This window comes from Malus sylvestris, chromosome 3 (assembly GCF_916048215.2).
Source record: "Malus sylvestris chromosome 3, drMalSylv7.2, whole genome shotgun sequence".
In the NCBI taxonomy this organism is placed as follows: domain Eukaryota; kingdom Viridiplantae; phylum Streptophyta; class Magnoliopsida; order Rosales; family Rosaceae; genus Malus; species Malus sylvestris.
The window spans coordinates 26,063,621-26,204,717 of NC_062262.1; the positions used below are offsets into that span (position 1 = coordinate 26,063,621).

The 141,097-nt window shown below is 39.5% G+C and overlaps 12 protein-coding genes, 1 long non-coding RNA gene and 1 other non-coding gene across 18 annotated transcripts; 7 read left to right on the forward strand and 7 right to left on the reverse strand.

Annotated features, from left to right (window-relative positions):
* The first annotated feature begins 9,140 nt into the window (after window positions 1-9,140).
* Window positions 9,141-13,759, forward strand: LOC126615867 (aspartic proteinase A1-like). Of its 2 annotated transcripts, none has more exons than XM_050283791.1 (14): window positions 9,141-9,279; window positions 9,970-10,347; window positions 10,460-10,520; window positions 10,645-10,739; window positions 10,817-10,929; window positions 11,075-11,243; window positions 11,330-11,369; window positions 11,475-11,539; window positions 12,028-12,141; window positions 12,332-12,396; window positions 12,578-12,731; window positions 12,811-12,930; window positions 13,097-13,185; window positions 13,392-13,759. In XM_050283791.1, exons 2-14 carry the CDS (start codon window positions 9,976-9,978, stop codon window positions 13,474-13,476), a joined length of 1,542 nt encoding a protein of 513 aa, XP_050139748.1. In that variant the 5' UTR covers window positions 9,141-9,279; window positions 9,970-9,975; the 3' UTR covers window positions 13,477-13,759. The 2 variants fall into 2 exon arrangements, with proteins under 2 accessions (XP_050139748.1, XP_050139749.1); XM_050283792.1 differs by lacking the exon at window positions 9,141-9,279 and adding an exon at window positions 9,292-9,385.
* A 3,619-nt stretch (window positions 13,760-17,378) lies between these two features.
* Window positions 17,379-18,988, forward strand: LOC126615876 (mitogen-activated protein kinase kinase kinase 18-like). The gene has a single exon (XM_050283802.1). The coding sequence runs from the start codon at window positions 17,456-17,458 to the stop codon at window positions 18,725-18,727; it is 1,272 nt and encodes a 423-aa protein (XP_050139759.1). The 5' UTR covers window positions 17,379-17,455; the 3' UTR covers window positions 18,728-18,988.
* A 4,789-nt stretch (window positions 18,989-23,777) lies between these two features.
* Window positions 23,778-25,379, reverse strand: LOC126615880 (uncharacterized). Its single transcript, XM_050283807.1, has 2 exons — window positions 24,993-25,379; window positions 23,778-24,290 (listed from the first exon to the last, which is right to left on the reverse strand). Exons 1-2 carry the CDS (start codon window positions 25,273-25,275, stop codon window positions 24,121-24,123), a joined length of 453 nt encoding a protein of 150 aa, XP_050139764.1. The 5' UTR covers window positions 25,276-25,379; the 3' UTR covers window positions 23,778-24,120.
* Window positions 25,380-26,241: 862 nt separating this feature from the next.
* On the forward strand, window positions 26,242-32,961 carry LOC126615865 (imidazole glycerol phosphate synthase hisHF, chloroplastic). 3 transcript variants are annotated; one of them, XM_050283790.1, is made up of 20 exons: window positions 26,242-26,495; window positions 26,602-26,684; window positions 26,871-26,965; window positions 27,268-27,371; window positions 27,964-28,133; window positions 28,259-28,373; window positions 28,779-28,834; window positions 28,922-28,960; window positions 29,305-29,403; window positions 29,867-29,929; window positions 30,022-30,084; window positions 30,220-30,302; window positions 30,484-30,592; window positions 30,690-30,743; window positions 31,161-31,248; window positions 31,394-31,431; window positions 31,979-32,084; window positions 32,369-32,535; window positions 32,620-32,710; window positions 32,834-32,961. In XM_050283790.1, exons 1-19 carry the CDS (start codon window positions 26,348-26,350, stop codon window positions 32,677-32,679), a joined length of 1,740 nt encoding a protein of 579 aa, XP_050139747.1. In that variant the 5' UTR covers window positions 26,242-26,347; the 3' UTR covers window positions 32,680-32,710; window positions 32,834-32,961. The 3 variants fall into 3 exon arrangements, with proteins under 3 accessions (XP_050139747.1, XP_050139746.1, XP_050139745.1); XM_050283789.1 differs by having other exon boundaries at window positions 32,837-32,961; XM_050283788.1 differs by having other exon boundaries at window positions 32,620-32,961.
* A 7,163-nt stretch (window positions 32,962-40,124) lies between these two features.
* LOC126615877 (uncharacterized) lies at window positions 40,125-41,669 on the forward strand. The gene is made up of 2 exons (XM_050283804.1): window positions 40,125-40,820; window positions 40,922-41,669. The coding sequence occupies exon 1, from the start codon at window positions 40,157-40,159 to the stop codon at window positions 40,814-40,816; it is 660 nt and encodes a 219-aa protein (XP_050139761.1). The 5' UTR covers window positions 40,125-40,156; the 3' UTR covers window positions 40,817-40,820; window positions 40,922-41,669.
* Window positions 41,670-51,314: 9,645 nt separating this feature from the next.
* LOC126615869 (dihydrolipoyllysine-residue succinyltransferase component of 2-oxoglutarate dehydrogenase complex 2, mitochondrial) lies at window positions 51,315-56,514 on the reverse strand. Its single transcript, XM_050283795.1, has 14 exons — window positions 56,116-56,514; window positions 55,928-55,975; window positions 55,636-55,699; window positions 55,500-55,527; window positions 55,062-55,132; window positions 54,108-54,182; window positions 53,956-54,011; window positions 53,789-53,833; window positions 53,416-53,688; window positions 53,187-53,281; window positions 52,851-52,941; window positions 52,632-52,742; window positions 51,945-52,139; window positions 51,315-51,819 (listed from the first exon to the last, which is right to left on the reverse strand). The coding sequence occupies exons 1-14, from the start codon at window positions 56,164-56,166 to the stop codon at window positions 51,628-51,630; spliced, it is 1,395 nt and encodes a 464-aa protein (XP_050139752.1). The 5' UTR covers window positions 56,167-56,514; the 3' UTR covers window positions 51,315-51,627.
* A 1,504-nt stretch (window positions 56,515-58,018) lies between these two features.
* LOC126615878 (glycine-rich protein 23-like) lies at window positions 58,019-58,842 on the reverse strand. Its single transcript, XM_050283805.1, has one exon. It carries the CDS (start codon window positions 58,758-58,760, stop codon window positions 58,242-58,244), a length of 519 nt encoding a protein of 172 aa, XP_050139762.1. The 5' UTR covers window positions 58,761-58,842; the 3' UTR covers window positions 58,019-58,241.
* Window positions 58,843-63,836: 4,994 nt separating this feature from the next.
* On the forward strand, window positions 63,837-66,822 carry LOC126615875 (uncharacterized). The gene is made up of 9 exons (XM_050283801.1): window positions 63,837-64,025; window positions 64,122-64,231; window positions 64,434-64,552; window positions 64,650-64,747; window positions 64,940-65,027; window positions 65,121-65,261; window positions 65,410-65,518; window positions 65,762-65,889; window positions 66,403-66,822. The coding sequence occupies exons 1-9, from the start codon at window positions 63,964-63,966 to the stop codon at window positions 66,445-66,447; spliced, it is 900 nt and encodes a 299-aa protein (XP_050139758.1). The 5' UTR covers window positions 63,837-63,963; the 3' UTR covers window positions 66,448-66,822.
* A 1,331-nt stretch (window positions 66,823-68,153) lies between these two features.
* LOC126615879 (uncharacterized) lies at window positions 68,154-68,954 on the forward strand. Its single transcript, XM_050283806.1, has 2 exons — window positions 68,154-68,533; window positions 68,631-68,954. Exons 1-2 carry the CDS (start codon window positions 68,178-68,180, stop codon window positions 68,752-68,754), a joined length of 480 nt encoding a protein of 159 aa, XP_050139763.1. The 5' UTR covers window positions 68,154-68,177; the 3' UTR covers window positions 68,755-68,954.
* A 110-nt stretch (window positions 68,955-69,064) lies between these two features.
* LOC126615864 (uncharacterized) lies at window positions 69,065-74,702 on the reverse strand. 2 transcript variants are annotated; one of them, XM_050283786.1, is made up of 14 exons: window positions 74,477-74,702; window positions 74,212-74,288; window positions 73,718-73,918; window positions 73,174-73,268; window positions 72,643-72,833; window positions 72,338-72,516; window positions 71,558-71,899; window positions 71,401-71,465; window positions 71,127-71,175; window positions 70,878-71,034; window positions 70,456-70,540; window positions 70,292-70,361; window positions 70,045-70,185; window positions 69,065-69,553 (listed from the first exon to the last, which is right to left on the reverse strand). In XM_050283786.1, exons 1-14 carry the CDS (start codon window positions 74,571-74,573, stop codon window positions 69,230-69,232), a joined length of 2,073 nt encoding a protein of 690 aa, XP_050139743.1. In that variant the 5' UTR covers window positions 74,574-74,702; the 3' UTR covers window positions 69,065-69,229. The 2 variants fall into 2 exon arrangements, with proteins under 2 accessions (XP_050139743.1, XP_050139744.1); XM_050283787.1 differs by lacking the exons at window positions 74,212-74,288; window positions 74,477-74,702 and having other exon boundaries at window positions 73,174-73,261; window positions 73,718-73,851.
* Window positions 74,703-77,745: 3,043 nt separating this feature from the next.
* On the reverse strand, window positions 77,746-77,868 carry LOC126617532 (small nucleolar RNA snoR86). Its single transcript, XR_007621405.1, has one exon. It is a non-coding gene; the product is annotated as a small nucleolar RNA snoR86 (small nucleolar RNA).
* Window positions 77,869-83,950: 6,082 nt separating this feature from the next.
* LOC126615870 (GDSL esterase/lipase At5g55050-like) lies at window positions 83,951-86,241 on the reverse strand. The gene is made up of 5 exons (XM_050283796.1): window positions 85,899-86,241; window positions 85,647-85,786; window positions 84,911-85,144; window positions 84,579-84,822; window positions 83,951-84,389 (listed from the first exon to the last, which is right to left on the reverse strand). Exons 1-5 carry the CDS (start codon window positions 86,164-86,166, stop codon window positions 84,169-84,171), a joined length of 1,107 nt encoding a protein of 368 aa, XP_050139753.1. The 5' UTR covers window positions 86,167-86,241; the 3' UTR covers window positions 83,951-84,168.
* A 16,410-nt stretch (window positions 86,242-102,651) lies between these two features.
* On the forward strand, window positions 102,652-104,427 carry LOC126615881 (uncharacterized). The gene is made up of 3 exons (XR_007620924.1): window positions 102,652-103,544; window positions 103,628-103,725; window positions 104,082-104,427. It is a non-coding gene; the product is annotated as an uncharacterized LOC126615881 (long non-coding RNA).
* A 9,649-nt stretch (window positions 104,428-114,076) lies between these two features.
* LOC126615871 (GDSL esterase/lipase At5g55050-like) lies at window positions 114,077-116,501 on the reverse strand. Its single transcript, XM_050283797.1, has 5 exons — window positions 116,028-116,501; window positions 115,774-115,913; window positions 115,021-115,254; window positions 114,678-114,921; window positions 114,077-114,487 (listed from the first exon to the last, which is right to left on the reverse strand). The coding sequence occupies exons 1-5, from the start codon at window positions 116,293-116,295 to the stop codon at window positions 114,267-114,269; spliced, it is 1,107 nt and encodes a 368-aa protein (XP_050139754.1). The 5' UTR covers window positions 116,296-116,501; the 3' UTR covers window positions 114,077-114,266.
* Between the last annotated feature and the right edge of the window lie 24,596 nt (window positions 116,502-141,097).

Below are 141,097 nucleotides of genomic sequence, written 5' to 3' on the forward strand. Positions count from 1 at the left end.
ATGTTTCCAACATGAAACAAAGTCTATGTCAACAAGACTATACAAATAAACGAACAGCTTCATAGTATATTCGTTCAATCATACATTCCAACACATTCATACATAAGCCAACTGTGCTTCGAAAGGGTTCAACATACTTTGTGTCATTCAACACTTGCTACAATGTGCCTCAACACCTTGCCCTTATTATCACTAACCAGGTGATGAAATGTGAAGAAAGAACTCATCTTCATGCCACCAACCAGGTGATGAAATGTACAACCCGTACTCTAATATCATTTGGCAACTTGCCACTTATGCCACCAACCAGGTGAAGAAGGAACTCATCTTCATGCCACCAACCAAGTGATGAAATGTACAACCCGTACTCTCCTTCATGCCACCAACCAGGTGATGAAATGTACAACCCCGTACTCTAATATCATTTGAAAACTTGCCACTCATGCCACCAACCAGGTGAAGAAGGAACTCATTTTTATGCCACCAACCAGGTGATGAAATGTACAACTCGTACTCTCCTTCATGCCACCAACCAGGTAATGAAATGTACAACCCGTACTCTAATATCATTTGACAACTTGTCATTCATGCCATCAACCAGGTGATGAAGGAACTTATCCTCGTGCCACCAACCAGGTGATGAAAAGGAACTCACCTTCATACTACCAACCAAGTGATAAAAGCAACTTACCATTCATTCCACCTACCAGAAGACGAGTGGAACAACTTATACATGTGAACTCCTAGCATTCACAAATAATCAAAAACCCTTAAGCTTGACAACTCAACTAGGGGAGCACTTATGCCCAACAAGAGTTATAGTCACCAACAAAGTCTTATTGCAAGCCAACAACAACTTCAGTGCATGGCATATGAAGATCAAGCTATTCAGCCCTCTTACATCTGCTTCAAACATTTCCTCTATGTAACAATGCAAACACTACAACTCGTAGAAAGCTTCACATACTCTTGATCAAGACAGTGTGAAGCAAAACCAATTTATGGTGCCAACAAGAACTTCATCAATGGAAGGCAACCACAATTCTCAAAAGTTTCACACACTTTTGATCAAGACAGTGTGAAGCAAAACCAATTTATGGTGCCAACAAGAGCTTCATCAAAGAAGTTCAACCACAATTCTCAAAAGCTTCACACACTATTGATCAAGACAGTGTGAAGCGAAACCAATTTATGGTGCCAACAAGAGCTTCATCAATAGAAGGCAACCACAATTCTCAAAAGCTACACACACTCTTGATCAAGACAGTGTGAAGCAAAACCAATTTATGGTGCCAACAATAAGATCTTCATCAATGGAGGGCAACCACAATTCTCAAAAGCTTCACACACTCTTGATCAAGACAGTTTGAAGCAAAACCAATTTATGGTGCCAACAACAAGAGCTTCATCAATGGAGGGCAACCACAATTCTCAAAAGCTTCACACACTCTTGATCAAAACAGTGTGAAGCAAAACCAATTTATGGTGCCAACAAGAGCTTCATCAAAGGAATTCAACCACAATTCTCAAAAGCTTCACACACTCTTGATCAAGACAGTGTGAAGCAAAACCAATTTATGGTGCCAACAAGAGCTTCATCAATGGAGGGCAACCATAATTCTCAAAAACTTCACACTCTTGATCAAGACAGTGTGAAGCAAAACCAATTTATGGTGCCAACAAAAGCTTCACCAAAGGAGTTCAACCACAATTCTCAAAAGCTTCACACACTCTTGATTAAGACAGTGTGAAGCAAAACCAATTTATGGTGCCAACAAAAGCTTCATCAATGGAAGACAACTACAATTCTCAGACCTTCGAAGCAAATTCAATTTATATGGTTCGTCCAAACCTTCGACTACTACAAGGTGTGTTTTGCATCACAATCTCTTGCTCAACAGTGTGGAAGCAAAATTTGTATATGTTATCTCTCCCACATTTTCAAATTTCTAGTTTCCCAAAAAAAAAAAAAAAAAAGGAAATTCAACAAAAGCTTCATCAATGGAGAACAACTACAAATTCTCAAAAGCTTCACACTATCTTGATCAAGATAGTATAAAGCAAAATCAATTCATGGTACCCAACAAAAGCTTCAACTCTAAAGCTTCACCAACAAAAGCTTCATCAATGGAGGACAACCACAAATTCTCAAAAGCTTCACACTATCTTGATCAAGATAGTGTGAAGCAAAATCAATTCATGGTACCCAACAAAAGCTTCAACTTCAAAACTTCACCTACAAAACTTCAACTCCAAAGCTTCACCTGCAAAAGCTTCAACACAAAAGCTTCAACACAAAAGCTTCAACACAAAAGCTTCAACACAAAAGCTTCACCCACAAAAGCTTCACCTACAAAAGCTTGACCCACAAAAGCTTGACCCACAAAAGCTTGACCTACAAAAGCTTGACCTACAAAAGCTTGACCACAAAAGCTTCAACCATAAAATCTTCACTCACAAAGGCTCGACCCACAAAAGCTTCAACCACAAAAGCTTCACCTACAAAAGCTTTACCCACAAAGGCTCAACCTACAAAAGCTTCACCCACAAAAACTTTACCTACAAAAGCTTGACCCACAAAAGTTTCACCTACAAAAACTTGACCCACAAGAACTTCACCTACAAAAGCTTGACCCACAAAAGCTTCAAAGCTTCAACTCCAAAGTTTCACCTATAAAAGCTTCAACACAAAAGCTTCACCTACAAAAGCTTCACCCACAAAAACTTCACCTACAAAAGCTTGACCCACAAAAGCTTCAAAGTTTCACCTACAAAGCTTCAACTCCAAAGCTTCACCTACAAAAGCTTCAACACAAAAGCTTGACCCACAAAAGCTTGACCCACAAAAGCTTGACCTACAAAAGCTTCACCCACAAGAACTTCACCTACAAAAGCTTGACCCACAAAAGCTTGACCTACAAAAGTTCACCCACAAAAGCTTGACCCACAAAAACTTCACCTACAAAAGCTTCACCTACAAAAGCTTGACCCACAAAAACTTCACCTACAAAAGCTTCACCTACAAAAGCTTGACCCACTTCAACTTCAAAGCTTCACCTATAAAGCTTCAACTCCAAAGCTTCATCTACAAAAGCTTCAACACAAAAGCTTCACCTACAAAAGCTTGACCCACAAAAACTTGACCCATAAAAACTTGACCCACAAAAGCTTGACCTACAAAAGATTGACCCACAAAAGCTTCACCTACAAAAGCTTGACCAACAAAAGCTTCACCTATAAAAGCTTGACCCACAAAAGCTTCACCTACAAAGCTTCAACACAAAAACTTCACCTACAAAAGCTTCACACTATCTTGATCAAGATAGTGTGAAGCAAAATCAATTCATGGTGCCCAACAAAGCTTCAACCTCAAAACTTCACCTACAAAGTTTAAAAAATATATATATATATATATTTATTTATTTTTTCGGAAATTCGAAAATTCAAAAATTTGAAAATTCGAAAAAAAAATCGAAAAAAAAAAACTGACTAGGCCTCATCTTCTTTGGGTTTAACAATTTTCATAACAAATATATATGAAGAAGGAGTTTTGGGCTACTACTTAGAAAAGAAATGCCTCATTCGTCAACTCCCACGACCGGAGACTTGGGGGACTCTTACCATATGCTATTGCACCTTGATACTCGGAAGTCTCACGACCACTCAGTGAATTGGATTATTTGTAACTTATCGGAGATATCAATAAACAAGCTTTGCTTCATTTCAACGTATTGTGTTAAATACACCAAGGCCTTCTTCACTAAGTTCTTTGAATTTTTCCTTTTATTGAAGCTTTGTGAGTGAAGCATGTAGGTTGAGGTAGTGCTCCCTTAATTTCTCAAGTGAGGAAAACTTCTCGTTTGGAGACTTGATATACATGAATCAAAATAAACAAACAAGAGGGAGCCTTCACAAAGGTTGCTCAGGAGAAGTCTCAACAGTCGGCAGAGCCCCAGAAAGATAAGGCACCAGAGGGTGATTATTCAGAGCCTCAGTACTAGGCAGAACCCCAGAATGAGGAGGCACCGAAGGTTGATCATTTGGAGCTTCATTACGCGATACAGCCCCAGAAGACGAAGGCAATAAATCTCTTTGGAACAAACCCACAAACCTCTGATGATCAAGTAAAATCTGACCATCAGATTCCTGCAGCTGGTCAAGCTTCCTCTTCATGTTTATAGTATAGTCATGTGCGAGCCTGTGCAACTGTTTATTCTCATGCTTGAGTCTTCTGATCTCTTGTTTGAGACTTATCACTTCAGCCGCCAATGATTCAACTTGGCGGGTTCAAGCAAATAGGCGTCGTTGAGCCATATTAGACACAAAACCTGCACACTGAACACTAAGAGCCAGAGAATCCTTAATAACCAACCCATCAGACTGTTTGGAAAGTAGTCTGTTATCTTTAGGAGTGAGAAGGTTCCTGGCCACCACCGCAGCGGTCATATTATTCTTCATCACAGAGTCTCCAATGGTAAGAGGACCAGTAGGGAATAAGAAGAATAGGCGCCATATGTTGTCTTGAGAAGGCATAGCTGCCTCTTCACCAAAGTTCAAGTCAAAACGACGGTCGAATGGGCCAGACATTCTCAGAAATGATGAAGGAGAAATGAGATGCAATAAATCTCTGAAGTAAGGGGAAAATTCTTACAAGCAATAACTCTCTGAATGAACTCCTTGCACACAATTGGTGCCCTTATAAAAGAATGGGCAACAGGGCCGTTGGTTCAAAAATCGAAGAGGCACTACTCTCCGGATTCCGAAGATGCACCACTCTCCGGATTTCGAAGAGGCACCACTTTCCACACGCAACATCAGCTCCTCGAGTACCACAGATAACTTTGCCAAAGATCTCTGACAAAGTTTAGACACATAAATTTTGAAGGTCCAGCTACCCTACTATTACCCACAAAGGTAAAGGAACAGCACCACGACTTGATAACTAGAAAGTCCCAATGTGTGTCAACCTCCGTGCTCCGTGGCAAGGCAGACTGGCAAAAATGCCCAACCTTTACTCACATTCAAGAAAACACTCCCAACAAGATTGCTTGCTCAAAAATCGAAGAGGAACCACTCTTCAAATCTCGAGAGCCAGACTTCCAACAAGATTACTTTCTCAAAAATCGAAGAGGCACCGCTCTCCGAATCTCAAGAGCCAGACTCCCAACAGGATTGCTTTCTCAAAAATCGAAGAGGCACCGTTCTCTGAATCTCGAGAGCCAGATCCCCAACATGATTGCTTGTTCGAAAACCGAAGAGGCACCGCTCTCCAAACTTCGAGAGCCAGATTTCCTTGGATAAAGCTTGTCTGCAATCTTCACACGCAACATCAGCTTTCCAGATACCACATACCACTTTTTCAAAGCGCTCTGACAAAGTTAAAACATGTGAAGCTTGCAGCTCCCACTACATTGCTATGACCAAGAAGGGTAAAGGAATAGCATTATTACTTGCTCAAAAATTGAAGAAGCACCGCCCTCTGAATCTCGAGAGCCAGATTCCCAACATGATTACTTTCTCAAAAATCGAAGAGGCACCGCTATCCGAATCTTAAGAGCCAGACTCCCAAGAGGATTACTTTCTCAAAAATCGAAGAGGCACCGCTCTCCGAATCTCGAGAGCCAGATCCCCGACATGATTGCTTGTTCGAAAACCAAATAGGCATTGCTCTCCGAACTTCGAGAGCCAGATTTCCTTGGATAAAGCTTGTCTGCAATCTTCACATGCAATATCAGCTTTTTAGATACCACATACTACTTTTTCAAAGTGCTCTGACAAAATTAAAACACGTGAAGCTTGCAGCTTCGACCAAGAAGGGTAAAGGAATAGCATTACTACTTGTTGTTAGGGAGACTCCCATATATGTCGACCTTCATCCTTCACGGACAAGCAGACCTGCAAAAATTCTCAACCCTTCCTCATATCTGAGAAGGCACTCCCAACGAAGCCTCTCGAAATACTCAGCTTTCTTCCCCCCCCCCAAATAACACCTATGTAAACCAGCCACACCAAAGCAATAGTATCTCATATCATCAGGGTCAAAAGCAAGTGTATCTCATATCATACTTTTTCCCTGTCTTTTCCTTTGCCCTTATTCTTACCTGCAAGACAAGGAGAAAGAGAGCAATCAATCAGCACTTGGAATAAAGCTTCCAGTCAGAAACTGACTACCTGGAACCCCTTGCCTGATTACTTACCTGACATTGCTCTGGAGTAATCATCTCCAAAATCTTATGCTTCCAAAAAAGATACCACATCTGCCTGAGGAACGGATAGGGTAAGTGAGAAGGATACAAGGAAGCATTTAGAGACAAGCGCAACAGAACACATGTCGATTCATCTATTACTTCGTCAACAGCAAAAGTATCTCATATCATCAAGGTCGAACGCACTCTTGATTTGATGAACTTCTTTTGACCCTCAAATTCTTGAGTCGGCCTTATACTCTAGAGGAAACCAGAAAACCCTCCAGCCCAGTTCAAGAATAAGCCTGTGGAAATTTACTTCTTCAAAAGCAAAAGTATCTCATATCATCTCTTCTCCATTTACTTCTCCTTATCCTTATTGTTATTTACGACACAAGAAGAATAAGAACAATCAACCGGAAGCCGAAGTCGAACCTCCGATCCAGGTTGCTTGCTTGGAAGTCTGATTGCTTACCTTGTCTGTTACCTCTTTCGGCAAATCTCCTAGCTCGGCAACTTGGGGGACTCCTACTATAGGGTTTTGTATCGCACTTGACCAAGCCCGAAACTACAAATAAGCTTCAAGTGAAATTGATACATTACCTTGTGCATCTTCATCGATTAAAGATACCACCCCTGGATGGAGGAAAAGTACTTCCAGAGAAGATGCCACATCTACGTATGAGACACATAAGGCAAGTGAAAATGATACCACACTTCGGTACTTAGAAGTTTCGTGATTACTCAATGGCTTGGATCTTGCAAGTCCCCAACCGAAGAGCTTCCCTCACTCGGGAACTTAGGGAAGCACTGTTTGTACCATACTTAACCAATCCCGAAACTACTAAGCACCGGTCAACGTTATACAGTCAAGGACCCAGAAGAGTTTCCCTCCAACCAGGAAGCCAATCACAGCGCGACACATGTCGACATCAAAAGCCAATCATAGCGCAACACGTGTTAACATCAGAAGCCAATCACAACACAACACGTGTCAATGTCAGAATGAAACTAGAAACTCTCTTCTATAAATAGAGATCATTCTCTCACAATATTTCCTAATGTCATTTGTACTAAATCATTCACTAGTACTCATTAAATGAGAGCTTGAACCTATGTACTTGTGTAAACCCTTCACAATTATTGAGAACTCCTCTACTCCGTGGACGTAGCCAATCTGGGTGAACCACGTACATCTTGTGTTTGCTTCCTTGTCCCTATCCATTTACATACTTATCCACACTAGTGACCGGAGCAATCTAGCGAAGGTCACAAACTTAACATTTTCTGTTGTACCAAAGTCCTCACTGATTTTGTGCATCAACAAAGGGTTTACACAAGTACATAGGTTCAAGCTCTCCTTTAGTGAGTACTAGTGAATGATTTAGTACAAATGACATTAGGAAATATTGTGGGAGAATGATCTCCTTTTATAGAAGAGAGTTTCTAGCTTTGTTCTGACATTGACATGTGTCGTGTTATGATTGGCTTCCGATGTTGACACGTGTCGCACTATGATTGGGTTCTGATGTCAACACGTGTCACGCTGTGATTGGCCTGGTTGGAGGGAAACTCTTCTAGGTCCTTGATGGTATAACGCTGACCGGTGCTTGGTAGTTTCGGGATTAGTCAAGTATGGTACAAACAATCAACATCATTCACAACCCTAACTGCAATAGAACTCAAAGATACATAAACTTTTTGGGGAAAAAAGAAATTACAAGTGCTTCTTTGTCGACTGATTCGGACCGGATTTAGAGTTTCAGCTGGGATTCTGTGAGTGAGGGAGCAAAGGCAGAACCGAACGAGCGCTAGGAATTGGCCAATTCGGACCAGATTAGGTGGTTAGCGCCGTGCAATCTTCGTCTTCTAAAATGGTGAGGTGATGTGGTGTCGTCGTTGTCGAAGGGAAGAAGAATGTGGGTGGGAGGAAGCCTCAAGTCGAGGACTTGAGTGTGGGAATCTTGGCGGCCTTGTTTGGGATTTCGAAGGAATGAAATTTGGGAGTGGGTTTTGGAGTGTGGGATGGATAATGGACTAGGTTAGAGACTGTTATAGTTAAAAACGGGCCGTCCAGGGGCCTGTTATTCCAAATACTAGGACTCGGCCCGCCCCGTAAATACTATCGACCCACCCCGCCCCGCCCCGTTTCTATTCTTAAAAAATTGGAACCGCCCCGTACCCACCCCGAACCTGAATTACCCTCCCCTACCCGCGGTTCCTATACCCGTTTGCCCACCCCTAATTTTGACAATTTACTGCACTTTTGATTAGACTTTATAAAAAGAGAACTTTAACGAAAAGTTATTGGTACTGTTCATTTTAACGAAAAATCAAATTTTTACACTAAGTCAATCCTGGTACTATTCACTTTACCTTTTATTTTGTCCTTATCGTTAAAACTCAAAGTTTTCAAGCTAATTTCATTAGTTTTCCTTTAGAAAAATTGCTCATTGGATCAATTTTGGCTGGGAAAAATTAAAATTGTCATTCATTGATAAAAACTACTAAAAACGCAACAACACCAAAGACACTCTCAGATCCATTCTTCGGTGCTCTGTCTTGACTAATCAAATTTAGGGCGGCGAAGAACATATGAAACACCATAAAAGTAGCTTAGTTGTGTTGTTGTTGTTTGAGCGATGGTTCAACTTCGAAAAAAGGAAGGATCGTTCCCTTTTTTATTAACAAAGGACACTATTGACTTTTCATAGCTAAAATTGATAAAAGAGCAAATTTTCAAAAAGTGTGATCAAAGTGCAATAAATTATCAAAATATGTTTAAAGTGGGTAATTGCCATGAAAAATGAAAATGAGATTGATGACGTTAGGATTCTTAATGAAAGGGTGAAATTGAAAGTTAATCATTAGACTCCGTAGTCTTCACCGCATAGAAGCGCAGCTCATCGTTCATTTTCGTCCGCATGAATAAATACGAACTTTTTCAACCGTGATGATCAGCATCAAGCACACGTGTACATCTGAGATTAAAAGTTTCCGCTATGGAAACCAAACCGAAGTATAAATATCTAGTCCAGCAGCAGTTGGTTGGGGAAACGCGCATTCCCTTCTCATCGTCTTCCTGCAACTTACTGTGAGTCATTTTCTTCCTGTAATTTTCTTAGTCATTATTGCTTTCAATTTCTTTTGGGGATTTCGATTCGAAACCCTAGATTTTGTATCAAAGCAGTGATCAACAGGTACCTTTGATTTTTTTTTTTTTGTTTTTGGGGAATTTTGTTTTAGAGAAATGTTCTTGTCTCTGTTTGCGTTATAATTTGTTCTGGTAAGCTTTGAGTTCGTGCATAATTGATCGGTCATCATTTTTTTTGTGCTTTATTTTATATGGTTGATTACGAAATTGGGGTTTATTTAGTTGAGCTGACCTGAATATTTTGAAATTTGAACTATGAACTATGAATTTGCCCCTTTTAATCTGAATTTTATGAATTTCCATGGAAGGGAAACAGTTATCAAAGGAAAAATTGAGTAAAAGAATGCAGTGCTACACATTGATGACCTGTCTCTGTCCGCAAATCGTTTTTGTTCACTTTTTTCACTGATTGTTGTGTCCAATCTTATACCTACTAGAAGATGGAGTTTATATTTGTGTGTACATGTGATTGCAATTTCTGGTGTATTGTGTGTAAGGAAACTCAACTGTGACTCCGGTGAAGTATTGTTGTGATTACGATTACACTAGTTTAAGGGTTTGGAATGAATATGATTTAGGTGATTGATGAGTTTTTTATTGGGTCAATTAAGAATGGGTTTCTTCGTGCAGTTGAATATGGAAACCAAACTCAAGTCTGTAACAGCGGCACTCTTTCTGTGCTTCCTCTTGTTTCCGTTGGTTTTTTGCGAGTCCAACGATGGGTTGCTCCGGATTGGGCTCAAAAAGAGGAAATTGGACCAAAATAACAGGGTTGCTTCCCAGATTGATTCCAAGGAAGGAGAGTCTCTGAGAGCTACGCTCCAAAAGTATCGTCTGGGTGGAAACTTGGCTGATTCTCAGGACATTGATATTGTATCTCTCAAAAATTACATGGATGCTCAATACTTTGGTGAGATCGGTATTGGCACTCCCCCTCAGAAGTTCACTGTGATATTTGATACTGGTAGTGCAAATTTGTGGGTGCCTTCGTCTAAGTGTTTTTTCTCGGTGAGTTTCGTTGCTTTAGTTTCTATATCTTTTGTATGGTATTTCTAGTATAATTTCCTCTCTTTATGCTGCTAGATAGGAGACAATGTAATTATTTTGAGTATGAGTGCAGATTGCATGCTATTTACATCCAAAATACAAGTCAAGCAGTTCCAGCACCTACAACAAAAATGGTTTGTTTCTTCAGCATGATTGCTATTTTTATTTTATTGTTGTTAGTCCATGCGTCATGTACCCATTGGTGGAATATTCCCATTAATTAACAGAGAGGTCATTCTGGTGTCTTCCATTATGCAGGTAAGCCTGCAGCCATCCAGTATGGAACTGGAGCTATTTCTGGGTTCTTCAGTGAAGATCATGTAACAGTTGGTGATCTTGTGGTTAAAGATCAGGTTAGTTTAGCATTAGTCATACATATTCAACATAGTGTTGGTGGTTTGCCCTTACTAACACAGGCAGTATGTTTCAGGAATTTATCGAGGCAACCAAGGAACCCGGCGTCACATTCGTGGTAGCCAAATTTGATGGCATACTTGGACTTGGATTTCAAGAGATTTCAGTTGGAAATGCTGTACCTGTGTGGTATGTTGTGTCTCCTGTGCTGTTATTATGAGTTTCTGCATTGTTTTGTTCTGAAGGTTCTGTGTCATTGACTCCCAAGGAAAGTTGATGGCACAGGAATTTCAGGTTTCATTTTCCAAGAATTCTAACTTTAGGATTTCTGTAGGTATAACATGGTCAATCAGGGTCTTCTGAAGGAACCAGTTTTCTCATTCTGGTTTAATCGTAATGCTGACGAAGAAGAAGGAGGTGAAATTGTTTTTGGTGGAGTGGATCCCAATCACTACAAGGGAGAGCACACATACGTTCCTGTTACACAGAAAGGCTATTGGCAGGTTGGTGTCTGATTGTTCATTGTTTGATAAGTATCAAGTTCGTGAAAAAGTTCTAATATTATGTTCTTTATTGCTCTTGTTGGCAGTTTGACATGGGTGATGTTATGATTGATGGTCAAACTACTGGTAACTGAAAGATATTTTATGTTTGCTTTCTTCTTTCTTACACATGATATTTTGTTTAGTATGATTTTATTGACTTCTAGTCTGATGTAATCATAACTACGACAGGATTTTGTGCTAGTGGCTGTTCGGCTATTGCTGATTCTGGAACTTCTTTGTTGGTTGGCCCAACGGTGTGTATTTGTGTGTTCTTATGTGTTTTTTTAAGTTCTGGAGTTGAACATTCTCTGTTTACTTCTCTTAATTAGATGGTTCAGAATTTATCAAGGGTGGCCTTGATGCATCTCCTATAAGAGAAATTCTATTCATTTCTTCTACTGTTATTCTTTTGCACATCATAATATCGAGATGCATTCCTCTTCTTTCTTCTTTTTCTAACGATATTGTCAATTGTGGTTTTCTCATTAATCAACGCAAATTTTATTTTCTAATTATTCTATTTTATTGTGGAAACATACGGGGTCCTTGGATTTTGAGCTGGTACTTCAGCAGTTATTGCTTTCCTATTGATTGATTATTCTTTAGACAAGGAAAATGAAGTATTTTCATTAACATTTGGTTGTAACTTTGAGTTCAACGTATTTGCGTGTGGATGTGCATGTTTATGTGTTTATTGTTCGCTTTTTTTTTTTAATTTGTTGTTCCTTGTTTTCATTTACAGACTATTATTACTGAACTCAATCATGCCATTGGAGCCTCTGGCATTGTAAGTCAAGAATGCAAGACTGTAGTTGCAGAATATGGGGAAACCATAATTGAGAGAATTTTAGCAAAGGTACAATTTTCATGCTCCCATGGTTATGTAAATCGATCAACCACTTGGTTTTGCGAACTCGTAAGAGATTTTTAAATAGCCGACCCCACTTAGTGGGAAAAGGCTTTGTTGTTGTTGTAAGAGATTTTTAAACCTACTACTTGTTGATTTCTATGTAACTGTAATGTATTTACAACTTTTATTTCGGCAGGATCAACCAGCGAAAATCTGCTCTCAGATTGGTTTGTGCTCATTTGATGGGACTCATGGTGTTAGGTTAGACTCATTTTGCTTTCTGAGGCACATGGTAGAAATATGTTTGCTTTGAACTACAATAACATGGCTAACTTATTAATTATTATACATGTATATGTGTCTGCAATCATATTTTCTATATGTTTATTTATTGTATTTTCAATGCACTCTTTATATATGTTTTGCAAATGTGACTGGTCAGTATCGGAATCAAGAGTGTTGTGGAGAACACTCACAAGGTATCTGGTGACTTATCTGATGCAACGTGTTCTGCTTGTGAGATGACGGTTGTTTGGATGCAAAACCAGCTCAAGCAGAATCAGACACAGGAGCGAATTCTTGACTATGTGAATCAGGTGAAGTTACCCTTTCATCTGATATGTTTCTGTAGGTTGCTGTTTTTTGGCTTGCTTGTGATCTGGTTTGTAATTGCAGCTCTGTGATCGGTTGCCTAGCCCAATGGGAGAATCTGCAGTTGATTGTGCTGGTTTGTCATCAATGCCCAGTGTTTCCTTCACTATCGGTGGAAGAACATTTGATCTCACCCCTGAACAGGTGCCGTGTAATGTATAGTTGACAGTTTTGGTTTTTGTTTGACGGCATATCTTGTGTTATCTCTTCCAGCCATTGGCCTGTCTTTACATGCAAAGCGTCAACAGTGGCTTAGTTGAGCATAACTAATATATTTCATTTCGTCTTTTCTTTTTTTGATGGAAACCAGTACGTGCTCAAAGTTGGTGAGGGAGATGCAGCACAATGCATTAGTGGATTTACTGCCTTGGATGTCCCACCTCCCCGCGGACCTCTCTGGTACAATCTATATTCTATTTAGTTTTTACGATCATCTTTCTTTTGGTTTCATCGGTGCTTGAAGATCATTGTGGTTGTAGATCCTTTTGTATCTCCAGTCAGATTTGTGAAGTTTGTGGGTTAATTGATGAATTGATGATCCTTTTGTCTTGTTGGCAAGAGAGCAAAACTCGAAAGCCCTTACTAATGTTTTGTTTTTGCGACAGGATCTTGGGTGATGTATTCATGGGTCGCTACCACACCGTATTTGACTATGGCAATGAGAGAATTGGGTTTGCAGAAGCTGCATAGATAAATATTTACTTCTCATGTTCAGTTTGTGCTCGTCTCTTATTCCTACTTTAACGTTGCGGAGTTTCACAATATCCTATCTAGTTCTGGTAGTAATCTCTGGATCATAACCTGCATGTAAATATTTCAGCGATGTATTTTCGACGCTGAACTTAAAACTGAGGAAATGGATAGTTTCCGATGGTGTTTTCGAATGCTATACATTTGATGAACGGTTGTGTATACTTACGTTTGTGATGTCTTATTGTTAGTCGAATGGGGAAGACAATTTCCAGCCCTGTAATTTACTGACTGCTCAAGAATATATAGATGAACGTAGTTAGACCGGAAATATTTGATCTCCCTGGAATTAATCCGGTGGCCGACCGGGGCTTAGTTAAGTTCCCCGGGGAGCATAGGTCTTATGTTCGACTCCTCACGGATGCATACATGATGGGACAAATTTTATTTGATAAGGTATGCATCTACTTGCCAAGTTATAAAAGCGTCAAGTTCATGGAAGCTGCTGTGAGAATAAGCTGAAATCAAAGGAAAAAGCTGAAGCTGCTATTTGCAGCTTTGGAAAACTGGTTTTTTTTCAAAGCACACGGAGCTACAGTGCTCCTTTAATGAAAAGATCCACTATCAGACTGTTTTTTTTTTTTCCAAAAGCACTTTTACAAAAAAGTTTACCAAATACTCTGCTGATTTATTTCACAGCCGCTTATTCTCACAGCATAGCCGTTTATTCTCACAGCAGTTTTTTTTCAAAGCACAGCAATACCAAACCAGCCATAAATCTCCTAAACCCAAAACTCCTCCAACCCGGATTTGGATCCTCTCCTGAGCTAATGGAGAGGATCCTCCTGACCACTAATCATGGGCCGTTGGATTTTTATCCAACGGCTATAATTATTATAACTTTAAAGGGACCCCCTGTTTGTAGCCGTTGGATAAAAATCCAACGGCCCATGATTAGTGGTCAGGAGGATCCTCTCCATTAGCTCAGGAAAGGATCCAAGTCCCTCCAACCCATTCCAATCCATTGGGCTTCGGGGGAGCCAGTCGCTCATCGAGCCCTTAGATCATGTGACGCAAGGCTGAGGTCAACCACAATTAAATAGTTATAAAATATTAATTAAAAAAACAAAATTATAAAAATTAAATAAAAATACAAAATATATAAATAATTTATATTTTTTTCTGTAAATACCTAACCATGTTCTTCCACCTTACACCATATCTCAATATTTTAAAATACTTTCAACCAATCTTATATTATTATCGAAAATTAAAAGTAAAATTATCTTTTATTATTTTATAAATAATAAGAATAATAATATTTTAATATAAATAACCTGGGCTATTCAACTTAGGGGTGAAGACACACTTGGCCATTTACTGTTCACTTGGTGGTTGAATTGCCTACTTTCTGGGGACTTTTTAGAGGTGGAAGTGCTCTAAGAGACAAGATTGCTTGTGGATTACATTTTGTAATGTAGTGTTAAGGGGATAGCACTTCTAGCTACAATTTGGATCGCTTTATCTCATATACAAGTTCCAGACACATAATGTCGAATATTAATTATTGAATTACATCACGTTGTGAGCTTCTCAAGAAATTCACATTTCTTGCTAAGAAATGGGAATAGTTCATCAAAATCTATGGGTTGCGAGTGTGACTAAAATTCGAATGGAGATTGAATGGGAGTAGAATTTCACATGGGATGTCTGAATTTCGAGGAGTATGTAGTGAAGGCAATACAGCAAGGCCAAAGCCTCAGAACATTCATTTCATTTATAGTTGTAAATGTGACATCATCACATGGTAACCTTTGTTCATACAGCTATCTAGCAAACGTCATTGCTAAAGTAGTGAATATTTGGTTGCTTCAAGACCACGCAAATATGTGACCAAGATGCACTCTCTTGTTGTTGATCATATAAAAGCAACTTTAATTTGGATTGATTTAAAAGAATGAGGCCTCTTTATACTATACATCAGCGTTCAGTATACATTACAGTTTAGAAGTTTGGATGCACTTGTTATTTATAGCACATATTAAATGTAAATTTCTAAATAATAAGGATATGCCCATTAAATTTTATTGATCTTTCAATGTACATCCAACTATTTATCAATATAAGTCATCGATGAACTGTGAATGCAGCTTAAAGCATGTACATTAATTTTGCCTAAAATCGAGGTATAGTCAAGATTCAAATGAGCAAAAAAGCCAGAGATATCCAACATGGGTTTGGGCGGTTGGTCCATTTCTTCACAAGCTGACTGGTACAGGAAAAAGGCAAAAAGAAGACAGGTAAATTTGGGAAGACATAGTTTGGTAATGTGGGTCTCTCTCTCTCTCTCTCTCTCTCTCTCTCTCTCTCTCTCTCTCTGTGTCTGCCATAGCTGTAAAGGAGATAAGGTTTCAATGCTTTGCCCCTCAGTCTTGTCTATGCACCGACAGAATGGATCAATTCTTTGATTTCCGTTCTTCACGATGTGATACCATTTATGCCACTTTGTTGCACCAAGAATAATTAGGCGGATGCAATCGTCCAACATTGAAATTTGATTAGTCCAACGGTTAAATAATTTCTGATTTTTTTAATATTTTTCGGATAAATAATCTTTAAGAAGTGGTCGAGAAAGTAGACAGTTTCAATAATTAAGAAACATTGCAAGATGAGAATATGAGTTGAGAAGGTAACACCAAAAGGTTGTTAACATTTCCTATAATGAAATACTAGATTTCAAACGCATAAGCAAATGCTGCTTGAGCTACGAATTGTTCGAATTAAAAATTTATAATTCAGTTGAGGATTCATATTAATGCACCCAGACTATGAAAAAGAGATTTCACACTCTGTGAAGTATGGTGCTGGTTTCACTCTCAAGTCTCCAAAACCTCCAAAAGGAAATCTGTTAGCGTTGAACTTTAATAACAAAATTTAAGAACAAGCCACCGTTTTCTCATGAGGTCGTCAACTTACATATTTCTTACAGTTACTGCAATTTTAACACTTTCAATCTATTTAACTTTAACATCAGTCGTGCACGTAAACAAATATAAGTCAACTAATTGATATGAATTTCGTGGTAAACTGGACATTAGTTGAGAATTCTTCACATACATGGACAACGGTACAAAGCTCGTAGATTCGATTAATTTAAGGCTGGTTTGATATTGTTGTGCTTTGAAAAAAAAATGTTTCTACTGTGCTGTGAGAATAAACAGCAGAGTGTTTGAAAAACATTTTGTAAAAGTGCTTTTGAAAAAAAAAACAGTATTATAGTGTTTGGTAAACTTTTATGTAAAACAGATGTGAAAAAAAAGCCGGTTTTTCAAAGCTGGGTTTTGCAGCTTTATGTTTTTGGCTTTTTTTCACCAAAAACTGTGAAAAAAAACGCTGAATGTTTACCAAACATAAAAAAAACTAAAATATACCCATTTTTTTCAGAATCACCTTAGCACCAAACCAGACCTTAATCACAACAAACTTAAACAACGTTATCTCATTAATCCATTTTACTTAGATTCCGGAGGCAGGAGTGAGAACGCATTCACAAAAAGAAAAATATTCAAAACCCGCGTTGAAAGAGAAAGACAATTCAAAACCCGCGTTGAAAGAGAAAGACAATGCACCTAGATATTTGACAAGTGCTTTTTGGCGCCGCAAAAAAAAAGACTTCTGACTTGTCCAAACGCAATGAGCAAAAGCAAAAGCATATTCTCTTCTCCTCTCCCTCCATAATCTCCTCTTAATCCCGCAATCTTGGCATGTGGCTTCATGTGTCGCCATGTGGGTGGCCTTATTACAACCCTAAGTAACTGCGCTCCAAGACGGCCCTGTTAATAAAAACCCCCCTCTCCTTTTGCCACGTGGATCCATTACAAACATCTTTTTGGATCCCCCAAGGGCCAATGTCACGTATAAAAATGTGCATTTAGCCATTTGGGCAAGCATTTCAAAAACCCTACCAATCTCTTCTGCCATGGAGCACTGGACCCGAGGACCGACCGTCGGCCGCGGCTCCACCGCCACAGTCTCCCTCGCCGCCAGCTCCGATGGCGAACGATTCGCGGTAAAGTCAGCCGAGCTCTCCAGCTCGGCTCTTTTGCAGAAGGAGCAATGTTTTTTGTCCAAGCTTGGTTCCCCCCATATAGTCAAGTACTTGGGCTATAATGTCAGCATTGAAAACAACAAGCCTATGTACAATCTCTGCATGGAGTACGTACCCGGCGGTACGCTTTTCGACGCGATTAGGAGGCGGGGAGGCCGGCTAGAGGAGGCCGTCATTCAATTGTACACGCACCAGATTGTGCAAGGATTGGAGTATTTGCATGTCAATAAATTGGTACACTGTGACATCAAGAGCCAAAACATTTTGGTGACCGGAGAGACCGCCAAAATTGCCGATTTGGGTTGCGCTAAATTGGTACAAGGGGTTGAGGCATGTACTACTATTTCGGGTACGCCGGTGTTTATGGCGCCGGAGGTTGCCCGTGGCGAAGAGCAGGGGTTTGAGGCTGACATATGGGCTCTTGGGTGCACGATTATTGAAATGGCAACCGGTGGCGGGCCTTGGCCGGAGATTAATGATCCGGTTTCAGCTCTCTACAGAATTGGATTCTCCGGCCAGCTGCCGGAGATTCCAAGCCAGCTTTCGAGCAAGGGTAAGGATTTCTTAAGCAAGTGTTTGATGAAGGATCCAAGAGAGAGGTGGACAGCTAAGCAGCTCCTTGATCATCCATTTCTTGAACAGCATTTGGGGTCCAAGTTTAATACAGAGCAAGTAATGGGGTCTCCAATTAGTGTGTTGGATCAAGGCCTTTGGGATTCTTTTGAAGCGTCTGAAAGTCCAATCGAATTGCTATCTGTTGAAGGTGTTTGTTTGAATTCCCCAACAGAAAGGATCAAGAAACTGATTGGATTTTCGACATTTTCGAATGTACCCAACTGGGAATTTGAAGAAAATTGGTGCACTGTTAGAAGCAACATCGATGAAGAAATCGAAAACTTTGTGGTTTCAAACAACAATGTTGTCTCAGATGAAGAAGTGTTTGCTGCAAATTCTTCAACTGTGGCTTCAATTGTTCTTGAAGAGATTGAGAGTATACACTGTGATGAGGATTTAGATTTTGAATTTATGATTAGTAACAGTGCGACAGAAGTTTCTTTTGTATCAAACAATCTTGAAATTGAATCAGATCATCCAAATTTTGATTTTATTCACTCCCATTGTTTTGCGTCTATTTTGTTTTAGTTTTATTAGTTTTAAGGGCTACAAGCCTACGACATTGACAAATCAATCACTGACTAGCTACTCGTTTAGTAATACTGCTGCTCCCAATACTAGAAGAGGTCTCAAACTCGAATTGTCATAGGTGCAGAGGTGATTGAGCGATGTACCACTAATCAGCATTGATATTGTTTCTAACTTAACCACTACTAAGTGTGGTATTATACAAAAGACTTCGATGCGATTAGCAATGAAACCATTCAATATAAATACAATTTAATATAAGCTACCTCTACATCGGGGCCGTAGCTAGGGTACTAAACTGTGATTACTGAGTAATTGCCACTCAGAGGTGATTGAGCGATCTACCACTAATCAGCATTGATATTGTTTCTAACTTAACCGCTACTAAGTGTGGTATTATACAAACGACTTCGATGCGATTAGCAATGAAACCATTCAATATAAATACGATTTAATATAAGCTCCCTCTACATAGGGGCCGTAGTTAGGGTACTAAACTGTGATTACTGAGTAATTGCCACTCTAATTATATATAATCCCAAGTTTAGTTAAGTATACACATAATATGGATATGCATGTGTATATTCACCCCTTTTGGCCTCTTATGCCGTCTCTATACACAAACCAAGAAGAGCTGTCTCTTGTTTTAGCCAGAAGGAGAAACAAGACCAGCTTGTTCTTTTAATTTTTTTTATTTCTTTTTTATTTTTTTCATTTATCCCAATCATTAATCTCAGGAAGATTGCATTATTTTATTATACACCTAAGTTTTGCAAGCTAGGCAAGCCTTTTTGTTTGCGTATCATTACCCACGTAGGTGCTTAATTAAATTAAATAAATAGTTTTGCATATTTTTTTTTCAAATATTTTGCTCATGACAACAATATACCAACATATGTGAAATTAATTAAAAAGAGGACTTTCATAGTACGAATATACTAACATTGTAAAACTCACTCTCGTATGCTAGAGGAGATTATTCAAGTCTCATATGTCGATTTGTCACAAAAGTCAATTTTAATTTATTGAGAGGTTGATGAAGCTTCCCGTGTGAACAAGAGAGACTTTTGTTAGGCCATTGAGAGGAGTCAACAAGTTTGTTCCCACTACCTATTCTCTATCATTGCTATGTTGGCGACTAATATTCAAATTCAAAGTTTAGTTTCTTTTGGGGAGGTGCTCATTAGTTTGGCAAATAAATAGTACATCCACAAACTCTCTCTCTCTCTCTCTCTCTCTCTCTCACTTCCTCACAACTACCGACTTTTTCTATCAGCTCTTATAATTTCATTTTGCTCTTAACTACCAACTTTAAATATTTACAATTGTGACATATGTCAAATTATTGACAGAGCTAACAACGCAAAGAAATGAATACATTTTGAGAATGAAACTTGGAAATCCTCGTTCTCTTCACTCAAGAAAAACTTATCGAGATCAAAAATTTCATTGCATGTAGCCACATTTCTAAAGCCAATCACGATATGTGTCATCATTCATATATATATTGGGTCACACTACACTCGGTTCGTATTTAGCAAATTAGATATCATTATCATGCCACTTAACATAACATTCATTCGTCTTATTAAGTAGGTACTACCTAACCTATGGCACTTAGCATCTAGTGGAACAAGTGAAGCGAATGTGGTCCATGGAACCACAACTAGGCATAGAGTATAAAAAAAGAGAGACTTTAAACAAAGTCAACTAATTTTAAAACGTCAAATTATTAACCGATCCATTCAATCCCCTCATGAAAATCGACTTCTCGAAGAGTCAAACACGTTGGCTGTTCACCTTTTCCCTTCGTTTTCTCTTTGGGGTATTGAAAGGTCAACTCAAAACTCGAAAGACCTAGAGAAAGGCTTTTGACAAACAAAAAACCTATGCGATCATCCAAACGTAATTGTGAAGTGTCAAATATCTACTCAAGGGCAATGCTTTCAGCTCGGCACCATCTATTTGAACACCCCATCGAAAGAGAAGATATTTTGTTATTTGACCTAATATTGGTTTTCACTCGTACTTATATGTAAGTATGTGGCTCGTTTGATGATTAGGATTCAATTTTACTGCATAACTCGATAATAAGCCTCTTATCCGGATGACGAAATTATCATGTCTCATCGAATTGTAGACATAAAATTAGTCTTATTTAGCGGTTTTGCATCTTCATTCTTTACACCTACCAAAGTTATAGCCTATATATGAGATCTCATGAGCCCATTTTACTCCCAAACTTAATTATGTTCTTGTTAGGGTTTGAATAGGGAAATAAAAGTCAGATTGCACTACAAGAAAAACGGGCCGAGAACACAATTGATTTGTGCCCTTCTCATTTTCATTGAGCGCAATACATATTTGTGCGTTTTAAATTTCATTGAACACCAAAATATCTCATATGTATGTGCCCTCTAACAAAAAAGCACATTAGTTTGGGTCTAGTATTGGTGCCTACTAAATTTTGAACATAAAACTTTGTGTCCAGCTTGCATGCAAGAGATGAAATTTTTTTATTAACTTACAAACATACAATAAAGGCTTTTGTGCCCTCTAGTTTAATATATTAAATAAATAAAAAATATGTTTTTGTGTCCTTTACATTTACTTTTTTTCTATTCACAATTTGTGAAAATATCTAGTTGCAATCAACTTGAATTATTAGGGGGAATCTAATTAATATATTATTTTACTAATTTTCTAAGAGCACTTCCACCAGAGGTGAAATGTGCCAGCACCCAGTCAAAAAACCAGGCTGGGGGTCAATGCATCCACTCCAGCCCGTGGAATAGACTGGCACCCAGCCTAAGCCAGTCCATAGGCCGACCTAAAATTGACAGAGGAAGGAGACGGCTTATCTGACGTCATGCTAACGTCATGATTACCGCCTCTCTCATCTAGAACCCTATCAAACACCTGGAACCCCATCCCGATCCTTGGAACCCCATCAACCCCCTTCCCCTGATAAATCCATATATTCAACACCATGTCCCCCTTCCAAATCGTGATCATCCTGCAACTCGGATCGTCGTCGATAGGTTGATTAACTCGAATCTTCCTACAACTGGATTTTTTTTCCGTTTTGTATATTTTCGATGAATTTTTGAATATGTAGGTGTTGATTTTTGGGGGTTTAAGGTGTGCGCAGGTCCAGGATGGTGGGTGTCCATGTTCAGAGTAGGGTGGGTTCGATGGCGTGGTGTACAGAGAGAAGAAAAAAGTGGGAACAGTGGGAAAAAGAAGAAGAAAGGAGTTAGAGAGAAGAAGAAGAAGGGAGTAGAGAGAAGAAGTCAGAAATTAAAAAACCAAATTATTATTTTATAATAAAAATTAATAATATTTTAATAAAATTGACTAGGCTATTTTTTGTTAGGGGTGGAGATGCTTTGGCCTATTACTGTTCACTGGGGTCTATTACTGTTCACTTGAATGGATAAATGTGCTGGGTGATGGCGCAAAGTCTTTAAGGGTGTAATTGCTCTAATGGGTTTTTGTGTCCTGTGGGACCCACCCACATGGGTCTTCACCATTCCCCGTGCATTCACTCCTTTCTTCACTTCATCACTCTTTTGTCTTTCTCTTTCACGCAACTCTTTCTCTCTCACTAACTCTCTTCACTTCTTCACTTGTTTCTCTTTCTTCTGCCTCACCATCTCTGTGCTCACTGCATAGAAAACCGCAACATCTATCACCATCTCACTCGCCACTCCGGCGAACCTTGCCACCACGCAAACACCACACTGCCACCCTCCCCCTCTCACAGTCTCTCTATCTTCCTTTCGGCTTCTTCCTTGACACATAAGCAATGACGGCGGCGGAGTTGCCAATCTCCAGCAAGGTAACCACCAGCCTCACCTTCCTTTCCTCACCACAGACTCCCTATTACCTTTTGCTTTCTGGAAACAAAAACTGATGCAACGAATTAACAAGCTCCGTCGCGGCTTGACTTTTCAGCAAGATTTTCTGTCGAATCTAGTGTGAGTGAGTCTCGAAAACATTAGGTTCTTTAAGTTGTTTAGAGACGTTTTTGTGCACTGCATGCCTGATTTGGTTAAGGTTGGATGCAGTTTCAATCATAGGACAAATTCCCGGTGAGGGCTGTGAGTTTCAAGCTGATTTTAGGCTATCACCGGCCACCCAATGGCCCCAAGGAAGGTATATTTCGAATCCTTACCTTCGTAGCTTTGTTTTGACTTTTGAATTGTTGAAAATGGTTGTGTTTTAGACCAAAATGGACTCTAAAACCCCTGGCGTGGCTGCAAGTTGTACTCTCGTTGCGCGTGGTACTACTGTGGATAGTGCATGAAGCACAGACACCTCCACCGGAAGGATGACTGCTTGAAAGGATGAATATAAGTTTGAAATCATTGCGTTGTTTTTTTCTTTAATTTATAGTGTTGATTTCTTGGTTGAGTTTCAACATGTGACTGATCTGTCAAGAAGAGAAACTATGAGCAGTATTTTCCTATTCCGATCTGGTGTTTTCAATTGTTTGATTCAGGTTGTAGGGCATTTTCATTTTGTTATTTTGTTAATTTTCTTTTAAATTTAACTAATAGAGCACAATTACAAAAAATGTCTTAACATGAATTTGAAATGTCATCTGACATAGTTGTCAGAACGCGCAAAAAAAAACCCTTATTTATGCTTAACTCTTTGAGCACTGATGGCCATATCGTGCCCTTTAATCAAATGGCACACCTATAGAGGGCACTATATAGTTTAGTTGTTGCTGTTACTATTGCTCTATGGGCGTTGGTGCCCTTTGACCTCATAGGGCATAAATAACTTTTTGTGTGCACTGACCATATTTTTTATAGTGTTGAAACTTGACTTCTCACAACACTTTGTAATTAAGGTTTGTGTTTTGGACTTTAGCAATTAGGGTCGGGTTTCTTAGTAGACAATAAGCCGACCAACTCTACCGATATGAATGATATTGGCTAGAGTGGATGTGTTTCGCTCACCATTATACAATCGAGTTAGAATCTCCTTCTACGTAGTTTAAGTTATTTAAAGTCGAATATCATTTGTATATAAAAAAAAATTAACCAACTCCCATATATTAAATTTCTAACCCAACTCACACATGCTTGTAGTTTATCACATTGTGCGCTATCAATAAAAGAAATTACAATTTGTAGGTTTGTATGATATTTACAGGAGACCACAGTAATTCATTTATTCTATGAAGCAATCTAAAATTTTGCAAGCTATATGCATTATTTCAATGATCAACCCATGTTGATTTGAATTATTCTTAAGGGATTAATGAGAAACTGTGGTTTTAGCAATTCTACGATATATTAACGTGGACTAATTATATTAATTGATGCATTATTTGAAGCTTCGGCTTGTTCATATGGTTATTCATCTTCGGAATTCAGCTTTTAGCTGATCCTTTGTGTTGCCTTCTTCACTTCTACAGGATCAGTAGATTTCTTGTGCTCATAATCCTTTTTCAGATTCTTCACTTCTTCGACGCGTTCTCGTAGCAGATGGAGCTCTTTGATATAGTAGTGTAGTCTATCTATAATCATTGCCAGGAATAGGGAAAACCCTGTATAATGACAAACATTCCAGTTCCAGGTTAATTAGAGAAAAATGGCATAATTACAACTAGCTAATTGAAAACATATAAATTATGCACAAAAGCTTGGCATCGATCGAGTTGTATTCATTACCTTGCTGCAAAACCCTAACACAACTTATAAATAAGACAATCTATGTATTTTTCAATTGGGACAGAAGGCAATATGGTACTTCTTGTGAGTGTGTGAAGAACTGTCCCATGTCGGAAAGTTCAAAAACCTCTCAAGTTTTATAAAGAGTTGGATGACTCCACCTATTGATTTTAGGGTGCATGAAACCTCAGTTTTTTTTTTTTTTTGGCAAGTGGCCCTTTACCATGGTGGTGGAAAGGGATCAAGCCCTTGCATGATGTCGTGCGTCCGAACCCCATCATTGGCTAATCTAACAAAATCTATCGTTTGACAAAAAAAAAAAAAAAAAACCTCAGCTTCTTTCACTTCCGACTAAGCTTTTTCCTGCTTCGGAGAGTTTTGTTTTATAAGACTTAACATGACATGAGATTGGTTACATGATTGCCAACAGAAAAGGATTTTCATTCATCGGCCAAAATTAGATACATGCAATCTTCAAAATTAAAAACTCCAACTTTACCCTGACAAGGTTACGTATATAGTTTTTTCCCAAGTAAATTTTAAGGAAAAGGGTTACTAAAATGGATGATATAGCTCACCTATGAGAGATGCTTCCAGGAGACGATGTGCCATAAGAACCTCGTCTGTCGGATTGACAAAGCCTGCCTCTGATAAACGTTTTTGAACACTGAATACACTATATATGGTGGAGCTAAAGAAGACGAGAATGGTTCCTCCCACGCTCTTCGCCACCAATGGCCCCCGTCCTTGCTTCGATCGATCTAACCCCACGATCACCAACTTCCTCAGAGGGGTTCTAAACAGAAGGCTCAGAATCAATGCCATTTCAGCCAACACAAGTGTAAACAAAATTAGAATCATTGCTTCTGGTTAATTAGCAACAAAGTTTTATTTTTCAATGATTTTGCTAACATGAAAGTGGCTTTATCTGAAGGATGTGGAAAAAAACAATGGTGTAATTGTTGTTTAGGGTTCGTTTTGTAGGTGTCCTGTGTGATATGATTCTTCAAACTTATAGTTGAATCAAGGAATTATACTTTCCATGATTACATGAGGCAGGGATAGAATTATTTCATCATGTCCCCAAGGACACACTTGGTATCTATGTCTCTTTGGGATATCAGATATCTTGTTGTTTAGGAATTGAGAGTTTTTTCAAAAGATTCTTTCAAGTCATAGAGAATAGATGAAGTTTCACGTAAAAGTTATAAACTAATGGATTGCTCTGATAGATAAGGTCTTTCCTTTCAAATTATTGCGTCTTGATTCATTAATTTATCCCTTTCATTAGTAGGAGCATAGTGTTAATTTTGCTTATAGTAAAGAAGGAAAACTTTCAAATTTTGGTGATGTCATCTTATTTTTATTGTTTGTCCTTGTAGCTCTGAAATTGTTATGCCAAATTTTGAGCAACTTCGGCCCAATCCAATCCCCTAGGCTATAGGCGATCAAATCCATTTCCCCTCCCCCTCCAACCCATACCAAAAGCCTGACTTCTCCCCCAAGCTCGAATCGATAGCCATGATGGATATTTTTTTGACGTCAGGTGTGTGGAAAATACGTACAAGGTGATGCGGGTCTTTGACAAGAAATTAACGTTTGGGGCTTATGTGCAGGCGCACTAATGGTTGATTCTTCTTTGGGAACAGATCGCGGAGTTTTTTTTCATCTGAAGTTGACAATCAGGATTCTATTAGTCTATAATTTATATATTTTTTTAAAAAATTATCATTTTTCACACCAAAAAAAAAAGTAATAAGAATAGTAAATTCTTCAAAACGGTGCGCTGCAGTGGTTTAAGACACATGCCTCAAACAACGAGCGAGGAGCAAATAGCATTAGGTAAGTGGACTTCCAAGTTCCAACTCTAGTTTGGCCTTTCATCAGAGTCCGAGTCTGAGCCGGGGAAGACTGTCTATCTTCAGAGCCTGCAATGGAGGCGCCGCCATTCGCCTCTTCCTCCAAAACCCTACCGTTTCGCTCATCCTCCGCTTCCTCCCTTCTGTTTCTTCCCAAAACTCACCTCAATTTCAGACGTCCCAGAAGCTTCTCCGTCCGTGCCTCCTCCGCCGCAGATTCCGGTACTCTCCTCTCCCTCCCTCCCTCCCTCTCTCTGTTAAATTTGAGTTTTTGTTATTATTATTTATTATTTTAATAATAATTTAGTTTGTTTGAATAATGAATCAGGGGTGACTCTGCTCGACTACGGCGCCGGCAATGTTCGCAGTGTGAGGAATGCCATTCGCCACCTAGGCTTCGACGTCAAAGATGTAATTTTTCTTTTCTTTTTGGTCAATTATCTATCAAAGTTATGCCCTTGTAACCAATTTCTTTGTAGTGTTGTATGTTATAGATTTTGTTAGAAATTTGGAATAGAAAAGAAAGATGACAAAAATCGGTTGGTGTAAAGGATGGTAAATAGATGAGTTGTATTTTAACAGAAGTTCGAAATGTAGGTCCAAACACCGGAAGACATTCTGAATGCCGAACGCCTAGTATTTCCTGGCGTGGGGGCTTTCGCTGCCGCCATGGATGTGCTGAATAAGAACGGGTATGCGTTTCTTTTATTTTTTGTTGGATTCTATAAGGATCAATTGCTTGTTGGGTCCGTTTAAATGGATTAGTGGCAATGAACGGATAAAGTGCATATTTGGAGAATGGGGAATGTGGTTAAGTTACTCATGATCAAAGAAGCATCGTGACAATGATTGGTAGTTAGTTTGAATAACAAATTTCAAAATAATGGCTCTGAATCTTCTTGTTTGCTAACTAATCACATAATATTTCTCATGTCATTTATAGTTTATTAGCTTTTAGATTGTGGGAAAATTTCAGCCCTTTATTGTTTTTCAGGATGGCGGAAGCAATCTGTTCATATATTGAGAAGGATCGACCATTTCTTGGCATTTGTCTTGGACTTCAGCTCCTTTTTGAATCCAGCGAAGAGAATGGACCGGGTCAGTGCTTCATGCCTCCTTTTTCATCAACTTTGTTTTTCCAATTTTGTAACTCATCATCTACGATTCACTTATAGTTATTTGGATGGAATGGTTTAAAAGGCATTGAATTTGTAAATAAGCTAGATACAATGTATTAGAACACTAAATCACGTATTGAAAAGGATTCGGAATAACTTAAAAAATGTAGTAGAAATGGATTTGCAATTGCTGTAAGTTGTACAACTGCATTTGACATCAATGTATTGTATTCTGGCGTTATATATTGTAAAGTCCAGTTAATAAATTTAGTTATATAATGGTACCTAAAACCCCTAGTATAGAGAAATCACTCTTCCCATGTTATAGGAGTTTCCTTTCCATGCTGGCATACATAGCAAATACTGAGGATGCAGCAATCCATTCGTGAAGTTATCCTGATAATGAAAGCCTCAGGTTGTTACTGTTAGTGACAATTGAGTTAGACAGCTTGGTTTAAGGAGATAGTCCTAGAAACAAATTAATGTTAATTTGAATGTACGTAACATTGTTATAGCTTTTTTTTTATCTATTTAATTTAGTAATAGTTGAACTGATATTATACATGTCTCAGTGAAAGGTCTTGGCTTGATACCTGGAGTGGTTGGCTGTTTTGATTCATCAAATGGTTTCAGAGTTCCACACATTGGATGGAATGCTTTGCAGATTGAAAAAGACTCATTAATTTTGGATGATGTTGGAAGCCATCATGTCTATTTTGTTCATTCTTACAGAGCCATGCCTGTATGTCTTATTCTCCTATTTCACAGAAAATAATTTAAAGTTCATGCATCTGCTGCATACTTCCACTAAGAATACATTGATTTGTATGTTTACTGGGGTTGACATAGTTTTATACCAATTTTCAGTCAGATGAAAACAAAGACTGGGTTTCATCTACTTGCAACTATGGAGACAATTTTATTGCATCTGTTAGAAGGGGAAATGTGCATGCAGTTCAATTCCACCCAGAAAAGAGTGGAGGCAAGATATCATTTCTCTCTCCTGTCTGTTAGTAGATTTTAATGGTAGTCCAAAGTGTACAGGGATTGTAGGAATGTTCCATGCCTCGTTTCTTTTAGTAAAAGGGAAGCAGATTTTATCTCACATGACTTTAGACCATTGAGTTCTTTCCTAGAATGAAGAGGTACAGTTTTTGTTTAAGGTAGACCATTGAGTTCTTTCCTAGAACGAAGAGGTAAAGTTTTTGTTTAAGGGCTAGGCGGTGGATCATTCTAACCTTTGCTGTGTAATTTTGGCATTCTAAGATCTATTTTATAGACTTTTGTTCCAGTTCACTTTATCCATGCATGAAAAGTGATTTAGATTTATTTTCATTATATGAAGGCCTATTATTGATATCAATTTTGCCTGAATGTGAATGTTTAGATGTTGGTCTTACGATATTGAGAAGATTTTTGTATCCAAAGACGAACCTGGAAAAGGTAACCTTTGTACTTATGAGAAATATGCTTCCCATATGTTGACTATGTTTAACCATCTAACAATGTGAGATGTTCTTGTGAAGACAGAAGCCAACTGAAAGGAAGGCTTTGAAACTTGCTAAGAGGGTAATTCCTGTTGACTTATTTTATAGTTTTATCATTTTAGTGGTAGGAAAAGTGAGAAGGGCTTGAATTTTAATCCGACCTAAAATATTGTAGTCCAACTTACAATATCATAGTTCTAAATGTCTGGGTGATGGTGCTTTTTATCTTGTTTTGTTTGTGCCTTTGTGGACTTCTTGTCCGCTTTTGTATTTTTATTGTTTCTTTGCAATAAAAAATTGTTTCTTCTTCTTCTTCTTCTTCAAAAAAAAAAACTTACAATATCATAGGTCGGATTCGGATTATGACTTATCTCATTGTCTGTCATATGCTGACTGTGAAGGTTGTCCCTAAATTCTGTTACTTAGGTGATTGCTTGTCTTGATGTGAGGACGAATGACAGGGGAGATCTTGTTGTAACCAAAGGCGACCAATATGATGTAAGAGAGCACACAAAAGAGAATGAGGTATTGCAACATTTCTTGACTCTTTCCTTATATGATTTTGGTGATTTTTAACCCTTATTTCTGGATGCTTGTCATGCTTAGCCATCAGTGAATAATATTTTATCACATCCAAAATATATAAGATCTAGTTCAATAAGCCCACTTATGGATCTTACTGTAGATTATTTTCTTGTTTCAAGCACTTCTGGTTTCATGGTTGATACCCTTTTTTTTTCACTTTGAGTATGCGACCTGCTTTAAAAAGGATCAGCAGCACCTCCTGAAGAAAGCGTATCTTTGTTTTGATGGAATTTTGTTATTAGTTAAAAAGAAAAGGGATACTTTTTCTATTCATTGGGGTTCTTGCTCTAGCATGACTATTCAAGATCGTACTTGATATTTTTCATATTTTTTATATGATTCAAATTATTTTCTTTATGTCATGAAAATTGCTTTTATGTCTACTAATCAAAAAATTTAATAGGTGAGAGAACTTGGTAAGCCTGTAGAGCTTGCTCGACAGTATTACAAAGATGGGGCTGATGAGGTATGCCTCCTTAAGTTTGAACAAATTTCACTGCTTATGTATCGTCTAAGAGCTCTAGTAATCTGCTGAAGTCTTAATTTTGAATTTTTCAGGTCAGCTTTCTGAATATTACTGGTTTTCGAGACTTCCCTCTGGGCGACTTGCCCATGTTACAGGTTTGTGATAGAGAATCAGTTAATGTTCGACTTGAATCTTTCAGTTTTGACACAATTCAGAGTTCTCCGATTTTAAAGCTGGATTGTTACATGTTAATTAATTTCCTAATTCTTGTTTGCTTTCATGCTTTGTAGGTATTGAGATACACATCAGAAAATGTTTTTGTACCATTAACAGTTGGAGGTGGCATCAGAGATTTTACAGATGCAAATGGCAGGTATAATCTTCGGTGTAAAATTGTGATGGATCAATAATTGTCCTTTCTTGCATTTTTCAACTCTACTGCATATGTTTTTTACCGGAGAAACTGAAATCCTGTAGCTTCAACTCAAATTATATATGCCAATTAGATGTATTGGTATGGACATGGATTATAGGTTCACTTTTTTTTCTTTCAGGCACTATTCTAGTTTGGAAGTTGCTTCCGAATATTTCAGATGTGGGGCTGATAAGATTTCTATTGGAAGCGATGCAGTTTATGCTGCAGAAGAATATTTAAGAACTGGAGTATGCAATAACTTTTGCTGTTTCAAATTCAGGTTGGTACAATATACACATCACACTGTGTATGCCTCTCTAATGGTTTTGTCAACTGAATTTTCAGGTAAAAAATGGAAAAAGTAGCTTAGAGCAGATATCTAGAGTTTATGGAAATCAGGTAATTTGTTGTCCAGTAGATGCATCCATGCTTAACATTCTTTTGAGTTAATCTACACAATTGGACATAATATAAGAAGTCTCAGTACACATTTTGTTATTTTCCTTTGATCCCAGCGTCCGTTTCTGGAGCATTTCTTTTGACCCTCCGAGAATTCATTATAGTTCTTGTGGGACCATAAAGTAGGAAACTAGAGTTGATGAAGAAGCTCCTCATTCTGTTCTTTCTGCTTTTACATGTTCTGAATTTATTGAGGATCTAGGAATTTCTGTAGTTTTGACTGACTAATTAGTCATGGTCACCTTGACGGTGTTAATTATGTCTGGTATTATGTCTTAGTATTTGCAGAAAGCATGGATCATTGTTTCTTTTATTGAGTTTAGACGATATTGAGTTTATATGAAAAATATGATGCAGGCTGTGGTTGTGAGCATTGATCCTCGCAGAGTGTACATTAAGAATCCAAAAGATGTAGAGTTCAAGACTATAAGGGTAGCAAACCCAGGTAAGGGGGCATAACTTCAAATCTTTCTTTCCTTGTTTCTCCAGCTTGGATATGCCATTGATCTTCATGTTTTATAGAGTAAAATCGTGTGTTCAAATTTTCAAGGAAAGTTATAAGAAAGAAAATAACTTATTGTTAATTTCAGGTCCAAATGGAGAAGAATTTGCATGGTACCAGTGCACAGTAAGTATTCTTTTCCATTGCTTTCTTTACCTCTGTACTACTGTTCAAAGTTAAAACAGATATATTTCGGAAGCTTGCATATTACATGGAATTGCTTCATTTAATTTGTCCCCAGAAAATAATAATAACAAGAATGCCCTGAACCTCCATGTCGCCTTTAAAGTATCGTAGTATGGCATCAATTGTTGGCTCTAAAGACATGATTAGGAGTATATATTGTTGATTTAAGATAGTCGCGGGTAGAATTTTAAGTTCTTCACAAGGGAGAAGGGAACTAGATTAACCTACGTCATCTTATTCTTACCGCACAGACAGCTATATCTGTTTGTGCATCATTGAATTGTTTCATATTTCCAATTTGACTTGTGTTATGATATGCTGTAAGACATTTCCGTGCTTCAATTGTATGTTATAATATATAATTGGCAGGACAAGAGTATGAACTTGGTTGTCAGATGCAACAATTAGAGATCCTTGCCTTGGCTGGTTCCACCTTTACAAGATTTTCCGGATTACATCTTGAAAATATCTGTTGTTTGTTCCTCAGGTTAGCGGTGGCCGAGAAGGCCGACCAATTGGGGCGTATGAGCTTGCAAAAGCAGTAGAGGAGCTCGGAGCTGGAGAAATACTGCTAAACTGCATTGATTGTGATGGTAAAGATTACTATTGCTTTACTCGAAACTTTTTTTCTGTTACATTAATTTATTTTTCGAGCATAATCTTTATAAAATGGATACATAAAGTTATTATGTACAATGAGTGCTATCTTCCCCCCGTAAGTTTTAGTTTCTTATACTTCCCAAATGTTTGAAACTGTCTATTTTGTTCTGGAAGGCATTGATGTCATTTACATTTTTTTTTTTTAAACTTCATTCTCAAACTAGTTTGTTGTTTTTGTTGGATTTTCATGCTTATGTCGAGTCTTCGATGCTCTCAGGTCAAAAGAAGGGATTTGATATAGATTTAATAAAGCTGATCTCAGATGCTGTGAGCATTCCTGTGATTGCTAGTAGCGGTGCTGGTTCTGCCGAACACTTCTCAGAGGTGTTCAGGAAAACAAATGCATCGGCTGCCCTAGCTGCTGGTATTTTCCATCGGAAGGAGGTACAGCTTTTGAACCGTTTATTTGACTTGTTAGCATCTAGGTGCTGATCATCATTAGTAATACTCTGATTATAATCCTTGCAGGTGCCTATTCAGTCAGTGAAGGAGCACTTGTTAAACGAACAAATAGAAGTCAGAATCTGAACGCATCACTGCTCCTAACGCTTTGAAATATGTAGGTGACTGATTTTCTTTTTCGCCAAAATAAAAAGGTTTTGAGAGATGTCAAGTTTGTCAATCTGTTAAGCTGAAACTTTTTAGCTCTTTGACCTGAGCATGTACCTTCATTTTGTGGCAGCAGTCGACTCCAACGAATATTGGAGTTGTTTAAACAGGGTACCCTGAAGTTTTGTGGATTTAGGCACAAGTTATAGTATGTAAATTTTTGCATTCCTGTATTTTACGGTATGATCCCACATTTGGTAACTCACAGCCCACTCATCTTCTTCAAGCTCTCATACTCACTCTGCCTGGTTGAAGCAAACTGAACCCGAATGCAGTCGTTAAGACCTAGTTGGCTTATTTATTGATTTGCCCCATGAAACTTCTCTTTAATATCACTTTACTCCGTGAAATTTCGAGTGGTGTTCTAAATCAGTTTTAGTGGATGTTAGATTCAGTTCGTTCACGAGGAGCTGCCTGGGAAGTTTGAATTACATTGGATTAGAAAGGAGAAGCATCCTTCATTTGTTGCCACGTACCAAACATGAAACTGGATTAAAAAAATCTAACCCAACCGAGGATGCGTAAGATGTGCCTCAAGTCTTCTTTATGCGTTGGATTAGAGAGAATCAGAGCATTTCTCTATGGACTTTAGTCCAGTTGCAGTTTTGATCACTCGAGTAATAATCCATGGGTGCGTTTTTTGTACCAAACTATCTCGAACTGGACTATCTTGAGGGACTAAGCTGGATTAACTTAGTAAAGTGTTTGGTGCAATGTCGGACTAATAAGTTGGATAATGAAAAAAAAAATTTAAAAAAAAAAAACCCATACTATATCAACCAACATCAAAATTTCATCCAAATTTGACCTTATCATGCCTCATTCCAACAATTTCCATCATGATGTATTTATCTAACGCTCCCTATGAATGCCCATTTTGAGCTTTTCTAGCAATAGGAGTATTCCAAGTAATTTCTTAACAACTAAACACAACTATCAACGTTCCAAATTCCAAATTCAAACAACATATTACACTTATATCTCAATTTCAAATTCTAGCAAAAATAAAATTACACAAAACAATTATGCAAGCAACATCAATTGACCATACTTTCCTGGAAGCCTAAAAAAATTGACTCTCACAAAAAATTATTCAACCCCAGTCACAATCACAATCACAATAATTTAACTCAAACACCTCCTGGGCACTTTCCAAATCACCCTTTTGCACATACCCATTAATCAATTGAATTCACAATCAACAAATGACTACATTTTCATTCCTTTGGTAATGAATTTCTTTCTCATTGGTCATTAATTCACAATTATACCATAACAAAATCAAATTCAAGTGGAGAAATCGAAAACTATAAGCTTAAAAATGAGAAGCTCTCACCAATTTTCGGCAACGGCGGCGATCTTGGCGAGCTCGTACTAGTTCAGAGATGACGGGGAAGGAGGATTTAGCTGCGGTGGATTCGGAAGGGCTAAGATTGCTCCGTGAATGCTCAAGAGTCATGGGCTGAGATTGCGGTGGAGGATTGTGCAACTGGTGTGTGGTGCTCGAAGGCCACAACCATGGTGCTTTTGCTAAGAGAGAGAGAGAGTGAATTGAATGAAGAAGAAAGGAATGGAGTTAGTGGATTGATTTTTAGTTTTTGTTTGAGGTCTGGGTTTAGGCTTTGGGGTGGGATGGTGAAGGCCCAAGGGAGTGGGCGAAGGTGCGAAGGTGCTAAGGAGAAGGGAGAGGGCAAAGGGGTGAACGCGAAGGAAGACGACGAGGGATCAGCGGCGGGGGAAAGAACGGGACTAACAGTCTGCTAAAAATCGAGGGGCCTTGCTAAGAACGTTTACCAAAGCATTCAGTCGGGGTGAGTCCCCGTTAGTCTTGTTGATGCACAAAACCGAAGGTCTTGGAACAACGTAAATTCAACCGTGAATCTGCAAGAGATGTAAATAACACAAGATGTATCGTGGTTCACCCCAAGGTTTGGGCTACGTCCACACTGATTATGTATTTATTTGAGGGAGAGAGTGCTCTGAGAGGGAGAGCTTTGAGAGGGGGTGAGAGGGCCTTGGAATTGGACTCCCCTAATTGTGAGGGTGAGAGGTCCTTTTATAGAATAAAGACTCCTCACTTATTACATATTTGCATATTCATTTATCACATAATTACATTTGAGTCCCCCGAGTATTTATACGAGGTCTAAACAGGAGGCCCTAAATATGGTATAAAAAGTAGTCCCCCAAGTCTTCAGTCAAGAGAGTCTTTTGGCTGGAGACTTGAAATTCAGTCCATGTGTGGGCCGAAGTAACTAGATGTTGTCTTGAACTTGATGCTCGATATGAGGCAGTGCTCAATCAGAAATGATGCTCAACTAGAAGTAGCATATGCTGCAAGGCTGCTTGGCTCGTGACTTATGTTGCCTTGGTTGGCTCGGCTTGTGGCGTCAAAGGTGAGGGAGTCCCTTTTATAGAATAAGGGCTCGCTCCTCAATACATAATTGATGGGCTAGAGTTGATGCTCGCGGCTAGGCGATTGCTCAGTAGGCGGCGATGCTATCTAATGGTGGTAAGGGAGTCCCTTTTATAGAATAAGGGCTCGCTCCTCAATACATAAGTGATGGGTTATGAGTGATGCTCGCGGCGAGGCGGTTACTCAACTGGCGGCGATGCTCTCTAATGATGGTAAGGGAGTCCCTTTTATAGAATAAGGGCTCGTTCCTCAATACATAAGTGATGGGTTAGGAGTGATGCTCGCGACGAGGCGGTTGCTTAGCTGGCGGCGTTGCTCTCTAATGAAGGTAAGGGAGTCCCTTTTATAAAATAAGGGCTCGCTTCTCAGTACATAAGTGATGGGCTATGAGTGATGCTCGCGGCGTGGCAATTGCTCAGCTAGCGGCGTTGCTCTCTAATGAAGGTGAGGGAGTCCCTTTTATAAAATGAAGGTGAGGGAGTCCCTTTTATAAAATAAGGGCTCGCTCCTCAGTACATAAATAATGGGCTAAGTCCCCCAAGTATTTTTCATGAAGCCCAGTTGAGGCCCAATATATGGTACATAATGTAGTCCCCTAAGTCTTCGGTCAATATAGTCTGTTGGCTGGAGACTTCAAATTGAATCCATGTATGGGCCGAAGTGACGATTGTTCGGAGGCGGTATTTGTATACCCTGCACTAAAGCTTTGTAGGTGAAGCTTTGCAAGTGAAGCTTTGAAGCTAGAGTTCTATAAATGAAGCTTTCGAAGCTGGAGCTTTTGTAAATGAAGCTTTTAAAGCTGATTGACATGAGTGATGCTCATGAATGTTTATGTTGATTGACATGAGTGATGCCCATGGATGTTTTCATGAGTGATGCTCATGAATGTTAACATAAGTGATGCTCATGAATGTTGACATGAATGATGGTCATGAGTGTTTATGTATAATTGTCATGAGTGATGCTCATGAATGTTTATGTATGAATGACATGAGTAATGCTTATGTATAATTTGGAGTACTGGGCGTACTTTTAATCACTTGGTTGGTGGCATGAAGGAGATTACGGGTTGTACATTTCATCACCTGGTTGGTGGCATGAATGGCTAGTTGCCAAATGATATTAGAGTACGGGTTGTACATTTCATCACCTGGTGGTGGCATGAATGGCTAGTTGCCAAATGATATTGTAGTACGAGTTGTACATTTCATCACCTGGTTGGTGGTAATAGCGGCAGGTTGCTGAATAATTTTGGAGTACTGGGCGTACTTTTGGTCACCTAGTTGGTGATAATAGAGGAAGGTTGCCGAATAATTTTTTAGTACTGGCGTACTTTTGGTCACCTGATTGGTGCTATTTTGGGCTTATGGGCCTTCGCCCTCCACAACATGCCAGCCCATTTATTTTGGGTTTGGTGTTTTTTTTTTTGTTGGTATTATTACCCTTTGATGGGGTTTATACAGATGTCTCCGAGAAATAAGAAAAATAAATTACATCATACATCTGTCAAAAAAGTAAATCACATCATTCTGGTGGGGTGTTTATTCCTCACTTTTGCTTTCTCTTTTCTTTCTGTTTTTTGCTTTGGATATGTCGCTTGATGACATGATTAAGGGCAACAGGGGTAATCGTGACAGAAATAGAAACCATCGTGGTAGGGGCTCTCGTGGCCTCGGTGGAGCACGTGGCTCCTTTAATGCTGAAGGGATGGCCTGGTTGCTTTCGGCCTGGTTACTTTTCTTTTGCTTTTGTTTTTCCCCATCTTTGTTTTTCTTTCTGATTTGCTTTTCTGCTTTGACGTGGCCGCTCTTTATCCTTCTCCGGGTCCCTGTCACCCTCGTGGTCACTCTTGTCTCTACCACGTTCTGAATGGCACTCCCTCACCCACCCAAATATCGGGAAGAGAGCTTGAAGACCGAGAACCAACATCTTCCTCTTTGTTTGGTCTTTGAAAGCACGCAAGGGGTAAGATTTAAAAACCAAAATGTCGAGGCACCTTCTCAGCAACAGGCTTTGCTGCAGGTTCCAAAGGAGCGGGTTCATCGGAGTCTCCTTGTAGAACTTGTTCGACGATCTCTTTTTCGATGTCCTTGTATGGGAATTCTGACTCGAGGTGATTGTCTTTGATGCAATGAATCTCTGCGCTCAGATCACCTATTTGGTTGTCTTCCACCTCATTTAGCCATTTTGTGCAGTAAGACTGCCTTGCACCTTCCACATATTCTTTTAAGAGTGCTACCGAAGGGAACCTGGCAGATAATTTGAAGCCGCAAATCAATCTAACAGCTTCAATCAGTTGCTTCCTTTCAATAAGATATTGAACAAAATCAGGGATCATATCTGCAAAACCAATTTATAAAGTGCAAAAATCCCAAAATCTCTTAAAAACCAACTCATTTGTAGAGCCCTGCAAAACCAACTCATCTGTAAAGCCCTGCAAATTCCTTGTATATGTGGTTGCACTCGGTTGAAGATCCAAAGGAGATGAAGCTGCGACATTTATAAGTTATGGCACTCTTCCTCGCGATTTTGAAGCCTTCGACCTCCTCCTCCAGTGTGGGCCGGCTCTTGGCCGAGGATTGCCTGCACTTCGCAGCCAACACCGCCATGCTTCGGCGGCGGATCACGGCAGGGTCCGATTCTGGGGTCCAAGACTTCGGCGAAGTCGCCGCGCTTCATGATCGGCATGGCCTAGTCCACCAACGATGGCGGACTGTAGTTTGCGTCAATGGTGTTTCTTCCACTCAAAATCTCTAACAGGAGTGTTGGATCTTGATGGGCTTTTCAGCGGTGGCGGTGGTTTTGAACAATGAAGTTTGGGCGACGGAGATGGCTAAGTCAGCTCGGCAAGAAAGGTACCCCCCCTAAGAGGAAAATTGAGATCTCAACTCTGCGTGTTTTCAGAACTCGGGTTCAGAGCCGCTATGGGAGGAACCAAAAGGTCTTTTTCTTTTGAATTGTAGAGAGGAAATTCAGATGGATTTATGTTTTTGTTGTTGTTAGGCATATGAAAATGGAGAACCGTGGGGTTTTTTTGGGAAAGCTTTGGATTTTTGTAAATTCATGGCGGAGGTGAAAAAATGAAAGAGAACCGATATAGCTTTTTGTGTCGTTTCCCACAGACGACGCCAAATGTTGATGCACAAAACCGGAGGTCTTGGAATAACGTAAATCCGACCATGAATCTGCAAGAGATGTAAATAACACAAGATGTATCGTGTTTCACCCCAAGGTTTGGGCTATGTCAACTCTGATTATGTATTTATTTGAGGGAGATAGAGCTCTGAGAGGGAGAGCTTTAAGAGGGGGTGAAAGGGCCTTGGAATTGGCCTCCCCTAATTGTGAGGGTGAGAGGTCCTTTTATAGAATAAGGACTCCTCACTTATTACATATTTGCCCCTTCCTTTATCACATAATTACATTTGAGTCCCCTGAGTATTTATACGAAGTCTAAATACGAGGCCCTAAATATGGTATAAACAAGCCTCATTAAAACTAGTCCAGTGTGGCAACAAGCACCAGATTGGACAAACACTTAATCTAGTCTAGTCCAATGATCCTTAAAAAGGTCAAACAGACACACTCCGTGCGAATTGATCTCTAAACTTATCAAAAAGAACAATTTCGACGTATCTATATAAAGGTACCACATGTAACGCATGTTACTACCTTATCAAAGAGAACATCAACTTCCTATTCAACTATTTATCTTTGAATTCATATTCTACTCTACCAACATGTAAAATACTTCTGTGAATGGGAGCTGTTATTTGCTCTCCAAAAATGTAATCATGCATTCCTCCAAATTGTTCTCTTATATTTTTACATAGGAGTGCCATATGACTTTTTCAGAAATGCCGATAACAGTTCTATTCTCGTACTTTGCAAAGCAAAAAACAAATAACAATGACAATATTATGGGGATCATCAAAACAAACCATCAAATAATCAGCCAAAACAAAATCTAAGAATCGAGTTTAGGATATGTTTGTACCAATACTTGACCAATCCCGAAACTACCGAGCACCGGCCAACGCTATACTGTCAAGGACCCAGAAGAGTTCCCCTCCGACCAGGAGGCCAATCACTACTCGACACGTGTCAAGATTAGAAGCCAATCAGAGCGCAGCACGTGTCGACATCAAGAACCAATCATAACATGACACATGTCAATGTGACAAAGCTACAAGTTTTTCTATAAATAGGGGTCATTCCCCCACAATATTGCCTAATGCCATTTGTGTTAAATCATTCACAAGAACTCACTAAATTGAGAGCTTGATCCTTTGTACTTGTGTAAGCCCTTCACTACTAATAAGAACTCCTCTACTCCGTGGACGTAGCCAATCTGGGTGAACCACGTACATCCTGTGTTTGTTTCTCTGTCTCTATTCATTTACGTACTTATCCTCACTAGTGACCGAAGCAACCAAGCGAAGGTCATAAAACCTGACACTTTCTGTTGTACCAAAGTCTTCGCTGATTTTGTGCATCAACATTTGGCGCCGTCTGTGGGAAACGACACTTATTCCTACTCTCTTCAGCTGTGTCAAGCTGGTTTCTATCATTCGTACACTTTCTTTTGATCAGGCATCCCTCTCCAACATGGGAAGCGAAGGAAGCCACAGCACACAGAATGACACCCCCCTTGCACATAGTGCGAAACAACGAAAGAAGGAAGGAAAACGAGTTCTTCTTCAAGCTAAAGTCGATGAGTTGGAAGCTCAGAACAACAAGATAGCAATGAGGAATGAGGTCCTCCAGGAGCAATATGAGAAGCTCTTCGAGACACTCCACGAAGCTAGGCAAGCTCAGACACGCGAGCTTGTTGCCCCCGTGGAAGTCAACCATCAACTGGGTGCCCTCCAACATGGAGGGTCACATGCATTCGACATAGATATCCCTGATAGGGAATAGATTACCCCTCGACTTGATAATCAACATGAGGCTTCTCTTAACCCAGTTGCTTCGACCCGAACCATGAGAAGTGGAGGGAGACACCTCTTTGCTGAAGGGGCAGAAGGATCGAAAGCCGTCTTTCGCGATTGTCGGGATTTCCTGAAGCAACGTCGAGAGAATTCCATCCATATAAGCTCAAAGATCAATGACCCAAGGATTTCTGAGAGACTCGGTCCCCTGCCACGGCCCGAGCCGGCCACCAATTTGGGGAAGGGGCAACAAGTCCTAGAGAGACATGAGGGTACAGGGGACTCAGAGGTGTTCCGACAGACATACCCTGGAAGCCAGTACAACGAGTCCAGGGAAAAATCACATGCCCTTGATCAAACCTTCCTAATTCCAAGAGGAGATGGAGATTTACGAAAGAAAGCTCCAGTGGCACATAACTCCGCTCAGGACCCCCTTGTCCTACAACTTCTTGAGGAAGTAAACAAGTTGAAGGCTGAACGTCAGGCTGAAATACCTGACTGGAACCAACCCAGGCCTGGCCCTCTTACAAGGAGGATCCTCAACACCCCCTTCAAGCAAAGACAAAGCAAAAGCTTGGCTTGCAACTTTATACTGGAAAAGAGGACCCGATTGAGCACCTTAACCTCTTTGAGTCCACCATGGCATACCGGATGCACACCGACGAAGAGCGATGTCTTCTCTTCCCCTCCACCCTCTCTGGCGGAGCTCTAAATTGGTATTGTCGTCTTACACCTGAGACGGTAGACTCATTTGAGGAATTGAGGAAACTATTTGTTTCCCAACACATTTTCCAAACCGATCGCTTGCACTCTGCAGATGACCTGTACACTATCCGCCAGAAGCCAGACGAGTCATTACGTATGTATGCTGGCCGCTTCAGCCATGAATACTCCCGGTGTGCCGAGGCAGACGACAAGACTGCCCTCAAAGCCTTCACGGCAGGCCTACGTGATTGTTTCTTTAAATACATGATCAATGCCAATACTTGGAAGACTTACTCTGAGGTGATGGCGCAGGCTTATAACCATGCCTCCGCCGAGGCAAAGACATATCAGGAGAAACCCCCTACAACCATCCTTTATCAACAAGTGGGAGGTGGAAGCCAGACTCACCTAAATGAGAAGACCTCGACTTTCCAAACAGCAGTGGCACCTCCCCATGCCTTGCATAATGCTTCGCCGAATCAACAGACATATCAATTTCAAGGCAAGAGGAAGGATTTCCATCCTCACCACTCTCATTTCAGTAAAAAGAGTAAGGGACACTATCCCGATAACCAAGGGTATCGCCACAATAACGCTCGCCCCCAGGCAGTCAATGCAGTGGGTCAAACCCGCGTCAAGATACCCCCTACCCCAAGGTATGAGACATACACGCCCTTGAATGCCACATGCGCGGCCATTTACCCCAGCATAGCTCACCTGATACCAAAGCCAAAGCCGAGGCACCCAGATTACGCGCCCCCGAATAACGCGGGCATGTTTTGTTGCTACCATGAGCATAACGGCCATGATAGCGAGAAATGTATCATCCTCCGTGATCGTATTGAAGCTTTGGCACGAGAAGGAAAAATTGATCAATTCCTCCTTCACCCTCAAAGGGATAACCGTAACCAACGCCAGGTGAATGTCATATATTCCATAAGCGGCGGCACACCCATATCTGAATCTTCCAATAGGGCCATGAAAAACAGTGAACGAATTCTGAGGCCTGGTCACCAAGTGTTTCACGTGGAAGACATCAGGGGAGGGAAGTATCAAAAGCCTAACTGGGATCCGATATGTTTCTACCCTGAGGAAGAAAGAGGCATCATCTACCCTCATAACGACCCATTGATCGTGGAGGCTCACATAGCCAACTTTGATGTTCGACGAATCCTCGTAGACACAGGGGCTTCGGTCAATATCATGTTTGCCGAAGCTTTCAGGGCACTCAGTGTAGCTGAACACTTGCTCGATCGCTCGATTTCTCCTCTGATAAGCTTCTCCGGTGATATCGTGCAACCCTTAGGGAGCATACATTTACCCTTTACTATTGGTACAGGCCCTTACACGGCTACCATTACCACTAACTTCCTAGTGGTTGACTGCCCAACGGCATACAATGTCATCTTTGGGCGCACAGGCATCAATGATCTCAAGGCTATGGTATCCACGCATATGCTGTTGATGAAATTTCCAACCCCCCATGGCAACGGCTACATCAGAGGAGATCAGCTTAGTGCACGATCATGTTACAACACTTCAGTTAAGCAACAACACTTGCCCGGACCCAAGGAAACCCTGTCTGTACATGACCAAGTCACAAAGACCAGCCTAGATGAAGCGAACTTGGATCTTCCTGATAGCAACAATCAACCCGATGATCCTCGAGATGACTCTTTCACCCAGCAAGCCCAACCTGCTGAAGAGTTGGAGAAGGTACCTATCTCAAGAGATTATCCAGATCGCATGGTGAAGATTGGCACCACATTGTCACCACCCCTTCGGTTAGCATTGATATCTTTTTTGAAAGAGAACACTGAAGTCTTCGCCTGGTCATACGAGGACATGCCAGGCATCTCTCCCGATGTCATCTGTCATCGTTTGAGTATTGACCCCAAGATCAAGCCGGTGAGACAGAAGCGAAGATCTTATGACGCTGAACGATACGAGGCAATGAAAGCAGAAGTTGAAAAACTCAAAGGCATAGGCTTTGTCCGCGAAGTCAATTACCCGACATGGGTAGCAAATGTGGTCCTTGTTAAGAAAAATCCGACCAAATAAAGTCTTTTGCTTCAAAAGGTCTTGTGGAGAATGTGTGTTGACTACACCGACCTAAACAAAGGGTGTCCGAAAGATAGCTTCCCTCTTCCTCTTATTGACAGACTTATAGACTCTACAGCCGGGTGTGAACTCCTGAGCTTCATGGATGCTTACTCAGGATACAACCAAATCCTCATGAACCCTTCGGATCAAGAACACACAACCTTCACTACCGACAGAGGACTATACTGCTATAAAGTCATGCCTTTCGGCCTAAAGAATGCAGGAGCGACTTATCAGAGACTAGTCAACTCAATGTTCGCCGAGCAGATTGGGAAAAGCATGGAAGTTTACGTTGATGATATGTTAGTCAAGAGCAAACATGCTGACCAACACATCACCAACCTATCTGAAACTTTCACTATTTTGAAGAGGTACCGAATGAGGTTAAACCCCAACAAATGTGCCTTCGGCGTAGGCTCTGGCAAATTCTTAGGTTTCATGATTAGCCAACGAGGCATTGAAGCTAATCCCGAGAAGATCAAAGCAATCCTCGACATGAAGGAACCGGTAACTTCAAAGGACATCCAGAGCCTTACTGGCAAGGTGGCAGCCTTAACCAGGTTCATTTCTAAGGCCACAAACAAATGTGCTCCCTTTTTTAAAGCACTTAAGGGAAGTAGGAAGTACATTACATTGACTGATGAATGTGCCGAGGCATTCAAAAACCTCAAGGAGTACATGAGTAAAGCCCCTCTACTCTCCAAGCCCGAGGTAGGAGACATTCTCATTATCTACCTATCGGTATCAGCTTCAGCCGTAAGTTCCGTTCTCATTCGAAAGGATGGGAATATTGAGCGACCTGTCTACTACGCTAGCAAAGCCTTACAAGATGCGGAGACACGGTACTCTAACATTGAGAAATTGGCTCTGGCATTGGTCATGTCTGCTCGAAAACTCCGCCCTTACTTCCAAGCGCACTCCATCATCGTGCTTACCAATTATCCTCTTAGACAGATACTCCAAAGTCCTGACACTTCAGGGCGAATGATCAAATGGGCAATAGCGTTGGGTGAGTTTGACATCTCCTACCAACCAAAGCCAGCTGAGAAGGGCCAAGCAGTGGCAGACTTCATTGCCGACTTCACATATCCGGTTGACATTGCTTCTACACCTGAAGCAGTGGCTTCATTACCCCCGAAAGCTCAGAAGATAGAACCAACAACCCCAGCATGGAGTCTGTATGTTGATGGCTCATCCAACCAACAGGGCTGTGGAGCGGGACTAGTCTTGACTACACCCGACAAAGTAGCAATGGAGTATGCTCTTCGTTTCAAATTCAAGGCATCAAATAATGAGGCCGAGTATGAAGCCCTTCTAGCAGGATTACGTTTGGCCAAACACCTCGGGGTTAAACAAATTGATATTTTCAGTGACTCCCAATTGGTGGTCAACCAGGTTACCAACAACTTTGATGCTAAGGACAGCTCCATGGCAGCATATCTTGCGCAAACACAACTTTTGCTCAAGCACTTCCACTACCAGATCACCCAAGTTCTCCGAGCGGCAAACAGTCATGCAGACGCCCTGGCTCGCCTCGCCTCGGCTGTGGAAGACAAGATTGGAAGAAAAATTCATGTCGAACTGTTGGCAACACCAAGCACCATGGCCGCAGAAGTATGCAACTTACAACAGGGGGATAGTTGGATCACCCCGATCTATAATTTCCTTGCTCATGGCACCCTCCCAAATGATAAAGTCCAGGCTAAGCAAATTCGATACAAGTCTACCCGCTACCTGATCATCAATGATCAACTCTATAAGCGAGGTTTTAGCCTGCCATCCTTAAGGTGTCTTACGCCTGCCGAGGCGGAAATCGTCCTTCGGGAAATACATGAGGGAGTCTGTGGAGATCATGCTGGATCTCGGTCCCTAGCACACAAGACTTTTCGCCAAGGATATTACTGACCAACACTCCACCAGGATGCCATCAAAGTATCCCGCTCATGTGACAAATGTCAACGATATGCAACTATTCCTCATTCCCCTCCAGAGCCTCTTACTCCTATGATCAGCCCTTGGCCCTTCGCCCAGTGGGGACTTGATTTGATCGGCCCAATGCCGGCAGGGAAGGGCAAAGTCTGTTACGCAGTCGTTGCAGTGGACTACTTCACAAAGTGGGCCGAAGTAGAACCCTTGGTAACCATTACTGAGGCAAAGATAGAAGACTTCGTGTGGAAGAACATCCTTTGTAGATTCGGCATTCCCAATGCGATAGTCACTGACAATGGGCGACAGTTTGACAACAAGAGGTTCAGGTTGTTCTGCTCTAAGTTCAACATCAACTTATGCTTTGCCTCTCCAGCTCATCCCCAGTCTAATGGACAAGTTGAGGCCATCAACAAAATAATCAAGCGCACTTTGAAAACCAGCTTGGACAAAGCTAAAGGCTGTTGGCCAGAATTTGTACCCCAAGTTCTTTGGTCATATCGCACTTCATATCGGACTTCAACAGGAGAAACTCCATTCTCACTTGCCTTTGGCACAGAGGCGGTTGTCCCTGTTGAGCTCGAGCAAGCAACATTCCGAGTCCAGAACTACATTCAAAGTGAAAATGACAAACAACTCACCCTCAACTTGGATTTAGTCGAGGAACACAGAAACCAAGCTCACTTGAGGAATGTCGCCTACAAGCAGCGCATCTCCAACTATTATGACTTTAGGGTCAAGCCTCGTTCTTTCAAAATAGGAGACTGGGTCTTAAAGAAAAGATTACTCTGCGACAGAGTCCCGAGTGAAGGCACACTTAGTCCAAACTGGGATGGACCGTATGAAGTCATTGGCATCAGTCGCCCTGGCTCTTACATACTTAGAAGCTCCGATGGCAAGACCCTTGGCCATCCATGGAACGCTGATCACTTGAAGTACTACTACAAATAGACTCACGATGTACAAGTGTTGAGCTATAGCCGTTCGGCATCCTATATAATGAAGGCCATTTGGCAATGAATTCAATAAAGAGGTAATTTAGCCAACTCAGCCCTCACTCTTTTACATTCATAGCAAGCGATGCCGGAACCCTTCTCAATCAGAAAGCAATCCGTCTTCCACAGTCACTACAAAACAAGCAAATGAAGACCGTGTCAAGCGCCATAAAAAAAAATAATAAAAAAAAAAATAAAAAAACAGCTTCATCCAAAAAGCTTCACCCGAAAAGCTTCACCTCCAAAGCTTCACCCACAAAGCTTCACCCAAAAAGCTTCACCCGAAAAGCTTCACCTCCAAAGCTTCACCCACAAAGCTTCACCTAAAAAGCTTCACCCACAAAGCTTCACCCAAAAAAAAAAACTTCACCCGAAAAGCTTCACTTAAAAAAGCTTCACCTACAAAGCTTCACCTAAAAAAGCTTCACCTAGAAAGCTCCATCTACATACTTTCACCATCAAAGCTTCACCATCAAAGCTTCACCTAGAAAGCTTCATCTACAAAGCTTCATCTACAAAGCTTCACCATCAAAGCTTCACCTAGAAAGCTTCAACACCAAAGCTTCACCTACAAAGCTTCAACACAAAACCTTGCTCCAAATAAACAAATTTTGTTCACAAAACCCAAGATGCCCTTGAACTTGTACAAAAACACTTGGGTAAACATAAACATTTTTTGTTTTACACCCACAAGGGCCCAAAATTTTCCTTCTTCTTTATTCACTTATATCTGTTCCCAAACATATTATAATAGATCCAACACCAAGCCAAAGTCCCAAGTTTCATAATGGACAAAGGTACAAGCAATTCATCAATAATGAAGGTGCTACAAAAATTGGAATCTGCCCCAAAATAGAAATCCAACCCAAGAGACTTTTTCTCTCTCTCCCTCTTCCGCCTCCTTTCATCTATCAAATTTCTGCAACCTCTGCTCTTATCCAATGGAGCTGAATTTTAGACACCCTATAGTTCTTGAGCATATGAACAACTTTCAAGAAGGAACCATTTCTGTTTGAGCGACGGAAATTACAGTGTTGAAGCTCCAAACATGATAGTCGGCTTCTTGCAGATTTCGAAGCTGTTATGATGTTTCGAAGATCTGGAAATATTTAACCGTTAGTTCATCCTGAATTTTTGATATGTTATGAAAGAGTCGATGAGGAACAGCTTCAATGCAGAAAGCATACCGATCTGAACAAGAGAAAATGGAGTTTCGAAGCTCACAACAAATCTGACGGGTTGACAGAAAAATAATAACCAGTCATTCATCATACCTGGATTTCTGGAGTTATACTGCTCCGAGGGATCCCAAATTTGGATATGTTGTAGTTCACAAGCTGAGGAACAACTTCAATGAAGAAAGCATGCTGATCTGAGCAAGAGAACATAGAGTTTCAAAGCTCACAACAAATCTGACGGGTTGACAGACAAATGATAAACAGTCACTCATCATACCTGGATTTCTGGAGTTATACTGCTCCGAGGGACCTCAAATTTGGATATGTTGTAGTTCACAAGTTAAGGAACAACTTCGATGAAGAAAGTATGTTGATCTGAACAAGAGAAAATGGAGTTTCGAAGCTCACAACAAGTCTGACGGATTAACATAACATTGATGAACAGTTACTCATCATACTTGAATTTCTGAAGTTGTACTACTCCGATGGATCTCAAATTTGGATATGTTGTAGTTCACAAGATAAGGAAAAACTTTCATGAAGACGACTTTGCAATCTGAGCTATAGAGAAAGGTGTTATCTTGCATCCACTCAGGCTGATTAGTGGAAACGAAAAGCAATTCCACCAAAGAAAAGATGAAAAAGAGAGCAAAGCTACTAATTGCACTTGATCTTGTCTAGTCAATAGCATGCAGCATCAAACACACAAAAGTTGGAAATATTTTTAGATAAAGCATATACGAATGTGTGACATCGAAACAAGGATTCGTTACTTTGACAAATTAGTAACACGCGAGACACCTCATTCGGCAACTCTCTTCGCCTGAAGACTTGGGGGACTCCCACCATATGCTACTGCACCTTGATACTCGGCAGTCTCACAACCACTCAGTGACTTGGATTTTTCAAGTCTCCAACCGAGAAGTTTTCCTCACTCGGGAAATTAAGGGAACACTACCTCAAACTACATGCTTCACTCACAAAGCTTCAACAATACAGGTTTCAACAAAAGCAAAAATTCAAAGAACTTTATGAAGAAGGCTTTGGTGTATTTAACACAATATGTTGAAATGAAGCAAAGCTTATTTATTAATATTTTCGATAAGCCACAAATATGTACATATACATGAGTCAAAATAAACAAACAAAAGGGAGCCTTCACAAAGGTTGCTTAGGGGAAGTCTCAGCAGTCGGTAGAGCCCCAGAAAGAGAAAGCACCGGAGGGTGGTTATCCGGAGCCTCAGTACTTGACAAAACCCCAGAAGGAGGAGGCATTGGAGGTTCATCATTTGAAGCTTCATTACCAGGTACAACCCTAGAGGACGAAGGCAATAAATGCCTTTGGAACAAACCCACAAACCGCTGATGATCAAGTAAAACCTTACCATCAGATTCCTTCATCTGGTCAAGCTTCCTCTTCATGTTTGTAGCATAGTCATGGGCGAGCCGGTGCAACTGCTTATTCTCATGCTTGAGCCCTCTAATCTCCTGTTTGAGACTCATCACTTCAGCAGCCAATGATTCAACTTGGCGGGTTCTAGCAAATAGGCGTTGGGCCATATTAGACACAGAACCTGCACATTGAACACTAAGAGCCAGAGAGTCCTTAACAGCCAACTCATCAGACCGTTTGGAAAGTAGTCTGTTATCTTTGGGAGTGAGAAGGTTCCTGGCCACCACTGTAGCGGTCATATCATTCTTCATCACAGAATCCCCAACGGTAAGAGGACCAGTAGGGGATATGAAAGATGGGCGCCATATGTTGTCTGGAGAAGGCGTGGCTGTCTCTTCTCCAAGGTTCAAGTCAAAACGACGGTCGGAGGGTCCAGACATTTTCAAATGTGTTGAAGAAGGAAGAGGTCAGACAAATCAAGATCTTAGAAGTGCAAGAAATGAGCTTCTACTGGTAGAGATTCAAGTGTGCTGTGGAACTTAATGCCAGCCTCTATAAAAATCTGCACTCGACGGAGCTTCAGAAATCGAAGAGGCGTTTGCTTTCTCAAAAGCTGGGCTGCTCAGATACCACGAGGGCCGATCTCAGAAATCGAAGAGGCGTTTGCTTTCTCAAAAGCTGGGCTGCTCAGAGACCACGAGGGCCGATCTCAGAAATCGAAGAAGTACCTGCTTTTTCAGCCTCGTCAGCACCTGTCACATGCACACTCAGCTTTGCGGAAATTACGGGCAATCTGTCGAAGATTTCTGGTGAAGTAGAAAGCACGTGAATCTTACTGTTCAATCACCGCTCTCCATATGCACCATCAACTCCTCGGGTACCACATATAACTTTGTCAAAGATCTCTGACAAAGTTTAGGCACGAGAATTTCGAAGTTCCAGCTACCCTACTATTACCCATAAGGGTAAAGGAACAGCACCACTGCTTGACAACTGGAAAGTCCCTATGTGTGTCGACCTCCGTGTTTTGCGGCAAGACAGGTTGGCAAGAACGTCCAACCTTTACTCACATTCGAGAAAAGACTCCCAACATAATTACTTTCTCAAAAACCGGAGTAGCACCGCTTTCCGAATCTCGAGAGTCAGATCCTCGACGGGATTGCTTGTTCGAAAACCGAAGAGGCACAACTCTCAGAACTTCGAGAGCCAAATTTCCTTAAATAAAGCTTGTCTGTAATCTTCACACGTAATATCAGCTTTCCAGATACCACATACCACTTTTTCAAAGTGCTCTGACAAAATTAAAACACGTGAAGCTGGCAGCTCCCACTACATTACTGTGACCAAGAAGGGTAAAGGAATGTATCCCATATCATGCTTTCTCCCTGTCTTTGTCTTTGTCCTTGTCCACACCTGCAGGACAAGGAGAAAGAGAGCAGTCAGTCGGAACCTGAAATCAAACCTCCAATTTGGAACTGACTGCCTGGAGCCTTTGCCTGGTTGCTTACTTAGCATTGCTCTCGAGTACTCATCCTCAACTGCTGTCAAGGTCACGAATTCCACCGGCAAATACCTCATGACAGTTGATCAGATATTGGCTCTTTACACTGAAGCTGCCAAGCGTGGATGAGTCACTATGAAGGAATGTTCTGAAGGACCATTTAAATGCAAAGGTTGCACACCACTTCTGCCATGCAAAAGATTGAAGCAGAAGGTTCAACGGTGAGCTGAAACAGATCACTACAGCACGACACCTTTCCATACCACATTCATTATTCCGTCAACAGCAAAAGTATCCCATATCATCAAGGTCGAACGTACTCTAGATTTGATGGACTTGTTTTGACCCTCAAATTTTTGAGTCGGCCTTATACTCTGAATGGCACCAGAAAACCCTCCAGCACAGTTCAAGAATAAGCCTGTGGAAAGTTACTTCTTCAAAAGCAAAAGTATCTCATATCATCTCTTATCCATTTGCTTCTCCTTATCCTGGCAGTTGAATGAGAGACAAGGAGAAGGAGAACAATCAACCGGAAGCCGAAGTCAAACCTCTGATCCTGGGTTGCTTACTTGGAAGTTTGACTGCTTACCTTGTCTGTCACCTCTTTCGGCAGATCTCCTAGCTCGGCGACTTGGGGGACTCCTACTATAGGGTTTGTATCGCACTTGACCAAGCCCGAAACTACAAGTAAGCTTCAAAGTGAAATTGATACATTACCTTGTGCATCTTCATCAGCTAAATACACCATTCCCGGATGGAGGAAAGGTACTTCTAGAGAAGGGCAGATGAAAATCAGACCACACTTCGGTACTTAGAAGTTTCGTGATTACTCAAGGGATTGGATCTTGCAATTCCCCAACCGAGGAGTTTCCCTCACTCAGGAACTTAGGGGAGCACTGTTTGTACCAATACTTGACCAATCCCGAAACTACCGAGCACCGGCCAACGCTATACTGTCAAGGACCCAGAAGAGTTCCCCTCCGACCAGGAGGCCAATCACTACTCGACACGTGTCAAGATTAGAAGCCAATCAGAGCGCAGCACGTGTCGACATCAAGAACCAATCATAACATGACACATGTCAATGTGACAAAGCTACAAGTTTTTCTATAAATAGGGGTCATTCCCCCACAATATTGCCTAATGCCATTTGTGTTAAATCATTCACAAGAACTCACTAAATTGAGAGCTTGATCCTTTGTACTTGTGTAAGCCCTTCACTACTAATAAGAACTCCTATACTCCGTGGACGTAGCCAATCTGGGTGAACCACGTACATCCTGTGTTTGTTTCTCTGTCTCTATTCATTTACGTACTTATCCTCACTAGTGACCGAAGCAACCAAGCGAAGGTCATAAAACCTGACACTTTCTGTTGTACCAAAGTCCTCGCTGATTTTGTGCATCAACAGGATATAATGTCTTTCGACATGAGATAAATTCTACACAAGGATTTGAAGAAGTTCTAAATACATGTTCCTTGGAAATAATTCCTACGATATAAGATTCACAGTAGCTCAAAACATCTAGAAAACGGGGTCGATCAACTATTAGAATTAGAAAACACAGCCTGACAAGCCTCAATTGAACAACTCACCTAGGATCTCAGTTAACAGATCAAAATCCTACCAAAAATGGTGCCTTCCGTATTTATGTTTCCTGTAGTATATCAGATTTTTTCAAAAACCCGAATCAAATCACGTACCACTGCTGATGGGGGGCTTCATACGTCGAGGAGAAGCCTCTGAGGGTCCTCCACAACATCTTTAATACGACGCAAGAAGTAAACTGCCTCTCTTCCATCAATGAGCCTATGGTCATAGGTAAGAGCAACATACATCATCGGCCGCAGGACAATGTTGCCTCCGACAACCATTGGACGGTTAACTATTGAGTGCATACCCAAGATTGCCGACTGCCAAAAAAATCGCTTGTGTGAGATTACGTTTCCAACGTTGGTGTCTACCCAGAATAAGAAGTTCCAGTTGTTCAAACAAGATAATAAAAGTCCAAGTTCATCGTGTCAGAGAAGCACCAAACCTGAGGGGGATTGATGATGGGGGTACTTAGAAGGCTTCCATAAACTCCACCATTAGATAATGTAAATGTACCTCCAGCCATCTCGTCGATTGATATAGATCCATCGTTTGCTTTCTTTGCGAGGGTGTTGATCTCCTTCTCTATCTCAGCAAAATTCATTTTATCAGCATTGCGGATAACTGGCACAACAAGGCCCTGCAAGAAAATAAATTGAAAAACTTATAAAGAAGCAATTAAAATGCATTCTTATTTTACAGGTACGATCAGCTACTATGCTTCTACTCATTCCAGAACATAATAACCATGAAAAACATGTATATTTACACAAAGGTTACAACTTCTGAGGTATTAAAACAAAATAGTTTGTCAACAATCATATGTCACACTGCATACTAAATTATACGGTCAAACAGATGAAACGACAAGAATACCGTCACAAACCCTGAGCTTATGTGACAGTTTGTAGAAGGAATACCACATTTTCACTCTTAAAAATCTAAAAAATAGATTTCTGGATGGGATCTTACGGATTTAGAAGACTGTTAAACCGACCGAACTTGCAAATGCAAATGCCGAAATCAAAGAGGGGTAAAATTTTTAGTTTCACATAAAAGTTGCTATTTTGACATCTATGTTTGCAAATTGTCAAGATGGAAGGTATATAAATCAAAAGAATTATGGCCAAACCTTTGGAGTGCCAACGGCTATACTTATATCTATGTAATCTCTGTATATGATATCGTCCCCATCAACGACTGCATTAATAGTAGGCTGGTTTTGGAGACCACTGACGGCAGCCTGTTAATAGAAAACAAATACAGATAAGAGTACAGAATATAGATATGCACGCAACATATTATTCTGTCTTTCATATTAGCAATTCTACACGTATTATGTATGGCGTACTTTGATAAATCCAGACATAAGCCCCAACTTGACTCCGTGCTTCTCAACAAATGCATCCTTGTACTCAGAACGAAGCTTCATCAAATTGGTCCTACCACAAGCAGCAAACCAGTGAGGGAAGAAAAGAAGACGCATATATACAATCCCTGATAAAACTGGAAAGGCACAGATTGAGTTCCGCTAACCAGCCACACCAAAGAAAATACATGCAATAGCATCAAAAGAAAACTACAGTCAATTTATTCAAGATGGAGCATGCCAAAAGTTGGTGAATTAATCCAAGAGCTGGAAGAAAAAAACATGATGAATGCTGAAGAATACTTTTTTTGAACTCACATATCAACTTCATTGAATGTCGTCAGCATTGCAAATGTGTTCTGTGAGTCCTTCAATCTTATACTAACCCGCCTCCGAAGCCTTGTCATTGGAATCTTCAATCATGCGGTTTTAAATGATTACAAGCAGAACATCAAAATAGCCTCATAAAATCTTGCAGAGGATTTTCATTTTATATTTTAAAATATGCTAAAAATGAACATAATATAAGAAACCATAGAAGACTTACTCGTCTTTCCCTTTCCTTAGAGTAAAGCTGAGGTTCTCTGGCAGAGGGTTTAGGAGGTGGTGAAGAGGGAGTTTTACGCTTTTCAGTAACAGGTGTAGTTTCAACTTTAGGTTTTTTCTTCTTGACAATCTTTTCAACAGGGGGAGATGGTTGAGCAAGAGCTTTCTCCGATGTCTTCAGTGACGGACTGACATGGGCTACACCTTCACCGGACTTTGAGATAACAGCAATCTTGGTGCCTGGTTCGACAGTATCCCCTTCATTGGCCACAAACTGCCAACAATTAAAGTAAACACACAGGATGAACTAAAACATCAGCAACCAATGCACTCATATGAAAGAGCACCAAAGTTAATGGGACTAAAATCTATACCTTTTGGATCACACCGGATTCAGGACTAGCAACATCAATCGTCACCTGATGAAAAATAATCACAGAATTAAAATCCTACTCATGGTTCCTGTCACTTAGGGGTTACCAATCCCTTTTACAACTGTGGAAAACTATATTAACATTCAAATAGGACTTTATTATAGAACCTTATCTGTTTCAACTTGAGCAATTGGTTCGTCAACTGCAACCCTATCACCAGGCTCTGCCTCCAAAAAGGGCATAATCAGTCATAGAATCAGACCCAAGAACATTCAGCGTTATGTATATTTGACAGAATATAAGAAGTGGCTGAGCATACTCTTCAAGAATTTCGCCAAAGTGCCATCAGTGATAGATTCACCCATAAAAGGGACGACGGCATCAACCATATCCCCTGCATCATATGGAAGCCAAAAGTTAAACCTCAACCAAGAGAGAGAGAGAGAGAGAGAGACGAGATACCAAAGACATTAATTTCCTCACAGGAACTAAAATACTTTGAGAGTGTCATAAATTGTGCAAAGTTTGAAGAGTACCATTTTTAAATAACTTACTCCAGGATGTTCGTTCGTTCATTCCTACTTTCACATTATGAAACTTAAAAATGAAACCACTCCTAAGTTCTAGCGAATCGGTGAAAAACTAGTACTACATTTTCTTTTCTTGTTTAATCCACCTACATTTAGTTATTTTCCTCCTACAGGTATTGTCCCTTATTGATCCAGTTTCGGAGAGCACTTATAGGGTTGAACTCGTAAGAGGACCCAAATTCTCTCTCTCTCCCAAGCTCGTCAAAGCTCTAATTGTTTGTGAATATCAGTCCGTCCATGCGCATGTTTGAGAGAGATTAAATATTTGAAGTGATTCTTTTTCCTGTTTCTAAGTGAACATATGAACAGGACAATATATTAACGACTGTTCTCCATACTAGATTGACCATTGACATTTCTCCTTATTTAAGTCACTGCATATTAGATGCATAAAATTAACAGAGAACAGAACATATACAATACAACTGTAGTGTTGCCAATTTAGATTCACAACGGTGTCTGTTATAATGAAACTAAATTGTTCACTGACTCCCCATTCAAATAAATCTGACGACAATATTTATATAAAAAAATATTAAAAGGAAAACTAATTGGCAATGACAAGTACTATAGTCCTACTACTTTAAACATAAAGCAAGCATGTATCCTTGAACAATAAACAGCATGCAGACAATTATAAATTCGAGTGTGTTAAATTGATGGAAGAAAAGTAGATAACCGACCAATCTCTGAAGAAAAGGGCCTGCTCCACATTTGCCTGATAGGCTCTGGCAGAATATAGCCACCAACATTCCTGAGAAACAAATGCACCATAAACTTCAAACGGTTATGTTGTCACTCAGTCGAGCAAAGCATCAGAAAACCAGGATTGAGAACAAATGCACCATAAACTTCAAACAGATGCAGCGTGAGAAAGAGAGGTTTTCACCCTAAGAGCCTTGCTTGCTTCATACATTATCAATCATTTACGCATACGGATACATAATTACATTGTCTACATAAGTAGTGTACACAATCCGACTGGAAAGCAGAACAAATCTCTTTTGTGAATGCAGAACACAATGTACAATAGGATAACATTACCGTCAATTCACAAGACACCGGCTGGTAATTATCGAGTTAAACAGAATAGACAGAAACAACATAATGCGGTCACTAACCTTGTTGTCCGGCTACAAGGCGAGGAACCTGTGACAAGAAAGCATGTATTACAGCAGGATCAATCACACCGACACATTGATTGAGATATAAAACAAAACCATATGTAAAAGTAATCCATCTTTCAGAAAAACTTACCTGCAAAAATGAGGTGAGAAAGGTTTCGAATACGGTCTAATCCTCCTTTGGGTTGAAGTAAAATCTGTACCCACGTGCATGGAAATCAAAAAATGCAATAAAATACCACATAAAACACATTAAAAGTAAACCCACACTTCTGAATTCGACGTTGATAGAAGCTAGCAAAACCAAATTCAATTTATAGTAAACATAAGCATGCACATCGTGTAACATCACAGAAGAACACAATATATATTTGAAATTTTTTATAGAAAAAAAAGGGGGAAATACAAAGTAGTAGAGAAAGAACCTCCGATTTTGCAACTGGTCGGATTGACAGCAGTGAGTGCCCCAAAATCTGAGACAAACAACAGAAATAAAGCTTTCAGAATAATCTACGAAATATATATATATATATATATATATATATATATATATATATCAAATTCATTTAAAAAAATATATGCAAGAAAAAATATGTAGTATTGGGTTGTTTACCGAAGCAGAGGAGCCCCCAGAAACGACTCTTCGCCTTAGAACGCCAAGCATCGTCGTTGTTTCGATCAGTCTCTCTCTCTCTTTGAGGGTTTAGGGTTTAAGCGAAATTTGTACAAATGGGAGTGAAGATTTCAGAACATAGGGTTTTTTGATACTATTATAAATGTCACTTTCATTCACACGCAGAAAGAGACGCGGCGCCAAGATGTGTAAGCTACACGTCTTGCTCTTTTAGTATATTATTCGGGTTGGTGGTTTGGGCTGGTTCGGTTTTGGGTCAAGAGATTTTTTTAAGTATTAGATATTTAAGCGGTACTTTATATATTATAATATGTAGGGATATTTTTAGCTAAAATGATATTTGAAATTTGCATAACTACTTACTTTGATCCGTGAGATTTGAAATCAATAGATGTGGTCCCAGAGTTTTTCTACTATCAATCATTTTGATCATTATGTGAAAAATTGTTATATAAGAACCAAAATACCCTCAATTTTACAAACAATGATTTGACAAAATTTGAGAGTATTTTTATCATTTTATTCTTATTTAATAGATATTTTTCAATGAATGAACATTATGACTAAATAGAGATTTCCATACAACCCTCCTTATTTATAGTCATCTGATTGAACAAATCAAATTAAAACAACTAAAATGACTAAGTAGAGATATGTGAGACGCTAAAAAAGGTGTATGTTTATCATCTTCGAATCTATAAACAAACAAAAATGCTATTTTTATCATCTAGTTATACCATCATTTGTTCCGTCTCTCTATTAGAGATAGAACCAACATGCGTTGGTGGGTCCGACCTCTATTAGAAAAATAGTATAAATAGATAGTAAAATTACTCATAAACAAATAATGGAAACGAGCGAGAGCATCGATAGCTAAAGATTTTTCAGTGTATCTGAAATATTGCTACTGAGTGTCAAAATTTCACGAAACTCATTAATAAACTATAAAAATGAGACATATTAGTCGTCCACCTGTATTATACCACGAGACAAATCTTTCAAAGTAGACAAATTTCTAATGGATAGCTCCATTACATAAACCACGTTAACTTATCTCATTCTATTATCGAACAATAAGAAGTTATAACTCATAAGTCTACAAAGACAGAGGCGGCGCTGAGGGGGAGTGAAAGGTGCAATCGCACAGGGCCCCTAAATTCGAAGGGCCCCCAAAAATTTTTGGTATCTTATATTTATATGTAATAATGTTATATATTAAAAAAATGCTTTTATTAGCACTTTAAAATCTTATAGTGCACTTTTATAAGTATAAATTTTTCTTTCTTTCTAAATATAAAAATTTGAAATGCACAATGAGATATTAGGAGTGTTAATAACAACACCTTAAAAAATGATTTTCTTTTCAATTTTATTAATTATATAATAATGCTATATATTCAAGTGAAACTCTAAAGTTAAGAGTTTTTGAAGTTTTTTCTTTCTTTATTTGGTTGCTTAAGATTGAACTGTTTTTTATTATTTAGTGAAGATTATGTTTATAACTCTTTTTACTTATTTAATGACACTTGTAAACTTACAATCAATGAGTCTTAAAGGTTGTTTTGATTTAAGTTATTATTTTCTAGTACCAATATATTGTCATACTTAAAAAAATATATATCTTAAAAAGGGGCCCTTTTATAAATTTCGCACAGGGCCCCCGAAATCTCAGAGACGGCCCTGTACAAAGATACTGCTTTTTTCTTTACAACATTCAAAGATATATATTGTTGGATTTTATTAAGAGAAAGAGCTTAGCTTTGGCTAGAGATCATGTGCAGATAAAAGTTTCTTATAATAACACTGTAACACATGCATGGATACATTAGCACAATTGGGTAATTAACAATCATACGAAGATCAGCTTTGTGCCTTCAACAAATTAGGGTTCGAACATGGTCATCACGATTAAAATACTTGGTTGCTAAAGCAACGATGGTACACATTACAGTTGACACAAAACAACAAGACTGTCCTTAACATACTCATAGAGCTAGAGAGAGTTCAATAGTACGTACTAAATTACTAATTCAAATAAGATATATAATTTGATTTGGAAGTGCATGGAGAAATGAATCGTAGAGTATTCATGCACACGTACGTCTTCAAGGCAATCCACCCCCAAGCCCACCGCCAGCACCAGCTCCTCCACCGAAACCTCCCCCAGCTCCTCCTCCAAGTCCTCCTCCACCACCACCACCGAATCCTCCTCCGCCACCTCCTCCAGCTCCACCCCCAAGACCACCACCGGCTCCAAACCCACCACCGGCTCCCCCACCAAAACCTGATCCACCACCTACTCCTCCACCGCCGCCACCGCCTAATCCTCCACCGCCACCGCCACCAAGTCCACCACCTCCGCCAAGTCCGCCACCAGCTCCAGCTCCAGCACCACCACCGAATCCAGCACCAGCACCAGCACCGCCTCCTAAACCTCCTCCACCTCCAAGACCACCACCACCTCCACCGCCTAGTCCACCACCACCACGGTGAAACAAGTTTTTCTGATCCTCAAGGGAACCCTTTTCACTGCCGAGCTTTCTTGCACCAGTAGAGAAAACGAAAGCACCGATAAGCACAAGAAGAAGAAACTTAGAAGAAGAAGTCATCTTATAATTAGCCATAGTTCGGATATAGTTGCTAATTAAGTGACCTTTGGTTGTGAACCAGGGGATTGAGGGAGAAGATTATATATAGACATGGATATGAAGGGTAAGATGGCCAGAGTGGAGATAGTAGTAGGGTTTGGTCTTAAATTTTGGACCATCTTCTCATCTACAAAACCGTGTCGGGACAGTTAATGCATGCAAACCCCAACTGTACGTCTTTGAAAAAGAAAACCCTCTGCCTTTACTCGATGCAACATGCATGCCCCACTCGATGTTGAGATAAATTTTTATGTGTACCATGTGATCATATAGGGTTGATATGTCAAACTTTTATGCATATTTTAACGTCTTTTTATTTATAATATGGAACGTGCTATACCATATTCTGTTCCATATACACTGAAATTTTCTTCAACCGTGACTACTCTTGTTGGATCTTCACTTTGCTTGCTAGCTCTTGCTACTTCCATTCCATTCCAGCGCAATTCGAGTGGACTTTTTGCAATTTGCATGAGATACCCTCCTCTCTCTCTCTCTTTCTCATGGGTTTCTGGTGACTACATGTGCCTCGTTTCATGTTTTCAGCAGGAATCTGGTGCACTACATAATACATCGTTCCCCGAACTGTTTTGTCTCGATCGATGTATAACTCTATCTCCAATGTACCGGAGATATAGGATTCAAAACTCATTTTTAAGTTTTCTGATTTGGTTTTAATTCATCAGTTCAGGGTGGAGCTCATGCCAACAACGAAAAATGTTATTTAACAAGAAAAATAACATTTGAGTTTTGAGTCGAATCATCTTCAATGCATGTATCAAAATTGCCGAAACTCAAATTTGGTTTTTGACTCCAATGTTTTCTCCTCCAAAACAAAGATTCAAATCTTAAAACGCAGAATATAAGAATATAGGTAAGTCTTTGCGTTGAATAAGAAAACCAAAAAACTCAAAACCACTTTTTGTTTTTTTTGTACTCAAATATAAGAGCATAGATATAAAATTTAAGTTTTTTCATTCAAGATGCTCTAATATGAGGACTTAACTAAGAATATGTATTGGGTGGATAGAACTAACCAACTTTTATTCTCATCAAAAGATTCTAATCCAACTTTTCTGCTATATATTTTTGGAGTAATGCTAGCGAGACGATTTATTTAAACCATATTTTGTAAATCATCTGCCGTCGTTGTTTCTATGATTGGATTATTACTTACTTGATGATTAACATACTTATTTTCTATTAGTGACACATCATATAGTTTGCAAAGTTGGTTTAAAAAACTAGTGTACCTAACATTACTTTTTTTTTTTTTACATTGTATAACACGTTAGAATATCGTCGTTCATAATTTTAATTTGTCATTCTACACGCTAAAAATTATTTTATTATCTTAAAGTATGCACGAGTTTTTGTTTTTGAAAAAAGAGTGAACAGATGAATGTCTAATGACAAATTAGAAGTGCTCACATTGTTCTTTATTTGTTTAACTCAAATTTTTTTATCTTTACCTTTTTGTCTATGAAGGTTGCCTTGCTGCTCTTGCAGATCTATATGGATTAAAGATCAAGGGACCACAAGAAATTAATGTTAACCATGCTTTCAACAATAAAGCAAAAGTATAATAAATTAAGGCGGTACAAAGAGAATATATATATGATAAATACAAGTTAAAGTAATGTTCAAAGTTTTCTTTAAAAAATAAAAAAAAAGAGAATAGTGTTATTTACATGTCTATTTTTACTTTCCACACATTCTTATTAATTTTTTGTCAATGATATTCTTCAATTCATTTGATTCAATTGCCAGAAATAAAAAATTGTGTATATGAAATAAAAATGAGTATATGGATAACACTATCAAAAAAAAAAATGTAGTGTTCACATAGTTCATATCTTACCTTCGGTTTACATGTCAGAAAATAGAGAACAGTATAATGATAAATTACTGGGTAAACATCTCAATCCAATTAATTCGCCTACAAATGTTTGTTCAAATTAGGCTTTATGCATGCATGCTCGGACGTCCTAAAAAACTCTGATTTTCGAGTCCAAGTAATGCTTGAAAGACCAAAGATGGAGATGGAGGTGCATTAATAGGAAGTTTTTGAGCGTGGGTCTTTTTTATATGGAAAGTTTTAGCGTAACCGGTTGTACAAATATACATCGATCTTTCTTATCATATGATAAGAGAGATAGACAAATGATTGTATATATTGAGAATGAATCACACATTAAGAAAAGAGATCGTGTACGAGCTGACAAGTAAGTTGAACTATTCTATATATTGTCAATTAGTTTTATAGTGAAATCTTATTATTTTTTTATTATATCCTATATGAGGGAATATATTAAGAAATAAATATGTCACACATGACTGTATTCAACCAGCAATGTTGTTGCCTATTTTCTCCTTTGGCCAATTTGGCTCTGATTATAATTATATGAAAGAGTTTAATTCGATATAAAAAAAATGCTCTGGAAATATGTAGCAAGTGGCTCGATAGGCTTGATAATTGAGAAAGTTAATTCGTTGTTGGGTTTGATTAATGAAGCGACGTGGTGGTTGGGTTGGCTCATTTGACCAACACGGATATGAGCTCTACCGACTGAAACTAACCAAACAGCGAGTTGAGCTGAATTTTTCTGTATGGGTAAATAAGTTTAGTTGAATTATGGTAAATGGTAGCTGAACATTGAATGCACAGTTTGACCGGAGGCCCTGGTAGTGATTGTGTTAAGCAGAGCAGAGAGAGAAAAAGAAGACGATGTTAGTGAATGGATACAATGAGACGTCATTTGTTAAAGAGGATTGGCTTCGAAATGCCTTCAAAATACTGAATAATTTTATTGTTACATTGATATAACAGGCTAAGGCTAGAACCAAATTCTCATTTAGTTACCAGCTGATGATCATCCAATCTGATGACACTTGGCACTTTAATGACCATTGATCTATACTCTTAACATCCCCCTCAAGCTCAGGAGTAGAGAAGCCAAGCCTGAGCTTTCTCCTTTGTGTTTGAAACATAGGAACACGTAAACCCTTTGTCAATATATCTGCAAACTGTTCATTTGAAGAAACAAATATTGAACACAAGGATGTGTTTTAGACACTCCTTCTCTCAGAAAATGGACATTATTCTCCAAATGCTTGGTATGATTTGGATACCAGAAAAGCACTCGACTGATAGCATCTGGCATTGCATGTGATGATTATGTCATCAACATATAAACTATCAAGGAACTGGACTCTACATATGTGATTTAGTTTTGAAACCCAAATCAAGAAAAAATTTGGTGAACTATTCGTTTCGATCTGTTGGAGCTTGTGAAAAGCTACATTAACATTTTCTAATAGGGATTCATTATAGAACCTTAGCTGCTTCAGCTTGAGCAATCGGTGCGTCAACTTGAACCTTAGGTCTTAGGAAGCGCTTTTAATTTGACTGAAAGTGTTTTGGATGAAATTATTTTTGAAACCAATGCTAGTTCATCCTTAGAGATGGCAACGGTATGGCTTGGGAAGAAAATGTTATATTCATTCCAAAAAGCACAAAAATTAACCATATCCATAACCACAAGCTAACCATTGTGGATTATTCATAATCATACCCACCGGGTAATGGATTTTCTATCGGTTAATTGTTATATCCATCTTCATCAATGCAAAAAAAATATTTGTTCAACTGACACATTATAATTTAATAGATACTAATTTTGTCACTAAATATCCACATCCAAATCATCATAAACATAACAATACTTTTTAGAGGTGTTCATTATAAGCCAAATATGATAGCAAATTAAGGCAAATGAAAAAACGTAAAGAGATGACAAAAGCAAATACAACAGCCAGTATGTAGCAAAAAAAAAATCCGAAATATCCTATGGTTGACACGTGAACTTTTTCACGAAGAAGACAAGAATGCCCTTATTAAATTGGGGGCCCACAGAGATTTCCGCGCGCAGTCCAACATCCCTAGAGGCTAGAGCAGTTGACTATAATATCATCAATCTCCCCTGCCCATGGCAACAAGAAAATTCAAAGGCATTTATCTTTAATACTCTCCTAATTGAAGATCAACTCAATCAAGCAATGAATCATGATCATATTCAATCAAGGATACTTCCAAGATGATCCCAAGATATTATTTAATAAATAATATCTTTGTGATTAGTTATTCCTCATCCATTCTACAGATGACTTACCTTGGCCAATTGAATGGGGCCACATGTCATGGCAAAACCCTACACATGTGGCCGGCCCTAGCTCTATAAATACCCCATCAACACCAATTTTTGGTAAGCATTTGCTATGCACTTAAGCCCTAAACTCTCTCTCTTTTCAAAGAAACCGACTTAGGCATCATAGATCCATTGGCCAACACCCCCCTCTCTTGGGTGCGTGAAGCTTTGGCCTTGATCAATGGTGTTTATTTGTTTTTTTGGGTACAATTTCGTCATAACTAAAGAAAACAAAATTTAACTACCACAACCACTACGGAGAAAGACCAAATTATCAAATAATTTCTAGACTTGTGAACATATATATATATATATTATTTGAGGTGGATTTAAGGACGGATACGGATTGGGAACCCTTATAACTAAATTCAAAACACAACCAAATAAATTAACAGTTTTTCCCATATCTGAAAAATATTCAAAATTTTATCCCCGAATCCGTGCCATTCATGCAATTATCCACAGTTATCAGATGTAACGGATTGAATTTTCATCCCTAGAATCATTCTCGAGCACTTAAAGTATTTCTTGCAATAAGCACATAACTAATGTTTTTTTCCAAATGCACTTCAATTACTTTTGGAACCCATAATTATTCTACTAAAAATATTTTATTTATTTTAAAAGCACTTCCAAACAAATCAGTCGTAGAATCAGACAAATGAACGATTTAACTTTATGAATATTTGACAGATCATCCAAATTGGCTGAGAATACTCATCAAGAAATCCGCCTAAGCGCCACCACTCTGCTCTGCTGAGCCCAATTCAAAACCCACATGTTTCTGAAATTCCCTTAAGCCCAACAGCCCAAATACTAAACCCCATTTCCCCATTCATCCCCGTCCAATCCAATCAATTTCTCTCTGGGTCCGTCTGGGATCTAAAACCCTAACCAGCTGAGCTCCCCCTTTTACCCTTCCTTCCGTAACCCCTGACCTCCTCCTCTGCAACGACCGAAATCGATTGAAGATGCAGCACGACGAGGTTATATGGCAGGTTATCCGCCACAAGCACTGCAGCTACATGTCCAAGTATATGCCTTTTTCTTCCTTTTTCCCCCTTAAATTTTGAACATTTTTGCCTGCGTTTTTTTGAGTATTTCTTAATTATTTGGTTTCTTTTGGCAGAATTGAAACTGGGATTTTCTGTAGAAACCCCTATAACGTTACCGGGATTTGTAACCGGAGCTCCTGCCCTCTAGCTAATAGTCGTTACGCCACCATTCGCGACCATGACGGTACTTTTTGCCTATTTTTTTTAAGGAATTACTTACTTGATCGATATGCCAGTCAATATTTGATTATTTCAGTAATTGGGATTTGATTTCTGATCGTTTTAGCCGATTTTCCAAATTTCTGGTTATGTTGATATCAACAATTCGCTCCTACGCCGGCGGCAATGTATGAATTATTTGTATTTGCTGTGTTTGTTTCCTGCAGGAGTCTTCTATCTTTATATGAAAACTATAGAGAGAGCTCATATGCCGAACAAATTATGGGAAAGAGTTAAGTTGCCGCGGAATTATGAGAAAGCACTTGAAATTATTGACAAGCATCTGGTATTTGAAACCCTTTGGACCCTCTTTTAACTGTTTATTACTTCACTTGTAAGCTTTCACGAAGTCGTTAATCACATTGACTTTTCTCATTTGGCAGATGTATTGGCCTAAGTTTCTCGTGCACAAAACAAAGCAACGGCTAACTAAAATGACTCAGATGCGGATACGCATGAGGAAGCTTGCTTTAAAAACAAGGTTGGTATCTTCTGAATTTGTAACGCTTTTTGTCTGTGCATTGAATGTTCACTCATCTAATAATTATTGTTCTTTAAAAAAGTTGCCTGGAAAGTGGCTTCAGAGAACTGGTTTCATTACCTTCCAAAATGTCCATCTTAAGGAAGCTATGTTGAGCTGTTGTATCATGACAATTTATCGTGTTTTTATCAGGGAGAAAATAATGACAACACCAAGGAAACAGATAAAGAGAGAGGCTAGAAGAGAGGAAAAGGCTGAAAAAGCTGCACTATTGGACCAGGTTATAACTTATGCTGCTGCCACACACTATAAATACACCCGAGCTATTAGTTATGTTCCCTAGTTCTCATAATGATTTGCTATTCTTTTGCAGAGCATTGAGAAAGAACTATTAGAACGCCTTAACAAAAATGTTTATGGAGATATATACAACTATCCCTTTAAACAATACCAAAAAGTTCTTGATGGGGCAGAGGTAGAGACTGAAAGGGAAGAAGAAGAAGAGGAGGAGGAGGTACTATCGTACAATCTGATCATTGCCCTCTTTTTGCATGGTCTAGTGTCTCAGTTATTAGTACTGAAATCCAAAGTATTTAATTTTAGGTCTATTTGAAAGTATATTTTATCATAATGTAAATGCTTTTGTGCTTGGAAATAAGCAGGAACCTGAGATAGAATATGTTGAAGGCTATGATGAACTTGAAGAGGAAGATGATATAGAAGATTTTGCTGGTCTTGCAATGGACAATTCGCATGCAGATGACGATAATGGTACAGTACAACCATATTCTATTATTTTAACAGAATATGAAATGGAAGCATGCATATTGCATAGTCAGTACTAAAATTTCATAAGTCTAGTATTCATACTCTATATTGTACTCAATCGTGAGTCAAAAGAAAAAAGGTTCACCAGGCATTGTTAACTGGTGAAAAAATAATAAAACTACGGGAAAAATTTGCGTTAGTGTTCGTGTCTAGCAAATGGACTCAATAAAGGATTTTATTGTACAGTTGGAAGCGATGAAGAGGCAGTAGTTGCTCGCAAGAGAGGGCGAAAGGAATCTGCCTTTTCTTCTAAAAAGTTTGAGAAAGATGAACCTGCTGTCAAATCGAAGAAAAAGCCGAGGGTGCTTGTTGAGGTAATTCTAGTTACATTGTAAATTCGTCCAGTCTCATTGTTAGTTATGCTCTAATGCAACTTTAATCATATCTCTAAGTATGAAATCAGAAAATGGCGATTATATTTATAATAACTTATGGGCCATGATTTTGAAGAGGTGCAAACTTACTGGAACTCTGTTGTTGGTTTCAGACTTTCAGTATAGTTGTGTCGCTTATCTTGAGTTGAAATTATTGATACATCACTCGAAGTAAAACTAGTAGTGCTGTCACCTAAGACTCACGCAAATCTACATTTCCTATTATGGGGATAGACTAAATGATCACGGGTTGGATTTCGATCTTTTCGTATGTTAAAACTTTGGTATCTCAGTAAATGGTCGGTAGAGCAGTGCCTTTAGTACAAATAATACCCCTTTTTTTGCTATAATGGGAAAATGACTAGAAATAACTTTCTATGTCCCCTATATCCACGTCTGTTGGGATGTGCACAACTCTTTCCCCCAATCTGAATCTGTTACTTATTTTATCAGGTGGAGCATGAAGATACTGGTGCTAGGCAAAAAGCAGTCCAGTGAGAGCTACTTCTTATTTCGTTATTTGATCTGTAAAAGACATGGTTGCAATGCTCTTCTGCTTGTTTGGTTGGTTGTCGGTTCGTCACAAAGCTTCCCGCGCAAAGAAGAAACTTGCTAAAGGAGACCAAGTTTCAAAGATTTTGCTAGCTTGGTATGTTGATTATCGTAGATTGTACTGCTAGCAGATTAATCTATAAATTAAGTCACAGATTGTACTGCTAGCTTTGGTGTCTTGTGTCTTTTCAGTGAGGATCTAGTTAGAGTTGGTAGGCGGCCAAGGGATATTTGTTATTGTTAGTCCTTTGGCCTTCTGGGTTGTAAACGTCTTCTGAAACAAAGAAATACAATTTTGTTCGAAGGATTTTATTTTGTTTATGAATCATTGCCCTCTTTATATTTGGATTGCATTCTTGTGATTTCTTCCGAATATTCTTGTTATTTTTCTTTCACTACGACACTCTAAAAAGTATAACGAGCTTGTACTTAAAGGGTGCGTTTGTTGCACCGGACTATCTCGGACTGGACTAGGTTCAGGGACTAAGCTGGACTGGCTTGGACTAGACTAAGCAGGACTAACTTTGTGAAGCGTTTGGTGCAGTGCCGGACTAAATTATTTTTAAAATTCAGATATTTTTCTTTTGTTCATTTTAATTCTTTCTCCCTTATCTCTACCGTTCCTTTCCCTTCCCAACAAACAAAACTTTCCCAATTTTTCTCCAGTTCTCAGATGAAGAAAATCTGCCTTTACAATTTTGGTCAAATCCCAAAAAAAAAACACCAATCAAGTTCATCTCGCAGTGTGCCGCCTTCTGAGGAAATGCATGACTGAATATGATCTTGGCTTGTGTTTGAATTTGTCGTCCGTCAAAGTGAAAAACTGAAAAATTCTGAGATTGGAAGGAGCGAAGATGGATCCAGTCCGTGTGTTACGAGACGACGAGGAGGTAGGCTCCACTCATCTCTCTACTCTCTTCCGTTCGAATTTTTATTGACTTTTTTTGCTCTGATTACACTTGTTCTTGCAAATTAGCTGCTTTAATTCACTTGTTCTTCCATGGGTGGGGATTGGAGTTGCAGACGGCAAGGGGTGGGTGGAGGAAGACGAGTCGTCGTCAGAGATGGTGCAGTCGTGCAGGACGAGCACGAGGACGCGGCGTGAGAGGGAAGACGAGGAAACGGGACTAGCAATCCCCTCCTTTTCGGGGGCTCTCGCTAAGCCCAGCTAACGAAGGATTTAGTCGGCACGAGTCCGACTTAATCCCACTAAACTCAATCCCGGCTTGCACCAAACAAGGGTTATTAGTCCTAGCTAGTCCAGTCCTAGCTAAGGAGGTCAAACAAACGAGGCCAAAGTGGTTAAGAGTGTCCACGCTTGCACTCGCCCACGGTTTGATGTGTGTCGAATTCCGAAATTGCTTTCAAAACCAACCTCCATCTCCTGCATACAACTTGCTCCTTCTGTTTTGACAAATAATAGGACGATAACACTATTCATAGAAATTAAGGAGGCGGGATTTGAATTTGGGTGCATGCTACTATAGTCAACTTGACAAAACTCAGGTATTCCGTGCTTGTGGCTGGTTTGGTCCCCTTCAAAAGGCATGTAATTATTCAAATTGAACTATATTGTAATTATTTGCTGGGCACTATTGGGCCAGAAGTTTGGGCTAAATTATATGATAGCAAGGCCTTCCCACTGGGATATATAGCCCAGAGCGCCCCTCCTCGAAATGCAGGTGAAGACAGTCAATTCAATTCCCTTTTATTTTTCCCAGCCAATAAACATTATCCAAAACAAAATCTCCCCAATTGGCCTGTTGAAACCACCTTTTCTGCTAACTAGTTGGGATTTCACGATGAGGTGCATCCTGTTTCACCCAGCACTGCTTCCTCTGCACACCCAGCTAAACCAAAGACAGCAGCTGCTGGGTACGCATTCCACTAAACTTGCTGCTGCACCTGCACCACATAGGCAGCAGCACTTGCTCTCGTTAAGAACCAGGGCCATGCAAAACGCTGTTACTTTTCTTGGTGTCAGTCCCTCTGCCAATTCCGGTGGAGACATTTCTGTCCTCCTCCAAACTGGGTACTTGTTTTCTCACCTTCCAAGATAAAATTTCATTTTTCCAACCGTCAAATTCATGTTTTATCTTCTGTGTTTTTTTTTGGGTTTTTTGTTGCAGCGGGGTGCTTCTTTTGGTTTACTTGCTTTCTAACTTCGTTGTGCCGGTTCTCGTTTCGAAATTTTTCGGGTTCGATAAGGTGGGTGAAGAAGATGAAGACGATAACGACCTATTTAACAGGTGAAGACCAGCACAGGCCACAGCGGAAGGAAAATGGTTCCAAGAAAATGTCTGAGATTTTCTTTTATTGTAGTTGTTTTTTATTCACTGTAGAAGTTCGTTTTGGGTTAAAGTTGGGAGGGTACAAATAACAAATATGATTTCTAATGTGCTAACCTATTATTATATAACTTTATGATGAATAATACTTGCAGTTCATTCTCAGTCTTCACTTGCATTTAACGTATTTTCATTGTAAATTTTTTATAATCTGGACCGTTTAATTTTATACAAAAAATCATTCAAATAAAAAATCGTCTAGTTATCCAAATATATCAAATAAATCAATAAATCATCATAAATATATTATCTGGAACCTACACTGTTTAACTTGTCTTATGCAGTTTTGGGTCTACATTTGCTCAACACAATTTACAATTACCAGCAAAATCAAGCCTGTTTTTAATCAAAAAAGAGGAAAGGAGAAAAGAAAAAAATACCTAAACAACCGTCCAATCACTTTCAACTGTATTCGAAGATTTTTCAGCAGGGGATGTGTTTTCAGGCTTAGGAGGCTTTTTTGAAAATAATGATGACTTGTTGTCGAAGAAACTCGAAAACGGTTGGCTACCGGGGCTCTTTAAGTTTTTCTGGTCCTTCGAACCTGATTTTCTCAACTGTCTGTCTTTACCACCAAAGTTGAGGGTAAGTCTCCTAAAACGCCCTTTTGGTTCTCCTGAAGGGGTCGTCGATTCTTCAGGCTGCTTCATTGCTCTTAGTGCTTCCTCTGGATTGACCAACATAGTCTCCACTGTTTCATATACCTGTACCAAGCATTGACCAAGAGAATATCAAACTCAAATTTGGGTACGCAAATAAATTTATATCCTTATTGCCCGAATCCCCCACCCTAAACCCCGAAAGAGGAAAATAATAATTTGAAATTATTTATAAAGATGTGATAGCTACCTAGGCATAGGTTAGAAGGATAGAGAACAGTTAAACAATCTAATTGTAGATGAACTCATCTTCTCTTATGATAACCTTGGCCGCCAAAAAATTACCAACAAATTTTATCTGAAAATATTTCATGAACAAAGTTTACTGTTGAAATAATCCTTTTTTGGTTTTTTAAAGCATTTGTTCTACGAGTGGATGACACCTTCGACATATATCTCTGATCGAGCATCCATGACTGCCATAATCACGTTTGTCGATGTATTCTTTACGAAGGCTTTATTATTCTAGACACTAGTCCAGTTGACATAAAATTATACCAATCAACCTTTGGTTTAGCAATATGGATCCATCATACCTGGCAAAGCTCATCAACCTTCTCAGTCCACGTGCTGCTTTGACAAGTGGAAACAACATATTCCTTGCACTCATAAAACAGCTTCGAAAAATCACTGCTCACAGATAGTTTAGCCTCAGCAATTACAAATCCTAAACCAAGCTGGATGTTGCAGAACGGGCATCATTAGAACAGTATAGAAACAGCGGCAATGTATTAAACGATGTTAAAAACAAGCAAAAATAACAACATAAAAAATTGAATTTACCAAAGAAACAAACAGCTGCTGAAAAAGCTCGGAAGGTGATATGTCCTCAAAACCATCCAGGATACCTTCCCTACAAGATTAATACACGATGCTATTAACGTTAGACAGTGGTGCTAAAACCAGAAAAAGGTGTGGCAAAATGAGCACTAGTTCTTCCAACTTACACTGCTAAATCCTCATCAAAGAGGGGTGCTTGTTTAACTGCTGGAACTGGTTTGGATGTATCCCAAAACTCACGCCACAAATTGCCTAACATCAAAGCATAACCGTATGAAATTTCAAATGAGATTTAAATATATGGTGGTACTTCCTACTTTAAGATGCACGTATGCATTGTAAAGGTTAAAAGATAATCACATAAAATGGCTAAGCATCCTTATTCTAGGCAATAATATGATAGACTGGTTACCTTCTAAGCAATTTCTCCCATATATACATATATAGAGTACCAAACCAAAGTATTATTATAAGCGAAGTAATTTGCAGTCTGTTATGCATTCGACATCCTCTTATTGTTAACTTGGATATACAAAGCTGTTATGTGACATAAACAATATAGAAATGGAACAACGAAAAAAGGTGGCACCTTCTTTTTGCATTCGGCTACTGAGATAGCCTCTTGTGGACAATTCATCACTACCATCGAACAAGTCTTTAGCCTCATCAATTGGCTCAGTCTCTGTCCAGTCAGGAGGGGAGTGCCATCTCACAAAGTCTTCCAAAATACAACCAGGATTTGCAGCCTGCATATGATAAATGTCAGAGATTAGTTAACTTGAACAGTCAACACACACCATTCAGTGAATCTACAAAATAAGCTTTCATTAGTGAAAACCTTGAAAGCCTGCATGTCAGAGAGAAGTTGAGAACATCCAGCACCAACGCTGACCATAAAGAAAAGGCAAATTGTCAAAAAATATACCTAGATTAATAAGGATAATAGGATGCAAGTTTATTGTGATTAATATGTATATGTACAGTTCTTCTCAAAAAGCAAAAAAAATATGTATATGTACAGAGAACTAGGAAAAATAAACAAGTCACTTTAAGCAAAATGCCAAATGTTACTTGAAAACAAAAAGTGACTAAGAATTAACTCAAATACAGACCTTCCTGTTCGAAGCACAAACTCCTCATTTTCTTTGATAAGATCTTCAGTAAGCAAAGGTACTTCCTACATATAATAATGTGCATATATGATATAATCTCAAATAATGTGGCAAGTTAAAACAGTTTTCCTTGAAAGACAAAGCTATTAAAACATACCTGGGTCACAGGGGAGTACACAGGTTCACCAGTTTCCAACATTGTCAGGTTGCCAGATGGGCTATCAGCACCTAATCGGAGGACAAGTTCCCCAGTGCTTAACTTAGCATACAAAATAGGGCATGCAGGATTGTCTTTGGAAAGAGCAGAATCTTCTGCATTTGGACTAGCTTCCCTTATTACAAAGTCTAACGTTTCAGTGGCGATATCACGACGCCTTTTCCTGGAAACACAACAGTTCATAACTTGCAGCCGCTGATACAAAAGACAGGAATTCAGATCTGGAATCTCATCGAAGGGAATGCTAGGCACATGTTGTTCCTCAGACCAAATTCTTCTCAGCTGCATGTGAAGGAAATATCAAATCAACAAAACATTAATGATACAACAGCATATTAGGTATTCAATTTCAGTGGAGGAAGTATATATAAGCATAAAAAACCCAGAAAATTTAAGATGGAAAACTTTCTGGCTAGACATCTACTCAGCAGGATTATATTGCATGAAAATGTGATAAGCCAGGATAATATTGTACCTTAAGGCTGAAACAGAACCCAATTTCTTCTTTTTCAGTTTAAGATAATAAGTTTATACTCAAGATCACAAAATACTACCTAGACCTTATTCAAAGAGAAGTGTACTTCCAGAAAATATATAACATGTTATGGTTACAATACAGGAAGCCAGAAGTGTCGGCTCATATTTCTCTTTTTTTTTCTTTTCATTGTAAGTCATTGGAAAAAGCTCAAACAACTCATACTTATGGTATACAGAACTTACTTCAACAACAAATCTGCACCAAAACAGAGTCATTTTCTTGAGGGTTCTGAAGCTCCCAATGACTTCAGCTAACTTAACAACAAGGCTTTCAGGAGGAGCACCATGAATATCTCTTGGCAAAGATGCTGTGGTAATTGCCTCCGAACCAGAATCAATCTTCCGTCTTAGAAAACTCCCCTCTGCGAATATCTTGCAAATATTACAACGGAAGTGAAAGATCATAACACGATAATGAAAAACAAAACAGGACTAAGAAGAACCAAAAGGAAGTAACTGTCATGAGGTCACCTAACGTATGAATCTACCTGCATCAAACAGAGCGTGGATCAATGCTAGGACCTTCTCGTTGCTACAAAAATCAGATGGCTTTTCATCCTTTTCACGAAGCACTAATGACTTCACTGCAGAGAGACTCAGACCCGCTCTCTCCCTGACAGGTGAGGAACTTCCTGATGAGGCCAAAAAATCTTTCAATGACTTAGACTTCTTTCCAGCCCTGGATTAAATTTCCAAAATATAAGGGCAGAAAGTTAGGATATCATGTACAAACTGAAAACTTACATTGACATATAGAACCGTTTAATAACTAAGGGCACATGTACTACTGAAAGAGACTTTCCAATTATAGAAAAGACATTCACTTCTGATTATACAAATGCAAGACAACTGATATCCGTTTAACATATAAACATATTCACAACGTTGAAAGAATGCAATTGAACAAATTTCCAACACAAGTGAACTCCAAAAGTTGTAAAGATTCACAAGTTTATAGGAAAAGTTTCAGAGAAAGAAGACTTGTTAAAGGGATGAATCTCAAAAATGTAAATACTTACTCAACAGCAGTAGCCAATTGTCTCATAACAGACAACGGAGGAATCACAATGTTGTCTGAGACTAAGCTTTCAACTGATGGGATCATCTCTGCCCCCTTGCAAATATCAAATCCCAATTTATCATCAAAGTGAAAACAACTAATGAAAAAAAGGACAAATAAATCAGTAAGTTAAGTTATCAATCGCAAACTTTCCAGGTTAGGCATCGCACAAATTGGATGATAATAAGGTTTTGTTCTTGTTATCTATCAGCTTGGCACAATGTGAGTGTTTTTCCATCGTTATCGGTTACTGAGCGTGTATCACTAAATTTTCTTAATATGTACAGGAACAAACACCTGATTAAAAATTTAGTTGAGTTTCCTAATATAAGAACAAAACCAGTCCGCCAGGCCCTGGGGGAAAAGTCGAATAAATTACCTTTTCATTCGTGAATGTGATGTGATTATGTATTGATGATCTAAATATAAAACGGAAATCTTAGAAGACAAACCATCATAACGTGTTACACACAGAAATAAAAGATATAAAGAAGCAAACCTACCTTTGCTTCCATATCGTTTTTCATGTTCAGCAGGTACAAATTTTCATCATAAAAATGAACCGCCATTGAAGAATTCTCAGCCTTCTCGGTATCTTCACCTCCTTTCTTCCCTATTCCAATGTGCCTGAATCTATCCTGCCAATCTTGCTTTGTCCCTATGTTTGGTGGTCTCCACCTAAGATGCTTCGATTCATGCGAGCCCTGTATTATTTCATTTCCAAGCAATAGAAATCAAACAATCCTATCAAATCGTACATTATCAAAAACTCTACTCAAGTAAGCCGGATTTCACAATGTAGTATCTTTTTTTTCTCAGCAGCCAAACAGAAAATGATCAAAAACTGGTTCTGGTCCCTAAACCAAACACCGAAAAGCAAAATCCTACGAAACTTAAACCGATTGATCCTACATTTCCAATCCAAAACAATAAAAACACAAAACAATTAAATCAAAGCCAATTTGAAATTCCAGAAAAAAATTAACAACAAACTGACCTTTGACTCGCCATCCTCCCTCGGCGATTCATAATCGGCGTAATCGATCGAATTCCTCGGCGATTGCTTGTCAGAATCTTCACCGATTCAACACCAAAGTTATCAAAAACTAAACAACATTTATAATCCGAAATTAAGAAATCAAATCCCGAAAAACAAAACAAAAATAGCATCGGGGAAAAGTCAAATGGAAGTCTGGGGGCAGTAAAAAATAGTAAACGGAGAAAAATACGATTCAGCGAATGAGATTAAAAATAAAATAGACCTCGATCGGGCTTTAAGTCAGAGAGAACTCGCTCCGCTTTAGCCGCCGCAGAATGGAAGGCGGTCCTCGCTTTGGATACAAAGGAGGGCGACTCCATATCCTGCGCCGGGGATGCGCAGGTTAGGGTCTCAGTCTGTGCGTACTAGTACTACCGGGCCAGAGGAGGATTCCATATTTGTAGCTGTCGAGGAAGATGTGGGGAAGAAATTCTCATTTGAATACACAGAGACTCTCTCAAACACGCATGGTTTTTATATTTTTTTTTTTTGTTTTTCGGAATTTATTATTTTTCCTAAGATTTTTTATGGATAATTTTATTTCCATACTCTTACTTTTTCTCATATCCTTATTATTTTTTATATATTGATTTTCGTTCAATTTATTTGATTTATTTGATTCGATGATTAAAAATCAAAATAGCATATGAGAAGTAAAAAATTGATAAGAATATATCAGTACCTTTTTATATTTGTTGTTCGAAATGTGAGGCGAAAATAAAAGGGAAAATAATAATTACGGATATTTTATGGACGTTTTTTACGGGGTACTGGTCAGTGTTTTCTTGTGTGCGTTGTTTACTTCATTACGTACAATGAATTTGTGTTGAGAGTACCATAATAAGAAGATAAAGAAGAGACTTGTTCTTGTTCTTCCAATTTAGGAGGACGTAAGTCCACCGGTTGGGCTGGTCCAACCAAGAAAGACATGGTGAAAACTGCTCGTTTTTCCGTTCTCAATCGTGTACCTGACATGCCCATCCTTTTCAATTTACTTGGTGTTTGATTTACAAAACTTCGTGTTTATATTTGAAACCGTTGATATTCTAAATCATTTTGTAAAGGTAATTTATGTATAAAGTTAATTAAAGCTAAAGTCATTTAGTCAACCAAATATAAAAAATATATAAAACGGTTTATAATGTTTTTACTGAATCCATCCATCTATATTTTTTTGTAATTTGATGACCAAATGGTCTTATATATCATATTTTTTGCATAACGATTTTGTAGTGATTTACAATATTAAACTTGAAATTCCGTAAATCGACACGAAATGAATTGAGAAGAAATTCTTCTTCAACTATTGCGAAACCAAGTTAATTCCATTTGCGTTGGTTGTGATGTTCTTGAGCATGTTTGTGTTTGAGATTGCACTGAAAGTACAAACATTAAGGGTCAAACAAGCAAAGAGACCTTCGTAAAGATGCGGATTGGATCCTCTCCGATCCCTTTCCTGGGGATCATTCAAGCAGGAGCGTTCAATAAAAAATGAACGGCCATGATTAATTTGAAATCTTCAAACCTCTCCCTGTCTCATATTTCACTGTCTTCCTTACCTCTCTCTCAATCTTCACCTTCATTTCTCACTCGCTCAAAAATAATTTCAATCAATCCAACAAATTAAACAGCCCCAACCCGATCTTTAGCCCCGTCCTCCATCCCAAACCCCTGATTTATTTTCTTCACCCAACCAATAACACCCAAAAGCCAAGAAAAAAAAAATTTAATGTGATTTTTTTGGGGCATTTTCCAAACACTCTTACAACCAGAAATTAAAATTTCTGAATAGCCGCAAGAAATCGCAAGAAGAAGGACGAACTTTGTCACATTCCGTATTTGACGTGAAACCCATTAAACCCAGGGAAGAAGAAAATAGCTCGGATCGAAAATCGTCGCTTGGGCTGTCTCGCCAAGATTGGCACAGGAAGGCTTGAGGCAGCCTGCTAAAAGGGAAGCCAAAGAGAAAGTTCCGGAATTTTTTATGTGAAGTAGAGAGAAAAGAGTCGGATTTTGATGTTGGAACCAAACATCTAAAAGTGAATTTAATTATTAGCCGTAGGTTATTCATCTAACGGACATGATTAAATGGGTCCGCAGGCTCCATTGTGAAAGCTCCGGAGAGGACCCGATCCCGTAAAGATGGTTGACTTTGCAAGGAGATAGGATCCTCACCAGATTCTCTTTGTGAGGATCTCGAGAATCGTTTAATCACATCCATTTATCTTATATTGTGCAACTAATTTTTGTTAGGTATTGTCAATTTTAAATAAAAAAATTTACAATGATGATGTACGATGAACGGATATGATTAGAAGATTCTTACAAAAAGAATCGGGCAAGGATCCTCCTAACTTCACAAATGTCTAGTTATCGAGCAAGGGCAAATATATATTTTTTAATAAAAGAATGAGATTAGTCTCACAATAGGCTAACCATAATATAATTTAAATTTACTTTTAACGAGAACCAACACTTACAAGTAAACTGTAGTACAAAATGATGGCAAGGGCAAAAAATTTAAAACTGAATTTTGGCCATGTTCCAGCAGAAGCCAAATCGTCAGCACTCAAAATGAATATGAGACCAAATCTTCAGCACTCAAAATCCTCAATTATTCTGGATTTTCTATCCTCTCCATCTCATACCCTTCCTATCTTCTCCTATTCCTATTTTTTGTGAGGATTGTCTACCCTCTCCATCCCATACCCTTCATATCTTCTCCTATTCCTATTTTTATGATCACAGTTCTAGGTCCGTTTAGAGAGGCTTCTCCTTCTATTCCTATTTCTGTGATCACGGTTCCAGATCCGCGTAGAGATGCCACACTCATTTTAAACGTAAAAGATCGTACTCATTTTAAACGTAAAAGATTCGATCTTGTTACAGCAAAATGTGATTTTGTATTTTTGTGTTATTGGACTCTATTTTTTCAGGTGTCAATTCCGTACTTCGGGGTTTGGGGTGCCGGCGATGACTATTTATGTATTCATTTCTCCTGTCTGTCACACGTAAATAAAAAACAATAATACCCAATCTCCAATTCTCTCTATTTTTGCGCATTTATAACAAATATCAACATATTAAAAAAACCAAATTAATATAAATTTTCAAGAGTGCCAACAGATGATGCCAATGATTTAACAAATAGACTGACATCGAATTATACAGACAAATTCATCAAACCGAAAACAAATTATTAGGTTTTGCTTTATCATTTAATAAATACCCCATCAGATTTAAGGAGTTGGAAGACTTGATTTTGGTAATTTATAAATATATCCAATGACAAAATTAATATAAAAAATAAAAAATAAAATTTGTTTCTTCTATTTAGAGAAAAACCTAGTACGGATCAGACATTGATTTCAAATTTTGGATGATGAAAGTATAATAAAACACCCGGGATTTCCACAAAACATGAAACAAAGGTGATTTACATAATTAAAGTAAAAATAAAAAATAAAAGAAGAAAGTGGGTTTGAACGAATGAATGTTGCGACTTGTTCGAGGCCAAAATCAAAACCAAAAATTTGACAGGCACGGAGAATCGCTTGTTATTATCGCCAACCTTCAATGCAATTTGCGCCAATTTTATATTAGACGCCCTTGCTCTGCAAATTGGCTTCTACTTCTACGGAAAGCACTTCTCGCACCAAAAATCAAACAAAACTTTTCGAAAAAAACAAATATACAAAGCTCTAAAACGAAAGAAAAACCCCAGAAAAGTTAACTGAGAGAAAAGCAGTGGAGCCTAAATACAGACGAAGACGGATAAACAGAGGCGATTTGTTTGACGGGCTAACGTTTATTGGAATGTTATTTATAGGCACGGAGGATGAAACCCTAGCATGAAGGAAATGACGAGTCTACCCATCAAAATTTTGGGTTTCGGCTGTCAATACCCAAATACAAATATTGTGGGTTTAAAATTCTTGGGCCTGTTTGCTAACTACGAATCGAAATAGGAAGAAATCGGAAAACGATGAATCGGAGTAAATAAGAATTGGGATAAGCGGGAATCGAAATCTAACAATCTCATCAAACACTTAAGTAAATGATGCATTAGGTCTTCAACGATGAAGTAAGTACAATTAATGAGGTCACTGGCACATTGAGCGAATGCAAATCTCAAAACGTACAAAAAAATTCATAGGTAGTAAAACTCGCAAAACCTCACTATGGTATAACCCAAAATGGTATAAAACCCCAGTCTAAGGAGAAAAGTGAGAAGTTTCATTTAATTCAAAACTAAACGCATTCAGGACGCAAATAAAACACACACAAGGATATGACCATCTCAAAATAGGTGTCGCGTTAAAACCTATTCAGCTAACAAAAGCCCTATGAGAAAAATACTCATAATCGTAGCAGAGACTGTTGAGTTCATGACTGGACTTCTAAGGTATGCATATCCTGATCCGCCTTACTTTGGTCCTAGAAAATCTTGGTCCCACAGACCACAGTAGTGGTGGCGATTTTCCTATAGCTAAAGGTGATAAGCTCTCATTAAACCAATGTTCAGTGACTGATTTTGAAGTTGAAGCTATGAAAAACAAGCCATATACTTCCTTGGTAGGGGGTGTAATGTATGCACAAGTGTGGACAATACCTGACTTGGCATTTTTATTAAGTGTTCTGAGAAGGTCTCAAGCAAATCCTAGTATTCAACATTGGAATGCTGGAAAAAGAGTGTTGAGATACCTGAAGAAAACTCAGTCCTATGTGTTGGTATACCAACATCTAGGTAGTTTGGAGTTGATTTGTTATTCATATGTTGAACTAGGAGGCTGCGTTTATGATAGAATGTCGACAAGTGGATATGTTATTATACTTGCTGGTGGTTCAGTTCCATGGAGAAGCAAAAAGCAAAGCATAATGGCTGTTCTACAATGGAATCTAAATACATAGGGTGTTTCGAAACCATGAGGCAAGGTGTCTGGATGAAGAACTTTATTATGCATATAAAAGTTGTTGGAAGTCTTGAAAGGAAAGGCAATTGAAGATTTATTGTGATAATATGTGGGCTGTGTTATTTACCAAAAACAATAGAAGATCGGATGCTTCGAGGCTTATGGACATCAAGTATCTCAAAGTTCAAGAAAATGTTAGAGATGATGTTATTCAGATTGAACACATTGGCACTTTTGATATGGTGCAGGCTCATCCGTGGACAAAAGTCTTGCACGTCACAGGCTTTAATAGGCATGTTCCGAGAGCTGGACTACAGCCATCATTCGATCTGTTTTGAATGTGGGAGTAAGGTGCTTTGGTTTCATTTGATTAAAATCAATGTTATAAATATTATGTTGTTTTGATTCAATCTCACATTGTTCTCTTGTAAACAAAAAAGTACAGTTTTTTATGAGTCGTTTCCCCAATTATATTACTCTTAGCAAAGTAATAATATGAAGTATGTTATTTAACTTCATGGGATCAAAGACATGCGGGAGCTGTAATGTACTAACGAACTTCCTTTTTAGGTTCTTTAGTCTATAACTTTATAATTGATGAGATCGGTTTGTGATTTTAGAATACAAATGCGTGTAGCTTGCATCAAGCGCCTAGTGAATCATTATAACTAGTTGCGGAAGTCATACTATTCTAATATCAATAAGGGATCACCTTTATTTATATAACATATATGAATAGCTTGATCACACTCATGCGGGAGAATGTAAGAGTTTTACTTTTAAATGTGAGTGAGTGCAAACTATATTTGATATACATATATGTCTTGATGTATAAGTTGGACAAATATTAGTTTTGGACTAAATACATTTAATTATAATTAAATGTTTTAGAGACAGATAATGCTAGGGAAACTAAATTTCTAATTTGAATTTTGTAAACCAAATTGTGTAGATGTTGATGATTGAATTATTACTTAAATGTTGATTAACATGCTTATTTTTTATTGGTGACACATCATTTGGTTTGCAAATTTAGTTTTAAAAAGTTGGTCTCCCTAGCATTATCCAATAGAGACATGTTTTCAATTCATTTAGGTTTAAGAGGTGATTAAAACCTCTTAGGAAATTGGTGAATTCATTTTGGACTAAGAGGTGATTAAAACCTCTTATACCATCTCCAAATGAGATGTCAAATCTTATGTAGAATGTCATGTAATCAAATTTGAAGGTAGGAGCAAGTTACAACCAATGTGTCAATCCTATGTGGATTGACATATGAGTTTTTATATGTCAAATTTGACATATGAGAAAATGTGATGTCAAATAATTTTTAATTATTTTATTGTGTGGATCCCATTAATGAACTAATTATAGATCTTGAAAATTTATTTTCATTGATTTCTTTTTAAAATGGGTCATACAAATATCATTTATAACAAAAAAACATATCGGATGGAAAAATAGAAAATCTAATATTGCCATGTCAGCCATCAAATTAACATTTGACATTTATCTTTTCACATCTCTTTTGGAGATGCTCTTAGGAAATTGTTGTAACCAACTCATGATAGGAGGAGCGGTTACCAACACAATTATTGAACGTCTTTTGGCCTCTCTTCTCGTGAAAATGGTTGAGAATGAGTCTCACATTGATGAGATGAGAGATCTTGCATGAACTTATAAATAAGTTGGGCTACTCCCCATATTGCCAATTAGTTTTATGGTGGAATCTCAACTTTCTTTATGGTATTAGAGCATGTTGTCTCACGTGTGAAGCCAAACGGTCACACGGGCTCCATATCACCCCGTTGTGTTGTACATATGTTAGACTTGAAAATTCGCCACACGTGAAGGGACGTTTTGAGAATGAATCTCACATTGATGGGATGAGAGATTTTGCATGGGCTTATAAGTAAGTTAGGCTACTCCCATATTACTAATTGATTTTATGGTGAAACCTCATTTTTTTTAAAAAACGTGTTCATATAAGCTCATTATATTATAACCAAGGAAGAAAATATCGGTAATATCGGAAATATCGGTAGTCCGAAAACACGGAAATATCGATGGAAATATCGGGATAATATCGATATCGATAAAAATTACATGGAAACCACGGAAATTGTAAGAAAAACTTGGAAATTTTTATTGAAACTTTGCAGGATGTTTATTTAGTCAATTATCTATTAGTTTATCACAAAAAATTGGAAGGAAATGCATTGCATGATGGATTTAACATTATCAAGTTGATTATATAGCGAGCTGACAAACATTGTGAGTGTAGAAAATATGTAGAAATTAATGAAAGAAGTCTAAACACACCATAATCATTTATATATAATGAATTAGTACAATATTTTACACTTTATACATTGTATGGTAAGATACATGAGTGACTTAGTACCACATAGAGTTCCTATGAGGTTCAAAATTTTCACTATCTTCATCATCTCTATGTGTAGAGTGAGTGTATTTTGAAGAGTAGTTAGCAACCATGACAATGGTTTTCAAGAACCAAAACCCAAAAGTCAATAGGAAACCGAATACTTCGGTATTTTTCGGGATTACCAAACAAATGAGATTTGGAAACCAATCCCATATCGAAAATTTCGGTATTTTTCGAGATGGGATTCCCGAACTTCAGGATGGTTTTGGATTGGGATTTTTCGGTTTGGGTTTGAGACTTTTTCGGTTTGGTTTGGGATTTTCCGGAATTTTTCCCAGCCCTACCATGTAAGTGACCAAATAAAAAATAGAAAAATTAAAAACCACATGCCATTGACTAAGTAATTAATTGACACAATTTAAAATATAATACCACAAAAAAATTTGGAAAATGTGCAAATTTGTTTCTTGTAAAAAGAATTCAAAACAAAAGAATATATATAAATATTGTAGCATATTATCACAACAACATAAGTGGTATGGTGGTTAAGGCCTTAAGGAGTTAAGTGGGAGGGGTTCGAACCCCTCTGTGCTCAAAATTGAGACTTTTCAAAATTTTTAGGAATTTTTGGACTAATATCGCGATATTAGGCGATATTATAACTAATATCGCGATATTATCGATAATTGACGAAAAATCATTGAATACTCATTAAAATATCGGTAACTCAAAAAAACGAAAATATCGTCGATATATCGACGATATTTTGGATATTTTCTTCCATGATTATAACCAAGAAATGTGAGGAACAAAGAGAACAGAAGATCAAAAGTTCGAACTCAATCATCATGAGTTCTTCTGCAGGTACGATCTAAAATTAATGTGACTTTGTTTTGATTAGACGATATTATCGATAATTGACGAAAAATCATTGAATACTCATTAAAATATCGGTAACTCAAAAAAACGAAAATATCGCCGATATATCGACGATATTTTGGATATTTTCTTCCATGATTATAACCAAGAAATGTGAGGAACAAAGAGAACAGAAGATCAAAAGTTCGAACTCAATCATCATGAGTTCTTCTGCAGGTACGATCTAAAATTAATGTGACTTTGTTTTGATTAGACGTTCTGACTAGTGGAACGTAGTTAATGGCTTTAAGGTCATCTTTAAAAGAAGGATCCAGATGGCCGAAAATAGTTCGAAAATCGTCTCCAACCGAGGGCTAGGCCAGAGGGTTGTGGAATCTGAGAGGGCCCCATGAAATCGGAAAGGGTTGGCTAGAAAAAATGGAAATCCTGACCGACAGGAATGCTTTGAATTTTTTTTTTACAGTTTTATTATTATTTTTTATTTACAAAATTTTTCTATAACTTCTATTTTTCATATTTTTTTTCCTATAACTTTTATTTTACAAAATTTGTTTCATATTTTTTTTTAAAATTCCATTTTTCTTATAACTTCTATTTCACAAAATTTGTTTCATTTTATTTTAAATTCTATTTTTTTTCCTATAACTTCTATTTCACAAAATTTGTTTCATATTTTTTCCCTATAACTTCCTAAGCCATTATACAATATTAAATTAAATTAAGTAACATGAAACAACATTAAATAACATTAACCAACATAAAAATTATACAGCATAAAAAAAACATTTAACAACATGAAACTTAAACAATATTTAAGTTGTAGTTTTTAAAAAATAAATTATATTTGGCGCTATGACCCTTTGGCCCTTGGTTGGAGACGAAGGCAAATATGATCCTATACTGTTTATTAAAATATTAATATCTTGAAGGACCAGAAGGCTAAAACGAGCCCTCTTGCCAGACCTCGGTTGGAGATGGCTTAATGGTTTAGAATAGTTCTCAGTGATGTCCGCCCGTATTATGTTTTCATCAGAAATACAGTATTTAAACCCCGGAAGTTGTTTCTTTATCCATTTTCTCCTTTCAAGAAACCTTGTGCGTCGCTTTGCAGAAAATTTTCCCAAGAATGAATGCAGAAAGATTAACGGATGTATCTGGCTGGCAATTATGCAGACTGAAGCATTCTCTGCTGTTCGATGGATGAGAACGTATTTTCCATCTCCATTCAAGAGTAAGGTTGAATCATTGGCTGGATACTTCTTTTTGTTAGACCGAGTCAATCTTACCAGAAACTCAGCTCCGAAACAAACTCTTCATAGGATAAGATTGCTAGGTCAGGTTTTAGTTTGAATAAGTTTAAAGATAAGTTTGTTGTGATTTTGTTTGCTAGGTCAGGTTTTAGTTTGAATAAGTTTAAAGATAAGTTTGTTGTGATTTTGTATTTTGAATACCCTATTTACACGGAGATCTTTGAATTCAAAACACAAAATCACAACAAACTTATCTTTAAGGCGGATGATGCTGGAATATAATCGTTTCCTTTGCTTTTCAAAATCTGTCATGATGCTTTGCTTCTTTTGTGATGGTACAGACAGAATTTCATTGATTCACTCTTTAATGCACATGAACTTAATTATCCCAAGTATAACCTCCTAAGAAGGCCAATTTATACACTATTAGACATGCTAGTTACACGGTGACTATTATATCGAGAAGATGGTGTCTTTCGTCGAGTTTTTATTGAGCAATTAACTCCTTCACAGTCATTGGGGATGAGTATTTTGAAGGGCCATCAAAAAGTTTATCCGTTATGATGCCATGAGTTGCCTGTGTAGGATGGTAAAAATCCCAGAATACATGGTTCCTCCTGTTGGAGCACAAGGACGAAACTGGCGTGCAAGGAAACTCGGCGTTAAGCTTCCCCATCCCACAGCATGCAGCTCTAACCTCTGTAAATCCTGAATCGAATACGAAATTTGTGGTTTGTCAGTTAACTTCAAATTCTTCCTTTAGTTCTTACAAACACGGGAAAATATATAGCTTATCATGATCTGCATATGTTCAAATTGACGGTTTGACAACACATGCTTGACGGATTGGCCATAGATTGTTTCCTCTTGTAAAGAAGGAAAAGAACATATGAGTACCGTAAGAAGCTGCGTTTTGAATGATGTTAGTCAAGACAGTATAAGTGTCAAAGAGGGTGTAGCTTATGCCCAACGCCGGTTTCAATTGCTGCAACATGGACTTAAGGGCTTCATTGTACATGACGGACATCGAGTTTTCAACATCATTGCACTCTCCTGTACTTGAATTCCTTTGCGCCGGACAGCAGCCAACCGGCCCAGTCCCTATAACTATAAATTTCTGCGCGCCTAGAGCATGCATTCTCTGCCAAACAACAAAGAAAGAAGAGCATTGAAGTGCAACTAAAGTTTCACTATGCAAGCATGGAGCTAAGGTAATGTGTGCTTCATACCTGTAATTGTTCCTTTAGATTCGATACCATCAAATTGGCGTACTGCTGCAGCGTGTATTCATTTTGGAGTTGGGAATTTCTAAAGTAGCCAAAGATGTCATTGCTTCCAATCACAATGAGAAACAGAGATTTTGAAAGATGGTCCTTGGCGCCCTTGGAGCCTAGTTGTAGCCCATTGTTTTGATGCACTTCTGAGTAGTAGTTTACTTGGTAAGACAAGGGTATCGCCTGACGCTGTGACAACAAAGAGCAATACAGGTCAGACATAAATCGTCGGACAAAGCTATTCTATTTGTCCTTCACACGTCTAGTCACGTGATACTGAGATATATTCCTAGTGACATTTTAGATTTCTCCTATTTTGGTCCTCTTAACATAATTTCTTGTTTAGAAGTAAGATTATATAGTACACACTACCACATGGTATTACAATTTCATTCAAATTATTATAAAATGTGAAAGAGTAATATTACGTGACAGTATTTTCGCTACACAAAAATTTCTCCTGATTTTGAAATTAGGATGGGTGGCCAACATTTTGCGGACTTCACTTTGAACTACATAAGAAGGTGGTACAGAATAACACCCAAGTTTTCTTGTAAAAGGCTTTCACTAACTTTCATTAGTAGGGTTACATGGATCCCACCCACTTAATATAAAATAAAAGATTTGGGTTCTTAATAAAAAAAACACTCTTATTTTTCTTTTGAAAGGGTGCTGAAAACATTTCGCTTACATATTGTTCATCTGAACCGTTGAAGATTCCAGCTCCTCCGGAGGCAAAGCTAACTCCGTTGACGAAGGATGCTTTTCGCTTGTTGGACTTGGATACAAGTGACAAATACGGTGGCGATGTTGGTAACCCTACTTTCTCAGCTGCCAACCAAAAGATGACAGATTATATACTACGTAGCGTAAATGCTTCTCGTTCTCTCAACATGTATAATGTCAGTTTGTCATGATTTCTTAACTGAAATATTAAACCTACCAAGAAAATCTGCAGAATTTTTTCCATTACCCCACCTCCCAGTTGCTACTTTGCCAGGATAATCAACCCCATTATGAGGAAAATCTGCCTTGAAAACAGAGATTGTTAGGTAATCGTTGTTACCAACGTCGACTAACGAGTCTCCGAACACGTATATGGCCGGAACCATCTGAGCCTCCGAGAGAGCGACGAGGAAACCAGAAGTGAAGAGAGAGAAGACGATGACGAAGAAAGCCTTAGGCAAAACATTAGTGTAACATTTAGCCATGTTTATGGACAACCCGTGTCTAGAAAGGTGCCTCAAAATTTGATGTTTTTGTGTGATAGTTTTGAGGGAGATGAACAAATGGATGTTATCTTATAGAGGGAGATAAGTTGATGAGCGTACGTATGAAAAGGAGACATTTTTGCCGTGTGGGCTCGAGCAGTAGCACTCATCTGAAACCTCTCATCCTGACACTAATATTGTCATTACCATAACTATTCTATAATTTGTTCCTCAACTCTTGTTTGTCTCTTCCCAAAATATCAATCTTTTGTCATAGGAATTAACATTTTTTAATACAAAATGTTTTTTTTTTTTTGAATAACTAATTCTTTTTTCTAGTTTTAATTGTTAGAGTATACCATTGCCAATTTCTCCGTTGATATATTCGTTGATTTTGTTAGTTTACTTTTCTTGGTTACATAATTCTTACATAAATATTGAGTTTTCCCCGATGATAAACATTTTATTCCACCAAATTATTCTTGATTATAATTTTTTTGGAAACAACTATATATTTACAAAGAATAGAAAATAAATTAGTTTACAAATTTATTATTCACGAGATATGAATTCCACTGCATTATTATCAATTATAATTTAGCATCCTTGGATTAACATTAATCACATATTTTGAATAACTAATTTGATTTTTTGTTGGTAATGTTACGTTTTTCTCTTTCCAGTTTCAAAGAAGCAAAAAAGGAAGTAAAAAACATCATAGAATATGAACACAAAAAAGGATATAGAGAAGAAGAAAGAGACATCCTTTGTTGAAGTGGGGTTCCATACTTCTGGTGCACATATCTCCATCCTTGTCTGCTGCCGGAGTCTAATCTGCTGCTTGCTACGTGGATGCACCGTCCCGAGTTCCACACTCCACGCACCATCAAACTTTGCCTTTTCTTCTTTCTCCGTTCTTCCATATTTGAACACTTGTTTGTATTTTTGTGCATTTTCAGTTTTATTTGCCGACCCAAAACAGTTGTTTACAGATTTCTCATATGTTGCAATCTTGCATTTCCACTTTTTATAATTGCTAGAGATATGTGCACCTGAATTATAAAATAAAGAATGCCATTATTATTAAAAAGGAATACTTTGATAAAGTACAAAAAAATTGAACTGTTTATTGAATTTGTTCCAGGTTTTTATTTTTCAACAACAACAACAAAGCCATTTCCCACTAAGTTGGGTCGGCTATATGAATCCTAGAAAGTCATTGCGCTCGGTTATTTTATTTTTCAACTTTAATTAAATTTCTTGATTTCTGCATTTATACTCAAATTTTTAATTCAAATATTTAAATATGAAAATTTAATCATTTTCATGGATAACAAATTTTCATGGATGGTTAAAAGAAAATATATATGTCATTGTATATAATACCTATACTATATAAATTGATAAAATACACTTAATTTGTGATAATACGAAAATAAATAAAACTATTAATCTACCCATCATCCACAAAATAGTTTAGAAAAATTTCATCTTTCATATATTTATAAATTCATACTAGTATATATGTTGATATATATATAGTACCTATAACACGTATTAGTAGACACGGTTAACTTACGATCGAGGTAGAAAAAAATTGAGAAACGAATTAGGAGTAGGAAGAAGGAGAAACAATTTAATTCTTATATTTAATCCTAAAATTAAGTAAATATTAATCATATAAATAAGGAATAACATTTGTCACAATCTAATAAAAAGATAATAAAAATAAGCTGATATGGATAATCAATGAGTGGACCTAATCCAACAAAGTGGACTAAATCCAACAAAGTGGGCTAAATCCAATAATAACTCCCAAAATTGGACTTATATCAAGTTTGCTCTTATTTTACACTAATAGAAAACAATAAGTACTTCAAACCAGTGACAGTACCAAAATTTTAATCGCGAGGGCATTTCATCGAGCACTTGATGTGCATGTCGTCCTTTGCCAAGCTATGTTGCTTGCATACTTACATATGAAGAGTGTTGTCAAGTGATCCTAGTGAGTTTTGTTGAGACCCCCTACCGGAAAATGCCAACACATTATGACGAGTGCTATCGGGGTATGCCAAATACGTATTTCAGCGAACACTTAATGGGAACAAAAGGAGTCTCGTGTAAGACATTGGAAAGGTCCCTAAGAACTTCACCAACTGTTTCTCTGACCTCTTGAGGGTCCCTATGAACCCACCCCGACTTCAAACTAATATTAGTAAGAACAAAACTTGCATTTTCTTATAAGGGAATGCACATATTCCACTCTTTAAGAATAATGTATCTTCAACATATAACTTTTATAATTGAAACAATCCATTTTTAATACTGTTATTACCATATTATATTGATCCCGAAACTACTAAGTACCGTTCAACTACAAAGCACCTTGAACCCACCAAAGAGTCCGTGCTTTGGTACCCATGTCAAATCACATGAAACAACATCACAACAAGTGAGAGCCACGACACATGGCAATTACCCATTAGCTATCCCCAAATCAATGGGATATTTCGCTCCAACTTGAAGGCCAATCACGATATGACAAGTGGTGGCACCACATTAAGTGCATTCTATCCCACATTGGCCAATTTTGAGAAATCTCCTCCAACCTTGCCTCTATAAAAGGTTCACCTCTACTACTTTCAAATGTTTAATCATCATTACTGTGGATGCAAATTTTCTGCTCCTCGATCTTGGACGATTTTGCACCTACAAAACAACTAGCACCTTAGGTTAAGGCCAAAAGTCTCACGCGCCCACGATGAATGGGGGGGGCTTTGGCCGAAGAACCTCCGATGCCAAAGTTAGAATTTTAGAGAGAAATAGTGTTTAGAGTATTTGTGATTTTTTGTAAGAGAATTGGAATGAATATTTGGTGAAAATAGGAGCCTATTTATAGGGCTAGGTTGGTTCACTTTAGAGAGGAATGTGGCCGGCCACTTAGTAGGGTTTTTAGGTTTTGTTTTGGTTTAATTAGGCAATTAATTGGCTAATTAAACATAAAAGGAAATGTTTTGGTGGTTATGAAATTTTATTGGCTAATAAAAAGGAAGAAATGGTGAAAAAGGTAGAAAAAAGTGATTGATTAGGTTTTGAAATGGGGATAGCCGGCCCTCTAGTGACTTTTAGGTTTGAATGAGTGTTTCAATTTGATAATTAAGGGATTGATTAGGTAATTAATCCCTTAATTAGTCAATTTTTAGGAAATATGAAAGGAATATATTATTTAGCTAATTGATTAGCCAAATAATGGAATATAAAACATATTAAATAAATTAGGTTTTGGGAATTACCTTATAGAAAGGATTTGATGAAATAGGCTTTAAATTGTTACCTATTTTGGGCACTTTTGACTTGGTTGAAAGATGATTGCCCATTGCTCGCGCGTAGGAATCCGGGTATGCCTCAAGGGTATTTTTGTCCTCTTTTGTCCAAAAATCCACGTGGCGCCTAGTGAATATTTTTGGCTCCACAAATGCCCCCACACCTGTTGGGCTGCTTGCAGAAAAGGGCAACATGTGTAGAGATATTCTTGCTTTAGGAAACTTTGAATTGCTTCCTATTTTGTTGTTGATTCTCTCTTTTAATAGGAAATTAAATCCTTCTAGGAAAAGGAAATAAATTTCCTCAAAGCTTATTTAAGTCCACCTTAAGTGGATTATTAAATCAACTTTTAGAGAGAAACTTATTCAACCTTACAAGAGAGAAAGAGAGCTTAGAGGATATTTGTTCCCCCTCCTCTAGCAATCTTCTACGTCTTGCCCGTGTAAAGGATCGTCTTTCGTTGCGTGCTTCGTCTTCTCGCTACTTCTAGGTAAGAAAAAATTAATTTTCTTGTCTTCTTGGTTTTCTTGAATCTTTGGGGCTTGAAATTTAGCTTGATGAGAATTGAGGACCGGTGACTGGATATTTTGGGAACCTCGGCATGGCTATGCCGTAGGTGAAACATTTTTTTTTCTTGCTTTTGTTGGGCGCTGGGCGCTGCTGTGCATTGAAGCAAGCCAGGCTGTGGGGCCTGGCGGGTTTGCTGGGTCCTGCGGCCTTCATTCATATTTTTTTTTGTTTTTTTTTGTTTGCCGAGAGCTGTTTCTTTTTCTTTTTTTTTTTTTTTTTTTTTTTTTTTTTTTTTTTTTTTCTGAAACAACTATTTAACAAATCTTCCTTGTACTTTTGTAGAATTTTCAAGCATGTCTTCATTGAGCCACAAGAATGATGATGGTGTGCCCCCGTTGTATCGTCAAGGCGGGTCTTTGAGCAAGGTTGGCTACTTCAAAGTTGCTCACCTCAAGATTAGCTCCGACGATTTGTTTAGAGATTTTCTTGAAGCGTATTGGCATGCCATTCCATCGGGAGTGCGTGTGAGGCGAGTTAAGGATGGTAGCAGCCGGGAACCATGCAGTGGAACTCGGAGAGCTATCAAGTTCCATCCTTACTATTTTGTGTTAGGGTTTACTTTCCCTATGCCGCACTTCTTCCAAGAAGTGCTCTGCTCCATGAAATGTGTGCCCGCCCAATGTTCCCCGAATGCGGTCCGAGTGATGGTGGGGTTCCACAATTTGAGCCAATTCTTTAACTTGGGACTAACCACCAACGAATTTTGGTATTTCTTTGACATAGGTCGCATTGATGGAGCTGGGCAACTGCGATCTCGTCATAAGCTTTTTGATAATTTGAGCAAAGGAGATCATGATTGGGCCAAAGAGACTTTAGAGATAAGTGGAGAATGGGAGTCTGATTCTTCCCCGAGCTGCGTGTGCCAACGGTCTTCGTATCTGGTAAGCAGGCTGCTTAACCTTTTCGGCTGCTTTTTTCTTTTTAGTGTCAAGTTACTTTTCAATTTTCTGATTGTCTTATGTTGTTTTTTTTTAGATTCGGAATTCGGCTCAACTCCTAAGGTTTCTCCAGACATGAAAAAAGTACATGTCGCTCTGGGTATCCTTTCCGAATATCGTGAGTGGCGTTGGCTGCTCAGTCCTCTTCGTAGGGAAAAATGTGGGCTGCCCCCAAAAGAAGAAATAAAACGGATCAAGGCAGACGCGATGGCTCGTCCTATCATTTTGATGGAGCCTACTATCAACGAAGGTGGGAAAAAGAAACATTCTCCGCCTGCTCAAGAGATGCATGCTGAGAAGAAAACGAAGACTGCTCGTGGGGATTCTCCGGCTGTTCCCAAGATTGTGATTGACTTGACTTTCTCTAAGGGCGAGAAAGAACGAACTGTTACATTTGTGCTGGTAACGCCTATTGCTTCGAAGGTTGCTAGCTCAATTGCTGAAAAAATTGCCCAGCGCAGAAGTTCCTCCGTGACTCAGGTACCGAAGTTTGTGCCAAAGCGTCAGTTTGAGGCTAAGTCTGGCTCACCCTTGAAGAGGCTTGCTACTATGAAGAATGATAAGGTGTCTCTGCTTGCTAAAGTGGCTCTAAAACCAGCTTCTTCCGCTACTGCAACCAACTCGTCTGCTGATAAGAAGGAAACTGCTCGTTCAGGCAGGCTTGAAGAATCCACCAAGGCTGTTTCTGGGGAAGCTGCTGAGATTTGCGCGCTTTTCAAACCAGATCTTCTTGACGACATGGATGTATGTGCCAAGTTTGTTGATGACGTCAAAGAGATTGTTGGTCCAAGTCTTTTCGCGAAGCACACACCCGAGTATAGGAAGACTGCTCTGCTAGCCATGATGCAGAAAACAACAATTATGGCAGCCGAGTCTATGTTCCTTGACCAAAAGGATACCAAGGCTGCTAAAGAGATGGCAAGAACCATGGCTGCCGAAGCTTACTCCTCGGTTGAAAAAATCAAGAAATTGGAGTTTGAGCTTGCTGCTTTAAAGGGATCTAATATTTCTGCCCCCACTTCTCTGCAGCTTGAGGCCACTCGCCAAGAGATCATGGATTTGAAGACTAGGCTTGATGCGATCCAAGTAAAGTATGAAAGTGTAAAGAAGGAAATCGAGCGTTACATACCTCAGATTCAAGATCTTGAGCGTTCCATCTCTGAATTTCACTCCGCTGCTTATGCAAAGGATGAAGAATTGATTGCTACTTACAACCAAGTGATCCACTTCAAAAAGGTTGTTGACAGGCTTGAACCTCAAGTGTTGGAACTTCAAAGTGTTTTGAAGACCAACGACAATCTGAAGAAGGAAATTAAGGAGTTGCGGCGAGTTCGTGCTTGCCTGCTTGAGGAGAACGAGCAGTTGAAGGGTGAAAAAGATGGTTTCGAGGCTTCGCTTACTCAGAATCAAGCTGATTTCTATAAGCTGGGCTATGTAGATCATCTTTATGGGCGGCCGTCTAACTTTGAGTTTTCCGGTAAAGACTTCGAGACCTTCTCTATTTCTCCAGAAGACTTGCTCGCTTTTACTTTTGAGTCTTTTATCGGTGAAGTAGTTGGATGAGTTGATGCCCAAGCTGGAGCAGCCGAGGGTAAAGAGTCAGAGGATGCCGCTGCTGAAAACACCAAAGCTGCTGAAGGTGTGACGACTGAGTAGTTGTGAGATGTCCAAGCTATTGAAGAGTAGTCTTCTAGGTAGCTTTTAGGATTTTCTTTTCTTTCCTTTGTTGCTTTTGCTTGAACTCCTTCGGTATTTGCTAGTTGTTTATCAATTTTTCTATAAAATTTAATAAACTTGCTTATTTTGCTTTTCCCATCTTCGCTTCTTTTTTGGTCCATGCCCTAACCTTTAGACCTTGTAGACTAGAGGCAGGCGTGCTACTTTTCTATAAGCAGACAGGCCTGCATAGCCTACGCAGCCGTAGGTGTTGGTGTAGAACTTTTGCAAAGCTGTTAGCCATAGGGTTGGCAGCCGGATGCCTTACTTACAGAAGCAGACGAATTCGCGTAACCACTAGGCTGTTTAACCTTGGCTCTTTCCAATTCCGTAGGTTGTGTAGTAAGTATCACAACACTTTAGGACTTGGTGTAGGTTGTTCTGCGTTTGGCAGTGGTGAAGCTTATCGACTACGTAGCATGTCGGCAGTGGATAAAATCTTCACGTATTCATGCTAGCTTGTTTAACCTTTCACAAGAATGTACGGTTGCATAAGTTTAGCATGGTTCTACTACTCGAAGGGCAAGCCGTATGCAGTCTTCTGGAAATCCGTAGGCTACCTTAGTGCACTCGGTAGCAGCTTTAGGTTTCCAGTTCAGCTGCCCATTGGGTGTGCTGCGTAATGTGCCCCCTCCGTCTCTAGGGCCCGGTTCTCTGCGGATTAGGCCGATAGACCCATAATCCTTCAACTAGCTAAGCCTTGAAAAAGACCATTATGGCTACTTCTAGGAATCCCAGCGTAAGCCATTATGCACCTAGTTATACTAAGGCAGCCAGGCTCATCCACGTCTGGATATTCGGAGTGTTAAGTTTATCCTCCTGCCTTGGAGAGCACAGTTGGTCCCTCGGGGGGGGGTGCAATTTCTTGCAGTAAGTCCCAAATAGGGGTGCAATCTTCTTTTGAAGTGCAGAAAAAGATAAGTTGTTGTAGACATATAATCGAGCCAAGTTACAAATTACTTCTGAATTCTTTATTGAAAAATGAATAAAATGAGCGAAAAACTTGGTTGCAAAAAACTGCATGATGATTGGATAATCCTCGGTTTACGAGGTGGTGCCCGTTGAGCTGCTTGAGTCTTCGGGTCTTGATATAGTGGGAAGTCACACATGGTATTTCCTCAAATTGTAGGCGTTCCATTGCTTCTCGATCTCTTTATCATTCATGGTAGCAAGAGTGTAGCTACCCTTGTCGCCTACTATGCTGATCTTGTAAGGACCTTCCCAGATGAGATCTATTTTTTTCGAGCCTTCTTTGCGGGCAGTGATGAATGACTTTCTTAGGACTAGATCTCCAGGTTGGAACTGCCGGATCTTGGCCCTTTTATTGTAGCTGGAAATGAGTTGCTGCTGGTAGGCTGCGATGCGAGTGATGGTCTGTTCGCGCATTTCTTCTGCCAGATCTAAATCTATGGCCATCTCTTTACTGTTTTGCTCAATGCTTGGCAATAGAGTATTAATACTTGGCATAATGACGTTGGGAGGAATGATTGCTTTCGAACCAAATGCCAAAGAGAATGGAGTTTCACTAGTTGCTCGTCTTTTGGTGGTGCGATATGCCCATAAACATCCTGGGAGCTTATCTGGCCATTTTTCCTTTTTGTCGGTGAGGGATTTCTTGAGGCAGTCGAGGATCGTCTTGTTGGATGCTTCGGCCTGCCCATTGCCTTGAGGATATCTTGGCGTGGACATGTGTTGTTTGATACCGTATTTTTGGAAGAACTTCGCCAAATCTTTTTCCACAAATTGCGGGCCGTTGTCAGTGATGATGTTCCTCCATATGAAACGCTCTATGTCCGTCTGAGTCATGGTCGTCATGGGTTCTGCTTCTACCCATTTGGTGAAGTAGTCGGTTGTCACGATCATCATGCATCTTCCTCCCGTAGCAGGCGGCATAGGCCCTACCAGGTCGATTGCCCATTGCATGAATGGCCAAGGACTCGTTTATGGGTGTAGCTCACTGGCGGGTAGTGCTGGTACTAGTTTGTAGCATTGGCAACGGTCGCACTTTCGTAGTAATTCCTTAGTATCTTGGAGCATGGTAGGCCAGTAGTAGCCTGCGTTAAGAGCCTTCTGGGCTAAGGATCGGCCTCCAGAGTGATTCCCACAAACGCCTTCATGAATTGAGCTTAGAACCTTCAACTCATCAAGAGGTGCTAGGCAGCGGAGATGTGGTCCGATGTAGGGCCTTCGGACGAGAATGCCATTCCATATATAGTAGCGCGTCGACTTGATTTAGAGCTTCATTGACTCCAATCTTTCGGTGGGTAGTGTGTCGTTGACCAAGTAGTCTATAATTGAACTTTGCCAGGTGGGAATTACACTAATCTGTGACATTTCGGCTATCGGCTCCATCTCTATGCTTGGCTTGTCTAGATATTCCACCGGAATGAAGCGTTTAAATTGGTGGTCAAAGGCGGAGCCTAAACCAGCTAGTGCATAGGCATGGGCATTGTCTGCCAGCGGAACTTGAGTAAGAGTGTAAGTTTGAAATGCCTCAAGCTGCTGGCGTACTTTCTCTAGGTATTGTGCCATCCTGGGATGTTTTGCCGTGTATTCCCCAGTAACCTGGCTGGTGATTAGCTGGGAATCAGAATGAATTGCGAGTTTCTTCATCGCCAAGTCTTTAGCCATTCAGAGGCCTGCTAGTAAAGCCTCGTACTCAGCTTTGTTATTGGATGCTTTGAAGCCTAGAGCGATCGCCTGCTCAAGCATTGAGCCGTCTGGGGTAACAAGGACTACACCTGCTCCCGAGCCTTTATAGTTTGATGCTCCGTCGACATGCAAATTCCAGAAGTCTTTATTGGATGGAGCAAGCGTGACTAAGGTACTCTCGGCTGCTTCTGGGGCGTCGTTGGGCCGTTCTGTTGCGTTGCCTAGGCTAGGCGTGAATTCTGCTACGAAGTCTGCCAAGGCTTGGGCCTTTATCGTTGTGCGAGGTCGGAAAACTAAACCATATTGGCCAAGTTCCAATGCCCATTTCATCACTCGTTGAGAAGCGTCTGGACCATGTAATATTGATCGTAAGGGATACTGAGTCATGACAATGACTGTATGAGCTTGAAAGTATGGTCTGAGCTTCCGAGCCACAACAACTAATGCCAAAATTAATTTTTCGATCTTCAGATATCTTGTTTCCGCATCGAGAAGAGCTTTAGAAGTGTAGAATACCGGCAGTTGGGCCCCTATCTCTTCTCGTACGAGGGCAGAGCTCACTGCTACTTCGGAAACTGCCAAATAAATGTATAAATCCTCCGCTGCTTCCGGCTTGGATAGTAAGGGAGGTGATGTGAGATAATTCTTCAAGTCTTGGAAAGCTTTTTCACATTCTTCATCCCATTTGTCTCTTTGTGCCCTCTTGATAGCTTTGAAGAAAGGCTTGCATCGATCGGTGGATCGTGAGAGGAAGCGGTTGAGGGCAGCTGTTCGTCCGGTCAAGCTTTAGATCTCCTTCAAGGTAGTTGGAGACTTCATATCTAGGATTGCTCGTATTTTCTTGGGATGTGCTTCAATTCCTCGTTGGGTTACTAAGTACCCTAGGAATCGACCTGAAGATACTCAAAACGTGCATATGGTAGGGTTGAGCTTCATATTGTACTTTCTAAGGATATTGAAAGTTTCTGCCAAATTGCGAATATGATCTGATCGCTGCTTGCCCTTTACCATGATATCGTCAACATAGACCTCCATGGTTACCCCAATTTGTTTTTTGAACATCATATTTGCTAGCCTTTGGTAAGTGGCTCCCGCGTTTTTTAGGCCAAAGGGCATGACTTTGTACCAGTAGGTGCCCCGCTCTATCACAAATGCGGTCTTCTCCTTATTGGGCTCATACATGGCTATTTGATTTTAACCAGAGTATGCGTCTAAGAAGCTGAGCAGCTGGTTCCCAGAAGTTGAATCTATTAATAGATCGATCTGGGAGACAGGATAAGGGTCTTTTGGGCATGCTTTGTTGAGGTCAGTGTAGTCTACGCAAACCCTCCATTTGCCCTTCTCTTTCTTCATGACTTGTACGACATTAGCAAGCCATGCTGAGTGTGCTACCTCTTCTATGAATTCGGCCTCCAATAACTTGTCGATTTCCGCCTCAATGATCATTACCTGTTCGGGTGCGAAATGTCTTCTTTTTTGGATTACTGGTTTGGCAGTGGGATCAACGTGCAGCTTGTGGCAAGCCACCTTGGGGTCAATACCAGGCATGTAGGATGGTGACCATGCGAAGACATCTCAATTTTCTCTAAGGAAAATAGTAAGTTCCTCCTTTTCGGCTGGGCTTAGTCGTGAGCCAATTTTGGTCGTCTTTTCCAGCTACTGGGGATCAAGAATGACGTCTTCGGCGTCCTCTTCGGGTTTCCATCCTATCTCGTCTACTTGGGCGCCATATTCTCGATCCTCCTGCTGTAATTGCTATTTGGTAGTCTCTTTGTCTTTTTGGACTTCGGTAACCTCTATGGGGGTAAAGGTATTCTTCTTTGATTCTTTCAACATTTGCACAGTGCACCATCGAGATGAAACCTGGTCAGATTTGATCTCTCCGACTTCTCCTCCCGGGATGCGGAATCGAATTTTTTTATACTTAACGGAAGTGACGGCATCCAGCTTGATCAACCAAGGTCTCCCAAGAATCCCATTGTAGGGAGATGGATCGCTTACGATCGTGAACGTTTGCTTTGAGACGACTGGCGGTGTTTTCACGTCAAGTGTGATATGGCCGATGGTAGTTGAGGTGTGTCCGTTGAATCCAGTAAGTACTTTTTCCCGGCGCATGATTGTACTTTCCAGGCCCATTTTCTGAATGACTGAAAGTTGAAGTAGGTTGACTGCACTTCCATTGTCAACCATCATCCTGTCGACTATAGCATGGGCTAGTTGGACAGATACTACTAGTGCATCGTCGTGTGGGAAGTCGACTCCTTCCGCATCCTGCTCAGTGAAGCCAATAATAGGTCCAGGTTGGGTATCGACTGCTTGAACTTGTGAGATTACTAAAGCCTGCTGAATCTTCCTCTTTTTGGAGTTATTAGTGGTCCCCAAGTGCTCAGATTCAGTGAAAATGCCATTGATTCGAATCATCTTGGTTGGTGGCTCATCATCGCCGTCTGCATTCCTTTTAGGCTGCGCAGCTAGCTTGTCTAAGTATCTATCGACTTTGCCTTCTTTCACGAGCTTCTCTAGGTAGTTCTTCCAAGTATAGCAGTCGTCGGTTATGTGACCAGGACCTCAGTGGAATGCGCAATACTTGGTGTGGTCCAACTTGGAAGTATCTCCTTTCGATTGTTTCGGTAACTTGAACCATGGTTCGTTCTTGATGTCACGAAGGATTTGATGAATCCGAATTGAGAATTTAGAATAGCTATTGGTTATCGGGCCTTCTTTGGTTGTGGGTCAGTCTCTGCGCTTGACCTCATGCCTGCCCTTGTTGGGCTGTTTTCCATCTTCCTTCCTTTGAGCTGCTGCCGACTCTTTTCGAGGCTGTTCAGACGCTTTTTCTGCTTGTCGAGCCTCGTCCCAAAATGCATGCTTCTCTGCCAGAGTAAAGGAATCTGCTAGAGTTAGGTCTTCTTTCATGATCATTTCTCCAAACAGTGGGTGGTCTGCTGGAAGTCCTTTTTGGAAGGCTGCACTTGCTATCAAGTTATCGCATCCGACGATCTTCTCCTTCTCTGCTTTGAATCTCTTAACGTAATCGCGAAGTGACTCTTTTGGGTTTTTCTTTACGTTGAACAAGTGATAAGACTTTTTCTTGATCGAACGATAAGATGAGTATTCTTTGGTGAAAACCAAGGAAAGATCATCAAAATTCTGGATGGATTGCGTCGGCAAGGTATGAAACCAATCTTGTGCCTCACCTTGTAAAGTAGTGGCGAATATTTTGCACATAAGGGTGTCATTATTCCGATAAAGGACCATCGTACTTCGGTAATGCTTCAAGTGTCTTTCGGGATCCCCGTCTCCTTTGAAAGATGTGAAGTGCGGCATGCTAAACTTGCGTGGAGGCTCTGCCTGCTCGATCTCATCCGTGAAAGGTGACCTACTTATGCTGGTCATATCTCGCCTTAGTGCTTCATCAACCATTTCGTTACGTCGAAAATCACGCATCTGTTCATTGAAAAGCCTTTCTACCTCTTCTTGGATTTGCCTTTGTTGGGGTAGCGGAGCCTTCGGCTGCCTCTGGTCTTTACTTGCCGGTCTAGGCTGCTCTTCTTCATGCTCGGCTCGTCTATGCCGTGGCTGCAATGTATGAGATAGATTCCTAGCAGGCGAGGGATTTCTTTGCAGGCTATCGGTTGAACTAGAGCCGGATTGAACGATTGTTTCCTTCCGTTTGTCAGGTTGCCTGCTCCGATGTGATGTGAAGGATACTCATTGCAGGCCTAACCGCGAATAAATGCTTTGCCTGGAAGGCTGTCCACGTTGATTATCAAAGCGTGGCCCCAACCGTGAATGTATACTTGCCCGTGGGCCTAGTCGAGAGGGCACGTTCCTCCGTGCGCTAAAACGGGAATATACACTGTTGATGCACAAAATCAGCGAAGACTTTGGTACAACAGAAAGTGTCAGGTTTTGTGACCTTCGCTTGGTTGCTTGGTTGCTTCAGTCACTAGTGAGGATAAGTACGTAAATGAATAGAGACAGAGAAGCAAACACAGGATGTACGTGGTTCACCCAGATTGGCTACGTCCACGGAGTAGAGGAGTTCTTATTAGTAGTGAAGGGCTTACACAAGTACAAAGGATCAAGCTCTCAATTTAGTGAGTTCTTGTGAATGATTTAACACAAAATGGCATTAGGCAATATTGTGGGGGAATGACCCCTATTTATAGAAAAACTTGTAGCTTTGTCACATTGACATGTGTCATGTTATGATTGGTTCTTGATGTTGACACGTGCTGCGCTCTGATTGGCTTCTAATCTTGACACGTGTCGAGTAGTGATTGGCCTCCTGGTCGGAGGGGAACTCTTCTGGGTCCTTGACAGTATAGCGTTGGCCGGTGCTCGGTAGTTTCGGGATTGGTCAAGTATGGTACAAACAGTGCTCCCCTAAGTTCCTGAGTGAGGGAAACTCCTCGGTTGGGGACTTGCAAGATCCAATCCCTTGAGTAATCACGAAACTTCTAAGTACCGAAGTGTGGTCTGATCTTCATCTGCCCTTCTCTGGAAGTACTTTTCCTCCATCCGGGAATGGTGTATTTAGCTGATGTTGACGCACAAGGTAATGTATCAATTTCACTTGAAGCTTAGTTGTAGTTTCAGGCTTAGTCAAGTGTGATACAAACCCTATAGTAGGAGTCCCCCAAGTCGCCGAGCTAGGAGATCTGCCGAAAGAGGTGACAGACAAGGTAAGCAGTCAAACTTCTAAGTAAGCAACCCAGGATCAGAGGTTTGACTTCGGCTTCCGGTTGATTGTTCTCATTCTCCTTGTCTCTCATTCAACTGCCAGGATAAGGAGAAGCAAATGGATAAGAGATGATATGAGATACTTTTGCTTTTGAAGAAGTAACTTTCCACAGGCTTATTCTTGAACTGTGCTGGAGGGTTTTCTGGTGCCCTTCAGAGTATAAGGCCGACTCAAAAATTTGAGGGTCAAAACAAGTCCATCAAATCTAGAGTACGTTCGACCTTGATGATATGGGATACTTTTGCTGTTGACGGAATAATGAATGTGGTATGGAAAGGTGTCGTGCTGTAGTGATCTGTTTCAGCTCACCGTTGAACCTTCTGCTTCAATCTTTTGCATGGCAGAAGTGGTGTGCAACCTTTGCATTTAAATGATCCTTCAGAACATTCCTTCATAGTGACCCATCCACGCTTGGCAGCTTCAGTGTAAAGAGCCAATATCTGATCAACTGTCATGAGGTATTTGCCGGTGGAATTCGTGACCTTGACAGCAGTTGAGGATGAGTACTCGAGAGCAATGCTAAGTAAGCAACCAGGCAAAGGCTCCAGGCAGTCAGTTCCAAATTGGAGGTTTGATTTCAGGTTCCGACTGACTGCTCTCTTTCTCCTTGTCCTGCAGGTGTGGACAAGGACAAAGACAAAGATAGGGAGAAAGCATGATATGGGATACTCTTGCTTTCGACCCTGATGATATGAGATACTCTTGTTCTTGGTGTGGCTTATTTGCTGAGGTATTATCGGGGGGAAATAAAGCTGAGTATTTCGAGATGTTATGTTGAGGGTGCCTTTTCGAATGCGAGAAAGGGTTGAGCATTTTTGCAGGTTTGCCTGTCCGTTGAGGAGGGAGGTCAATGTATATAGGGATTTCCCAATAACAAGTAGTAATGTTATTCCTTTACCCTTCTTGGTCACAGCAATGTAGTGGGAGCTGCCAGCTTCACGTGTTTTAATTTTGTCAGAGCACTTTGAAAAAGTGGTATGTGGTATCTGGAAAGCTGATGTTACGTGTGAAGATTACAGACAAGCTTTATCTAAGGAAATCTGGCTCTCGAAGTTCTGAGAGTTGTGCCTCTTCGGTTTTCGAACAAGCAATCCCGTCGAGGATCTGACTCTCGAGATTCGGAAAGCGGTGCTACTCCGGTTTTTTAGAAAGTAATTATGTTGAGAGTCTTTTCTCGAATGTGAGTAAAGGTTGGACGTTCTTGCCAACCTGTCTTGCCGCAAAACCCGGAGGTCGACACACATAGGGACTTTCCAGTTGTCAAGCAGTGGTGCTGTTCCTTTACCCTTATGGGTAATAGTAGGGTAGCTGGAACTTCGAAATTCTCGTGCCTAAACTTTGTCAGAGATCTTTGACAAAGTTATATGTGGTACCCGAGGAGTTGATGGTGCATATGGAGAGCGGTGATTGAACAGTAAGATTCACGTGCTTTCTACTTCACCAGAAATCTTCGACAGATTGCCCGTAATTTCCGCAAAGCTGAGTGTGCATGTGACAGGTGCTGACGAGGCTGAAAAAGCAGGTGCTTCTTCGATTTCTGAGATCGGCCCTCGTGGTCTCTTAGCAGCCCAGCTTTTGAGAAAGCAAACGCCTCTTCGATTTCTGAGATCGGCCCTCGTGGTCTCTGAGCAGCCCAACTTTTGAGAAAGCAAACGCCTCTTCGATTTCTGAGATCGGCCCTCGTGGTCTCTGAGCAGCCCAGCTTTTGAGAAAGCAAACGCCTCTTCGATTTCTGAAGCTCCGTCGAGTGCAGATTTTTATAGAGGCTGGCATTAAGTTCCACAGCACACTTGAATCTCTACCAGTAGAAGCTCATTTCTTGCACTTCTAAGATCTTGATTTGTCTGACCTCTTCCTTCTTCAACACATTTGAAAATGTCTGGACCCTCCGACCGTCGTTTTGACTTGAACCTTGGAGAAGAGACAGCCACGCCTTCTCCAGACAACATATGGCGCCCATCCTTCATATCCCCTACTGGTCCTCTTACCGTTGGGGATTCTATGATGAAGAATGATATGACCGCTGCAGTGGTGGCCAGGAACCTTCTCACTCCCAAAGATAATAGACTACTTTCCAAACGGTCTGATGAGTTGGCTGTTAAGGACTCTCTGGCTCTTAGTGTTCAGTGTGCAGGTTCTGTGTCTAATATGGCCCAACGCCTATTTGCTAGAACCCGCCAAGTTGAATCATTGGCTGCTGAAGTGATGAGTCTCAAACAGGAGATTAGAGGGCTCAAGCATGAGAATAAGCAGTTGCACCGGCTCGCCCATGACTATGCTACAAACATGAAGAGGAAGCTTGACCAGATGAAGGAATCTGATGGTAAGGTTTTACTTGATCATCAGCGGTTTGTGGGTTTGTTCCAAAGGCATTTATTGCCTTCGTCCTCTAGGGTTGTACCTGGTAATGAAGCTTCAAATGATGAACCTCCAATGCCTCCTCCTTCTGGGGTTTTGTCAAGTACTGAGGCTCCGGATAATCACCCTCCGGTGCTTTCTCTTTCTGGGGCTCTACCGACTGCTGAGACTTCCCCTAAGCAACCTTTGTGAAGGCTCCCTTTTGTTTGTTTATTTTGACTCATGTATATGTACATATTTGTGGCTTATCGAAAATATTAATAAATAAGCTTTGCTTCATTTCAACATATTGTGTTAAATACACCAAAGCCTTCTTCATAAAGTTCTTTGAATTTTTGCTTTTGTTGAAACCTGTATTGTTGAAGCTTTGTGAGTGAAGCATGTAGTTTGAGGTAGTGTTCCCTTAATTTCCCGAGTGAGGAAAACTTCTCGGTTGGAGACTTGAAAAATCCAAGTCACTGAGTGGTTGTGAGACTGCCGAGTATCAAGGTGTAGTAGCATATGGTGGGAGTCCCCCAAGTCTTCAGGCGAAGAGAGTTGCCGAATGAGGTGTCTCGCGTGTTACTAATTTGTCAAAGTAACGAATTCTTGTTTCGATGTCACACATTCGTATATGCTTTATCTAAAAATATTTCCAACTTTTGTGTGTTTGATGCTGCATGCTATTGACTAGACAAGATCAAGTGCAATTAGTAGCTTTTCTCTCTTTTTCATCTTTTCTTTGGTGGAATTGCTTTTCGTTTCCACTAATCAGCCTGAGTGGATGCAAGATAACACCTTTCTCTATAGCTCAGATTGCAAAGTCGTCTTCATGAAAGTTTTTCCTTATCTTGTGAACTACAACATATCCAAATTTGAGATCCATCGGAGTAGTACAACTTCAGAAATTCAAGTATGATGAGTAACTGTTCATCAATGTTCTGTTAATCCGTCAGACTTGTTGTGAGCTTCGAAACTCCATTTTCTCTTGTTCAGATCAACATACTTTCTTCATCGAAGTTGTTCCCTAACTTGTGAACTACAACATATCCAAATTTGAGGTCCCTCGGAGCAGTATAACTCCAGAAATCTAGGTATGATGAGTGACTGTTTATCATTTGTCTGTCAACCCGTCAGATTTGTTGTGAGCTTTGAAACTCTATTTTCTCTTGCTCAGATCAGCATGCTTTCTTCATTGAAGTTGTTCCTCAGCTTGTGAACTACAACATATCCAAATTTGAGATCCCTCGGAGCAGTATGACTCCAGAAATCCAGGTATGATGAATGACTGGTTATTATTTTTCTGTCAACCCGTCAGATTTGTTGTGAGCTTCGAAACTCCATTTTCTCTTGTTCAGATCGGTATACTTTCTTCATTGAAGTTGTTCCTCAGCTCGTGAACTACAACATATCCAAATTTGAGATCCCTCGGAGCAGTATAACTCCAGAAATCCAGGTATGATGAATGACTGGTTATTATTTTTCTGTCAACCCGTCAGATTTGTTGTGAGCTTCGAAACTCCATTTTCTATTGTTCAGATCGGCATGCTTTCTTCATTGAAGTTGTTCCTCATCGTCTCTTTCATAACATATCAAAAATTCAGAATGAACTAATGGTTAAATATTTCCAGATCGTCGAAACATCACAGCAGCTTCGAAATCTGCAAGAATCCGACTGTCATGTTTGGAGCTTCAACACTTTAATTTCCGTCGCTCAAACAGAAATGGTTCCTTCTTGAAAGTTGTTCATATGCTCAAGAACTATAGGGTGTCCAAAATTCAGCTCCATTGGAGAAGAGCAGAGGTTGCAGAAATTTGATAGATGAAAGGAGGCGGAAGAGGGAGAGAGAGAAAAAGTCTCTTGGGTTGGATTTCTATTTTGGGGCAGATTCCAATTTTTGTAGCACCTTCATTATTGATGAATTGCTTGTACTTTTGTCCATTATGAAACTTGGGACTTTGGCTTGTTGTTGGATCTATTATAATATGTTTGGGAACATATATAAGTGAATAAATAAGAAGGAAAATTTTGGGCCCTTGTGGGTGTAAAACAAAAAATGTTTATGTTTACCCAAGTGTTTTTGTACAAGTTCAAGGGCATCTTGGGTTTTGTGAACAAAATTTGTTTATTTGGAGCAAGGTTTTGTGTTGAAGCTTTGTAGGTGAAGCGTTGGTGTTGAAGCTTTCTAGGTGAAGCTTTGATGGTGAAGCTTTGTAGATGAAGCTTTGTAGATGAAGCTTTCTAGGTGAAGCTTTGATGGTGAAGCTTTGTAGATGAAGCTTTCTAGGTGAAGCTTTGATGGTGAAGCTTTGATGGTGAAAGTATGTAGAGGGAGCTTTCTAGGTGAAGATTTTTTAGGTGAAGCTTTGTAGGTGAAGCTTTTTTAAGTGAAGCTTTTCGGGTGAAGTTTTTTTTTTTTGGGTGAAGCTTTGTGGGTGAAGCTTTTTAGGTGAAGCTTTGTGGGTGAAGCTTTGGAGGTGAAGCTTTGGAGGTGAAGCTTTTCGGGTGAAGCTTGTTGGGTGAAGCTTTTTAGGTGAAGCTTTGTGGGTGAAGCTTTTTAGGTGAAGCTTTGTGGGTGAAGCTTTGGAGGTGAAGCTTTTCGGGTGAAGCTTTTTGGGTGAAGCTTTTTAGGTGAAGCTTTGTGGGTGAAGCTTTGGAGGTGAAGCTTTTCGGGTGAAGCTTTTTGGATGAAGCTGTTTTTTTTTTTTTTTTTTTTTTTTTTGGCGCTTGACACGGTCTTCATTTGCTTGTTTTGTAGTGACTGTGGAAGACGGATTGCTTTCTGATTGAGAAGGGTTCTGGCATCGCTTGCTATGAATGTAAAAGAGTGAGGGCTGAGTTGGCTAAATTACCTCTTTATTGAATTCATTGCCAAATGGCCTTCATTACATAGGATGCCGAACGGCTATAGCTCAACACTTGTACATCGTGAGTCTATTTGTAGTAGTACTTCAAGTGATCAGCGTTCCATGGATGGCCAAGGGTCTTGCCATCAGAGCTTCTAAGTGTGTAAGAGCCAGGGCGACTGATGCCAATGACTTCATACGGTCCATCCCAGTTTGGACTAAGTGTGCCTTCACTCGGGACTCTGTTGCAGAGTAATCTTTTCTTTAAGACCCAGTCTCCTATTTTGAAAGAACGAGGCTTGACCCTAGAGTCATAATAGTTGGAGATGCGCTGCTTGTAGGCGACATTCCTCAAGTGAGCTTGGTTTCTGTGTTCCTCGACTAAATCCAAGTTGAGGGTGAGTTGTTTGTCATTTTCACTTTGAATGTAGTTCTGGACTCGGAATGTTGCTTGCTCGAGCTCAACAGGGACAACCGCCTCTGTGCCAAAGGCAAGTGAGAATGGAGTTTCTCCTGTTGAAGTCCGATATGAAGTGCGATATGACCAAAGAACTTGGGGTACAAATTCTGGCCAACAGCCTTTAGCTTTGTCCAAGCTGGTTTTCAAAGTGCGCTTGATTATTTTGTTGATGGCCTCAACTTGTCCATTAGACTGGGGATGAGCTGGAGAGGCAAAGCATAAGTTGATGTTGAACTTAGAGCAGAACAACCTGAACTTCTTGTTGTCAAACTGTCGCCCATTGTCAGTGACTATCGCATTGGGAATGCCGAATCTACAAAGGATGTTCTTCCACACGAAGTCTTCTATCTTTGCCTCAGTAATGGTTGCCAAGGGTTCTACTTCGGCCCACTTTGTGAAGTAGTCCACTGCAACGACTGCGTAACAGACTTTGCCCTTCCCTGCCGGCATTGGGCCGATCAAATCAAGTCCCCACTGGGCGAAGGGCCAAGGGCTGATCATAGGAGTAAGAGGCTCTGGAGGGGAATGAGGAATAGTTGCATATCGTTGACATTTGTCACATGAGCGGGATACTTTGATGGCATCCTGGTGGAGTGTTGGCCAGTAATATCCTTGGCGAAAAGTCTTGTGTGCTAGGGACCGAGATCCAGCATGATCTCCACAGACTCCCTCATGTATTTCCCGAAGGACGATTTCCGCCTCGGCAGGCGTAAGACACCTTAAGTATGGCAGGCTAAAACCTCGCTATTGTGGCGATACCCTTGACGCGGGTTTGACCCACTGCATTGACTGCCTGGGGGCGAGCGCTATTGTGGCGATACCCTTGGTTATCGGGATAGTGTCCCTTACTCTTTTTACTGAAAGGAGAGTGGTGAGGATGGAAATCCTTCCTCTTGCCTTGAAATTGATATGTCTGTTGATTCGGTGAAGCATTATGCAAGGCATGAGGAGGTGCCACTGCTGTTTGGAAAGTCGAGGTCTTCTCATTTAGGTGAATCTGGCTTCCACCTCCCATTTGTTGATAAAGGATGGTTGTAGGGGGTTTCTCCTGATATGTCTTTGCCTCGGCGGAGGCATGGTTATAAGCCTGCGCCATCACCTCAGAGTAAGTCTTCCAAGTATTGGCATTGATCATGTATTTAAAGAAACAATCACGTAGGCCTGCCGTGAAGGCTTTGAGGGCAGTCTTGTCGTCTGCCTCGGCACACCGGGAGTATTCATGGCTGAAGCGGCCAACATACATACGTAATGACTCGTCTGGCTTCTGGCGGATAGTGTACAAGTCATCTGCAGAGTGCAAGCGATCGGTTTGGAAAATGTGTTGGGAAACAAATAGTTTCCTCAATTCCTCAAATGAGTCTACCGTCTCAGGTGTAAGACGACAATACCAATTTAGAGCTCCACTAGAGAGGGTGGAGGGGAAGAGAAGACATCGCTCTTCGTCGGTGTGCATCCGGTATGCCATGGTGGATTCAAAGAGGTTAAGGTGCTCAATCGGGTCCTCTTTTCCAGTATAAAGTTGCAAGCCAAGCTTTTGCTTTGTCTTTGCTTGAAGGGGGGTGTTGAGGATCCTCCTTGTAAGAGGGCCAGGCCTGGGTTGGTTCCAGTCAGGTATTTCAGCCTGACGTTCAGCCTTCAACTTGTTTACTTCCTCAAGAAGTTGTAGGACAAGGGGGTCCTGAGCGGAGTTATGTGTCACTGGAGCTTTCTTTCGTAAATCTCCATCTCCTCTTGGAATTAGGAAGGTTTGATCAAGGGCATGTGATTTTTCCCTGGACTCGCTGTACTGGCTTCCTGGGTATGTCTGTCGGAACACCTCTGAGTCCCCTGTACCCTAATGTCTCTCTGGGACTTGTTGCCCCTTCCCCAAATTGGTGGCCGGCTTGGGCCGTGGCAGGGGACCGAGTCTCTCAGAAATCCTTGGGTCATTAATCTTTGAGCTTATATGGATGGAATTCTCTCGACGTTGCTTCAGGAAATCCCGACAATCGCGAAAGACGGCTTTCGATCCTTCTGCCCCTTCAGCAAAGAGGTGTCTCCCTCCACTTCTCATGGTTCGGGTCGAAGCAACTGGGTTAAGAGAAGCCTCATGTTGATTATCAAGTCGAGGGGTAATCTGTTCCCTATCAGGGATATCTATGTCGAATGCATGTGACCCTCCATGTTGGAGGGCACCCAGTTGATGGTTGACTTCCACGGGGGCAACAAGCTCGCGTGTCTGAGCTTGCCTAGCTTTGTGGAGTGTCTCGAAGAGCTTCTCATATTGCTCCTGGAGGACCTCATTCCTCATTGCTATCTTGTTGTTCTGAGCTTCCAACTCATCGATTTTAGCTTGAAGAATAACTCGTTTTCCTTCCTTCTTTCGTTGTTTCGCACTATGTGCAAGGGGGGTGTCATTCTGTGTGCTGTGGCTTCCTTCGCTTCCCATGCTGGAGAGGGATGCCTGATCAAAAGAAAGTGTACGAATGATAGAAACCAGCTTGACACAGCTGAAGAGAGTAGGAATAAGTGTCGTTTCCCACAGACGGCGCCAAATGTTGATGCACAAAATCAGCGAAGACTTTGGTACAACAGAAAGTGTCAGGTTTTGTGACCTTCGCTTGGTTGCTTGGTTGCTTCAGTCACTAGTGAGGATAAGTACGTAAATGAATAGAGACAGAGAAGCAAACACAGGATGTACGTGGTTCACCCAGATTGGCTACGTCCACGGAGTAGAGGAGTTCTTATTAGTAGTGAAGGGCTTACACAAGTACAAAGGATCAAGCTCTCAATTTAGTGAGTTCTTGTGAATGATTTAACACAAAATGGCATTAGGCAATATTGTGGGGGAATGACCCCTATTTATAGAAAAACTTGTAGCTTTGTCACATTGACATGTGTCATGTTATGATTGGTTCTTGATGTTGACACGTGCTGCGCTCTGATTGGCTTCTAATCTTGACACGTGTCGAGTAGTGATTGGCCTCCTGGTCGGAGGGGAACTTTTCTGGGTCCTTGACAGTATAGCGTTGGCCGGTGCTCGGTAGTTTCGGGATTGGTCAAGTATGGTACAAACATACACTATCTCGGGGGCCCAATCGAGAGTGTGCACTGCCTGAATGCTCAACTTGTGGCTGCTTTCCAAGACGCTGCTTAAGAGGCTCTTCGTCTGCCCTTGTTCTACTTCGGGATATTTCATCGTGGACTCATTGGATCTCAGTGCGTTGCAAAAGTTGATTCACCAAGGTTGTTTGTTGTGCAAGGGCGCTCGTCAATTCTATGACTTGTCGGGACAAGTTTTGTTCGCCATTCGGATTGGAAGAACTTGGATTGAATGCACCTCCTTGAACAATAGAAGGGTGGTTGACTCCAAGTGCAAGATTTGAGTTGAGGAATGTCAAATCTGCGAAGAAATGTGGTGAAAACGCCTCAGCCTCGATGATTGGTCTGGATGGTTGAGATTGTCTCGGGCCGACTTGGGCATCTTAGGAAGCCATGAGAGCAGGCTGGGATGTAGGAGTAGGCTGGATCGCTGGAGCAGGTTGGGCTACGGAAGCAGGCTGGATCACGGGAGCAGGCTGCTCAGTGCGTGGTGCATGCGAATGCGAGGCTTGGGCTTGGGTCTATGCAAACTTGGATGGCACGGCTTGGGCCATGGTGGAACCTCGTGGTAGTGGTGCCACTCTGTTTACGACTGTATTTTGCCTCGTGGATCTCCGCAATCACATTTCTTGAGTATTCGAATTTTCACTTGTGGTATTTTCTAAATTTCTAGCAATTATATTTTTCTTATACGTTTTATCAAAGAACCTTTGCAAGTAAAAAAATCTAATAATAAGAACGTATGAAAAATATTCAAATGGACTAGAAAATAGAGAAAAAACCTTTTTGTGCGAGAGTCTTCTACGAGTATGGATTTCAACTCTCAATGAAAGCACCAATTTGTGGATGCAAATTTTCTCCTCCTCGATCTTGGACGATTTTGCACCTACAAAACAACTAGCGCCTTAGGTTAAGGCCAAAAGCCTCACGCGCCCACGATGAATGGGGGGGCTTTGGCCGAAGAACCTCCGATGCCAAAGTTAGAATTTTAGAGAGAAATAGTTTTAGAGTATTTGGGATTTTTTGTAAGAGAATTGGAATGAATATTTGGTGAAAATAGGAGCCTATTTATAGGGCTAGGTTGGTTCACTTTAGAGAGGAATGTGGCCGGCCACTTAGTAGGGTTTTTAGGTTTTGTTTTGGTTTAATTAGGCAATTAATTGGCTAATTAAACATAAAAGGAAATGTTTAGGTGGTTATGGAATTTTATTGGCTAATAAAAAGGAAGAAATGGTGAAAAAGGTAGAAAAAAGTGATGGATTAGGTTTTGAAATGGGGATAGCCGGCCCTCTAGTGACTTTTAGGTTTGAATGGGTGTTTCAATTTAATAATTAAGGGATTGATTAGGTAATTAATTCCTTAATTAGTCAATTTTTAGGAAATATGAAAGGAATATATTATTTAGCTAATTGATTAGCCAAATAATGGAATATAAAACATATTAAATAAATTAGGTTTTGGGAATTACCTTATAGAAAGGATTTGATGAAATAGGCTTTAAATTGTTACCTATTTTGGGCACTTTTGACTTGGTTGAAAGATGATTGCCCACTGCTCGCGCGTAGGAATCCCGGTATGCCTCAAGGGTATTTTTGTCCTCTTTTGTCCAAAAATCCACGTGGCGCCTAGTTAATGAAGCTAGTGACAATATATGTAACAAGGACATTTTCTTATTAGGATCTTTGTGCAGAATCATTGGAGTGTTTTTGTGCAAATACCATACTGAATGTTGTTGTCGATATTGAACTTAAGTTTGTTCTATGGTCGCCTCTTGCTGATTTTTTGGTCTCTTTCACATTGATAGCCATTAGTTATGCCTCTAATCTAGAAATTCATTGCAAATCTACACATATTGACCAAAAAATAAAAAATAAAAAAAATAAAAAAAATAAAAAAATCTTTTTTTTTCGGGTAGCTTTAGTTGTTTTCATGTCGCACATAGAAAGTGTTGGTTGTGGGATTTGCGCACAACTTAGAATCATGATGTAGTCAACTAGGGTTTTAAAATATTTTAAAAGACTTTAGAATCATGATGTAGTCAACTAGGATTTTAAAAGATTTTAAAAGAATCCATTCAAATACAAGGGTAGTCAATTAAAGGATTTTAAAAGACTTTAGAATCTTGATGTAGTCAACTGAGATTTTAAAGGATTTTTATAGAGTCCATGCAAATCTATAGGTATTAAAAAATTCATAGATTTTGAATGATTTCTTTCAATAAGAGATTTTGTAGGATTTGAAAATGGATTATAAGCATAACAAAATCCTACCTCCATCCCTAGGATTTCTTTTCAAACCCCTCACTCTTTCTCTCTCTCTCTCTCCATTCTGTAACTCAATCTTTCTTCCTCACTCTCCATTTTCTTTCAGACATAGAACTTGCCAACCTAATTTCCTTTCACGTTCATCTATAACCGTCCTAGTTGCAAACTTTAATTTTTTGAATTGTACAATATTTTTTGAATTTTTTATTGGGAACTTTAACGAAAAGCTCTCGGTACTATTCACTTTAACGAAAAACCATATTTTTACACTAAAAAGTCAATCATGGTACTATTCACTTTACCCTTTATTTGTCATTTTCATTAGAACTCAAAAATTTTAAGCCATTTTCATTAGTTTTCCTTTTTTTATTTCCTTTATTTTAGACCGTGTAATAGTATTTCTTGTAATGCTTTGATGGGAAGTGTTAATAACCACTAGCAATTCTTCTAATGATTATGTGTTCTATCTGAATGTGTTAATTTTTTACCAAGTTAATTGAACGCTTTGAAATTACTACTAAGAATCTTATTACCAATTCAAGCTTTCTGTTTTTCTTCGTGTAATCATGTTATTGTAAGGGTCAAGCATCTTCCAAAGCCTATTTATATTGGTAACTGTACTTATACTAAATAACACATTATGAACTAATCAATTGTTGAGGAAAAAGGGTTATTTTTTAGACATTTGATTTAAGAAGCACTACTTGTTTTGATTAGTTAAAATTATTTTTCATAAAGAAATCACAATTCAAATGAGAAAAGAAAAGAAAATACATATTTGATTGGTTTATATTTCCATATCAATATACTTATGCTTACGTTTTTTTTTTTCTTCAGATTGTACACTGAGAAAAGAATTTATGTTGTAGGAGTCAAAAAAGAAATCCTAAGGAATCCATAATAATCTGTCAAAATCCATATAGAATTGTAGAATATATTAAAATCCTTTGAAATCTGTCACTTAAAAAAGTCCATTAAAATCCTCTGAAATCCAAATTGACTACACCCCCCTTAGTTGTTTTCATGTCGCACATAGAAAGTGTTGGTTGTGGGATTTTCACACAACTTTTCCTGCATGAGTGATGAACTCTTGTTAATTTGAAAGTGCCTTAGCAAAGCTTTGGATAAGCTCTTAAGCTCTCTTACAAATTTGGTTGATTTCAAGCGTGCCACTGTTGGCCAAGAACAACAGATTGTTTGTCTAATAGGTCATTTGCTTTCGCCACAAGTAAACTGGCCTTCTTATCAAAAGATTGTTCTTATGGAGGGGTTAAGTCCATATTTAAGTTCTTTTTTATGCCTTGATGATAATGACTTTATATTTTTTTTTTGTATAGAATGCCAACACACTGACCACAAACTTATCAAAGATGATCCAAACCAGTTTGCAATCCTGGTAAGAAAGTAAAGACAGGAAGCCGAGTAAAGAATAAGTGAAAACTGAAAGAGAAGTGCTTGTGAATACTTAAGAAATGTTAACCAAAAGGACATTAAATAACATGAAATGATAAAAACTTGAAAGTAAATGATAAATCCAAGACATCGGGCAAAGTTTAAACCTATTAAAGTAAGTTCAGATGCATATCAGGCCAATTGTTCCAAATATAAGGATTATTTTGAGAAGGGAATTTAATACAGAAAAATCGATCTACAAAGGGAAGTAGCAGAACTATAAATACAAATGAATGTTTGAACTACAAAGGGAATAAGTAAAAAGTAGGTTGCAGAGTTTTTAGAAGTCTTTTTGTAAGATTAGTTGAGTGCTCTCTTTCTTCAATGCCTCTGCCGTCTTTTTATAGAAATTGCGCCTTTCTTTCAAAGTAAGTTCTTAGTTCAGGTCCAAGTGGTTGATGTGATTTTGTCCGAGGATGAGCTTCCCACTTGGATACTTGAGCTTTGATGCCCTTGTATTTACGATTTTGTTATCGGACGGGTACTTGATGAACCACCCAAACATGCCACGTCAAAAGTACTTTAAAACTTTGGGTTGATTACTGTTGATCTGTGTCAAAATTAAATACCCAATAGGCAAACCAAGCGAATTTGGAGAACCGTGATTTCGAAGGTGCGGACGGAGCTTTACAGACGGTATCTTTCTCACATTAAGTGTTGTGCTTGTATGATATTTGACATATGAATAACAATCGTAGTTTCTGTTTCTCTTTAAGAATATTCTCCGCAATTGGAAGCAAGCTTATGAGTGCCGAAAAGTCAACACTTATGATTGATTTGCATCAAGTAGGGATGGCTCAAATAGGGTTCCGTGTGCTAAATTGTAATCATATTGTGTGTGATTAGTAATTTAGGCATCATTCTTAGTGCTAAGAGTATTTTAAGAAGGCAGAGTACTTGTTACTGCAAGAGGAACAACGGGAAAAGGTCTTTGTGCCTCGTGGATGAATTTGGTAAAGGTATTCCTTCAGAAGCTTGGTGGAACCATAAACTACTTGGTTTCACATGATGACCCCCAAAGGGTTGCAGTGCTGTACAATGAGAATGTATCATCTATGGGTCAGCAATACTTACCAGGTTTTAATCCCAAAACTGAATATGTGGTTCAGATTATAGAGTAAAACTGCCTCTACGAAACCATGAGATGGAATGCGGCAATTCCATACTACGCCGGAATAACATTTTACTTTGTTTTTTCTTTCTTCTTCATTTAAATGCAGATTGTAGTGGACAAGATGCTGGCATTTGATCTTCACAAACGCGACATAAGTTTTTTCTGATAAGAACATGAATCAGAAATACATTATTTAAACCCGAAAGTTGTATCTTTATCCTTTTTTTTTTTCAAGAAACTTTTTGCTTTGCTTTGCAGAAAATTTTCCCAAGAATGAGTGCAGGAAGATTAAGAGAAAGGTTGAATCATTGGGCCATTTACTTCTTTTATCACATTTTCTCCTATTTATATAACTCAAATTGATCGATTTTGATATTATGTGAAGCGGATGATGCTGGAATATAATCGTTTCCTTTGCTTTTCGAAATCTGTCATGGTGCTTTGCTTCTTTTGTGATGGTACAGACAGAATTTCATTGATTCACTCTTTAATGCACATGAACTTAATTATCCCAAGTATAACCTCCTAAGAAGGCCAATCTATGCACTATTAGACACGCTAGTTACACGGTGACTATTATATCGAGCAGCCCGAGTTTTTATAGAGCAATTAACTCCTTCACAGTCATTGGGGATGAGTATTCTGAAGGGCCATCAAAAAGTTTATCCGTTATGATGCCATGAGTTGCCTGTGTAGGATGGTAAAAATCCCAGAAGACATGGTCCCTCCTGTTGGAGCACAAAGATGAAATTGGTGTGCAAGGACCCTTGGCATTACGCTTCCCAATCCCACAGCATGCAGCTCCAACCTCTGTAAATCCTGAAATCGAATAATAAATTTTTGGTTTGTCAGTTAACTTCAAATTCTTCCTTTAGTTCTTACAAAGGTGGGAAAATATCTAGCTTATCATGAACCGCATATGTTCAAATTGACGGTTTGACGACACATGCTAGACGGAATGGCCATAGATTGTTTGCGCTTATAAAGAAGAAAATGAACATATGAGTACCGTAAGAAGCGGGGTTTTGAACGATGTTAGTCAAGACAGTGTAAGTGTCAAAGAGGGTGTAGCTTATGCCCAACGCCGGTTTCAATTGCTGCAACATGGACTTAAGGGCTTCGTTGTACATGACAGACAATGAGTTTGCACCATCATTGCACTCTCCTGTACTTGAATTCCTTTGCGACGGACAGCATCCAACCGGCCCAGTCCCGATGACTACAAATTTTTGCGCTCCTAGAGCATGTATTCTCTGCCGAACAACAAACAAAGCAAGAAACACGTTGAGCATTGAAGTGCAACAGAAGTTTCACCATGCAAACATGGAGCTAAGGTAATGCGTGCTTGTTACCTGTAATTGTTCCTTTAGATTCGACACCATCAAATCCGCGTACTGCTGAGGTGTGTATTCATTTTGGAGTTTGGGTTTTTTAACGTAGTCGAATATGTCATTGCTTCCAATCACAATTAAAAACAGAGATTTTGAAAGATGGTCATTGGCGCCCTTGGATCCTAATTGTAGCCCAATGTTTTGATGCACTTCTGAGTAGTAGTTTACTTGGTATGACAAAGGTATCGACTGACGCTGTGACAACAAGAGCAATATATATAGGTCAGGCATTAATCGTTGGACAAAGCTATTCTATTTGTCCTTCACAACTCAAGTCACATCATAAAGCGTTATATTCAAAAAAGATATATTTTTAGTGATAAACATATTAGATTTCTCATGTTTAGATTCTCTTAGCATAGCTTCTTGTTTAAAAGTAAAATTATAATGCACACTACCATATAATATTACTATTTTATTCAAATTATAACGTAAATAGTAACACCGTGTCACAATGTTCTTACTACATAAAAATTTCTCCTGATTTTGCGGACTTCACTTTGAACCACATAAGGTGTTGGTATAGAATAACACCCAACTTTTCTTTTAAAAGCTTTTCACTAACTTTCACAAATAGGGTTAAATGGATCCCACCCAGCTAATATAAAAAAAGGAATTGGGTTCTAAAGCATTTTTAGTGGAACGGAATATACTACAAGTGCTGAAGAAAGAGTGATTTTTCTTTTGAAAGAGTGCTGAAAACATTTCACTTACATATTGTTCATCTGAGCCGTTGAAGATTCCAGCTCCTCCGGAGGCGAAGCTAACTCCGTTGACGAAGGATGCTTTTTGCTTGTTGGACTTGGAAACAAGCGACAGATATGGTGGCGATGTTGGTAACCCGACTTTCTCAGCTGCCAAACAAAATATAACAAGATTGTATACTACATACCGTAAGTGCCTCTCGTTCTCTCAACATGCATAATGTCACTAGTCATAATTATAAGCTGAAATAATATTAAACCTACCAATAAAATCTGCAGAGTTTTTTCCATTGCCAAACCTCCCAGTTGCTACTTTGTCAGGATAATCAACCCCATTATGAGGAAAATTTGCCTTGACGACAGAGATTTTTAGGTAATCGTTGTTACCAACGTCGATTAACGAGTCTCCAAACACATATATGGCCGGAACCATCTGAGCTTCTGAGAGAGTGACGAAGAAACCAAAAGTGACGAGAGAGAAGACGACGACGAAGAAAGCCTTAGGCAAAACATTAGTGTGACATTTAGCCATGGTTATGGACAAACTGTGTGCAAAAGCTCCCTCAAAATTTGGTATGCTATGTTTTTGTGTGATAGTTTTGAGGGAAATGAACAAATCGGTGTCCTCTTATAGGGGGGATAAGTTGATGAGTTACGTATGAAGGAGACATTTTTGCCGTGTGGGCTCGATCAGACTTTATAATTTGTTCTTCAACTCTTGTTTGTCTCTTCCCAAAAGATCAAACTTTTGTCATTGGAATTTACTTTTATTAATACAAGTAATGTCTTTTGAATAACTAATCCTTTTTTTCTTAATTTAATTGTTAGAACATCTCGTTACCAGTTTCATTAATCATGATCGTCTATCACCATTGATCATTCTCATCATTCCTTGATTGTTCTTTTGGTTAACTACCAATTTCTCCGTTGATTTATGTTGGAGTTTTGAGCTCCCTTAAGTCCCACATTGGGGAACTCAAGGGAACTTGAGGTCCTTATATTAATTTAGTCTCCTTTATTAGTGATTAGATGTTTGACCATTTGAAATGAGAATTGAGGTTTGGGCCACTAATTGTGTGGGTTAAGTTTGATGATTATACCATAATATTAATATAAATTAATATCAAGTAATCAAGACAAGGCCTGCCCTTGGAGCACCTGGGGCCTATGAATTAAAATTAATCTGATCAATTAGTTTTAATTTTGAATTAAGTTTTAATTAAATTAATTAAAAACGTTTTGATTAATAGACACAACTCTTTGGAAAGAGTTGTACACCTTCAGATACATCCAAAAGGTATTTGAAGAGGTATGAAAGAGCCTATATAACTAGAGTCCTCAGTTCCATCGAAAATTATCTTTTCTTCCTCCTTTTATTCCGTACAAAATTCCCAAAGAGTTAACACACAAAACAATTCGCTAGAATTCTATAATCTAGTGCAGGTTGTAGAATTAGGTAGTTGTATCCTGGTCGAGCAGACGTTGTAGAACCACAAGCATAAGAGTGGGACAGAAATACTGTTCGAAGGACATAACTTTTTCGCTAGCCTCTACCTGTTGTAATCCAGTTAGTACCATTTTAATTCTTGTATTTGTTTATGTAATTTCATTATGTATAGCAAGTATTTTTAGTTAATAAAGTATTAGAATTTTAAGTTCTATTATTTCTGTTATTTTTATTTATTTCTGAATTGTTCTCCAACAATTTATTCGTTGATTTTGCTATTTTACGTACCCTTCTTAGTTACATAATCATTGCATAAATATTGATTTTTTCTTCCTGAAAGAATAAACATCTAATTCCACCAAATTATTCTCGTTTTTTTTAACAACTATATATTTTCAAGGGTGTAGGAAATAAATTGGTTACGAATTCGCCATCCACAATATACGAATTCTACCGGATTATTCTCGATTATAATTTATCATCCTTAGAATTAACATTAATCACATCTTTTTTTGTTGCTAAAATTACATTCTTCTCTTTCCCATTTCAAAGAAGCAAAAAAGGAAGGAAAAAACATCATAGAATATGTAAAAAAAATGAAGAAGAAAAAGGGAAAAGGATATAGAGAAGAAGAAAGAGACATCCTTCACAGTTCATAACACATATCTCTATCCTTGTCTGCTGCCAGGGTCTAAAATCTACTGATTGCTGCGTGGATGAACCGTCCCGAGTCCCACACTCCACATTCCACGCACCATCAAACTTTCCTTTATCTTCTTCTTTCGCTATTCTTCCATATTTGAACGCTTGTTTGTATTTTTGTGCATTTCAATTTTATTTGATGACCCAAAACAATTGTTTACAGATTTCTCATATGTTGCAATCTTGCATGTTTGTGGTATTTTATAATTGATAGAGTTATGATGTGCCTAAATTATAAAATACAAAATGTTGCTCTCCTCGACTAGACGGACTGGCAATTTGGCAGTGGGATGGGGATGGTCGATATTTGGTGTGTCAATATCACACTCTTAATTCAGTTCGGAATGGTTTACCATTTTCTGGTGTATATTTTTAAGCATGAGATGGTAACAGATATTTTAATCTCTTATACAAACATATCTATTGTTTTCATTTGATGTATTCTCTAATGACAAAAAAATTAAGATGCACATGTGAGAAGCTATAAAAAAAAATGTGAAAATCATCTCCCTCAAACAAAACCATCACCAACACAAAATGTTAAATATTTTTCTTTAGACGGATTTCACCGCCACATGGTTACATAGCATCTTGGTCCAATAAGTCATGTAAAAAGAAAATTTTCTATGACATTGTATTATAGCACAAGAGAGGTCGCACTTGGTGCGATGGCAAGTGCCTTCGCTCATGAGCGGTAGGTCTCGGGTTCGAGACTTGGGAGCAGCCTCTCCATAAATGGGGGTAAGGCTAGCCGACATTCACCTCTCCCAGACCCTGCGTAAAGCGGGAGCCTTGTGTACTGGGTACGACCTTTTATTGTATTATAGCACAAGAACGTTACGACAATGTTGAACTTATTCTATATAAGTCCTTCACAAAATAAGTAAATTAAGAAATATGTAATCCATCGATGTAGCGGCCAATGTGTCAATATCACACTTGTTCGGTTGGGAATGGGTTTGCCATTATCCGGTGTATTGGGAAATTTGGCCAAATCCATGGACGGATTTTTTGGGTTCTTGTTTGTCCTTAAATTCATCTTTAACTGTTCTTTTAACTCCTTCACTTCAGTTATTAGTTAATTATTTATTTTCTTCTCTTGCATTGATTAATTAATTATTCACCTAATCCAACTTTTAAACTGACTAAACAAAGTGCATAATTGTAAGACGAGCCATCATCTCCCATCATCTTACAGATGCTATTTATTCACAAACCAATTAGGCTCCATTTGGCAACTCGGATTGTATTAATTATTTATGTCGGATAAGATAAATAATCGTCGGATACTATTGGCTAAAATAATCGGCTGTTTTTTGCAATATCAGACTAATGACCGTATTATTTATCTTATGTTTGGTAAGAGTGCAGAATATATCGTTATACTAAAATTTAAAAAAAAAATTATGTTATTATATCTAAAAAAAGCTAAATATTTCTCAAATATTATCTTCAAAATACAGCCATTGATACTACTTACCAGAAACATAAAATTAGATATTGAATAAAAAGCAGCAGCCATGGAGGTTTGACCCGATCTGACAGCCGACAACTCGTCGGCCATGCAGAAGCAGCGTCAACGCCACTCTTAACGACTCAGAAAATTTAAAACAAAAACCCCAAAATTAGAATCAAATAAAAAAGCCCCCAAAATTAGAACAAAACCTAATTTCAAATGAACATTGCCCAGACGAAATCTTTCCTAATCTTTAAAGGGAGTTTTAACGAAAAGCCCGTGGTACTATTCACTTTAACGAAAAACCACATTTTTACACTAAAAAGTCAAACCTGGTACTATTCATTTTACCCTTTATTTTGTCCTTATCGTTAAAACTCAAAGTTTTCAAGCCCTTTTCATTAGTTTTCTTATCTTTTTTTTAAACCCTATCATCGATTCCCAGTCAACATTCTAAAACCCAGTTGAAAAATACCCAAATCACAAAAAGCTTACCTAAATCCCACTTAATTTCAAACACCCAAATGACCAAATCTCCCAAATATCACCAACTAATGATTTGAATGTTGTGAGACGAGAGAGAAGCAATGGTCGGTGTGACTGGTCTTTCTGTCTTTGTAGGCGTCTCCAATTATCAGACAGAGAGCGCAAATGAAGAGAGAACAGAGCCAGCGAGAGAAGAAAACAGGGAGAAGAGAGCTAGCGAGAGAAGGAGACGGGGAGAATGGCGAAGGAAGGTGAGAGAGAGAGAGAGGCAAGTTCGCGCAAGAGAGAGCAAAAAGAACCCGACTAATAATCCAGGCCTTTTGGACAGTTTTATTACAAGGGTGTACGGCGTATAAAACAAGTGGATCGTATTAAATTAATCCGTTCTAGTTTAATACGGGATGGCGTCAAACGATTGAGTCCGTATTATTAGTCTTATCTGGTCACTTATATGACCTGTCAAACGAAACCTTATTGTAAATATGAGGATGACACTGGTTGATTACCAATTGGAATAGTAAGTGTCCGAATTCAAACCCCTCTAGAGTTAAAAAAAAACATATGTATACATATTTTTGAGAGAACATATATGTATACATTGGTCTATAGTCATGTCGACACGTCGATCCAACAATTTGGACTCCACAAGAAGATGACTTGGATAGGGTGGATATTGACCACTAACCCATCATCTAGGGAGGCCACGGATGGTTCAATATACATGACTTTTCTTGTGTGTGCCATTTTGTTGATCTTTTGGATGTCAATTTTACAACTATGTTGTTTGTCAATCGACATATTTTTAGTACAAGCTTATTACACTAAATTACAAACTATGTATAGCGAGGAGGGTTTTTAGTGAAAGGGTAAATATATTATTAAAAAAAATACATTACAAACAAAGAGGTCCAAAACAACTAAGTGCAACAAACAAAACGGACCCCATAAACACACACAACAAAGGCCAAAACACACCTAACAAAGCCTAAAGTAAACAAAGTAGCCCAGTACACACAAACCATAAAACAGAAAAACCTAAGCAAAAACAACTAATGTAGCTTCTCCATCCCGCCGTCAAAATTCCACATGTCAAGCTGAAGCCAACGCCTAGCACCAGCACCTGCCATGTCACCATCCTGAATCTCGCACTTGAGGAAGAAAAAGGCCACACCATCATCCACATACCACCAAAACGATCAATGCCAAGGAACAGAGGAAGCTCACGGGAATAAAGATCCCACGAGCGACAACGCCAACAAGGGCAAACATCGGGAAGAGCCAACAAGGGTGGTGGTGCAAACACCCGAGCCAAAGCTCTACACACCCTCCCGTAGAAATGAGACAAATCGTGGTAAAATGAGGCCAAATCGAAGTGAGGATTTGTGGAAAAATAACAGAGCCTATTGTTGAAGCTGGTAGAGAGAAAATGATTGAATGAGATGGAAGAAATAGGTGATCTGGATTCGGGGGTCAATATGGTGAAATTATAGGCACAAAAAGTGGTAGAATGAAGAAAGCTTGAAGGATAGGTTGGTACGGGAACGAAAATTGGGTAGGGCTTTTGCCCAAAAACAGTAAGCACAAGGGAAAAAAAAGAAAACAAAAGGAAAACCAAGAATTGCCACCGACCTTGGCCATAGCTAGGGCCGATGGCAAAGTAGAGAGTCAGAAACAAAAGGCACTCACATCGGAGGTGAGAATAGCTCTCACTAGAGGAGAAAAAGGCTCTCACTGGACGAGAGATAGAGAAGAAACAAAGTGTTAGTCTTGAATTCTCACAACATTAGCGATGAGGGTTTGACTAACACAATGGCTTAACTAAAAAAATCTTATTCACCTTGAGATCTAGTCCACCCCTTACTTTGTCAATCCACATTTTATTTATTTCAAAATTGTTAAAGGGGTTTTTATCACAAATGGTCCCTGAGATTAATCAAACTTGTTGATGCACAAAATCAGTAGGGACTTTGGTACAACAGAAAATGTTAAGTTTGTGACCTTCGCTAGATTGCTCCGGTCACTAGTGTGGATAAGTATGTAAATGGATAGAGACAGGGAAGCAAACACAAGATGTTCGTGGTTCACCCAGATTGGTTACGTCCACGGAGTAGAGGAGTTCTCATTAATTGTGAAGGGTTTACACAAGTACATAGGTTCAAGCTCTCCTTTAGTAAATACAAGTGAATGATTTAGTACAAATGACATTAGGAAATATTGTGGGAGAATAATCTCCTTTTATAGAAGAGTTTCTAGTTTTGTTCTGACATTGACATGTGTCGTGTTATGATTGGCTTCTGATGTTGACACGTGTCACGCTGTGATTGGCTTCTGATGTCGACACATGTCGCACTGTGATTGGCCTCCTGGTTTAAGGGAAACTCTTCTAGGTCCTTAATGGTATAACGTTGACCGGTGCTCAGTAGTTTCGAGATTGGTCAAGTATGGTACAAACAGTGTTCCCCTAAGTTCCCGAGTGAGGGAAGCTCCTCGGTTAGGGACTTGCAAGATCCAAGCCGCTGAGTAATCACGAAACTTTTAAGTACCGACGTGTGGTATCGTCTTCACTTGCCTTATATGTCTCATAGGTAGATGTGGCATTTTCTCTAGAAGTACTCTTCCTCCATCCAGAGGTGGTATCTTTAACCGATGGAGATGCACAAGGTAATGTATCAATTTTACTTGAAGCTTACTTGTAGTTTCAGGCTTGGTCAAGCGCGATACAAACCATGTAGTAGGAGTCCCCCAAGTCGTCGAGCTAAGAGATCTGCCGAAAGAGGTGACAGACAAGGTAAGCAATCAGAGCTTCAAGCAATCAGTCCCATATCAGAAGTTTGATTTCGAGTTCCGGCTGATTGTTCTCATTCTCCCTATCTTGCAGGCAGCATGAAAGATAAAGAGAAGAAAAAGGAGAAGATATGATATGAGATACTTTTGCTTTTGAAGAAGTAACTTTCCACATGTTTATTCTTAAACTGGGCTGAAAGGCTTTCTAATTCGTCCAGAGTATAAGGCCGACTCAAGAATTTAAGAGTCAAAACAAGTCCATCAAATCTAGAGTACGTTCGACCCTGATGATATGGAATACTTTTGCTGTTGACAAAGTAGTGGATGTATCAACACGTGTTCTGTTACACTTGTCTCCATATGCTTCCTTGTATCCTTCTCACTTGCCCTATCTGTTCCTCAGGCAGATGTGGTATCTTTTCTGGAAGCATAAGATGTTGAAGATGAGTACTCGAGAGCAATGTCAGGTAAGTAATCAGGCAAGGGGTTCCAGGCAGTCGGTTCCTGACTGGAAGCTTGATCCCAAGTACTGACTGATTGCTCTCTTTCTCTTTGTCTTACAGGTAAGAACAAGGCCAAAGGAAAAGACAGGGAAAAAACATGATATGAGATACTCTTACTTTTAACCCTGATGATATGAGATACTTTTGCTTTGGTGTGGCTTGTTTGCAAAGGTATTATCGGGGGAAAATAAGCTGAGTAATTCGAGAGACTTTGCTGAGAGTGCCCTCTCGGATGTGAAGAAAAGTTGAGCATTTTTTTTATTTGCAGGTCTGCCTGGCTGTGGAGGATGAAGGTCGACATATATAGGAATTATCCCAAAAGTGAATGGTAACGCTATTCCTTTACCCTTCTCGGTCATAGCAATGTAGTAGGAGCTGCAAGATTCACATGTTTTAACTTTGTCAGAGCACTTTGAAAAAATGGTATGTGGTATCTGGAAAGCTGATGCTGCGTGTGAAGAATGCAGACAAGCTTTATCCAAGGAAATATGGTTCTCGAAGTTCGGAGAGCGGTGCCTTTTCGATTTTTAAACAAGCAATCATGTCGGGGATATGGCTCTCGTGATTCGGAGAACGGTGCCTCTTCGATTTTTTAGAAAGCAATCCTGTTGGGAGTCTAGCTCTTGAGATTCGGATAGTGGTGCCTTTTCGATTTTTAAGCAAGTAATTCTGTTGGGAGTCTGGCTCTCGAGATTCAAAGAGCGATGCCTCTTCGATTTTTGAGCAAGTAATCCTGTTGGGACTCTGGCTCTCGAGATTCGGAGGGCGGTGCCTATTCAATTTTTGAGCAAGTAATCCTATTGGGAGTCTGGCTCTCGAGATTCGGAGAGCGGTGCCCCTTCGATATTGGAGCAAGCAATCTTGTTGGGAGTGTTTTCTCGAATGTGAGTAAAGGTTAGGCATTTTTGCCAGTCTGCCTTGCCACGGAGCACGGATGTCGACACACATAGAGACTTTCCAGTTATCAAGTAGTGGTGTTGTTCCTTTACCTTTGTGGGTAATAGTAGGGTAGCTGGACATGTGTCTAAACTTTGTCAGAGATCTTTGGCAAAGTTATCTGTGGTACCTGATGAGCTGATGTTGCGTGTGAGGATTGTCGACATATTTTACTCAGGAAAATCTGCTTCTCGAAATCCGGAGAGTGGTGCTTCTTCGATTTTTGAACCAACGGCCCTGTTGCCCTTTCTTTTATAAGGGCACCAATTGTGTGCAAAAAGTACGTTCAGAGAGTTATTGCTTGCAGGAATTTTCCCCTTATTTTTGTACTTCAGAGATTTATTACACCTCATTTCTCTTTCATCATTTATGAGAATGTCTAGCCCATCCGATCGTCGTTTTGACTTGAACTTTGGTGAAGAGGCAGCCATGCCTTCTCAAGACAACATATGGCGCCCATTCTTCTTATCCCCTACTGGTCCTCTTACTGTTAGGGACTTTGTGATGAAGAATGATATGACCGCTGTGGTGGTGGCCATGAACCTTCTCACTCCCAAAGATAACAGACTACTTTCCAAACGGTCTGATGAGTTGGCTGTTAAGGATTCTCTGGCTCTCAGTGTTCAGTGTGTAGGTTCCGTGTCTAATATGGCCCAACGCCTATTTGCTTGAACCCGCCAATTTGAATCATTGCCGGCTGAAGTGATAAGTCTCAAACAGGAGATCAGAGGGCTCAAGCATGAGAATAAACAGTTGCACATGCTCGCACATGACTATGCTACAAACATGAAGAGGAAGCTCGACCAGCTGCAGGAATATGATGGTCAGATTTTACTTGATCATCAGAGGTTTGTGGGTTTGTTCCAAAGGCATTTATTGCCTTCGTCTTCTGGGGCTGTACCACGTAATGAAGCTCCAAATGATCAACCTTCGGTGCCTCCTCCTTCTGGGGTTCTGCCCAGTACTGAGACTCCGAATAATCACCCTCTGGTGCCTCCTCTTTCTGGGGCTCTGCCGACTCTGAGACTTCTCCTGAGTAACCTTTGTGAAGGCTCCCTCTTGTTTGTTTATTTTGATTCATGTATATGTACATATTTGTAACTTATCAGAGATATCAATAAACAAGCTTTGCTTCATTTCAACGTATTGTATTAAATACACCAAGGCCTTCTTCACTAAGTTCTTTGAATTTTTTTCTTTTGTTGAAGCTTATATGTTGAAGCTTTGTGAGTGAAGCATGTATGTTGAGGTAGTGCTCCCTTAATTTCCCGAGTGAGGAAAACTTCTCGGTTGGAGACTTGAAAAATCAAAGTCACTGAGTGGTCATGAGACTTCCGAGTATCAAGGTGCAGTAGCTTATGGTAGGAATCCCCCAAGTCTCCGGTCGAGGGAGTTGACGAATGAGGCATTTCCTTTCTAAGTGGTAGCCCAAAACTCCTTCTTCATATATATTTGTTATGAAAGTTGTTAGGCCCAAAGAAGATGAGGCCTAGGCAATTTTTTTTTTAATTTCCAAATTTCCGAATTTCCGAATATATATATGTATATATAAGCTTTGTAGGTGAAGCTTTAAGGTTGAAGCTTTGTTGGGTACCATGAATTGATTTTGCTTCACACAATCTTGATCAAGATAGTGTGAAGCTTTTGAGAATTTGTAGTTGTCCTCCATTGATGAAGCTTTGTTGAATTTCCTTTTTTTTTTTTTTTTGGGAAAATTAGAAATTTGTTGAATTTCCCAATTTCAATTTTTTTTTTTTTTGGAAACTAGAAATTTGAAAATGTGGGAGAGACAACATATACAAATTTTGCTTCCACACTGTTGAGCAAGAGATTGTGATGTAAGCCACACCTTGTAGTAGTCGAAGGTTTGGATGAACCATATAAATTGAATTTGCTTCGAACAGTCTTGATCAAGAGTGTGTGAAGCTTTCTACAAGTTGTAGTTGCCCTTCATTGATGAAACTTTTGTTGGCACCATAAATTGGTTTTGCTTCACACTGTCTTGATCAAGAGTGTGTGAAGCTTTTGAGAATTGTGGTTGCCCTCCATTGACGAAGCTCTTGTTGACACCATAAATTGGTTTTGCTTCACATTGTCTTGATCAAGGGTGTGTGAAGCTTTTGAGAATTGTGGTTGAACTCCTTTGATGAAGCTCTTGTTGGCACCATAAATTGGTTTTGCTTCACACTGTCTTGATCAAGAGTGTGTGAAGCTTTTGAGAATTGTGGTTGCCTTCCATTGATGAAGCTCTTGTTGGCACCATAAATTGGTTTTGCTTCACACTGTCTTGATCAAAAGTGTGTGAAGCTTTTGAGAATTGTGGTTAAACTCTTTTAATGAAGCTCTTGTTGGCACCATAAATTGGTTTTGCTTCACACTGTCTTGATCAAGAGTGTGTGAAGCTTTTGAGAATTGTGGTTGCCCTCCATTGATGAAGCTCTTGTTGGCACCATAAATTGGTTTTGCTTCACATTGTCCTGATCAAGAGTGTGTGAAGCTTTCTATGAGTTGTAGTGTTTGCATTGTTACAGAGGAGAAATGTCTGAAGCAGATGCAAGAGGGCTGAATAGCTTGATCTTCGTATGCCATGCACTGAAGTTGTTGTTGGCTTGCAATAAGACTTTGTTGGTGACTATAACTCTTGTTAGGCATAAGTGCTCCCCTAGTTGAGTTGTCAAGCTTGAGTGTTTTTTATTATTTGTGAATGCTAGGAGTTCACATGTATAAGTTGTAACACTCGTCTTCTGGTAGGTGGAATGAATGGTGAGTTGCTTTCATCACTTGGTTGGTGGTACGAAAGTGAGTTCCTTTATCACCTTTCATCACATTTCATCATCTGGTTGGTGGCACGAAGATGAGTTCCTTCTTCACCTGGTTGGTGGCATGAATGGGAAGTTGCCAAATGATATTATAGTACGGGTTGTACATTTCATCACCTGACTGGTTGCATGAAGGAGAGTACGGGTTGTACATTTCATCACCTGGTTGGTGGCATGAAGATGAGTTCCTTCTTCACCTGGTTGGTGGCATGAATGAGAGTATGTGTTGTACATTTCATCACCTGGTTGGTGGCATGAAGATGAGTTCTTTCTTCACATTTCATCACCTGGTTGGTGAGAATAAGGGCAAGGTGTCGAGGCACATTGTAGCAAGTGTCGAATGACACAAAGCATGTTGAACCCTTTTGAAGCACAGTTGGCTTATGTATGAATGTGTTGAAATGTATGATTGAACGAATATACTGTGAAGCTGTTCGTTTATTTGTATAGTCTTGTTGACATATGCTTAGACTTTGTTTCATATTGGAAACATTCATGTTGAAGCTTTGAACCCGAGTGTTTCATTGCTAGGAATGTAAGAGGATTAGGGCCGAGTTGTCTAAATCACCTCTTTATTGAATTCATGCCAAATAGTCTTCGTTACATAGGATGCCGAACGGCTGAAGCTTAACACTTGTACAATGTGAGTTTACTTGTAATAGTATTTCAAGTGATCAGCGTTCCATGAATGGCCAAGGGTCTTTCCATCAGAGCTTTTAAGCTTGTAAGAGTCAGGGTGACTGATGCCAACAACTTCAAACTGTCCATCCTAGTTTGGACTAAGTGTTCCTTCACTCAAGACTCTGTCGCAGAGTAATCTTTTCTTCAATACCTAGTCCCCTACTTTGAAAGAACGACGTTTGACCCTTGAGTCATAGTAGTTGGAGATGCGCTGCTTGTAGGCGACATTCCTCAAGTGAGCCTGGTTTCTGTGTTCCTCGACTAGATCTAAGTTGAGGGTAAGTTGTTTGTCATTTTCGCTTTGCACATAGTTCTGGACTCAGAACGTTGCTTGCTCCAGCTCAACTGGGACAACTGCCTCTGTACTAAAGGTAAGTGAGAATGAGGTTTCTCCTATTGATGTCCGATACGAAGTGCGGTATGACCAAACAACTTGGGGTACAAATTCTGGCCAACAACCTTTAACCTTGTCCAAGCTGGTTTTCAAAGTTCGCTTGATTATTTTGTTAATGGCTTCGACTTGTCCATTGGACTGGGGATGAGCTGGAGAGGCAAAACATAAGTTGATGTTGAACTTAAAGCAGAACATCCTAAACTTATTGTTGTCGAACTGTCCCCCGTTGTTAGTGACTATTGCATTGGGAATGCCGAATCTACAAAGGATGTTCTTCCATACGAAGTCTTTTATTTTTACCTCAGTAATGGTTGCCAAGGGTTCTACTTCAGCCCACTTTGTGAAGTAGTCAACTGCAACGATTGCATAACGGACCTTCCCCTTCTCTGCAGGCATTGGGCCGATCAAATCAAGTTCCTTTTGGGCGAATGGCCAATGGCTGATCATAGGAGTGAGCGGCTCGAGAGGGGAGTGAAGAATAGTTGCGTAGCGTTGACACTTAGCACATAAGCGAGATATTCTGATGGCATCTTGGTAGAGTGTTAGCCAGTAATAACCTTGGTGAAAAGCCTTGTGTGCTGGGGATCGAGATCCAGCATGATCTCCGCAGACTCCTTCATGTATTTCCCGAATGACAATTTCTACCTCTGCGGGCGTAAGGCATCTTAGGTATGGTAGGTTAAAACCCCGCTTGTAGAGTTGGTCATTAATGATCAAGTAACGGGTAGCCTTGTATCGAATCTGCTTAGTTTGGACTTTGTCATTTGGAAGGGTGCCATGAGCAAGGAATCTATAAATTAGGGTAATCCAACTATCCCCTTGTTGTAAGTTGCACACTTCCGCAGCCATGGTGCTTGGTGCTGCCAACAATTCGACCTGAATTTTTCTCCCAGTCTTGTCTTCCACCACTGAGGCAAGGCGAGCCAAAGCATCTACATGACTGTTTGCCGCTCGAGAAATTTGGGTGATCTGGTAGTGGAAGTGCTTGAGCAACAATTGTGTTTGTGTCAGATATGCTGCTATGGAGCTATCATTAACGTCAAAGTTGTTGGTGACCTGGTTAACCACCAATTGGGAGTCACTGAAGATATCAATTTGTTTAACCCCAAAATGTTTGGCCAAGCGTAAGCCTGCTATGAGGGCTTCATATTCGGCCTCATTGTTCGACGCCTTGAATTTGAAACGAAAAGCATACTCCATCGCCACTTTGTCAGGGGCCATATAGACTAGTCCTGCTCCACAACCCTATTGGTTGGACGAGCCATCAACATATAGACTCCATGCTAGGGCTGTTAGTTTTATTTTCTGAGTTTCTTATGGTAATGAAACCACTTCTTTAGGCGTAGAAACAATGTCAACAAGATATGTGAAGTCAGCGATGAAGTCTGCCACTGCTTGGCCCTTCTCAGCTGGCTTTAATTGGTAGGAGATGTCAAACTCACCCAATGTTATCGCCCATTTTATCATTCTCCCCGAAGTGTCAGGACTTTGGAGTATCTGTCGAAGAGGATGATTGGTAAGCATGATAATGGAGTGTGCTTGGAAGTAAGGGCAAAGTTTTCAAGCAGACATGACCAATGCTAGAGCCAATTTCTCAATGTTGGAATATCATGTCTCTGCATCTTGTAAGGCCTTGCTAGCGTAGTAGACAGGCCGTTCGACATTACCATCATTTCGAATGAGAACGGAACTTACTGCTGAAGCTGATACCGACAGATAGATAATGAGAGTGTCACCAACCTCAGGTTTGGAGAGCAGAGAGGCTTTACTCATGTAGTATTTGAGGTTCTTGAATGCCTCAGCACATTCATCAGTCCATGTAATATACATCTTACTTCCCTTAAGTGCTTTGAAGAAATGAGCACATCTGTCTGTGGCCTTAGAGATGAACCTAGTTAAGGCTACCACCTTGCTAGTAAGGCTCTGGATGTCTTTTAAAGTTACTGATTCCTTCATGTCGAGGATTGCTTTGATCTTCTCGGGATTAGCCTCAATGCCTCGTTGGCTTATCATGAAGCCTAAGAATTTACTAGAGCCTACGCCGAAGGCACATTTGTTGGGGTTTAACCTCATTCGATACCTCTTCAAAATGGTGAAAGTTTCAGATAGGTTAGCTATGTGTTGGTCAACATGTTTGCTCTTGACTAGCATATCATCAACGTAAACTTCCATGCTCTTCCCAATCTGTTCGACGAACATTGAATTGACTAGTCTCTGATAAGTCACTCTTGCATTCTTTAGGCCGAAGGGCATGACTTTATAACAATATAGTCCCCTGTCAGTAGTAAAGGTTGTGTGTTCTTGGTCCGGAGGGTTTATGAGGATTTAGTGTTATCCTAAGTAAGCATCCATGAAGCTCAGGAGTTCACACCCTACCATAGAGTCTATAAGTCTGTCAATGAGAGGAAGAGGAAAGCTATCATTCGGGTATCCTTTGTTTAGGTCGGTGTAGTCGACACACATTATCCACAAGACCTTTTGGAGCAAGAGACTTTCTTTGGTCGGATTTTTCTTAACAATGACCATATTTGCTACCCATGTTGGGTAATTGACTTCTCAGACGAAGCCTATACCTTTGAGTTTTTCAACTTCTGCCTTCATTACTTCGTATCGTTCAGGGTCATAAGATCTTCGCTTCTATTTCACCGGCTTGGTCTTGGGGTCAATACTCAAGCGATGACATATGATATCGAGAGAGATGCCTGGCATGTCCTCGTATGACCAGGCGAAGATCTCAGTGTTCTCTTGTAAAAAAGAGATCAATGTCAACCGAATGGGTGGTGACAAGGTGGTGCCAATCTTCACCATGCGATCTGGATAATATTTTGATATAGAAACCTTCTCCAGCTCTTCAACGGGTTGTGCTTGCTGGGTGAAAGAGTCATCTCGAGGATCGTCGGGTTGACTGCTGCTACCATGAAGATCCAAGTTGGCTTCGTCCGGGCTTGTCTTTATGACTTGGTCATGTATAGAAAAAGGTTTCCTTGGGCACATGCAGGTGTTGTTGCTTGACTGAAGTGTTGTAACATGACCGTGCACTAAGTTGATCTCCTCTGATGTAACCATTGCCATAGGGGGATGTAAATTTCATCAACAACATATGTGTGGATACCATGGCCTTGAGATCATTGATGCATGTGCGTCCAAAGATGACATTGTATGTCGTTGGGCAATCAACTACCAGGAAGTTAGTGGTAATGGTAGCTGTGTAAGAGCCTGTACCAATGGTGAAAGGTAAGTGTATGCTCCCTATAGGTTGCACGATATCACCGAAGAAGCTTATCAGAGGAGAAATCAAGCGATCGAGCAAGTGTTCAGCTACATTAAGTGCCCTGAAAGCTTCAGCAAACAAGATATTGACTGAATCCCCCGGGTCTACCAGGATTCGTCTTACTTCAAAGTTGGTTATGTGAGCCTCCACGATCAGTGGATCGTTGTGAAGGTAGATGATACCTCTTTCTTCTTCAGGGTAGAAACATATTGGATCCCAGTTAGGCTTTTGATACTTGCCACCCCTGATGTCCTCCACGTGAAACACTTGGTGGCCAGGCCTTAAAGCTCGTTCATTGTTTTTCATGGCCCTATTGGAAGATTCAGATATGGGTGTGCCGCCCCTTATGGAATATATCACATTCACTTGGCGTTGGTTACGGTTATCCCTTGAAGGGTGAAGGAGGAATCGATCAATTTTTCATTCACGCGCCAAAGCTTCAATATAATCATGAAGGGTGATACACTTCTCGCCGTCATGGCCGTTATGCTCATGGTAGCAGCAAAACGTGCCCGTGTTCTTCGTGGGCTTGTAACCCAACTGCCTCAATATTAGGTATGATATGCTGGGGTAAATGGCCATGTATGTGGCGTTCAAAGGCGTGTATGTCTCATACCTTGGGGTAAGGCTTGTCCTGACACATGCTTGGCCCACTGTGTTGACTGCTTGGGGGCGGGCATTATCGTGGCGATACCCTTGGTTATCACGATAGTGTCCCTTACTCCTTTTACTAAAATGGGACTGGTGAGGATGGAAATCTTTCCTTTTGCCCTGAGATTGATATGTTTATTGACTTGGCGAAGTATTAAGTAAGGCAGGAGGAGGCACCACTTCCGTTTGGAAGGTCGAGGTCTTCTTATTTGGTTGGATCTGGCTTCCACTCCCTACTTGCTGATAAGGGGTGGTTGTGGGGGGGTTTCCCTTGATATGTCCTTGTCTCAACGGAGGCATGGTTGTAAGCCTGCGCCATCACCTTAGAGTAAGTTTTCCAAGTGTTGGCATTGATCTTGTACTTGAATAAACATTCACGTAGGCCTGCCATGAAGGCTTTAAGGGCAGTCTTGTCGTCTACCTCGGCATAACGGGAATACTCATAGCTGAAACGCCCAGCATACATACGTAATGACTCGTCTGGCTTCTAGCGAATAATGTACAAGTCATCCGCAGAGTGCAAGCGATCGGTCTGAAAAAATGTGTTGAGAAAGAAACAGTTTCCTCAATTCTTCAAATGAGTTTACCGTCTCAGGTGGAAGACGACAATACCAGTTTAGAGCTCCGCTAGAGAGGGTGGAAGGGAAGAGAAGACATCGCTCTTTATCAGTGTGCATTCGATATGCCATGGTGGACTCAAAGAGGTTAAGGTGTTCAATCGGGTCCTCCTTTCTAGTATATAGTTGCAAGCCAAGCTTCTGCTTTATCTTTGCTTTGAGGGGGTGTCGAGGATCCTCCTTGTAAGAGGGTCAGGCCTAGTTTGGTTCTAATCAGGTATCTCAACTTGTCGTTCGGCCTTCAACTTATTTACTTCCTTAAGAAGCTGTAGGATAAGAGGGTCCTATGTGGAGTCATGTACCATTGGATGATCTCATTCTTCATCGTTATCTTGTTGTTCTGAGCCTCCAACTCATCGACTTTAGCCTGAAGAGCAAACTCTTTTTGTTCCTTCTTTCATTGTTTCGAACCAGGTGCAAGAGGGTGTCATTCTGTGTGTTGTGGCTTCCTTCGCTCCCCATGTTGGAAATGGATGCCTGGTCAAAAGAGAGTGTGCGAATAGTGGAAACCAGCTTAAAAAAGCTGAAGATAGTGGGAATAAGTGTCGTTCCCACATACGACGCCAAATGTTGATGCACAAAATCAGTGGGGACTTTGGTACAACAGAAAATGTTAAGTTTGTGACCTTCGCTAGATTGCTCCGGTCACTAGTGTGGATAAGTATGTAAATGGATAGAGACAGGGAAGCAATCACAAGATGTACGTGGTTCATCCAGATTGGCTACGTCCACGGAGTAGAGGAGTTCTCATTAATTGTGAAGGGTTTACACAAGTACTTAGGTTCAAGCTCTCCTTTAGTAAATACAAGTGAATGATTTAGTACAAATGACATTAGGAAATATTGTGGGAGAATGATCTTCTTTTATAGAAGAGTTTCTAGCTTTGTTCTGACATTGACACGTGTCGTGTTGTGATTGGCTTCTGATGTTGACACATGTCGCGCTGTGATTGGCTTCTGATGTCGACACGTGTCGCACTGTGATTGACCTCCTGGTTAGAGGGAAACTCTTCTAGGTCCTTGACGGTATAACGTTGACCAGTGCTCAATAGTTTCGGGATTGGTCAAGTATGGTACAAACAAAACTCATCATTTTGGTCCCTCACTTTCAAAATCAATCAATGTCGTCCTTGACATTCACTACCTCACACCAATTTGGTCATTCCGTTAAGATTCCGTCAACTATTATGTTAGTTTGTATGTGGGACCCATAAATTCAATGAAATGGTGACACGTGGATTACACAAAATAAGTGTTTTTATCGCAAATGGTCCTGACATTGATCTAACTCCTCACTTTGGTCTCTGAGTTTCAAAAATCGATAAATTTGGTACCTGGCTTTCAATACCGCGCGTCAATTTAACCATTTTGTTAAAGTTTCGTCAAATTTTTATCCCACTGATCCAAGCATAATAAAAGAAAAAATGTCATCGTCGTTTTCATCAGGGTATGCTAAAAAAGAAAAGGAAGGCACACACCACTAAAGTACTTAGCCTCCTGAAGTCACTCCTCATTCTCTCTAGTCGATTATAATCCTATCAAATTTGAATTGAATTTGGATTCAATTTTATCGAATTTAGATTGAATTTTTTTTTCAAATTGGGGTTGTGAGATGTGAGAAAATACCAAAACGGAATACTAGTTCGTTAGTTCACTCTTAAAAATAATAGTTTCTTATACTTAATCCACATGGAGCCATATGATTGGATTAATGAGACCACATCAGCACATAAATAAAAAATATGGATGAAATTCTAACGAAATGACTAAATTGATGTGCATAGTGAAAATTAGAGACCAAATTTATTGATTTTTAAAACTCATGGACCAAAATGAGGAGTTGGATCAAAGTTAGGGACCATTTGCGATAAAAACCTTTATTTTGTGTAAATCCACAAGTCACAATTTCATTAAATTTGTGGATCCCACATACAAACTAATTGAATAGTTGACGAAATCTTAACGGAATGAACAAATTGATGTGGAATAGTGAATGTCAGGGATGACATTGATTGATTTTGAAAGTGAGGGACCAAAATGATGAGTTTGATAAATCTAAGGGACCATTTATGATAAAAATTGTTGTTAAAAGGGTAAATTGCCAAAATGGTACCTGAGATTTGCGTAACTCATCACTTTGGTCCCTGAGATTCCAAATCGATAAAAGTGGTCCCTGAGATTGTCCACCATCCATCATTTTGGCCATTCCGTTAAAAACTCCGTTAAGTGTTCCGGAGCTTTTAGCCGGAAGTTTGGGCAATTTTCAAAACTTCATAACTCAGTCGTTTCTTAACCAAATTCGACCCATAATAGATCAAAATGAAGTTAGGAAAGTGTAGAATACGATTATACCTATTTTGAAGCCCAATGGTTACCAGCGATTGCCTGAAAATAGCCTCAAAGTTGACTGGTCCAAGTGAAAACTTGAAAACTCGCCCAAAACTGGGTAAACTTTAAACGTTCATAACTTCTTCAATACTCAACGAAATCAAGTGCTTCAAAAACAAAGATCATACTTATCGACCAGAAAAAGAGAATGGTACCTTTTTTGATGGCTAACTCGCCATGGTTTGGCCGGAAAACGACTCGAAAGTGACTGTTTTGGTCTCGAGTTAGCCACTTTAGAGCCATTTTCCGGCCAAACCACAGCCAGTTAGCTGTCAAAAAATGTATCATTCTCTTCGTCTTGTCGAGACGTATGATATTTATGTTTGAATCACTTGATTTCGTTAAGTATTGAAGAAGTTATGAACGTTTAAAGTTTACCTAGTTTCCGGCGAGTTTTCAAATTTTCACTCGGACCAGTCAACTTTGAGGTTATTTTCCGGCCATATCCGGGAACCATTAGGCTTTGAAATAGGTATAATCTTATTCTACATTTTCTTATCTTCATTTTGATATATTATGGGTCAAATTTGGTTAAGAAACGATTGAGTTATGAAGGTTTGAAAATTGTCCAAACTTCAGACCAAGAGCTCCGGGACACTTAACGGAGTTTTTAACGGAATGACCAAAATGATGGATGGTGGACAATCTCAGGGACCACTTTTATCGATTTGGAATCTCATAGACCAAAGTGATGAGTTATGCAAATCTCAAAGAGCATTTTAACGATTTACCCTTCTTAAAATAGGATAGGCTGATACGAGAAAGTTTTCGATGTTGCACATGAATACATCTCGTCTATCATCCCAAGATCGGCCCTGGCATGAAGCACGTGGAGCTCCGGACAGGATCCTCTTGTCAACCCCAGCGACCTCCAATAAAAAGGAGGCAAATCATGTAAATAGGTGTGAATCCATTCTTTTTTGGGCCTCTTGGTGTTAATATATCTAGATTCTAGTGTCGTGTATGAAACCCACACTTGTTATCTTAGTTGTGGTTTTTGTTTTTGGGCTAGAAAATGGCCTTTTAACTGCATTTGGGTTTATCTTATTTTGCTCTTTGAAATTTAAAGTGTCTCACTTAACCTCTTGAGTGCCAAGTTGAATTAACATTGTACATGTGGCAGTGACACGGCTACAACTCTGCGAATTACTGGTCCCCACCTTTGCCATGTCAAAAGATTTTAACATATTTTTTTACTGCGTCAATACAATGGGATAATCAAGTGAGACAGAAAGTTGACATTCAAGGGATTGAGTGTGACTTTTTGAGTTTCTGGGGGCAAAACAAGAATAAGTTGAGTTTCGGGAGAAGGTGTAAATAAGCCTTGTATTTACAACGTAACCATCATAATTCCTTTTTGTGATAAAAACACCCCTATTACTATACAAAGTTGAGGTATAAAGAGTAGCCCAATTATTTATAAGCTCTTGCAAAATTTGGTCAACCACCGATTCAGAATTGTGTCCTTCATATTCTCCCCAATACAATCAAGAGATTCAAACTTGATATTTTATTTGAAAAAAAAGAAAATCAGTGACACAATAAAGACTAGATTTTCATTCTTGATTACTCAATTTCTTCCGTTTATTTTCAGATACTCATATAACTCTTTAATCTACAAGTCATTATATGTAGTTTCATATTAAAATACATTATTTACTAAGCAAAATACAACAAAATTCAAAAATCCAATCCAATGGTCTCCTTTTATTGTTTGTCTAAGCCACATTAATAATGGGACATGCCTTGATAATGAATTTTCCTATAAAATTTGCACGAGTATTTGTGGTAAATAAACACAAGCACCAACCATTATGATAGGTTAATATTTTTCTAGCTATGCTTAGTAGGATATTTTGCAAATAGACCTTGTCACAATATATTCCCAGGGACATCAATGAAAACAAACTATTTATAAGGTTACGTATGACGAAGTTCACAAAGCATATATTTACAGCTATTGTATATAGGACGAGGATTCTTTTTATGGGATCCGGAGATCAATCAATTGTATTTGTTCATCGTATATCATGTGATCAGTTTTTGTTAAATACTATTTATATTCAATTTTATAAAAGATTCAAAATGATTTCTAACCGCACGATGTATAATAAACGAACACGATTGATTGATCATCTGAACTCCCACAAAGAGAATCTGAAGAGGATTATATTCCTTGTATATATATGTGGGAGGTGAGTTGAGTTACTCAGAAGCAACATAAACTCTTATTACAGAACTTCAAGTCTGCGATCAGAAAACAAAGTGAAACGAAAAAAGAACTTAGTCATAAAATGGCTAATATGTTGCTCATCATGAAGTTAATTTTCAATTTGAAAATCATTGTTTGTCATCATGTCATTGGTGACTGCAAGTAAAATATGAGTTTGTAAAGATTTTAACTCAATCAAAGCTCTCCTTTCTCCATCTTATCATCTCTCATTGTCTCTTATCTTTCTCTCCTCGCCATCCTTTTCTTTTCTTTGCTCTTTCTCTCACTCACTCTCTCTCTCTCTCTCTCGCGTCCAATTTCTGCCTCTCTTCTCATTATTATCAGGTTCAGACTCCACAACACTGTTCCTCCGAACAATCCCATCAACTCATCGGTGGACGTCGTCTCGATTTTGACACAATGTTGAAGGAGAAGCTCCACTGACACAGCTATTGCATAGAAGAATGGGTCTAAGTCGGTTTCATCTCCGATGCCAAGGAAAGCCTGTTGAGAAAAAAAAAACTTAGAGTACACAACTCTAACACAAGTGTTGGAGAGACAACACAAGTAAACAAATTACTTGTATTACACACACAAAATATTACAACACTCAAACTCTCAAGGACACAACTTTAGAAGCTATGACACTCGCTCACTTTCTAGAGACAAACTCTAGATCACTCACACTCCTCACAAGACTACTCTTACTTCTCACTCTCACTTGGTTGCCTACTTTTTCTTCTTACAAGCTTACAACACCACACCCATATTTATAGGCATGGTTGCCGACTTTACTAGCACTTTCTAGTGCATATTCATGCACGTACTACACCGACATACAAGCCCTTCTTAGTAGCCAACTTTATTACTTAGCTAAGAATGCCCATCTAGATTATTCTTTAGTATTTTAGATTACTCTAGAATTTGGTTTGTTAACCAGCTTCTTATTCTAGAGTTATGTAGGAATTTCTTCACAAATAAACTAGGCTTAATTAAATATGGGCCTTTTGGGCTGGTGTTGATTCTTCAACACTCCCCCTCAACACCAGCTCATTCTTTTCTCCATACCGAGTTGATAACGTTTTACCTCCCTTGGCTTTGGCACTAGGTTCCAAGTTTGATATTGCTCTAGTACAGTGACTTCTTCTCCCAACTTTGAGCCACTTAGGTTCAACTGCTTCTTCTTCTATGGCTACATTGGCGTATTTAGGATTTAGCTTTCGGATTCTTGTTGACCTTCTTAGTTGTGATTGTGGAGTTGATACTTCCACTTCACTAAGTTTATCTTCTTCTGGTTGTTGATATACGCCAGCTTGCCAAGGGTTTTGGGGCACTGCTTGCTCAACACCATCACCATCAAGTGAATCCTCAGACTCATCTGGTCTCGATTGGATTCGAACAGTTTGCTCCCTCATCTTCTGTTGCAGCTTATCTTCAATCTCTCTCGAATCAGGCAATGCCTCCTTTTCTGAGGACCACCAAAAAGATGATTCATCAAACACCACATCTCGTGATGTGTAACACCTTCCAGTCGTAGGATCACAACATTTCCACCATTTTCTTTGGCTGTCGTATCCCACAAAGATACATCGGACTGCCTTCTTGTCAAACTTGCTACGTAAATGACTTGGAACAAATACGTAGCACACATATCCAAATACTCGAAACTAACTGTAGGTTTCATATCCCACAGTTTTTCAAAGGGTGAGACAAATTCTAACCTTGGTTGAGGAAGCCTGTTGATCACATGAGTTGCAGTTCTCATTGCTTCGGCCCAAAACCTTTCTGGTACATTCTTGGCATGCAGTATACTTCGACATATTTCTGCAAGATGCCGGTTCTTTCTTTCCGCTACGCCATTCTGTTGTGGCGTGTTGGCACATGTGAACTAGTGACGTATTCTACATTCTTGTAGATACTGGGAAAACTCATTCGAGGTATATTCTCCATTATCCGTGCGTATGCAACGTATCTTCTTTCCCACTTTTCCTTCAACTGTCTCCTTGAACTCTTTAAATTTTGAAAATGTTTCAGATTTTTCTTTCATAAAGAAAACCCACACATACCTGGAGAAGTCATCAATGAACGTCACCATGTATCACATCCCACTTATCGATGGTTGCTTGACGAGCCCGAACACATCGGAATGAACCAACTCCAATGACTTTTTCGCTTTAAACTTCAACTCTTCGTATGGTAGTTGATGTGCTTTACCATACTGGCATCCTGCACAAACCGTGTATGTTCTCACGTCAAGTTGAGGTATCCCCTTAAGCATTGACTTCTTCATCATCACATTTAGCTTGTGATAGCTAACGTGACCCAATCTCATGTGCCATAAATATGTTGTCTCGTTCTTCCTTGTCTTGTCTACGTATGCAGTTTCTGATGACATTACATAGACTGACTGCAGTCGCCATCCTTCCATTGTTGGCGTCCCTAAGATCTTGAGGTGTCGATACACCTTCATATCTCGTGGACCAAACAAGACATAATTTCCCAATGACGTCAGTTGGGGCACTGAAAGCAAATTTTTCTTCATACCTGGAACATGGTAGACATCTTGAAGCGGCAAATGGTTAGTGTTGTATCGGGGCTCAATTACTGTCTTACCGATGTGAGCAATCGGTAGCCTTGAGTCGTTAGCCGTCACCACTAAGCGGCCTCCTTTGTACTTAGTCAGACTTTGTAACTTTTTCTCATCACCTGTCATATGGTTTGAGCAACCTGAATCCACAATCCAATCATTATGGTAGTCAATAGACTCCGAACTCGCTGCTGTGAGAGTTGACTCTTGCTTCTCCATAGTAACGGATGCTTCAGTGTCCCATTCTTCCTCCAGGGCTAGAGACGCAACAATGTCCCAATCATCTTCACTTTTCTTCTATGAGTTGGCGACATTACTCTCTGCGGGCTTTTTGAACCAGCACTCATTTGCCATGTGGCCCTTCTTTCCACAATTGTAACATTTTCCCTTAAACCTTTTATTATTCTAGGACTGACCATGGTTGCCGTGATACTTCGGAGCTCCCCTGGTCAAGAACTCATTCCTCCTTGATGACCTTTTACCTTGTCACCATTTCTTTTAAATCCACTACCAGCACGCCGCTTAAAGCTGCCTTTACTTTCAGTGTAGAGCGCTTCCTCCTCACCTCTTGACGAGACCCTTCCCATTTGTTTTGCCAAAGCTTCTTGATCGGCAAGCAAATTCTCAAACTCAACAAGTGATGGTTGGGTCGACCATCCTTGTACAGCGGCAACGAAACCTCGATATTCGGGTTTCATGGATAATTATTCTTTTTATCATGGATTCTACAATGGCAGCACTAGGATCTAACTTAGAAATTTCACGGCAAATAGAATTTACCTTGTGGAAATATTCGGCAATCGCCATGTCTCGTTGGGCCACCAATAGCAACTCGTTCTCGAGAAGCTGGAGTCTTGTATCGTTCCTCTTTGAAAAGAGTGTGGCAAAGGTGTCCCATGCTTCTTTTGGTGTTTTGGCCTTCCGTATGTGCTCCAACATGTCATCTTCAACTGTGGCTTTTAAGGCGAACATTGCCTTATCTGCCTTGATCTTCCACTTTCGCAAAATGCCACTGGTGTCTTCTTCCGGCTGCGTAACTTCATTACCGCCGACGACATCCCAAAGATCTTGGCCTTGTAGGTAAGATTCCATACACGTCGCCCATGTGTTGTAATTTTTGTTGTTCAACTTCTTGATTCCTCCAACAACTTGAAGATCTCCCATCATGTCGACAGAACTTCGATAAGCCGAACAAGATTAATGAAGAATCTTGCGAAGTACTAAACTTCTAACGATTCTCAAAAATTTCACTAGAGACGGTCCTTGATCGTACCGCTCTGATACCAATTGTTGAGGAAAAAAAATTTAGAGTACACAACTCTAACATAAGTGTTGGAGAGACAACACAAGTAAACAAATTACTTGTATTACACACACAAAATATTACAACACTCAAACTCT

Coding starts and splice junctions, on each gene's coding strand:
- LOC126615865 (XM_050283788.1), top strand. CDS start 26,348: ATGGAGGCGCCGCCATTCGCCTCTTCCTCCAAAACCCTACCGTTTCGC. Junction 29,930..30,021: donor ACAAAGATGGGGCTGATGAG/GTATGCCTCCTT, acceptor TGAATTTTTCAG/GTCAGCTTTCTGAATATTAC. Junction 30,303..30,483: donor TTTACAGATGCAAATGGCAG/GTATAATCTTCG, acceptor TTTTTCTTTCAG/GCACTATTCTAGTTTGGAAG.
- LOC126615864 (XM_050283786.1), bottom strand. CDS start 74,573: ATGGAGTCGCCCTCCTTTGTATCCAAAGCGAGGACCGCCTTCCATTCT. Junction 73,269..73,717: donor AAAACGATATGGAAGCAAAG/GTAGGTTTGCTT, acceptor GATATTTGCAAG/GGGGCAGAGATGATCCCATC. Junction 70,186..70,291: donor AGCAGCTGTTTGTTTCTTTG/GTAAATTCAATT, acceptor TGCAACATCCAG/CTTGGTTTAGGATTTGTAAT.
- LOC126615875 (XM_050283801.1), top strand. CDS start 63,964: ATGCAGCACGACGAGGTTATATGGCAGGTTATCCGCCACAAGCACTGC. Junction 64,232..64,433: donor CACCATTCGCGACCATGACG/GTACTTTTTGCC, acceptor TGTTTCCTGCAG/GAGTCTTCTATCTTTATATG. Junction 65,028..65,120: donor AAGCTGCACTATTGGACCAG/GTTATAACTTAT, acceptor ATTCTTTTGCAG/AGCATTGAGAAAGAACTATT.
- LOC126615880 (XM_050283807.1), bottom strand. CDS start 25,275: ATGATTCTAATTTTGTTTACACTTGTGTTGGCTGAAATGGCATTGATT. Junction 24,291..24,992: donor CCTGGAAGCATCTCTCATAG/GTGAGCTATATC, acceptor GTCATTATACAG/GGTTTTCCCTATTCCTGGCA.
- LOC126615877 (XM_050283804.1), top strand. CDS start 40,157: ATGAGAAGTGGAGGGAGACACCTCTTTGCTGAAGGGGCAGAAGGATCG.
- LOC126615870 (XM_050283796.1), bottom strand. CDS start 86,166: ATGGCTAAATGTTACACTAATGTTTTGCCTAAGGCTTTCTTCGTCATC. Junction 85,787..85,898: donor AAATTCTGCAGATTTTCTTG/GTAGGTTTAATA, acceptor TTTGGTTGGCAG/CTGAGAAAGTAGGGTTACCA. Junction 84,390..84,578: donor TCAAAACGCAGCTTCTTACG/GTACTCATATGT, acceptor TATTCGATTCAG/GATTTACAGAGGTTAGAGCT.
- LOC126615867 (XM_050283791.1), top strand. CDS start 9,976: ATGGAAACCAAACTCAAGTCTGTAACAGCGGCACTCTTTCTGTGCTTC. Junction 10,348..10,459: donor CGTCTAAGTGTTTTTTCTCG/GTGAGTTTCGTT, acceptor GTATGAGTGCAG/ATTGCATGCTATTTACATCC. Junction 10,930..11,074: donor GGAAATGCTGTACCTGTGTG/GTATGTTGTGTC, acceptor GGATTTCTGTAG/GTATAACATGGTCAATCAGG.
- LOC126615879 (XM_050283806.1), top strand. CDS start 68,178: ATGCAGGTGAAGACAGTCAATTCAATTCCCTTTTATTTTTCCCAGCCA. Junction 68,534..68,630: donor TCTGTCCTCCTCCAAACTGG/GTACTTGTTTTC, acceptor TTTTTGTTGCAG/CGGGGTGCTTCTTTTGGTTT.
- LOC126615878 (XM_050283805.1), bottom strand. CDS start 58,760: ATGGCTAATTATAAGATGACTTCTTCTTCTAAGTTTCTTCTTCTTGTG.
- LOC126615869 (XM_050283795.1), bottom strand. CDS start 56,166: ATGCTTGGCGTTCTAAGGCGAAGAGTCGTTTCTGGGGGCTCCTCTGCT. Junction 54,012..54,107: donor TTTGGCGAAATTCTTGAAGA/GTATGCTCAGCC, acceptor TTTTGGAGGCAG/AGCCTGGTGATAGGGTTGCA. Junction 53,689..53,788: donor AATCCGGTGTGATCCAAAAG/GTATAGATTTTA, acceptor AATTGTTGGCAG/TTTGTGGCCAATGAAGGGGA.
- LOC126615876 (XM_050283802.1), top strand. CDS start 17,456: ATGGAGCACTGGACCCGAGGACCGACCGTCGGCCGCGGCTCCACCGCC.
- LOC126615871 (XM_050283797.1), bottom strand. CDS start 116,295: ATGGCTAAATGTCACACTAATGTTTTGCCTAAGGCTTTCTTCGTCGTC. Junction 115,255..115,773: donor ACGGCTCAGATGAACAATAT/GTAAGTGAAATG, acceptor TTGTTGTCACAG/CGTCAGTCGATACCTTTGTC. Junction 114,488..114,677: donor TCAAAACCCCGCTTCTTACG/GTACTCATATGT, acceptor ATTCGATTTCAG/GATTTACAGAGGTTGGAGCT.